Source organism: Typopeltis vanoorti, chromosome 15 (genome assembly GCF_054136105.1).
Source record: "Typopeltis vanoorti isolate ZY-2024b chromosome 15, IOZ_Tvanoo_1.0, whole genome shotgun sequence".
Lineage (NCBI taxonomy): Eukaryota > Metazoa > Arthropoda > Arachnida > Uropygi > Thelyphonidae > Typopeltis > Typopeltis vanoorti.
The window spans coordinates 40599742-40743920 of NC_143563.1; the positions used below are offsets into that span (position 1 = coordinate 40599742).

The 144179-nt window shown below is 36.2% G+C and overlaps 2 protein-coding genes across 8 annotated transcripts; both read right to left on the reverse strand.

Annotated features, from left to right (window-relative positions):
* Nucleotides 1–29776: 29776 nt before the first annotated feature.
* Nucleotides 29777–32191, reverse strand: LOC150098684 (uncharacterized). Its single transcript, XM_090404711.1, has one exon. The coding sequence runs from the start codon at nt 32066–32068 to the stop codon at nt 30539–30541; it is 1530 nt and encodes a 509-aa protein (XP_090260837.1). The 5' UTR covers nt 32069–32191; the 3' UTR covers nt 29777–30538.
* Nucleotides 32069–115365, reverse strand: LOC150098685 (uncharacterized). Of its 7 annotated transcripts, none has more exons than XM_090404716.1 (4): nt 115172–115365; nt 92811–92915; nt 63821–65108; nt 32069–32300 (listed from the first exon to the last, which is right to left on the reverse strand). In XM_090404716.1, exons 3-4 carry the CDS (start codon nt 64899–64901, stop codon nt 32218–32220), a joined length of 1164 nt encoding a protein of 387 aa, XP_090260842.1. In that variant the 5' UTR covers nt 64902–65108; nt 92811–92915; nt 115172–115365; the 3' UTR covers nt 32069–32217. The 7 variants fall into 7 exon arrangements, 5 of the variants coding, with proteins under 5 accessions (XP_090260842.1, XP_090260840.1, XP_090260838.1 ...); XR_016549461.1 differs by lacking the exon at nt 63821–65108 and adding an exon at nt 53222–53408 and having other exon boundaries at nt 32182–32300; nt 91582–92915; nt 115192–115365; XR_016549460.1 differs by lacking the exon at nt 63821–65108 and adding an exon at nt 53222–53408 and having other exon boundaries at nt 32182–32300; nt 91582–92915.
* Between the last annotated feature and the right edge of the window lie 28814 nt (nt 115366–144179).

Sequence of the window (144179 nt, forward strand, 5' to 3'; positions counted from 1 at the left end):
TCAATTATTGAAAAATGCAGAAAAAGAAAACATTGGATAACTGATGAAATACTTGGCCTTATGGATGAAAGAAGAAAATATAAAAATGCTGTTAAAGAAGATGTGGCCAAATACAAATATCTTAAAAATCAAATTACAAGAAAATGTAGACAAGCCAAAAAAGAATACCTGGAAGAACAGTGTAATAACATAGATGAATTATTTAAAAAAGAAAACATTTTCTTTTTTAAATATTTAAAATTTTTTTAAATTATTTAAAGAAAACAGCCTATAAAGAAATTAACAAACTGACTTTCAAATTTAATAAGAACAGCAAAAAAAATGCTATCAAAGATGAAAATTGAAAATTACTAATAGAATCTGAGGATATATTAATGGAATGGAAGAATTATCTTGAAAATCTCTATAATGGCGACGAACTTGTTGATATCAGCATAGAAAATCAAAATGAAGATAATCTAGAACGCCCAATAATGCGAGAAGAATTTGATAAAACACTGTCCGAAATGAGTAAGGGAATAAGTCTAGATGTAGAAAATATTCCTATAGAACTGCTACAAAATCTAGGTGATGAGACAAAAACCTTACTCTATCAATTAATAGCCCAAATCTACGATAGAGGGGAAATACCAAAGGAGTTTATGAAATCAACCATATTACCAATACCAAAAACGAATAATGCAAACAAATGCAGCCAATTTAGAACAATAGCTTTAATCCCACATGTTAGCAAAATTATGCTAAAAATTATTCAAAATAGAATTTATTCAAAAATAGATTGTCTATTGGATGAAGACCAATTTGGATTCAGAAAGAATCCAAATAAAGGACAGAAAGAATCCAAATAAAGGAAAAAAAGAGGCAATGCTCTAAGAACAATAATAGAAGATTAGACCTTAGTCAAAATACTTACATTTGCTTCTTTGATTTCGAGAAAGCGTTTGATAAAGTAAACCAGCAAATACTCCTAAATTGTCTAATATCGGCATAGATTTGAGGGATAGGAAAATAATTTATCAAATTTACAAAAATCAAAATGGACGGATTAAAATCAATGATAAGGAGAAAATAATAAATATCAGGAGTGGAGTAGGACAAGGATGTATACTTTCACCACTTTTATTTAATTTATATATTGAAAAGGCCATTCAGGAAACTAAAGATAAATGGTGAGCAAGCCATGTGTATAAGATTTGCTGATGACATAGCCCTTGTAGCAGAAAACAGAAGAACGTTAAAAATAATGCTAAATAATAACCTTGAAAAATATAAAATGAAAATCAACACAGATAAGACTAAAATCATTGTTACAGGCAGAATCCCTATCAATACAAAGCATATAGACATCAGCAGGGAACAAATAAAACAAGTGAAAAGCTTTAAATATTTAGGAAGCCTAATAACAGAAGATGGCAGAGCAAGAGAAGACATAAGATCAAGAATAAACAATGCAAAAGCCCAATTCTCTAAGATGAAAAGCATTTTAACAGGAAACCTCAACCTACAATTAAAAAAAAAAAAATAGTAAAGGCATTAATATGGAGCATTGCACTGTATGGATGTGAAACCTGGATTCTAGGCAGAGAAGATGTAAGAAGATTGGAGGCTTTTGAAATGTAGTGTTGGCGCCGCATGAACAAAATAAAATGGACAGAAAAAAATCAAACCAACAAGTCCTGAGAGAGATAAACGAAACAAGAACTCTAATTAAATCGATCAAAATTAGAATGGATAGGTGGTTTGGACATATACTTCGACATGATGGACTTGTGAAAAGAATAACTGAAGGCAAAATAGAGGGGAAAAGAAGAAGAGGCAGACCAAGGAAAAGCTTTCTTGACCAAGTCAAAGACAGCACTGGTTTGAGGAGTTACCAAGAGGTTAAGAAGAAAGCCAATGACAGAGCGGAATGGAGGAAATTACTGCTGAGCTACCAGTCCCAAGACTGATGCAACTGATGATGATGATGAAAAAATGAATACAAAATAAATGTTTAATAAATACTTGTACCTACATTATTTACTGCAATTTTTTTTTATCAAGAGTCGTTTCAACAGTTTTAGTTTTTTTCGGCATAAATTCTACGATAACAAGCAAAATGACTTTCCAGACCTCGACAAACAAGCAATAAAACATAAAGAGAAAACACTGCAAATATAGTAATAGATGATGGTTCAAATTAAGTGGATATTGAATCGAACATTATTTCATAGCCGAATATAGAAACTACAAGAGTTTCGTACCGAATATATAGAAACTAAAAGTTTCGGCGGAAGCAAACATAAGCAATCTTATGGGTGACTCGTAGTAAAGGTGGAGCAAGCTCCAGATCACTTTCCTTAGTATTTTCCATAATGTAAAGCACATCTAGAAGACATGTATGGTAAATAAGCCTTTGGCTCTCTATTTCAGTTAATACATGATGGTTTATTTATTTTCATTTACAATCTAGAAATTATTGAACAAAGAATAAAAAAAAAGCTAAACCATACTATACTGATATCGGAGGTCGCGGTATCGATCAGATACAATTTAATGTCAAATATCACAAACTTTTACATAACATGTGTTAAACCAAACTGACAGCAAAAAACAGTGCAGAATATAACATATGAATGCACAGCTACTCATGACCTCCAAGATATACACTGAACTGTGTAAGAATATTTATATTAAACATTTTTCATGTATCTGTCAGATCAGCTGCGAGCTCCGCGTTAATCAAAACTCTTGCCGCGTATATCAAGGGATTGCCGCAATTTGTTTCGCAGCGTTAATCAAATCCCGCGATAAGCAAGGGATACCTGTACTTGATTTAATCCTTTATCCAAGTGTAAGCAAATAAAGTTAGCGCCTGAAGTATTTTCAGGACTGGAGTAACTCGTGATAAAGATGGTATGACTACACACCACTTGCCTTAGTATCTCATAATGCAATTCACAACTTGCGGACAACTACACAATGGTACTACTACCTTCAACACGCACACAGTACCATCTACTGTCCACTACCACCACCACCACCAACTATTTCTGTCTGTAAATTGTGTGTGTTCTCCAGATCAATTTGTCTATATGTGAAGTGAAAAACCCAATGAGGCAAGAGATGAAATGTGTGAAGAGAATTATAGATTTTCATGGAAGAATGGAGACTACAAATGGCTATTTGATAGAGTTACCAAATGATTGGAGAGTAGCGCTATATGGGATTCCATTATTACAAGTGTGGCGAGTGAAAAGATGCACAAGGTATGTTTCCCTGGAGGCTGAATCAGCGGAGTGATTAAAGGATTCAGGGCCATACTTATGCACAGGTGCATGAGGTTCTAACCGAGGGGGGGGGATTCCAAAAATTAGTGCCAATTTAAGTGCCCCAAACAATGAGAAGGGATGCCTTGAGCACAGAGGCTTAGCCGGGGGGGGGGGGAGCGGCACTTTGAACCTTAAAATACAGTCTCGAGAACTCATTTCCATATATCGCAATACTACAGCGAAATTTCCTCACAATTACTGTAAGTGTTGCTAGTTATGAGAGGAGTTTTTCTAAACAAAATTGATTAAGAATTACCTACATTACTATGAAACAGACTTCGCCAATGTCATCGATGATTTTGCTAACAGAAAAGCAAGAAAAATAACATTTTAGAATTTTTAATTAAAAAATAAACATAGTGTTTTAATTTATTTCCCTATACGTCATTTTGACTTTTTGTGATATTTGTGGTGTGTATTGAGAGGGGTCGCAAAAGCTCTAGCTACACCACTGCCCGAGCACAAGTGCCTCAGGTCCTGCCAAGTTCGGGAAAAGTGGAAGTACAACCTTGGCAGCTTTGGGTATGAGGAGTAAGCAAGCAAAAGGGCTGGTAGTAGGCAAAAATGATTTGGTTGGTAACAAGGAGAATAAGGATAGGTGTCAAGAAGTGGTTGAGTTGAGTAAAAGATGATAGCAGAGTAAGAAAGGTAGTGTATTGCCCAAATATGATACTGAGTTGACACAGCAAACATTATGAATAGTATGCTAATGCAGTTTGTTAGGGGGGGGGTCATTTTGTGAATATGTGGAATGAATTTGAGGGATAGATGAAGCTGTATAAAAGAGATGGACCACATTTAAGGTGCTCTAGAAATAATTTCCATAAGTATTGAAGCTAATTAATATCTTCATGCTGGAATTTTCATTATAGTTTCAATACTCTGTTGGTCAGCAAGCTATTTTCTTGTGATCTACTAAACTCTTAAACTTGCCCAGGAACAAAATCTGTAGTTCATATTTCTTTCTTCAGCCTACCGAAGTTCAATGGAATCGCAAGGCTGTAACAAAAACTCGCTGACCCACCTGCCAGCTACTTATTATGAATGTCAGTAAGAAAATATTGATGACCATATGCATGAACGCGCCAAGAGTATTTGCCGCTCGGGTGCAAACTTTTATCGGCCGCACCTTAAAAAAATAACTAAAAGAAAAAGTAAATAAAATAAATATTTGATATTTGTTTCTTGCCACCCTATCAATATCGTAGCCCGGGTGCGGTGCACCCTTGGGTTGGCACGGCCCTGTTCAAATGCATATTGTAATGAGTATTCTTCTAGAGACACTTAAAGAAGTATGGCCATTAGAAGTGACAACTTAGGTAGTTTTGTTCTTAAAACTTTCTTATAGTGGCTGGAAACAATTGCCATTCTTTCAAGCATTAGTAGCAAAAAATAAAAATAACTGCTAAATGATCTCTTATAATTTCGAAATGCTGAGGTTTAGATTATGATAATCTAAATACCTTCACTGAGCCCAAATATATATTTCTTACATAATATGTGTAATTGTTAATGGTAGGAGTGTCTCCAGGAGAGTTTATGTAATAATAATATGAAGAAAGCTCGGAATAGGATAGAATGCAACTTTATATTATAATAAGTAATGTCAGGCAGTTGAATTAACCTTGTGTGTGTACATCCTTGTTGAAGTGTATTACCCAAATCTTTAGTCAGAAAAATGTCATTCACATGTTGATTTCTTGTAACAAAATTTTCATGGGATGTCCTTATGGAGCCAGATTTTTAATAATATGGATGACGAAAATATATTGTATGTACATAACATGCCATGTGGGTGTTTTTTTTCTTTCAAAAACAGAACTGCAAGACAGTTGGCAAAGAATGAAAAAGAAGACAATGCTTATCTTCAATTTCTGCAAGACAGTTTGCAAAGAATGAAAAAGAATACAATGCTTATCTTCAATTTCTAATGAAAAGTAATTTAGGGGAAATTGCATTAACCTTGTTAAGAAATCCAGCTCTGTAAATGAACGCAGCCTTACTGCAAAGATGTCTAAAATTATGTCCCACACTGGAAGTTTGGATGAATGTTGTTTACAAAAGTAAGTTTGTCTGACAACTAGTTTAACACGTTCATTGCCAATCACGCGATGCGAGTTCTCACCAAACGGACGATCACGCGTTATCGCGTGGACGTCGCTAACTAAATAAAAAAAAATAAAAAAATTTGCCAACACGAAATTCCAATTTTCAGCTTAATATAGGTGATAATAGTCTTAAGGAAATTTGTGTATACAGGTAGGTAATAATATGATTGACTGCTTAGCAAACTAAAGAGCAACGATAGCCAATACAATCATCTATAGAAATCACAGTGAAATGGCCCCATCTTTAGGTAGGAAGGCCATGGCTAGTACTAGTTTCTTTTGCCATCTGAACATTTAAGCACCTCAGTGTAACTGGAAGAATGACGGTACGTTGCACCCTTCGATTAGTAAAGCACATGTTCGATTCTCGTCGTAACGAGATGAATCTTTATATGGGTTGTTCCAATGGAAGTGACCCAAAGTCATTCTTTGGGAGGCCTAGCACAGAGAATGCAAATACCACTTCCACCAAGCTACAAAAATCTTTACCTAGTATCGTTTGTATTAATTAATAGCTGTGTTCAGGACGAAAAACGAGTTCCGTTTAGTTAAAAACCCCACTATCTCAATAAGCGATAGGAAATTTCATCTTTTGTAAACGCCCATATGAAGAAAATCGAAATCAGAACCTTTCTTTCTTTTGACTTTTTTTTATTTCTGGTTTTATATATATATATATACACACATACATACAAAATTTGTCACATCACTAATTCAAGTTAGCTCCAATTTTGTACCATAGTTGCAAATTTATTTAAGATAATGTCATCTGCAGAGAGGTAACAGCTAGGATTCTGCTATACAGTAATCCCTCGATTAATGCGCCCCCAATTAGTGCGTCATTTTTTTCGATACCCAAATTCAATTAATGCGTCTATATACATCTTAAAAATGAATGTTACAGATTTTAAAAATTTTCCATCTATACATTTTTATGGCTAACTTTTAAAAAATCACTCACCAGAATGAAATAATTTAGTTACCGATTTAAAACATTTCACAAATTATTTTTAATGGCATACTACGCTACTTCCATATACACTATGTTCCAAATTTTTACCGCCAAAATTTATGTCGTCTGCTATAGTACGCCCACAGACTCAAGACTCTTCGACACTTCTGCGCATGTCGTTCCGGGATGAGTTGTTTATTATTACACGCCGGAAAACTAACTTCTCTTTTATGATCATTGTAGTTTTTAAAGTGGTAACTATTTTGCTTGTATAACAATTGGGAAATTTTATCTACAAAGCACGTGATTTCGCGAGTTGGCGACCAATTCGTATCCTTCATTTCTTTCTCCCCTTCAATGATAACGTCCAAGAGTTAATTACATCTCATTCTGAAGAATTGAGTGATTCTGTCCTGCCAAATTTAGATGCACAGCGGAAGAACATGAAGAAACTGTAACCACTGATAGTCATCCAAAAGAGATTTCACAGAAACAATTTGAAAATATTTTTCGTACGATCAACGTTTTTAAGCAGCAATGCTTAAAGGCTGACCCTGATGAAAGAAGCAGTTAAATTTGCAGAAGAGTAGAGGAGGCAATAGGGCCATACCATCGGTTGTATGAAAAAGAGTAACAAGAGATTGAACTGCCCACTCAGTCTCCAAAAGTCAGATAGGGTATAAAGGCCTTTTCTACTCCCTATAAGGAAATAAAAAGCGTTAGCTGATTTTTTATTTATTTATAAGAAACAAAATACCCGCCAAACTACGTTAGCTCAATTCTTTATTAAGAAGTAGAATAATAAAATTTATATTCTGAATAAGTTTATTGTCTCTTTCAGCTTCATGGTTTTCCTTTAATTAAGCACTGAGACATACCTTAATTCTTTTATAAAAATAATTAAGGTTCAAAAAAGAAATCTGAGGAACGGATTATACTTTTTCCCATAAGCTATTATATTCGATTAGTGCGTTTTCGATTAATTAATGCGCCTGTTTTAAAGAACTCATTAGGCGCACTAATCGAGGGATTGCTGTATGTAAATATTAAATTTATAGTATTTGCATTAACCATGCAGGGCCTGGCAATATCGAAAAAAATTCTCAGACCATTAAACACATTTGGAACACTATTTTCTAAATTATTTTTGCATATGTATAACAGGACATCTAATGCGGAAGTATTTTCTGGAATTCGCCTTGCTATTATTTGTAATTCACTACATAAATCTGTTCCATCAATATCTGTCCCTAAATATTGATGGCCCTAGAGGGAATCTCCCCTAGACGATCGCCTAGGTTCGCCTAATGATAACACCGGCCCTGTAAACACGTCGCCGTCAATATGGATAAAATATATACCACTCCTCTACGCTTCGTATCCATCATATATTTCAATGTAATATCAATGGTATTACAACTTTAATATGCACTTCGCATCAGTGGTAGCGAAGTGCATATTAAAGTTGTAATACCATTGATATTACAACTTAAACCCAACCTTGGCCGGTTGGGTTTAAGAATGGTCTCCGATTTGACAAACATCAATGCGGTCAGTGTACTATCCTACATTACATGAAATCAATATCATGACATCTTTCTGTACATTCTTAATACTATGAATTTGGATCATATATATATATATATATATATATATATATATATATATATAAGTAATGCCACTCTATATAAGGTTCCTTTTACACAATACAAACAGTAATTTTGAACTCTACTGGATAGAAATGCCACAAACGTGACCAAGGAAGAAGTTATTGTGGAGTTGTTCAGTGATCATTTTGCTAAGGTTTTCATGCTAATGTAATGATACTCTTTTAAGGGGAAGTCAAGGAATCAATACTTCTTCAACCTCTAGTTTCTTGAAGGTGAATGAGGAAGAAGCCTATGATTGCTTAAGTCGACTTGATGTGAATAAGGCTATTGGAATATATGGAATTTCACCACGTGTTATAAAAGAATGTGCTAAGGAACTGACACTTCCGTTAACTCGGTTGTTTAATGAGAATCTAGTGTCCTCAACAATCCCTAATGAGTGGAAACAGGGCAAGATTATTTTGCATAAAGGTTTAAGCAAAACGGATTCAAATTACAGACGAGTTTGCATTTCTGGATGCTTGTTAAGATATCGGAGAGATTGGTTAGGAATAGAATACAGGATTGGGTAGAAAAGGAAAAAATTCTTATAGAGGTCTTCATGGGTTTGTAAAGGGAGGTCTTGTTTAACAAATTTGCTTATATTGGATAGCAAACAGTGGTTGGGATAAGAGTTACGAGTGACGTCCCATAAGGTTCTGTTCTAGGGTCACTGCTGTTCAATTTGTTTGTTAATGATATTGCAAGTACTCTGCATGCTGATATTCAGCAGTTTGCGGATGATGCTAAACTGGGAAAAGTTATTAGAAATGATGCAGATGTACTGGTGCTTCATCGCAATTTGAATAAAGTGGTGGGTAGACAAGTCGGGATGTCAATTTAACACCGGTAAATATAAGATTTTGCATTTTGGATCTCAAAAGAGTAAAACTGCGTTTCATATTGGAGACGTTGTATTACTGGTGGTGGAGGAAGCGTGTGATCTTGGTATATAAAGAATTGAAGGTAAAATGACATATTGCAAAATAATAAAAACAGCAAAGAAATGCCAGTATACTAAGAAATACTGACAAGTAGAAATGAGAATGTTGATATTCCGTTCTACAAGGCTTTGATTAGATCACATATAGTCTACTGCGCATCGATTTGGCCACTTGCGTTCGCAAGTGAGATTTGAAAATTCAGAGGCGAATAACAAAAACATTAGCGGGATTGTGCAATACTGACTATGAAGATAGGTTGAGAGAATGTATATTACAGACGCTAGTCAATAGGCGGAAGAGGGGTGACATGATTGAGACATAAATTGCTAAGGGGTACTTATCAAATAGATACCGAAGATATTTTTCAAGGGGTTGAATGACAGAAGGGGATAGAAACCAAGAGTCATTCTTGAAAGTTGTATAAGGGTGTGGTGCGTAAGAGAGTGCAGCATAACCTTTTTGCAGGGTGAGTGGAATTTATTGCCAAATGAGATGGTGAGGGCACAAACTTTGAACCAATTTAAGATTAGGTATGGTCAGTGGTGGCTCGTGGCCTGAAATCGTGGGGGGCGCTGCAACATTCGAAATATACATACACACTAAGTACAGTGATATATGTTTGGATAAAATATCAAATTATGGTAAAAATTTAAAAAAAATTAAATATGAAAAAATATTGTTTATTTTCAATAAAATTATAAAGTTTGGAATAATTCAAAATTACTTTAAAATAAAATTTTTCTTCTTGTTTTGTTTTATGAAAAAAATATTTATTATCAATAAAATAAAACCTAGAAGAAGAAATACTTAAAATAAATACAGGAACTGTAAATAAACTAGAAATAACTCAGGCAGTAAGAAAACAAAGCAGCTCGGGGAACAATACACAGGCTGAACTACTTAAAGCAGATATAAACACTACTGTTGAAATGCTACAACTGCTATTTAATCAAATAAGGGGAAAATAGGAATGGCCAGAAGAATACAGGACTCCGATGAACTGACAAAAAAAGGAGATATAGCACTTTGTAAAAATGGGAGAGGGATTTCACTTCTAAATGTATTTACTGGACTTTTGCTAGAAAGAATGACACAAGAAATTGGAACTTAACTGAGGAAAGAACAGGCTGGGTTCAGGCCAACAGATCTTGTCTTGATCAGATAATAACATTAAGAATATTATGACCTTTTTCTTGACTAGTATTAATAAATTAAAGACTTAATTCTGTATGTTAGTCAAGTAAATATTAGTTTAATATCCCACGTTTCACTGACTGATATCTGTCAGCATTTTCAAAGGAATACTCTGGTAAGCAATAGAAAGTAACAAAAACTAGGAAACGAATCGACAATTATAAAAATTATATAAAGTTATCACTGTGCGTGATACAATGATATAATACGCGTGTCGCAAGCGCAACGTTTTATTTGTTAAGTTACCTGTTGAACGGGCGACTGTAGCAGCTTCTTTAAATTTTCTGAAATGGTAGTTGTCTTCTATGTAGGGTACATGACTAATATCCCATTCAATATTATGGTTTGTAGAGGCAAAGTGTGAAGAAAGGCCTGATACATCCTGTCTGTTATTCCTTACATAGCCTATGTGTTCTTTCCTTCTTGTATCAAAACTTCGAGATGTCTGTCTGATGTAATTAATACCGCAAGAACAAGGTATGCTAAAACACCAGAGTATTTGTAGAAAGGTTGGCTATCTTTCGGTGATCTTATAAACTTTTTAGTGGTCTCAATAGGTTTGAAGGTTACTCTGATATTATATGGTTTTAGAAGAAGAGCTAATTTTCTGGATATGGCACTAACAAATGGAATTGTTATAAAACTAATGTATTGGGTAGTTAGATAGGGCTAAATGGCCTCGCCTACTCCACGTATACGGGAATAAAAAGGCGTTAGCTGATTTTTTTTTTCTAATATATTGGGTTTCATCTCGTTGTCTTTGCAGTATGTCACTAAAGAGAATCTTGTTGATGATTCTTGTAGGGTAGCCATTTAGGGATAGATCTTTGGATATTTTCATTAGTTCTTGTAGGTTGCCAGGGTCTGTGGTCCACTGTATAGATCTTTTTTTAAAGAAGAAGAAGGTAGAATGGCCAGAAAACTGGAATACAGGACTCCGGGTGAAACTGACAAAAAAGGAGATATAAAGGAATTTTGCTGTAGCAGCTTCTTCATTTAAAGAAGCTGCTACAGTCACCTGACAGGTAACTTAAATAAGAATCGAGGCCTAATCTTACCAGATGTATGGAAAACTCTAATCAGATCATTTAACAAAAAAAAAAAAAAAAACTTTCATGAAAATTACATTAAATATCTCAACAAATAAAAAGTTGCGCTTGCCTCATATTATATCATTGTATCACGCACAGTGATAACTTTATATAATTTTTAGAATTGTTGGTTAGTTTCCTAGTTTTTGTTACTTTCTGTTGCTTACCAGTGTATTCCTTTGAAAATGCTGACAGATATCAGTCAGTGAAACTTTGGATATTAAATTAATATTTACTTGACTAACATACAGAATTAAGTCTTTAATTTATTAACATTAAGAATAATTGTTGAACAGTCAATAGAGTGGCAGAGTACGCCTATATTTGGGATTCATCGACTTTGAACGTGCATTTGATAGCATAGTCAGAAAGACTATATGGAAGTTAATGAAGCAATACGAGATTCCTCAGAAAATCATAATTATAACAAAGAAAACTCATGAAAAATACAAAATCTAAATCATAAATAATGGCAAACTATCAGAAAAATTTGCCCCAAACACAGCAGTAAGACAAAGATGTGTACTCTCCTCGACCATCTTTCTGATTGTTATTGATTGGGTGATGAGGAAAACATCTGAAGAAAGAATTGGCATTCAATGGAGGATGGTCAAATATAATCAGTGACCTGGATTTTGCAGACGATATATGCCTTTTGGCACAAAAACATTAACACACACACACACACACACACACACACACACACCTCCAAAAGAGAGATAATTTAAACCGGGAAGCAAATAAATATGGATTGAAAATAAATAATAAGACTAATGTAATGAAGATAAACCCCAAACAAGAATTAGTCTTTGAAATACTAGGGAAAACACTGGAACAAGTAGATAACTTTATCTACTTGTGATCAGAACACAAGGAGAAAGCAAACAGGACATACAAAATAGAATCCAGAAAGCACAGATTGCATTCAATATGATGAAGAAAATATGGGGCCCAAAAAAATAAAATTAAAAACCAAAATTAGGCTCTTCAACAATAATGTTAAACCAGTTTTACTATACAGCTGAGACATGGTCACTAACAAAGGAAAACAAAAATAAATGCTTGAGGAAGATTCTAGGAATCTGTTGGCCAAATATAATAACAAACATAGAACTTTGGAGGAGAACAGGTCAAACCAGCATCAGAAACGACATGACTAAAAGAAAATGGAACTGGATAGGTCACACAATCAGGAACCCAGATAAAGACATAGCAAAAATTTCACTAGAATGGAATCCCCAAGGCAAGAGGAAAAGAGGTAGGCACAGGATAACATGGAGAAGAGAACTAGAAACAGAGGCAAGATGGCTGGGACGTTCCTGGAAAGAGATCAAAAAAGAAGCATTGAATGGAGTCAGATTGAAGTCAATAGTTGAGGCCCTATGCTCCGCAGGGAACGAAGAGGATAGGTAAGTGTGAGAATTAGATATATTTAGAAGTAAAGTAGAATAGAGTGTGCCCTCCCATGGTGACACCTTGGACTCCCTGGAGATGTCACTAATAACAATAATAATAATAATACTTCACAATGTTTGGCATATGCATCTTCGTATGCACACTGTTCAAAATTAAGCAGGTTCTTCATTACTAAATTTATCTAAATGCGATTCAAGTAATTTGTTAATATTCAGATTTTCCATTTCGTCTAAGCTAAGCGTCCTTTCAATGTTATTCATTTGGAAAACCTTTCAACCTAGTGTACCCCTTTTAATATGATTTTTACAATTGTTTTTATGCTGTTTTATGTAATTTGTATGTATTATCTTGAGACATTTACATCATACACAAAATAAATAAAAATCTGGAAAGCCAACAGAACCTTATTTTGAAATATTTGCAATGTGTGAAGTGTGGGTTTTATGGTCGATTTTTTGTTGCTGGATTTAGAAATTTAAGTTACCAGGGAAAAAAATCATACTTGCCCATGCTAGAGAGATCGACTAATTCAGTAACCGTTTGAATAAATGATAAAAACTTCCTCTAATCAGAGTGACTAGAATTGAACTGAAAACCGTCGTATTTTTCCGGCGATCTAGTGCTATGGATGCCAACGTCATTTCCTTAAGGCTACACTGGCCTTCCAGCTCCTGCCTTCGAGAAACACAGTCGTTTCAGGAGTCTTTCTTTCTTTCTTTTCAAACAGAGCAGTATACTAGCATGCTAATTACCACATTAATGACATATTCCCACATGCATTTGGACAAGGCAATAAATTAAAAATCACAAATATTCAGTTACCATTCCAATTATGGAAGCAAATTCTCCGATAGTGTGAATATGTATTCAAGAAAAGGTACACAGCTAGTGTGGGCGATATGTGACTTCCCTAATTGCTCCTTGGAAGACAATGGTAATAATAAAAATATCACACTCAACGAATCATCCAGGAAAGATGGGGATTGCAGTGCCTTTAATACCAGCAATTTTATCGGCGTGTTTCATAATAGTAGGAGAAAAAGAATAATGAAATGAGGAAATTTCCGGCTTTCTCTGTGACGCTGGCGATTTTTAAACCTGGGAATAAGAGGATTTTGTTGTTTGCCACAACTGCAGGCTTATAGAGACTTTTCTATCGTTTCCAGTGAAAACCCATCATGTGACTAAAATGCAGTTTGAGAGGTAAACGTAGATAACATTAGACGTTGAGAAATGGGGCTAATGTACTGGCTCTTCATGAGGCTTTTAAAGAGGCTAGAAAGATAAAACAAATGTGGCAATGACATGTAATTATAGCATGTTTTAATCTTGGAATTCACAGATGAAAAGATATGCTTTATTCATTAGATAATGCAGAAAATATTGAAGGACGGAACTGTAGGAACACGGTTCATGGGAACTGTGTGCCTTCAGTTAAGCTATTCTTCCACATTCATTCTTTTATCTGTGCAATAATAATAATAATTTTTTTTGGATTGCCTTTAGCTACACAACCAACTTGTTTTCACACTCTAACTCAGCCTTCCGTACATTTCTGGCCTGAGCTTTATATATATATCCCGTAAATCCATTCCCTCTTATTCTCACTATATGCCATCCACATCAGCTTCCTCTTACGAATCTCTTCTTTTATGATATTGTACATCCATTTCACTCCCATCTCATTTGTTTTTCATACTCCAGGGACAAATTCAGACACCATACCAATTAAGCATCTTTTCCACTCTTCCCTACACTTCTGACATTCTTCCATTCAGTATCTTATACCATGCAACCAAACAGTATTCTCCTGAGCTTGTCATAATTTCCAGATTTGTAGTTCATCATGTAACCTGCCTCCATTCGAACATGCATATATTTGGCTACTTCCTAAGTAAATATGGGATAATCGCTGCCACCAACAGGCAAACAAAAAAATGAAATAAAAATAAATAAAAAAGTCACATCTTTAATTGAAGCATCTTCTGATGTTACGATCCAGTCTACAACTCTTCATGCTCAAGTTACTTCTTTCCAGGGTCGTCGCCAAATTAGATCGCGCCCTGAGGCAAACAATTAAATATCGCCCCTGATGGATTATAAGACAAAAATATAAGAAAATCTCCAATTGCTATTTAGTTTTTATTACAAGAGAAACAATGCAAAACGATTATATAATAACAATAATTAAATGTTTGCCCTACGGGATATCGCACAATAAAATTGTTTTTAAGCTCTTCCAAATTAAAAATATCAGCTATGTCAGCCTTTATAGATATAATTGCCAGACAAACCAATTTTTATCGAGTCATTGCTTGGCAAATAATATTCAATTAGTTTAAGCATGAAAAAATTTCTTTCAGCACTTGTTATGCTAACAGGAATTTGTTAGCTTAGTAATGGCGCCTATCGCAATATGGCTGAACGAGCGCCCTTATTAAGCCGTGCCATGGCAGACTGCCTCTATGCTGCACCCTGTCGATGATACCGCTTCTTTCACATGCTGCTTGAAGTTATCTTACAATAGCTCAATAAAGTATTCTTTCTTTGAATGAATTTGCTTTTCTACTCAATCAATATTCGGATAATTTAAAGTATCCATAATCATTACTCGTGTAGTACCCATCAGAGTAACTGGGCAATGCAATAATCTCGTGAATCTATTCCACCCCCCCCCCCCCCCACCCCCCCCCCCCCCCACCCCCCCCCCCCCCCACCCCCCCCCCCCCCCACCCCCCCCCCCCCCCACCCCCCCCCCCCCCCACCCCCCCCCCCCCCCACCCCCCCCCCCCCCCACCCCCCCCCCCCCCCACCCCCCCCCCCCCCCACCCCCCCCCCCCCCCACCCCCCCCCCCCCCCACCCCCCCCCCCCCCCACCCCCCCCCCCCCCCACCCCCCCCCCCCCCCACCCCCCCCCCCCCCCACCCCCCCCCCCCCCCACCCCCCCCCCCCCCCACCCCCCCCCCCCCCCACCCCCCCCCCCCCCCACCCCCCCCCCCCCCCACCCCCCCCCCCCCCCACCCCCCCCCCCCCCCACCCCCCCCCCCCCCCACCCCCCCCCCCCCCCACCCCCCCCCCCCCCCACCCCCCCCCCCCCCCACCCCCCCCCCCCCCCACCCCCCCCCCCCCCCACCCCCCCCCCCCCCCACCCCCCCCCCCCCCCAACTTACCAGAGTATTCCTTTGAAAATGCTGACAGATATCAGTCAGTGAAACGTTGGATATTAAACTAATATTTACTTGACTAACATACAGAATTAAGTCTTTAATTTATTAATACTAGTCAAGAAAAAGGTCATAATATTCTTAATGTTATTATCTGATCAATACAAGATCTGTTGGCCTGAACCCAGCCTGTTCTTTCCTCAGTTAAGTTCCAATTTCTTGTCATTCTTTCTAGCAAAAGTCTAGTAAATACATGTAGATGTGAAATCCCTCTCCAATTTTTACAAAGTGCTATATCTCCTTTTTTTGTCAGTTCACCAGGAGTCCTGTATTCCAGTCTTCTGGCCATTCCTCTTTTTCCCTTATTTGATTAAATAGCAGTTGTAGCATTTCAACAGTAGTGTTTATATCTGCTTTAAGTAGTTCAGCCTGTATATTGTTCCCCGAGCTGCTTTGTTTCCTTACTGCCTGAGTTATTTCTAGTTTATTTACAGTTCCTGTTTATTTTAAGTATTTCTTCTTCTAGGTTTTCTATATCCCGATTTAAAATCTCGTGGAAATGATCTACCCATCTTTTTTCTATATCTGCCTCATTTGTAACTTTCCTTGATATCAGGCCCTTCTCTTTTAAAACTCTTCCCAGCTAACTTTCTTGTTATCTCAAACAACCTCTTTGGGTCAAATTTACTTGCTGCTTCTGCCTTCCCAGAACTTCTTCGGCAGTACTATTAAATATATTCTTTATTTTTTTTCAGTTCTCTTCAATGTCTATTTCCTTATGTTCTTCTACAAGGCTTCCATATTTATTCCTTGATGTTACTTCTTTTGTATCCTTGTTTTTCAGTTTGGATATATTGTATTTAATTCTTTGGTTCTTGCCTTTAAATAGTTTTCTTAGTTTTATTTTTGCAATCAATAATAAGTGGTCTGTAAAGCCATCTGCACCTCTCCAAACTCTTACATCCATGAAAGAGGTTCTCTGAGGTCTGTTTATTAAGATATAGTCTATTTGGTTTTTAGATTTCTTATCAGGTGATATCCATGTTTGTTTTGGATGTCTTTATGTTTAAATACGGTTCCTCCTATGATCATGTCATTGAAAGTGCAAAATTCTTTTAGGATTTCTCTATTTTCATTAGTTTCCTAAACATTCTTTTCCCTTCTTCGTTCACATCCCACGTTACTATCTCCTACTTTTGCATTCATGTCACCTATAATTAAAAGCATATCTTTACTTTTTACTTCATCTACTTCTTTTTGCAGCATCATAGAAGTCTTCTTTCTCTTCTGTTTTTGCATTGTTTGTTGGTCCATACATATATGTTTATCATAGTTACAGTTCTGTATTTAGTTTTAAATCTAGCTTTGATGATTATTTGAGAAACTGATTTCCATTCAATTAGTGCTTTTCTAGCATCTGTTGTTAGGATGAAAGCTACACCTTTGCTATATGTGTCATCTTCATTCTGGTTTCCAGAATACAAAATGTATTTGTTTGTTGGATTTCTCCATTACCATTCTATCTTGTCTCGTTTAGACCTATTATTTCTGTTTTGTATCTGTCCATTTCTCTGGGAAAGTTAGCTTTTCCACTTTTGTACAAAGTGGAAAAATTCCTAATATTCCAGCATCCAATTTTAGTTAAACGTTTTGGGCTAAAGAGGTTTTTCTTGGAGTTTTCCAACAATGGTTGAGGTTTCTGTAGCAATGTTTTTTCCATATTATGGTTGCTAGCCACAAGTACAACCCTCCTCCTTTCTCATCCAGGCTTGGAACAAACAATGGCAGAGTTCTAATCCTCTCCACTGCTACTTAATTCTCCAACTATGACACTACTACCATCAATAGTAATTTTCGTCTGTAAATTGCGTATGTTATGAAGTCTGATTTGTCTGTACGCGGGATGAAAACCCCACATTTCCGGGGCCCTGCTTTCACCATATGAAATCGGCTAACTCACTTTCAACTGAAAAATAGCCCATATAATGATTCCCCTCGTCACGACGATAATCGAACCCAGCTCTTTTCCAATCGAAAGGCACAATGTTCTGCAGTTCTTCCAATTGAGCTATTATTATTATTATTATTATTATTCGTGACACCTCCAAGGAGTCCGAAGACTCATCACGGAAGGACACCTACAACTGTCTCAACCACTACACCGAGCCTCTACTACGAATCATCTCAATCAACGCCATCTACCGCCCACCTCAACCACTACCACAACTAGTATTTTTTGTCTGTAAATTGCGCGTGTTCTTAAGGGCCGATTTGTCTGTATGCGGGATGAAAAACCCGAGTTTCAGGAAGAAAAAACCCTGCTATGACGACAACATGATGTGATATCATAAGTAGATGAAAATGTGCGGGCGAACGTAACAATTATATAAGAATCATGTAATCATTTGCACTTTATGCTCAAACAATACCTTATTCATACTGATCCTAACATCACAAGAGGCATGAAACTTAAGCATTTATCTGCTAGTCAAATGTATCCAGAGAAATTTCTCAAATAAATGATGCACTTTTATACTGTAATAAAATTTTAATAATTGCAAGCATCTTTATTCTCCGTTGCACTTATACTGCTATTAAAATGGTAAAAATTGTGGTTTAAAAATTTAGCAAATATTTTAAGTCCACAGATCAATTGTAATTTTTTTTTTTTTCATACTGAAACTTGATAATCGCAAATTTCTAATTCGTTCTTTTCTCTGGATACAATTAACCACATGTAGGAAAGCATGACCAGAAGGTACTAACAGGGACACAAAGATACAGAAATAACACAAGGCGGTAAGTAGTGTAAACAACTTATTAGGCATAGCTGAACAGTTCAATAGTAGTTGGATACATATGGTTTCATCGTGCATGTCTGCCATCTCAGCCTTCGTAAAACGACACGTTCTTTGTACGACGTCGAAAGCTTGAATGACGAAGCACCTGGAGCTCTGGCGAACAGCGCCACCTATCACCTTTGGTTGGCGTTTCTGGTAATGCTTTCCTGTGAATATGGTTGATTTTGATGTTCTCTACCTCCCGTCAAAGTTTGTACGTGGAAATTTGAACCACCCTGTGTGTGTATATATAAATCGACAATTAGTCCAGTTGTTACATTTGGATGTGAAACCTAGATATTAATGACAAGAACAGAGGATATGATTTAAGCTTTTGAGAGGGAAATCCTTAGAAAACTATTTGGACCAGTAAATGATAATGGTCTCTGGAGAATTAGACACAACCAAGAGTTATATCAACTTTATAAAGAATCCAAAATATCCAGTGGGCAGGGCATATTCTTCATAAGGAAACTGATAGTATTCATAAGAAGACAATAAATAATAAATTTATGGGTAAAAGACCAAAAAGGGAAAAAACTAGAACAAGATGGATGGACAACATTAGTCAAGATAGCAACATCGTACTACACTGTCAAAACTGGATAAATAGAGTTTTGGACAGACAGGGTTGGAGGCAACAAATGCAGGAAGCCAAGGTTCGATTTAGCTTGTAGAACCATATTTAGCTGAAGATTTAGATATAAATATAAATGTAAATATGTTATATAGTAGTAAGTGACTCTCCATAGTTAATCCTAAAATCCCGTAGATATCTAAGTAATCAGAATGTAGCATATGTGGCATGAAAGGAACAGTAGTTAGATCGACAAGATGCTCTGTGCTCATTATTACAATAAAACCTTTCAGACATGCATGATTGGCTCACAATTCCAGTGACTGGAAGTATGAATGATTCATACTTATTAAATCGGAATGATTACGAAAACTATTTTTTGAAGTCAAATAACTTAGTATTTTATTCATATTCAGTAAACCTGGACTATACTTAAGATTATGTAATGTATCAATTCAAACATCTGCAAATACAAAAAAAAAAAAAAAAAAGATCCTGTAATCTTTATGCAATTATTTCTCCAAAGGGAGTATTAGGTGAAAAATTCAAGGAGTGCACAAGTCTCTATGCTTGGTAATCATCAGTATCCGGGTTTTGTTTTACTAAGAATTTAGTACACGTGGAGGATGTATGATAGACGTTTGACAAGTTGTGTTTCTAATCCTTAGAAGTATTTCGTTCGCAAACATGGAGGTTTAAGTTCTAAGTTTGCTGAAAGGAGCAGGGCTTAAAATGAAGTTCACAGTTGATAATTTTATTTACGGCGGGAAAAAAATCAACTCGGAAACCTACTGAAACGAGTCCTACATAAAATTCTAATTAGGCCTATAGTCACTGTTCGTGCCAGGTTATTTTGCGCCCTAGGCAAAGTTTACAAGTGCGCCCCTTATTTCATAAACTAAAATGTTTCTAATTGACATTAAACAAAATAAAATTGTCTTTCAGGTTAAATTAATAGGGCTTTTTTTTTAATTAATTTGAAAATTTTCTGTTATAATTCATTTACAAAAAAAAAAAAAAGTTATAAAATACCGAAATTTAATATTTTAAAATGTTAACGTTTTAAAATATTTATCTTAACTGAATTTTAAATAGCGGTACGTTCAAATGATTTAGGTAAGGAACAAAAAAGAACCAAGAGTTAAATAGTAAATAGTAAAATGATGTGTGAGGGATAAGAAAAAAGAATCGATACCTAAATCATATATCACTATTTAATTGATATTTTAGTAAAGTATGAATAAAGCATAGTTTGAAGTTTTGCACCCCTTCATGGCATGCACTCTAGGCGGTTGCCTAAATGGTAGCTCTGGCCCTGTCTATAGTCAGGTGGTTTGTAAGTAAATCCGAACAATGAAGATCTGACTGTCAGGCAGAATTCTCTGTTAATTGCATATGCTCTTTCATGCTCTCTTTTCTCTGCAATCAAAATCAAATCTATAAGAATATTAATTCTGATGTAATTTTGAATTTGCATTCTAGCAATAAGTGTATAAATTTCAAGTGTACTAACATAAGGTGAAGCTTCTGAGAGCGGATGATGGTCTCACTTTTAAAACAATGGCTTAAACTTAATGGATTAAGGGGAAAAAACTCTACATAATGAACAAATTCAAAACAAAAATAAACTAATTCTTGTTCAAAAGGCTTTCTTTTTTATAACCAAGGTTAATCATACTCTTCTATAAACGTGAATTGATTTCCATCACAGCTTGAAAATGGAAACTCTTTTTATTCCTCATCCAAAGCTATTATTAAACTGTGTATAAGTTGAATAAGAATGAAACTTTCCTTATTTTGTTCACATCTTCATTTTGAGAACTTAAGGTATTAAGGAAAATTCCTTAAACCACATTAACTTTACTCCCTATAAAGAATAAGGGTAACACTCTTTATTTCCTAATAGGGAGCTGGCAATGTCGTTTTAACCTCATCTAACTTTTGCAGACCGAGTGGGCAGTTCACTCTCCACTGGTAGTCGTTTAAAGATAACTTACCCAAGACTATCACTAAGCGTCATCGGATGAAAAGACTGACAACTGTCGTTATCTCAATCATTCCTAACTCAATATGCAATCATCTAAAATGGTATGCTTTCTGTGATCGATTTTCTTGATGAATAGCCAGTTTCCTGAAAAAAAGTTTGCCTGTGCTAGAGATTGAAACGTTTTCCATATTAAACTGACATCCACCATTGACAATTAGGGTCAATGTCAACCTACTAAATCATCCTTCAAGATTTCCACATACAACTGAATATTTCCTGTCATTTCTGCACAATTAAATAGTATTGGTTCAAGCACAGATCCCTGCGGCACGTCACCTGCCTTCTACTCGATTCTGCTCCTCCATATACTTCTTGGTATCTGCCCTTTAGCCACTTTAATCTATATCACTAGTTTCATAGCCATCCGCATTTGTTGCAGTTTGTGTAACAAGGTTTCATGTAGCATCCTATCAATCGCCATTGCAAAATCCTGTAGCGATTCCCTTTGTCCAACTCAGTTCTCACTCTATTACAAAAAGTTAGTAAATTACTAAGGTATGACTAACCCTACACAAAGCCATACATCCCTCATGGAGTATCGTATTCTTATCCACCCATTCCTGACGCTTTTTTACCAACTTTTAAAGCATTTTTACTGCTCTTGATAGGTCTATATTTTGCTATGCTTAGATCCTCCTTTATGCAAAGGATTTGCCCTTCTTCCACATTCACATAAAACACGGGCCGATATCCCATTCAATTCCACAACTGTATTTTTTGCATTCACATTTTGCAATAATTCAAGTACTTCCAATTCATCAACGTGTTCTCAGATCAGTCCCTCCCACCCCTGCCCTTCCATTTGGATGATACATCCTTGCAAAATGGTCATGCAGTAGCTCAACAATTTCGTCTGCTTCTATTACCTCTCTACCATCCGCACACATTGGTAATCCATCCAGTCGTTCCTTCTTCTAGTCACATAAAGAAAAAAAAAAAAACTGCTCGAGATTTCCTTTGCATACTCAGCTAATTTCTCATAATCTGATTTAGCCTTCCTTATCCTACTGATCACTTTTTTTATATATACCCTGTACATCTTGTTTTGCAGCTCTTATTTAATATCACTCATCCATGAAACTCCTATTCAATTTATTCTTCTGATCTTGGATTGTGTGATACTGCTTTTTCAAGATATCCCTAGCTATTCTCCATGTAGTGCTGCATATAACCTTTTTCTTAACTGGAATCTCCATGTGTTTTGCTACTTCCCACGTCAAGGCCATGTGACCACTTTTCCCCCCAATCGGGGGGGCGGGGAGATCCAACACTCGTGCCTGGATTCGCCTCCTTCACATTCAGCTTAGAATTATCTCAGTAAGTGTATAAATTCCATTTCTTTCCTGCCATGTTATCTTTCCTCCTTCCAATCTACGTCTCCAAACTTGAAGTCCCTCCCCCTATAATAATTACTAGATTTGCACTCATTGTAGTAATCTGTTGCAGGCCTGGTTGGCCGAGTGGTTAGCATACTCACTTTCCTACCCACAGACTGCAGTTCGAATCCCACCCTAGGCACAGATATTTGCAATCATCTTTAGGTAGAAGATGAATTTCATCATCTGATCTAAGACCCTTTCCCTCCATTGTTGAAGTTGCTTGAAGCTGTTCCATGTTTGATCTCTACAGCAAGGTTTCTGGACTATGTGAAATTAATTAAAAATGCAATATAATTGATAAAAGTAGAAAAAAATTCCCTAACCCACTCACAGTACACAATGTACTATAGCTTTGCAAATAACCTTTAATGTGTGGGAGTTAGAAAAAAAAATTTCTGCATCATCCCAAGTACCTTCTAGCATTACCATCAATTTTATATTTTGTTCTATCGGCGTCAATCGCACACCTATTGACTCAAAAGAACTGCCATCTACTATCATCAGTAATACTGATTCCCTGAAAAATATTAAAACTATCACATTCTACCTCAGTGGCTACGTCATTGGCTGTTAGCCATGTCTCACTAATGCATATAACTTTTGGTGATGGTGCACTAACCAATGGCAAAAATTTATTCCTGATTCTTCTAGTATTATTAGAATATAGAAATTGTAGCATCCCCTTAGACCCAACCACCTTTACAACGTGAAGTGTCACCTCACTGTTCCCCCAGACAATTCTGCATTTTTTGTTGATTCATATACCCATTCGTTTAAAGCTTGCCTGACTGTGCTTCTTCACTCAGTGAACAAAACTCTCTCTTGACATTTAACTTAGAATTTACTGAAGTGCAGTCCATCAGCATTGTACAAATCTTTCCGCCCCTCAAACTCGAGCCAATATGTCCATAAACTATACATCATTCCTTCTGCCCATCTTGCATGTTGATTCATTAGCTCTCATTGCCCTCTTTAGTTTTCTCCTATCATAACGTGGCAGCAGACTTGCAAGCTTCACCTTCTCGCTCTCCCTTTTGGTTTCTTCCAATAACTTTTTCACATCTTCCCTCATATACTTCTCAACCTACCAGGTCATCAGTTCCACCTAAAACAATCGGTTCTATCACCTTCCCTTTCTGCATTCGGACATTATTATTAATTTTCGCCAAGGCAACAAGGTTTTGTAGCACTTTCATGAAGTAATGCCTTATTTCTGAAGTGTAAGGAGATAAGTACTATTTGAAATGAAAAAGAATACCAAGAGCTTTTCGAGGCTATGGACTTGATGCTTATGTCAGGATAGATTAGAAATCTGAGTTAATCCAAGAAAAGAATGGGGGGGGTAGAGAAAGTAGAGGTGTCTTAAAAATTATTAAGTGACACCTCCAAGGACTCATCACAGGAGGCACTCTACTGAAGTCCACTATATACATCTCACTATCTGCCTGGCTATTTAATTCTCCAATTACAACACAATACTACCATCAACCACAACAGTATTTTTGTGTGTAAATTACATGTGTTCTCATGGCCAATCTGTCTGTTTGCAGAAAAAAAAAACGAGTTTCTGGGAGAAAAATCCTGCTAGTCCATTGTATGGTGTCGGAAAAGAGATAGACTTCCTAATTAAAAAAGGCAAGATGTGGAGAGCATGAACAAGGCTTTCACTCCTATCACAAAGAAAGGAAGGAACAAACCCTACTCAAGAAGCAAAGCATAGCAAAAGGCACCGACAATGTGAAATGAATTATATTTCTACTTTAAGATAAGCCCGTTACGGTAGCTTCTCCCCTCCCCCCCATATCTTATAACGAAAGATTTGATACTAAATTCAGTCCTTGCATGTTTTTCTAATTAATGTATCTTGAAATTATGAAAATTTTGTTTTCTTTCTGGTATTCAAGTACAAAGGTACTTGGAACTATAGTAGATACACGATTTTTGAAAGAATAGAACAGAAAAGGGTTATCTTAGCAACATATACTGCTTGGAAAGAAGTCAATGGACACCATAGTGTGAGGAACAAACAGTTACGGTGCTTCCTTTAATAAGATGTAGGAACTCCTTTTGCTGTGATGACTGCAGCAATCCTACAGGGCATACTTTCCACAAGTGTATGACAGCAATCAGTGATAAGGTCCTGGAACTGTTGTGAAGCAGATGTCACTTGACCTCACCCAATGCTCCAGTTCATCCCACAGATGTTCAATAGGGGATAGGATCAGGGATCTGTGGAGGCCAGTCAAGTGTAGTAACGTTCGTGTCCACTGTCCATGCAGGTAGAGCATTAGCCTCATGACACAGTGCTTGCTGAAAGAAGCAATTATCAGTTCCACAGAAATGCCACAAAGTAGAAAGCATTGCATTGTCCAGAATGTTCAGATGCATGTTGGAGTTCAATGTTCATGGCACCACAGAGGTTCCAGGCCAATACATCACACCACAACCTATGAATTTCAGTTAGGGTTACACACTCTGGTTAAAGACATTCACCAGGCATACTTCACACCTTCCATCTGCTCAGTAAAGAATGTAGTGTGATTTGTCACTATATAACAACTTTCCATATCACATTGTACAAGCTCTTTGCACTACTGAAGATGACACTGTATGTTGGTCCAGGTAATGTGGGACTTTCATATTGCAGTACTATGGAAACCCATGTTATGAGAGTCAGTTCTGAATGTTTTTGTGCAGATTCGTGTTCCAGTGAATGCCATGATTCAATGTGTAGCCCAACAAATGGCAGTTTTTACATATTTTTTGTAGCACTCTACGAATTCACCATTCTCACCAGGTCATGCTTGGTGAGAGCGGTGAATCATTCAATGCAGGTTGCAGTATGGCATAACTGGTTGTTGACAATTTGCTAAACAGATAGGCTTGAAACATGACATCCTATCACAATGCCTCCGTCAATTTCCTTCTCACAATCATTTCTCCATTCATTTGCACTGACCTGGGAGCATTGTATTCCTCCAATTTATACCAACTACAAGCATGTGACTTGGTTAAATGTCAATATGCACCTTACCCATAGGGGTGTCCATTGACTTCTTTCCAAGCAACATATATTGCATGTAGTTAATTTCCAAACTGAAGGACACAAATTAATGCAAAATGAGTATAAAAAGGATACACAAAAAAAACAAGAGTCGATTCAGAGAGACAAATCTTCAAAGAAATCACTTCATATTTCTACCTTTATATGAACATGGAGTATACACACATATAAAAAAGCAAGCTACTTTACTATCTAGGTAGTAAGGTAGCATGCTAATTTGGTCAACTGTTAACACTACTGGCCAGACCTCTGATAGAAGTGAAAAAAACTTTTCTACATAAAGCTAGAGTTATATTATCTGGTTAGTTACAAATCATTAAGAGATATACTAAGCTATAAAGAATGTGCTCTCACAGAATTACTCAAATCAATTAGAACAGAAACAGTAGATGGTTAAGAGCTGAAATCATTGCTTAGTCATAAAGTAAAAGTTTGCTGGAGAACTTGTGGACTGAATGTGTGCCATCCAAATTCTTGGGATTTTTATGCCATCACTGTTGTTTGGATTAGGATGGTTAATCAAAATTTCAGGCATCCTGAAATTTGCATTCATAGTAGGTTTATGTATGATGTGAGGAAGGTACTGCTCTAATCAGTTTGGTGTAGTATTCAGAGCATGAACCGACTGCCTTACCAAAATTGTTAGTCTTTTTTTTTTACAGATTGAAATTTTGTGTCCAATTTCACCAACATAAGGTAAATTAATTGTGCAATGGATTTGATATACCACTAGGGGAGGGAGATCGTTGGAGGAGTTGAATATGTTTTTTAATTTTATACATGGCTTAAATGAGGAATTCTATCTATTTTATCTGATAACCCTTTAATGTATGGGATAGCCATGGTTTCAATGTAATATGTTAGTTTCATTTTAGGAAGCTTGCTTATTACATAGCAAGTGCTCTAGCTCTGTTTTTGAGGGTGTTAATGACTCTTTTTGTGAAGCATGGGGTGGTAAGAGTTAGCATATATATATTGGCCAGAATGTGTAGGCTTCTGGGTACACAGCAAAGACTAGACTACCTGAGAGAAGAGGTGTGAGCAATGTATCCAATAAAAGAAGTGAGTTTTAATTTTCAATGGTAAATTGTATGCACACATTTGTTCAGGTGGCTGAAGGTGTTTCAAGTTTGGCAGCAGCTGTATGGCCAGATAATGAAAGCCTCATCAATGTATTTAAGCCAAGCTGTAGGTTTTAAAGTAAAGGGAGAATGTGGACCATGTTGTACTACAGCTTAATATATATCTTAATGATTTGTAACCAAACAGATAACAGGAGTCTAGCTTTGATGAAGTACATTTTTTTTTAACCAGAGGTCAGGCCAGTAGCATTAACAATTGACGAAATTAATGTCACTTTAGCATAGAATGTAGACTGAAATGTAGCTTGTGTCTATGTATAAATGTGTATACTTAAAACAATAAGAAGGTCAAAATGGCGGTCAATTATTTTGATTCATATTAAACTTAAGTTTTCTATAACACGCGGTTGTTTCCATAAATTTTACAAATGAATGCTAATCACTTTGTAACTATGAAAGAAAGGATTCTTCAGAGAAATGACATCAGGAATAGGTGCTTTTGTATATTCTGTTTATACAAGACTCTTTTGAGCTTTTCTGAAAAAAATGAAAGGAAGCATTAACTATTGTGAGTTCAGGATGGCAGTTACAGAGATCAGTGAAATAATTAAAGAAAATATAAGAAGATATTGGTTTTTCTCTGAATAATGATACAACACACCCATTAAAGTACAAAAAAAAAAAAAAAAAAGGGGGGGAAGATGGACCGCACAGGAGTTATTACTGATTTTCTGATATCTTAACAAAAACATCAATACATTTGGTATGATGTATGTTTCTTGACTTTTAACACTTGAAATCAGGCTTCAGTATAAACCAGTTGCAATATGTTTCTTATTCTAAACAGATTTGTCAATTCCTACAAAACAATGATATGCTGTTCTCACAGAACAACAGGGATGATAAAGCAGAATTGTCTGAATATCAATAACAACCATTTCAGTAATGCATTCAATTCAATGTAAATGTTTGGATCAGAAGAATGAGACCTACGATCTGTCAAAATAACGAATAGAAATCACAGAACTGCTGGAATCAGACAATAATATAACAATGATTAGGGTGCTTGTGAAATTGTTCATCCATGGAGAGAAGAAATGAATACTGGATTGTGTTCAGAATTGTTTAGAGAATAAATCACATTCAAGAAGAGATTTTGGTTATAAGAATAGTTGCAATTATATGGTATTTTACTAGGATGAATAATATATGCTAGATCAATAGTGATGGGAAATGTTTCATCTGTGCCTGCTGGAAGAGTGTAATTTGAAAAAAGGAAAGCCAGTTAGAATTATGAACATTAAAGTCTCCAAGGAAGATGACTTTGCTATTAGGAATGGACTGGGAAGACAAAAATCAACATTTCAAAAAAGGAAATCTAATAGCTTAGAATGGTTGGTAACATTAAGCATATGGAGACAACAAATTAATTTGACAGAATGAGACAGATTAAAATGAGATTCTAAGTTGGATGTACTTTGAGATGAGATATCAGATGAATTTACACACAATTCCATCTCTGAGGCAGAAATAGCAAGAATGTGTAATAGGAAAAAGTAAGAATATTGAAGATGCTGCATTTCTGTTAAGAAAGGCTTATGGTTTGGGTAGAATGGAAATCAGAAAAATAAAAATCAAGATTGGATCTCAAAAGACATTTTTGCAATAGATCCAGAATGACTGTCTTCCCCCCCCCCCCCCAATATAATCTATTACTCTTGGCTTTACTTTTCATGATAGTTGTCTAGGGAGAGTTGAAAATCAGCATACAGAAATAGATTCTTTGCACTTATAAACGACAATAATTTAACCCCAACTCTTCTACAAATTGAAGTTTTTTGGCAGTTCTTCAATATCCCTAAACTCTTCCCTGGATAACCTGCAAGAGATGATTACTTCTTACCTGAGTTAAAGCCTCCTAAAACAGTATACAGAATAATGATTTTATTTTAAAGCTATATCTTAAAAATAGCTTTCCATCTGACATTATGGAAAGAGTGAGAAAAAGTAAACTAGAATTGCACTCTGGAATCTAAAGATGATTTCTACAAGCATAGTGATATTTATTATCACAGAGTTTGGTATTTACTCTGGGGGAGGCAGTTGCCATGCACCAACTCTTATCATGATTCACAGCCTGTTGGCTGTGTGTAGATAGCTAATGATGGGCAACAATATAAAGGTGTAGGCAGACGATTTGGCTTTTGCAAAATATCCATATCTACCAAAGTTCAGTACACTTACATGTATAAGGATCTCATCCATTTTAAATTTTACTATAAAATGAAAGATGGTTTTTGATAATATCTTGTCTCCAATATGAATAATTAACACTTCTCGTAGGTACAGAAATGTTCAAAATGCTTTCCAATGCTATAGAAGAAAACCAGTATCAAATGTACAAGGTGTTCATTTAGTCACATAACCAGCTAATCATCATGATTTTCGATCCTGTGTGACTTCACAATTTTTCATTCTGCTTCTGACATTTTCTATCCCCCCCACATCTTTATGTGGGGTGGGGGGATGGAATAGCTTGAAATATAACTTGAAATCAACTATTGAATTTGTGGAAACACTTCACATGACCAATTTGATGCAACCCTTATCATTTCTTTCTTTTTTTTTTTTTTAATGAAAGAAGGTATTTTGAATGCAATTTAGAACATAGATGTCATTTTAATTATTTGGCTATTTTAACCAAATTTAGCAATTTCCAATCACTACCTTTTGAGAAATAATTAAATGGACAATAGCTTGATATATTTGCAATGAATGGGGTGAACATTATAATGTTCACCCCCATTCATTACCTATGCATGCACGCACACACTAATCAAAGAATCTCATTTTTAGACCACTCATTAACATAACAAAAATCATGATTAACAAATACCAAAGTTAATCATATTTATATTTTCTTACCTTTATTAAGAGTACATTACCATGTCACTGAGAACTGTGACTTATCTACAGTTAACAGTCAGCTCTGAAGACCTAAAATTAGCAAACTACATCTACTTCATTTAACTGGATTTAGTGCTTAATATTATGTTCACTAATCAAATTATCTAGAAAATTAGTAAGGATAAAAATATTTCTGAATCTTCAATGAACTTGATTACCCCCACCCTACCCCATACATTCCATAACATTACCTTCCTCTAAAGACAAAACATAATACAAGTCACTTCAGGTCTTCTGTAAGCTGGGCGGTGACCACAGTGAAGAAAAGACATCTACCACTTATGGAGATCCCCTGTTTCTTCATGTTGAAAACACTGACATGCGCAGAATAAACTATATGTAAACAATCACATTTCATGATTTGTTAAATTTGTTTTATTACAAATGAAGATTAGTTTCAACAATAGTCCCATTAAACAGCATAATGTTCAAAATAGATTATACACCTCAAAGAACAGACGAATTATTGATGCACCCTTTTTAGACACTTAATGTTAAGAATGCCCTACTACATGCTAAACAAGGTTACAGTTTTGCTTTCAACATTTTTTTTTCAAGAAAATGAAATGACTTGTCACACATTTAATAACTGAATAATTTCTCCTTATGAATTAAGTAGAGTTCTTTCAGAGGATTTAATGTTGTATAGGTCTTGACACATTTGTAAACAAAGAAATCCTTTAACTTGCTTTTTCATTGATGTGTTGTTTTACATTGGTAGAAAATGCCTTGTGATATGCTGAAGACAAGGGTTCACTTCTGACTGCACTTGTGTTGTTTCAGATAACCTGATTTTGGAAATACCTTGCCACATTTTGGACAAGTAAATGGCTCATCTTCTGTATGCACTAATGTATGTCGCTTTAGATGACTGGACTGTGAGAATGCTTTACCACATATGGTACAAAGAAATGCCTTCTTTGCTGTATGCAATGATACATGACGTTTTAGAGTACTCTGTAATGAAAAGGCTTTCCCACATGTTGTACATGAAAACTGTTTTTCCTGACTATGAACTACTAATGTGTGTGTCTTTAAACGATATGCATGGGAAAAGTGCTTGCCACACACTGAACAAGAAAATGTCTTCTCCCGTGTATGATGTAAAGTGTGCTGTTTGAGACGACTGGTAGTTGAAAAATTCTTTCCACAGAGTGAACAATTAAATCGTTTCTCCAACGTGTGAACTGAGACATGCTTTTTCAAGTAACTTGCTGCTGAAAATGCTTTCCCACATTCTGAACAGATGAATGGTTTATTCTCTGTATGCCGTATGCTGTGCTTTTGGAGGTATCTTAATGAGGAAAATGTTTTGTCGCACACTGAGCAACGAAATGCTTTCTCATCAGAATGAACTAGATAATGGACCTTTAGATTACCTGATGATGAAAATTCTTTGCCACACGTTGCACACAGAAATCCTTTCTGATGCATATGCACTACTGCGTGGTGTCGTTTTAGAGACTTTGATGATAAAAATCCCTTGCCACATTTTGAACAAGAGAAGGGTTTGTCATCTTCATGCTCTTGAATATGACTTCTGAGCTGACCTGGTGTTGAAAATAATTTTCCACATATTTTGCAGGAGACTGATCCATCATTCTTATGCACTGCATTATGCTTCTTGAGGTATCTTGGTGTGGAAAATGTCTTATCACACAGCAAACATGAAAACAACTTCTTTTGTGTATGAAGAAAGTTGTGTTCAGTTAGAGAACTTCTTGTTGAAAATGCCTTGCCACATGTTGCACAAAGAAATTCTTTCTGTTTTAGATGAACTAATTTGTGATGTTGTTTTAGATAACTTGATGATAAAAATATCTTTTTACAAATTAAACAAGGGAAGGATTTTTCTTCAGTATGTACTCGAGAGTGCTGTTTTAGATAAACTGGTGCTGAAAATGTCTTACCACATGTTGAACATGTTAAAGGATCCACCTGATGTTGATCTAATAACTGTACATTTTTCTGACTGTCACCTGACAAATATCCTGTGCTGTCACTTGAAGAAGTGCTTGAACTTGAAGAAGTGCTTGAGCTTGAAGACGTGCTTGAACTTGAAGATGTGCTTGAACTTGAAGATGTGCTTGATGTGCTACTAGATCTAGATCTAGGTCTGTTACTAGATGCTGCAAATTTGAAATATTCCTCATTTTCGCTTACTTTTTTTGTTTCAATACATTCATCCACTGTGAACATAACTGTATATTCCTGTTTTGGAATAATTTCTTTGTCAGTACTACACATCTTATTTTGTTCCTGGAATTTTGAAACTTCTTCCATGGATTCTTTGTGAAAATAGATAAAGGACTTTTTCCTAGGTCACTTCTTGAGATAATTTTTCACTAATAATCTTCCTTATGCTGTGCTATTTTACAAGGATGTCAACTGTCTGCTTAGGTTTCATTCAACAATATAAGCTTGTCTTCAATCTATATATTCATTTTCAGAATTAGATGACATATTTGGAATTTCATCTGTGCATATTTCTTCATTGTTATCAACCTTATTAATTCTGAAAAACAGGAAAAAACAAACAAACAAATATAGCTGATAATTAACAAAAAAAAAAAAAAAAAATATATACCTACAAAACCAAAGATGAATTTTTGTTCTCTATGCAAGTCATTCTTCTGTTCATGTGAAAATAATGTTTAGCATTTCTGAAATGGCATGTGAAGCAAATAAAATAAAAAAAATTAAACTTTTCATATATCAATTCAAAAGCAATTTGAATCATGGTAGACTTCAAAACTGAAATAATTAGGTGTATGCATGAATGCAACAGAAAGCTAAATTAGAACTAATTATTACTGCACACATGGTATTGATATGATATAGGTTTTTCTACCTCTCACATACAGGATATTACACTATGAAGCCAAAGTGTCTCAACAGCAATTGTTTGTCTTTTCCATTACTACAGCATTGCAGTTAATACAATGTCAAGCTTCTTCACTGCTCTTACAGCCATTACCCTTCAGGGTAGGCCTTCCACTAAGTTCTGGTAAACTGCTGCTGGATTCATTTCCATTCCTCCTGTAGCATGGCAAACAGCTGATGAGTGCTAGTTGGACGAGCACAGATCCCTCCCTTGCCATACCCTGGGGTATACCGGATCCATTGCATCCATAAGATACCTTATATTGGTGAATCCAGACACATAACACCAATCCATAAAACAAGGAACACGTGTGACACATTAAATTTAACAAATTTGGTAAATCAGGCCTCTTGGATCACAATCTTAGCACCTAACATCTAAAGAATGGAAAGATATCTCTTCTTAAATCATGCAAAAACCCAAATTTAAAGAGGACTGTGGAATTTTGATCAACTATCCTAATTTAAAAAATGGTGGCATAAAAATCTCAAGAATATGGATGGAACACATTCAGCCCACATAACATCTTTCATATTCTCCAGCAAACCTTCATTTTAGAACTCCAAGAAATTATTTCAGCTCTTATTGGTCACCATCAATACTTTTTTCATTCTAATTTATCTGCATAATCTCTAGTTTAATTTATCTCTTAGTGATTTCTAACCAAACAAATAACAGGACTCTAGATTTGATGTAGTAATGCCTTGCTTTGTTGTTGTTTTAATGGATGATGAAATTAGTATGATTTTAGAATACTATGCTGGCCTAACTGGCCAAGTGGCTAGTGTATCTGCTCTTCAACTGGCTACGAGTTTGAATCCACTGTAGGTATATATGTTTTGTGATTGTCTTTAGGTGGAAGATGAATTTCATTGTCCATTGTGAGACCTGCTTACTGGATGACTGAAATGGTTTGAAAAAGTTCTGTGTTTGGTCCCTAGATCATAGTTTCTGGACTATGAAAATAATTTAAAAATAAGGGTCAAAGCTATATAACTGAGAGGAGACCTCCACATAGTCTTTAAAGGAATGAAGAGAACCGAAAAGGGCTTCTGACTTAATGTCCATTCCTAACCTTCTCGTGGTGCACCCTGGATACCGAACGAACGAGGATGGGCTGGCAATTTGGGATTTAGCTGAACAAATTGTATACTTATTGGCTTAAACCAAAATAAAAAATGATGGTACAACATGACAGAATTTCACGCTGGCTGGGGTGTCGCCGGTTAAACAAGGCCCCAATCATTTTCGCCAGGGAACCAGGGCAAACAGCAAAAAGTCAGCTACTGGAACAAATCCTAAAACCAACCTCAACTCAACATCACCAGAGTTCAAGATTGGTACTATCAACATAAAAAGCCTGAATGGTGCTAGAAAGGAGCTAGCTGAGGAATTGGATTAGTACCAGATCGACATAATAGGGGTGACTGAAACAAAAAAGGCAAAAACTGGTGAGATCTTTCTGAGCAATAAATACCAATGTTATATTCAGACAATGACAATCAAGGAAAAGGAGTAGCCATGGTATTCAACAGTCCCACATAAGGTTCTACTAAGGTAGAATTGGAGGAATTTTTTGAGACTTTAGAGAAAGCAACTGACACAACGAAAAAGGAAATGATCCTTATTGGGGATCTAAATAGCAGAGCATGAAATGATTGTCAGACATACAAAAATATATTGGGAAAATTTGGAGAAAAGAGCAAAGCTGATAATAATGGCAAATACCTGCTGGATTTCTGCTCAGGATATGGACTGGTTATTATTAAGAGGCAAGGAATAAGAAAAATCTCATTGACTATGTTATTGTTGATAGTGATGTTTTCTCCCTGGTGCAGGACACCAGAGTGCACAGAGGATTTGAAATCGGAAGTGATCACCATTTAGTCTTGAGCAGGATAAAAGTGAATTTCATATTGAAAACAAGAACATGTAAGAAGAAAAGAAGAAAGCATATCAAAAGTTCCTGGCAAATAAGTTAGCTTGTGCTCTTAGAGAATACAGAGACAAATGTAAGAAAACTGAACACTGTGTAAAACTAGGTAAACAAAAGTCATGGAGGACTTTGGTAAGAACATAGAAAATAAATATCAAGAAGTGGCAAGATATTCTGGAGGCTGTGGAGGAAAGAGTGTTGTATATGGAAATAGAGATGATAAAGGTGACATGAAAACAGGAGAAAAATATATCCTTGAAGTATGGAGTAATTACTTCGAAAAATTTCTAAATGAAACAAGCAGTGATGACAGCACTGTGGTAAAAAAAACACTGACCATGCATGCAGTCAGGAATACATATTCATACTTGAAGAAAAAGCCATCAAAAGCCTGAAATGTGGAAAGGCAGCAGGAGTAGACGATATTCGACCAGAAATGCTCAAGTATGGAGGTATAAAAGTCTTACAGTGGCTGCACTGCAATGTTCAGAAGGCCTGGACAGAGGGACGAATTCCATATATAAAAAGGGAAATAAAACTGAATGCGAGAATTACAGAGGTATTTCTCTACTGAGTGTTCCTGGTAAGATATATGCAAGTATATTCGAGAAACGGTTGAGAAGGATTGTGGAAGAGAAGCTTGGTGAAGAACAAGCTGGATTCAGGCCAAATAGAGGCTGTCAGGTTCAGGTTTTCACTTTACGACAGATAGTTTAGAAATCATCGGAATATAACAAAGATCTGTATTTAAGTTTTGTAGATCTGGAAAAGGCATATGACAAGGTGCCAAGAGAGAAGCTATTCAATACGCTACAGTTATATGATGTTAATGGGGCATTACATTAAGCAATACTTAATCTTTATTTGAGTTGTAAGTCAGCAGTTAGAATTGAAGGAAGTACAGGAAGGTGGTCTAATGGTAAATCTGGCATCAGACAAGGATGTACATTATCCCCACTGTTATTCATTATCTACATGGATCACATTATGATGGAAAGCACTATTAAACCTGATATCAAAATTGGAGATGTTAATCTCACCTCTTTTCTTTATGCGGATGATGTTATACTTCTAAATAAATCGGGTCAAGTCTGCAAGATTCCCTGACTAAAGTGAATAACTGTTGTAATAGATTATGGTATGAAGGTCAGCATTAAAAAGACAAAGACAATGAAAATAGGCAGAAACATTGAAAATATCAACTGCATTGTGATTGCAGAACCTATAGGTTCTGCAATCTATAGAACTTATAGAACCAGTAAAACATTTCATCTTCTTAGGCATGATTTTTAGTGAAGATGGCAAATTAAATATCGAAACAGAAAACAGAATCAACAACACCGGTATGGTAGGAAGTTAAATGAATAAAGAGGCAAGGAATAAGAAAAGTCTCATTGACTATGTTATTGTTGATAGTGATGTTTTATCCCTGGTGCAGGACCTCTGTGGAAGAATGAAATTGTGGGATAAAAATTGTGGGAATAGAGTCTGATGCAGAGGTGGAATTGTTCAATGAACACTTTATTGGAGTATTTCATCATGGAGGAGTCAATTTGAATACTAGAGAGGGCAGGTTCGAGCTTTAGAGGTGCATGAGGAGAGTGTGTTCCACATACTGAGTACTCTGGATGTTAGCAAAGTTGTGGGACTGGATGGTATTTCACTACGAGTTTTGAGAGAATGTGCTAAGGAACTGACAGCCCCTTTGACCTGGCTTTTCAATGAAAGTCTGGCTGCAGAAAAGGTGCCCATGGAATGGAAGGAAGGTAAGATAGTGCCATTGCATAAGGGCAGTAGCAGACTCGACGTGTCTAGTTATAGGCCAGTTTGTATGTCATCAGTAGTTAGTAAGATCTTTCTCCAAGATCTCCAAGTGAGGGACCGTATACAGCATTGGGCAGATGAGGGTAATGTTAGCTGTGAGAGTCAACATGGATTTGTGAAGGGGGCACTCCTGTTTTAGCAATATGCTAGCCTTTTATGATAAAGTTACAAGCGCATTAGATGAGGGAAAGGCATATACTGCCATTTACCTAGACTTAGTAAAGGCATTTGACAGGGTGCCACACGATAACCTGATATTCAAGTTGCAGCACATGAGTCTGGATGTCAGATTGGTCAACTGGATTCAGGATTGGCTTTTCGATAGGTATCAGAGAGTTGTGTATGGTGGAGCAATATCATAGAGGCAAAAGGTTACAAGTGGGGTTCCACAGGGCTCAGTACTGGGACCTATATTGTTTAACCTTTATATCAATGACATTGTCCGTGGATTGTAAGGGGATATTCAGTTGTTTGCAGATGACGCGAAGCTGGGAAGGGTTATTAGTAATAGTGCAGATGTGGTAGCCCTGTAAGAGGATTTGAATAAGCTAGATAGATGGGCAAATGAATGGGGGTTTTCAGTTTAATCTAGCAAAATGTAAGGTCTTGAGGTTTGGGACACATCAATGGGATGCATACTCTATGGGAGGAGTTAAACTGGAGGAAGTAGGGGAGACAAGAGATCTGGGGTTGATGATTGATAGAAACATGAAATTTAGAGGACATATTGCAAAGGTAGTGAAGGTAACACAGAGGATTGCCCCAATAATGAGAATGACACTGACTGAAGAGATAAAATGGTTATCATTCCATTATATAAGACTTTGATCAGACCACACTTATGTGGTCTGATTAAAACTGTGGAAAGGGTACAAAGGTGGATAACAAAAATGGTGTCAGGACTGTACAATGTTAGTTATGAGGATCGGCTGAGGGAGTGTGGACTGCAGAGTTTCATGGATAGAAGAAGGAGAGGTGATATGATTGAGACTTTAAAACTGTTGAGAGGTGGCTACAGGGTTGACACTCGGGAGTTCTTTCGCTTGGTTGAACAGTGGGAAGGAGTCATGACAAGGAGTCATCCCTGGAAGTTACGAAAGGAAACTGTGAGAAAGAGGGTAAGGAGTGGTTTCTTTGCATGGAGGGTGGTTGAATCATGGAATGCATTGCCTGATGGAATGGTGAGAGCAAGAACGGTCAATGCGTTTAAGTAGTGGTATGATAGACTTTGTTTTTCCTAGAAGGGACCTCCCTTGATGAGTCTTTTGACTCCATGGAGGCCTGGATAATAGTAGTAGTAATAATAATAATAATAAATTTATATGGAATAAGAGAGAAATTAGACCAAAACACTAAATTAGCTGTATACAAGACAGTATTCAAGCCAATTTTAACTTATGGATCTGAGAGCAGGGTCAGAAGTAAAACACCTGACCAAAGACTAGAGACCACAGATATGAGAAAGATTAGGGGCATGAACAGGCATCAATGGCAATATCATATTAAAAGCAAGGATATTAGGAAACAACTTGACATTATCAGCATCCAGGAATGTGTTAACAGCTGGTGTAATGATATAATTTTTCATGTAGTACTATCATATCCTGTACACCCCTTGAGGGTATATATCAGGAATTTGATGATGAAATAAGAAATAAAAAATACATATGTATAAAATCAATAAAAAAAACTGAAAAAATCCTTACTATAGGTTTGCAAAATAAAGCTTTTGTGGGCAGGAGCTACGTAAAAAAGTAGATTGGAACGTAGTCGTTTCTTTGTATATAGGTGTATACTCCTGGTGATAACCTTAATATGAAATTCAAAACGTCAAGTTATTATTTTGATTTATCAGAGTGAAATTTACTATAACATAATGGTAGTTTCCATAATTTTTTTTTAAAAACTGAATGCTGATCGCCAATGAACTATGAAAGAATTCTCTGCATGTCAACTTGCAGGAACCATATGCACAAGTGTCTCATAACTGATACCGATTCTACAAATATTTTCTTAGTAATGAGATACTTGCATAAGCAGTGATATACCATTGTCAATCAAATATATGGCATCCTCAAAAATTACAGAGTCAGGATTATTTGTTCTAATGATGCAGCTCTTACCTCAGAAATCTTATATTTTTTCACAACTCTTTACCCAATGTCCTGCAGCCATACAAAATAGACAAAAACACTGCATGTCCTCCTTGCCACTTCCTCAAATCACAACCATGGTATTCCCATCCTTTATACACTGATACAAAACAACAGCTGAAGTTCCAGTAAATATAATCCCTGTGACAATTTCAAATCATACACCTGAGTCACAATATCTGTTACCCAAAGGACTGGTTTCCCCTTGTACACCTTGGGATACATAAAGTTACCCTACTCTGTAGACTGGTAGATCTGTTAGCATCCACCATGTTGAGCATAAAAACTAAATTCACAATGATCAGTATGACAAGTCCTCATTTGACATAATGATGGCAATTATTTTTAGAATCAGTATCAGCTATGAAACACTAACATAACCTCAATAACTATGTCTTTGTTAATTGCCAAAGATCTAGAAGACAATCATTATTCTAAGATTATGTGTAGCCTGACTTCCCTGCCCCAAATCTCTCTCTGCATTGCCTTCCTTTTATCCATTCCCAAAAAGTATCCTGATAGAACATTAGTTTCTTTTTCAATAATAATTTGAAACTGTTTTCCCTTGAACCTGCTAGTCTAGTTGGCCAAATGGATAGCAAACGTACTCTCCAACTAACAAGATGGATATTCAAATAATCCCACTGTGGGTATAATGCTTGTGAATGTCAAGCCCACTGTGTGTTTCATTCTCAAGCATTATACACACAGTAGGATTATTTGAATTTGTGAATGTCTTTTGTGGAGAGCCTCCGTAGCTCAGTTGGTATAGACGAAGCACTTTGGTTGGTAAGGCTTGGGTTTGATTCCCATCCTTCACGTGACGAATCTTTATCTGGTCTTGATTTTTTTTTTTTTTTTTTTTTTTTATAGCCAGGAATACTTAATACCCAGCCATAGGCCTGACTCATCAGCTATGCCGGTCCTGAGCCTGGATAAAATGGAAGGGGGGGGGATTGAGATGGTGCTGTACTTCCCTGTAAAAAGGACCTCACGGCCATTGTATCATCATATGCAAAAAGTGTTTTTTGGAGGATGAATTTTACAGTCCAGTGTGAGAACTAATACCCTTCAAAAGGCCCCATTTTTTGGTCCTTTTGAAGCCTCTCTATAGTAGTGTTTCAAAATTATGCTAAAAAAAACAAAAAATTAAATAAATAATACAAAATAAATAAAAAATATGAAAAAAAATTGCTAAGCATCCATGGTACTATTATACAATAAGTTTATAACCTTTTGTATGTGGGAGTTGCATTAAAAAGTATCTTATGAAACTGAGCAAAATATTTTTTTTTTCTTCTGTTGTTGAAATTGTTAAAAAGCTAAAGTACTCTTAAAAATAATCACTAAACCCTCACAGCCTTTCATTATATTATTCTGTGCATGTTATATTATCAACATCACTACTACACTGTCTATGGAGTCAGACTTATTAGAGGTTCATTCACCTGACAACAGATTTATTATACTGCACCTTAAAAATCCTTAACACTGGCTGCATTCACAACATGTTCTGGTAACATATTGCATTCACTCACAATTCTACATGTAAAAAAATCTACCCTTCATATCCTTCAGCAAATTATATCAAAACCTCCAGGAGTAGCCTCAAGTTCTTCTTACCCTGTCGCCTTATTATTATTGTGGACAGACTCATCGAGGCAGGCCCTAAACATCATGTCAAAACCTATCCGACATTTACGCTGTATCTATCATACTTTGCTTTGAACTCATCCACAGACATGACACCCACAACACACTCTGGAAACCTATTCCATTCATTTGCTACTCCCCAAGCAAAAAACCTAGTTCTAACATCCTTGCTAACTACACTCTTACTCAATTCTGATGGATGATCCCCTAGTTCTCCCACCACCTGACCTGTTCTGAAAAATTTCCTCTGAATTAATCTTGTAAAAACCTCTCAGTAATTTCTCTGTCTCAATCATATCACCCCTTTTCCACCTATCAACCACTTTCTGTAACCCACATATCTTCAATCTGTTCTCATAATGTTCATTCCATAGACCTCCTACCATCCTGGTCACTCGCCTCTGAATTCTCTGCACCTCATCACCAAGAAACCTGGGGCCAAGATCTGCACGCGTTTTATCAAGGCTCAATATAAAGAGGAACAATAACCTGCTTGACTCTCAAAGTATTATTCAGGAACCAAGTAATCTGATGAGCTGCTTTACCCACTTTTACTATGTGCCCCCTAAACTTTAACTCTATATCCACTAACACTCCCAAGTCTCTGGCTTCATCAGTTGCCTGGAGTACAGTTTCACCAATGTGATATACAGCTGGTAATCTTATCACCCCAAAATGCATAACCTTACACTTTAAACTGACATCTATTAACCATGCTACCGGCCAAGACGTCTATAGACGTCAAAGTTATCATGGATGCGAAGTGCATATTAAAATTATAATACCGTTGATATTACATTGAAATATATGATGGATACGAAGCATATGAGGATGCGTATTTGATCCATAATGACAGGTGAGGTGGTTAAACCACATTAAACTGACATCTATTCTCCTTTACCCAATCTGTCAATCTATCCAAATCATCTTGCAAAATTTTGATATCATCTGTATTAACTACTGCTCTATCCAACTTAGCATCATTGGCAAATAACTTAACAGTTCCTCTTAGATCTTTTCCTATATTATTAATGTACAAATTAAACAGTAGTGATCCTAGAACAGAACCTTATGGCATGCCACTAGTCACAGGATTTCTTTTGGGCTCTACTCCTGAAAAAACTACTCTCTGATATCTCTCCATCAACCACCCTCCTATCCATCTTACCAACTCTATCTCCATCCCCATGTGATGTAGTTTACTGATTAGAATTCCATGTGGTATCCTGTCAAAGGCCTTTGCAAAGTACAGCAGTATCACTGTAAACCCATTCATTACCTTTATCCAAACTCAGGTGTCACTGTATTATAAAATGTGAGCACGTTACTGAGGCATCACCTACCCTTCACAAAACCATGTTGCCCCCATACACTATTCACTTTCTATCTACCCTTTCCTGTATTTTGCTCTTGACCAACTTCTCCAATACTTTGACCACAAATTCTAATATGCTGATGTACCTCATCTATAACATTCTTTCCAACACTGCTTGCTTGATTTCACTGTTCATCCATTTCATTCATACCGTTTATTAGCTTAACGCTTTGTACGCATTTCTTGGGACAGATACTGCCTTATGAATTCCTATGCACTGTTAACATCTTTTTGGCACGGCTCATCCATCCAGTGTACTGATGCTAGTTGACTCCAGGGCTTCCAATAATCACCCACCTTATAATTCAATATATATGCCTTTGTTTGCAGAAAAATTTTTCTTGTTTAACCAGTTCCCAAACAAGTACTTCACAATCACTGGCCACGACGTCTATAGTCTGCTTTGACCAAATCAGTAAAAAAGACTCAGTATTTGATCAGCCTAAACAGAAAAATTCCTAGTATATATGCGTCAAAATAAATGCAATTAATTATTATTACATGTATCTCCATGGAGTCAGTAGACTCATCACGGGAGACCCAAACTAGCAAAACAATATCTGTCATATCTCTTCTTGAATTCATTTACAGATGAAGAGCTCACAACTAAGTCAGGCAATGAATTCCACTCATTCACCACCCTCCAGGCAAAAAACCTTGTTCTGACACCTTTGTTAACCACACTCCTCTTTAATTTCCAGGGATGACCTCTTGTTCTTCCATCACTATCACACAGCTAAAATAGTTCCCCTGCATCAATCCTATAAAAACCTTTCAGTAATTTAAATGTTTCTATCATATCCCCTCTTCGTTGCCCATCAACCAATCTCTGCAATCCACAAGCTCTCAATCTATCAATGTAGAGAGCATTTTTTACATCACTCACCAACTTGGTCACTCTTCTCTGAACCCTCTCCACAGCCTCCTCATCTCCAAGGAATCCAGCCAGGTGACCAGACCTGAGCACAGTAATCCAAATGTGGAAGTATCAATGCGTTATAAAGGGGAATAATAACCTCTTTATCTCTGGATGTCAGTGTGTTCCTCAACAATCAAGTAATCCTATGTGCAATCTTGGACAACTTAGCAATGTGTCCCCTGAACTTCATCTCCCTATCTATCAATACCCCTAAGTCCCTAGCCTCATCAATCTCTTGGAGTACCTTTCCATCAGTGTAGTACACAGCTGGTAATCTTTTAATCCCAAAATGCATGACTTTACACTTTTCCACATTGAACTGACATCCATTATCTTTTGCCCATTCTACCAGCTTATTTAAATCATCCTGCAAACTTTCAGCATCAGCTTGATTTTTTATTGCACTACCCAACTTTGAATCATCAGCAAACAACTGAATATCTCCCTTTAAGCCATTTCCTATATCATTTATATACAAATTAAACAACAATGGCCCAAGCACAGAGCCCTGAAGCACACCACTGGTCACTTGTCTCATTCTGGACTTGGCTCCTCCATACACCACCTTATGGTATCTCTCCCCAAGCCATTCTCCTATCCATATCACCAATTTAGTATCCATTCCCATCTGCTCCAATTTGCGTAACAGTGTTCTATGGGGTATCCTGTTAATTGGAGGAAAGCCTCCCCTTATCTTGAATTACAACATACAAAGCATGTAATTTGCTACATGTACTTTTTTTTGGAGTGTTTATTTTAGTCTATATTATGCCGTTGTAAAAATTGCTTATATTATGAAGTATTAAAATTTATCTTAAAATATTGAAATAAAAAAAAAGTTTTGGCCATGAATAATAATAATAAAAAATATTTGAAAGTTTCACAATTTATATACAAATTCAAAATTTGCAAAATGTAAAATATGCAAACAAATATATCTTGGTGATGCAGAAACAAAAGGAAGAATAAATCTCTGATTAATTATGTAAAAATACTAGTATAGCAATGAATTTGTAAAATAAAATAATGAAACTTAACTAGCAAATCACAAAATCGAAAATAAAGAAATTAAAATGAAATCAAATAACCTGAAAATGGAATATATATATATATATATATATATAGATGACAAATAGGCAAAATCTTTGCATATTTCCAATAATAGATAAAAGGCAATACTCAACTGTTTAAAAAGAATGTTTCCGGAGTACAACTTCTCCGAAAACTTTTCCATCAAAAGAGCATTTTTTTATAAGCTAGAAATCTTTATGGGGAAATAAGATGTATGCTACTCCCAAATATGCTGAAAATTTCCTTTTTTACATCATGATTTATCATGAATTCATTTTGATTATTAAATGCATAATTATTCTCTACATTTCACAATTTACAATAATATGTTGCATTAATATAGTTGTGGTTTGAAGAAATTGGTGTAATATTTTTTCTGATTTTTATGCTATTATTATTATTAAGAGAGACTTTCAGCGACTCATCGAGGAAGGGTACATATACTAGCTATCATACTTACTCCTGAATTCATTCAACTGCTTGCACTCACAACATCCAATGGCAATCTATTCCAATCAAGCACCAACATATTTGTATACCAATGCTAGAAGTATAAGAAACAAGGTGGATGAAATGGTTGCACTAATTGCGTCTGTGCACCCAGAGATTGTCGGAATAAGTGAGACATGGTTAGATAAGGATGACATCCCGACAGGAATAGAGATGGAAAGGTATGATGTGTTTCGTGAGGATAGAAGGGGTAAAAAGGGAGAGGGAGTGTTATTGATGATAGTTAAAGAGTTATGTCCACACAAGGTAGAGATGCAATAGGGAAATAGAGCCAGTGGTTTTGAGGCAGTATGGTGTGAGATAGAGGTGAATAGAATCAAATACTTGGTGGGATGTTGTTATAGACCTGGTAATGTGGATGGTGGTGATAGTGAAATGTATAGTCAAATAAGCCAAGCAAATAAGAAAAGGGTGATCATTATGGGTGATTTTAATTATGGCAATATAGACTGGAATGAAGAGATAGCAACCGGAAGTAAAGAAAATGAGTTTCTTGAGTTTTTGAGGGATAACTACCTCAGACAGTATGTAACAGAGGGCACACGAGGATTAAGGGTCTTGGATTTGGTAATCTCATCGGAGGATGTAATTATCAATGAGGTGTCAAATCATCCACCAATTGGTGAAAGTGACCATGAGGTGATTACCTGGGTGGCTGCCAGCAGTGCAAGGACCCCTGTGAAAAAAGGGTATATGTGGAACTACAAGGGAGGGTAATTATGAAGAGCTCAGGAGACAGCTTGCAGGTGTAGCATGGAATGAGGAGTTAGCTGGAAAAGAGATCAATGCAGCTTGGGGGATTTTCAAAAACTATTTAGTAGATGCAATGTCTAAATGTAGACCATGGATGAGAAGGTTAAATAAGGTAGGTGTGAGATGGATGAATAAAGAGATTAAGCATGCGATACAGAGAAAAAGGGCATTGTGGAGGCAGCATAAGAGAAGTGGAAGTAACCAATTTCATGAGGTCTACAAAGACCAGGCAAGGAGGGCGACTTGGTTGGTGAGAGTAGCTAAAGAGAGGTATGAACAGCAGTTAGCTAATGAAGCCAAAAAGAATCCTAAGGAGTTCTTTCGATATGTAGCCAGCAAAAGAAAGAATGATTATGGAAGGATGACAGTGATTGGAGGAAATGGTATAAAGACAGCTGTTGCAGAATGTGTGGTGGAGATACTTAATGAGCAGTTCATAAAGATCTTTCAATCTTGTGAATGTGACTTCATGGAGAGATTAAGAGCAGTTGATGATGGGGAGGAGAGACTGACTAAGTGAGCAAGAGGTGTTTGGGGAGTTGAGTAAACTAGATGTAAATAAGGCTGTGGGACTTGATAACATATCACCACGTATTCTGAAGGAATGTGTCAGAGAGTTGACACCTGCCTTGACATATTTTTTTAATACGAGTCTTGCACTCAGACAAGTCCCTAAGGAGGGCAAGATTGTGCCACTTCATTAAGGAGGTGATCAAACTCAAGCATCAAACTATAGGCCTATCTGTGTGTCAGGTATTGTGGTTAAGTTGTTGGAGAAGCTTGTGAGAACTAGGATCCAGAGTTGGGTTGACAACAATGGTATAATCTTTGATGGACAGCATGGATTTGCTAAAGGGAGGTTATGTTTTAGTAATCTACTTAGTTATTACAATAAAGTGACTGCTTCCTTGGACAGAGAAGAAGGATACACAGTAATATACTTGGATTTCGCAAAAGCTTTTGATAGAGTACCTCATGATAAGTTGACAGTCAAACTAGAGCAGATAGGGTTGGATATTAGATTAGTGCATTGGATTGGAGACTGGCTATCTGATAGGTATCAACAAGTTGTGTATGGGGGTGCAATATCCAGGAAAAGGAAAGTCACTAGTGGAGTGCCTCAGGGGGTCTGTTTTGGGGCCATTACTATTTAACTTGTATATTAATGATATTGGCAAAGATTTGGATGGAGATATTCAGTTGTTTGCAGATGATGCAAAGTTGAGACGAACCATAAAGAGTAGTGAAGATGTTGTGGCCTTGCAAGAAGACTTGAATAAATTGAGTGATTGGGAAAGCAAATGGGGATGTGAGTTCAATGTTGCAAAATGTAAGGTTTTAAAATTTGGAAAACAAAGATGGGATTCAGAATTTATGCTTGGTGAGAATGTATTGTTGGAAGTAGAGGAAATAAGAGATCTGGGGGTGATAGTGGATAAGGATCTAAAATTTAGGGGACACATCGCCAAAATTGTGAAGACAACACAAAGACTTCTGGGAATGATGAGGAGGAGACTGATGTGTAGAAGTAGGGAGATTCTTGTTCCATTGTATAAGGCTTTGATTAGGCCACACATGGACTATTGTGCCCAGATTTGGTCACCGGGTTTTCAGAAGGATGAACAGATGTTGGAAAGGGTCCAAAGGCGACTGACTAAGGTAGTTTCTGGCCTCTGGAATGTCGAGGAGGAGGAAAGATTGAAAAGATGTCATTTGCAGAGTCTAGTGGAGAGAAGGAAGAGGGGAGATATGATAGAGACCTACAAGTTGGTAAGGGGTTGTTATAGGATCAATGGTGGAGAAGTTCTACAGAGAATAGTGGGAGATCAGGGGAGAACCAGAGGTCATCCTTGGAAACTGTATAAAGAGGGTGCGAGTAGGGGAGTGAGAGGCAGGTTTTTTTCGTGTAGAGTTGCGAGTTATTGGAATGCCTTGCCTGAGAGTGTGGTGTCTGTAAGGAGTTTGAGTGTGTTCAAGGCATGGTATGATGAGCTGTGTGTGTGATACAAGGACCTCCCAGATGAGTCTTTGACTCCATGAGGTCTTGTTTAATAATAATAATAATAATATGAGAGAAAAATCTAGCTTTCACCCCCCTTCTTAGCAGCATTCATTCTCAGCTTCCAAGGATGCCATCTTGTCCATTCCACACTTTCCATAAAGGGAAAAATTCCATCAATTGAAATCCTGTATAATCCTTTCAGAAGTTTGTACGTCTCAATCATATCACCTCTCTTTCTTCTGTTTGCTCATGTCTCCAGTCTACAAATTTTCAATCTGTCTTCATAATTAGTATTCCATAATCCTGATATCATTTTTAACACTCTCCTTTGCAGTCTCTCCAATATGTCAGAATCACAATGAAAACCAGGAGACCAGACCTGTGCACAATAGTCCAAGTGAGGTCTTATCAAGGCCTTGTAAACAGGCAAAATAGTATCATTATTTTTCTATGTGAACGTTCGTTTCAGCATTGCAATTATCTTTTGAGTTGTATTTGCGATCTTTGCTATATGGCCATTGAACTTCAACTTCCTATCTACTAACACTCTCAGATCCCTAGCTTCATCAGTTTATTCAAGCATAACCCCACTAATATAATACAACATTGGATACCTAATCACACCGAAGTGAATGACTTTAATTTACTGACATTGAAACTGATATCCATTTTCCCATGCCAACAATTCCAGCCTATTCAAATCATTATTTAAATTGCATATCAACAGCATTTCTGATTACCCTACCTATCTTTGCATCATTAGTAAATAGCTGTATGTTGCTTGTCAAATCCTTCCAAATACCATTAATGTATAAGTTGAATAACAGTGGACCAAGAAATGATCCTTGTGGTACACGACTGGTTACCTTAAATCTTGCAGACTCACATCCTCCATATACCACTTTTTGATATCTGTCAGTCAGCCATTCTCTTATCCACATTAATATTTTACGTGTGTAGAGGCTTAAGTGCTGTGAGGACATCATGTTGGAGGCTTAATGGATTTTTTACAACACTCAAAAAGAATTAAAATAGAATTTAATACTTCCTATATTTCGTCCTAGTCACTAGGACATCTACGGGGATTACAAAAACAATTAATGTAACATATGCACAAATAACAAACAATACTAAGCCCAACCACGTGGGTGACACTAAAATCCTATCTAGGTAGAGCGCCCTCTAAGGGCAGTAGTAGGTGGCCTGGAATGTAAGGTGGGAACTCTGGTGATGAGTGTTTCCCAAATCTTCGGAAGCTTAATGCAACCATATTTATTGAGATTTGGTTGGTTTTTGAGAGCTGCTGCTGCTTCTAAGAAAAGTCTCTCTTTCTTGAATTTGCTGTGGTGGAGCATGGTGGTTTTCTTCCATGATACTCTGTGGGTGGTGTCCAAAACATGGTCAGCCAAGCCTGAATGGTCATAGTTGTGTTTGAAGATGTAAGACTTGTGTTCCTCTAGACGGATGGATGCTGATCTGCCTGTCTGTCCAAAGTACGCCAGCTTACAGGAACAGGGTACTTTGTAAACTCCAGGCAGAGAGAGAGGAGGGAGCTGATCTTTCGTAGAATGGATAACGGTAGCCAGTTTGCGGTAGGGCTTATATGCTGTGTGTAGATTGTACTGTTTTAGTATCTTGGCTATTTTTTCAGATGTGCCACGGATGTAAGGTATGATGATGGCATTTTTAAAATCTTGACGAGAAGGAAGGGGAATGGGGTGGAGTTGATTATTTTTTGATACTGTGATCGCTGTAGCCATTGGAGAGGAAAGTGCTGTGTATGTGGTTAAGCTCATTAGTGAGGGCGGTTCCACTGGAACAAAGATTGTGGGCTCTCTTGGTAAGTTTTAATAATGCCATATTGTTGAGAGGGGTGGTGGTGGGAGAGTTTGTGAATGTATCTGCCTGTGTGTGTGGGTTTTCTGTATACGGTGAAGGTAAGTGTATCATTAGGCAGGCGTGTGACTAAGGTGTCTAGGAAGGGTAAACAATTGTTCTTTTCCTTTTCCATAGTGAACTGGATTCTTGAATGTAGACTATTGAGATGACTGAGGAAGGAGTCTAACGTGTCTGGGCCATGAGGCCAAATAGAGAACACATCATCTACATATCTTAGCCAGATAGAAGGTTTGCGTGGGGCTGAGTCTATGGCTCGTTTTTCGAAATCTTCCATATAGAAATTGGCAAGGGGGGTGAGAGGGGGGAACCCATGGCAGTTCCCTCTATCTGCTTGTAGATTTTGTTGTTCCAAGAGAAATATCCAGAGTTAATGGCAAAGGAAAAGAGATCTGAGATGTCAGAGGGAAAAACGTTTTCTAAGAGAGATAAGGTGTCAATTAAGGGAATATTGGTAAACAAAGAGGAGATATCAAAGCTTACCAATATGTCTATCTTCTTCAAGGTTAAATTTTCTGTGAGGGCTTTAAAGTGGGTCGAGTTTTTTTATATAGGAAGGGGACCTTCCGGTGAGGGGGATCAGAGAGTTGGCCAACTGTTTAGATAGTCTATAGCAAGGTGCATTGGTAGCATCTACTATAGGCCTGAGTGGGGAATGTAGTAGTAGATGTATAGTAGATGCTACCAATGCACCTTGCTATAGACTATCTAAACAGCTGGCCAACTCTCTGATCCCCCTCATCGGAAGGTCCCCTTCCTATATAAAAAACTCGACCCACTTTAAAGCCCTCACAAAAAATTTAACCTTGAAGAAGACAGACATATTGGTAAGCTTTGATATCTCCTCTTTGTTTACCAATATTCCCTTAATTGACACCTTATCTCTCTTAGAAAACGTTTTTCCCTCTAGAGGAACACAAGTCTTACATCTTCAAACACAACTATGGCCATTCAGGCTTGGCTGACCATGTTTTGGACACCACCCACAGAGTATCATGGAAGAAAACCACCATGCTCCACCACAGCAAATTCAAGAAAGAGAGACTTTTCTTAGAAGCAGCAGCAGCTCTCAAAAACCAACCAAATCTCAATAAATATGGTTGCATTAAGCTTCCAAAGATTTGGGAAACACTCATCACCAGAGTTCCCACCTTACATTCCAGGCCACCTACTACTGCCCTTAGAGGGCGCTCTACCTAGATAGGACTTTAGTGTCACCCACGTGGTTGGGCTTAGTATTGTTTGTTATTTGTGCATATGTTAAATTAATTGTTTTTGTAATCCTCGTAGATGTCCTAGTGACTAGGACGAAATATAGGAAGTATTAAATTCTATTTTAATTCTTTTTGAGTGTTGTAAAAAATCCATTAAGCCTCCAACATGACATTAATATTTTATAATCCAAACCCATACTCTTCAATTTAAATTTTCCATGCTGTATTCTGTCAAAAGCCTTAACAAAATCCAAAAGTATCATGGTGTATCCCATTCTCCTTGTCTTGTTCAATGGTAACATTGTTACAGAATGTGAGCAAGTCGCTAAAATATGACCTTCCCTTAGTAAACCTATGCTGCTCATTGCAAAGTAGAGATTCACTGTCAACCCATTTCTGAATGCAAGTCCTAACCAATATTTCCAAAATCTTCACCACCACTCCTGAGATACTAATTGGTCGAGAGTTTGATACATCAGTCTTTGCACCATCCTTGTGCAATGGAATTACCATACATTCTTTCCATTCCTCAGGAATGGAAATCCCTGTTCGGAGACTCACATTAAACAGCCTGTTAAAAGGAATGGACAGTTCAGCTGAACACTCTTTTAGCACACGTGCTGATATCCTATCAGTTCCTATTGCTGAATTCTTACTCAGTTTGTGCAACAACTCTAATAACTTGTCCTCAGTTTCTACATCTAGTGAAGAGGTAGCAGTAAGCTCAATGGCACGTACACAAGGTTGATAACTTTTAACAAACGGCACTCATTAGTTGAACAACCTCTTCTGCATCTGTAACCCTCACACCATCTGCATTTAAAAGAGTTATTTTTTCATATTTATTCTTTCTTTTATTGCAGCATATCAATATAATTCTTATGGGTTGTCTTTAGCACACACAGTCAGTTTCTTTTCATACTTTCATACTGATATTGCATCAGACTTTTGCTTTCTGTACAACAGTTGTGACTATTCTAGCCTGCTGCTTATAATTTTCATAATGCACATCATCCTTATGCACACGGTATTCCTTCCACATCATCCTTTTCTTACGAATCTCTCACTTAACAAGATTACACATCCATTTGACTCCTACCCTATTTATTCTTTGAACTCTCGGGATACAATGATATTGCATCATTTAACCACGCTACTGGTCAGGACGTATATATACGTCCACATTTCTATGGATGCAAAGTGCATATTAAAATTGTAATGCCATTGATATTACATTGAAATTTATGATGGATATAATTATTTGATGGATATGAAGCTTTTGAGAGTGCGTATTTGATCTTTAATTGCCGGTAAGGTGGTTAAGTATTGTTTAAATGCTTGCAATGCACTGTCGATATTCTTCTCATCCATCAACCGATCCTATTCCACTGAACTTAGTATACTCCTCAGTTGGTCATAATTTCCTGCTTTGTAGTTCAGCATGTACCTTTTCTGAATGGAACATTCATAAACTTAGTCACTTCCCAAGTGAGTACCGCATGATCACTGTCACCAACTGGAGACAGAATAATTACATCTTTAACTGAAACGCACTCTGACACTATAATCAAATCTAACACTCTTTGACCTCGAGTTCCTTCTATCACATGCTGCTTGAGGAAGTTGTCCCACAACAGCTCAATAAATGCATTTTCATTTTTCTCATTCTTCTACTGCTACCCAATCAATATTTGGATAATTAAAGTCTTTCATTATGATTACTCTTTTCATGCTCATCTTGTCTATTTGGTGATGCATTTCTTCATCACTAGCAACCAATCCACCAGGTCTGTAATAACACCCCCACTATGAAATTGATCTTGTTGATTCCACCTCACACCAGATGGAATCAAATTTACTGCCACATGAAATACTGTTAGTAGTAGTACTACAATCATAGGTCTCAATTCTAACTGGACTCAAGTCATCTGATATCATTTGCAGCACGCCCCTCCTCTCTTATCCTTCCTAAAAATAGTGTACCCTTTACACTTGACACCAGTTAGTATGTCTGATTCTGATAGCCAGGTCTCACTAATGCCTACAATCTGAGGTCACAACATTTCACTAAGACAACAAACTCTATCCCTTTGTTTCTGATACTCCTATTAATCGTGAACAGACATAATAATCTACCTACGTGTTCTTTTGTATTCTTGTCTGCATGACACAGTTGGACAACTTGGAGATTTCTATTGTTCTCTAATGCCTTATACATGTAAACATCTTTGCACATTTGATGGGTCTGAACTGGACGAACACAAACTCGAAATTGTTCTCTCTTCATCAATATTTCCATGACAATTGCTAGTCATTTCGTAGATAGTACTATTAAAGATATACTAATTTAAAAAAGGTGTATTTCTATATCATAATGTGGTTTAAACTTTAATTTTTTAGATAAAATCTAAAGAAATAAGATATAAAATATAATTTTCTTAATTACTGTATATCAAAAATATAATTATATTGGTAAATTTTGATATATAAGTATAATTATATTATATTAATTATACTGCTATTATATCACAATATAAGTATACTTTTTTTTCTTTAAATAACATTGTCGCTCTTCACATTCTCACTATTCCTCCCTTTATAATTTAGTTTGTGCTAGATCTTATACCAGTTATTAGTTTATCTAGACTCCTGATACCAAACGCATTCAGGTGTAGGCTGTCCCTTATATACAAATCGAATCTTCTCTCAAAGTCACTCCACACATCCAAAAATTTGCATCCATTCCTTCTACACAGCCTATGCATTGAATCGTTTGCCATCATTGCCCTTCTTCTTAATTGATTTTTATCATATCGAGGTAAAATACTGATCATTTTCACTTTCTCACTCTTTACTCTCACCTCTTCCAACAATCCTTTCATGTCCTCTCTGATACTGAACTCACTGCTAGTTAAGCTGTTAGTACCTACTACAATTTATTATTTTGTTTACTTTTCTTTTCTGTTTTTGACCTGCTTCCTTTATATTCTTAATTTTTGCTCCATGAAAACTCGAAGTTATAACTCGCTCATCAATAGCATATTTTATTATAGTTACCATACCAAATCACTTCATTCTTTTTACTAATGTTTTACTAACAATGTTTTGTTTTTTTTGAATAAAATGTACTCTTAGAAATTAAATGATAGTTTTATTATTTATTATATCTCAATAGAAGATGATATGATATAACCATCTATATTTTATAGCCTAATGTAGAAAGAAACTTAAGTTTCAAAAATTTACCAGAGAGCTTATGAGAACATGACCAGCATCAAACTTCCCTTGGCTTGCACTATTCAAATACACAAACTCTGCCTGGGAACCCATACATTAGTCTTTTATTAGTGCATTGATTTGGCTGATAGGGGTTTCAAACTGTTGGTTCTCATCAGAGTCCAGGATTCAAATTGACCAAATTCACAAAACAGAGCTAAAGCGGGAACGAAGGCAAAAATTCATTCAGTGCTATAGCTAAACAATGTCAGAAAGTTAAAATCATCATAAGTAATTGCTCAATGACTGAGAGGCTTAAATTCAACTTAAATAAGACACTGTAATAGAGATCATAGATTCATCCATATTTATATTGAAAAGTAGAAAAACGTGTTTCTTTCTACATTTCTAAGTTTCAAAATTTACTATCGAGTTTATGAGAAGCTTATGTTCTTATAAATGCTATGGTAAATTTTTCAAACTTTCTTCATTTTTTTTTCTACATTTGGCTATAAACTATGAATGGATCCATAATATCCTTAAATTCAATTATCTCTCTTATGCCAAATTTAAGCTTCTGGGCTCTATACTGTAATATTTAACTGAGATTTTTTAGGGAAAGACAATGTATACTAGAATATTAATTAAAAACTTTAATTAATTCTTCCTATATTTCTATATTATGTTCTAATTAATATTCTAGTATAAATTGTCTGTCCCTAAAAATCTGACAGTTATGTATTACCGACATATAAGTTTATCTACAAGAGTTATTATGTTACACCTCCAGGGAGTCCAAGGACTCATTGTGGGAGGGCACACTACTTCGCTAATATATATCTCATCCTCTGCACTACTAATTAATTCTTCAACTGCAACGCTACTACCATCAATGCCATCTATTGCCCATCATTACCAACAACAGTATTTTTTGTCTGAAAATTGTGTGTGTTCTGAAGGCCTGTACATGAGATGAAAAACCCGAGTTTCCGGTAGAAAAAACCCTGCTACCACTGTATGAGATCGGCTAACTCACCTTCAACTGAAAAAGCACATATAAAGATTCCTCTCGTCACGACGTGAATCTTAAAAAATATTATATTTCTCTTTATCAAAGAACTAAGTCATAGTAACGTAAACTAAATAGAAATAGGAGATATTAAAGATACATGATTATTTCATAGCCAAATTTATTGGTTTATTTTACAATCCCAAAATGAATACATTTAGGCGCTTCTTTAATAATTTCCAAAAAAACGTAAAAAAAAAAAAAAGACAAATATATAGACACCTGGGCAGTGCTTGTGTCTTAAGTAATGCAAGCTAAGGCAACTCTGATGCTGAAGATTGCATTCTCATAAGCACTCTCTGGTCAGTTGTCAAAACCATCAAAGTTTATATATATATATATATAATTTTTATGTGGTTAGGTGAAGTATTATTATTTATCTTTCTTCATTCTTCAATTTGGCTGAAATACTGAATATTCGGCAGAAGCATTATGAATTAAATTTTTATAAACAAATGTTTTGAACAAAATATATATACGAGGGTGGTCTGAAAAGTTCTTGGCTTAACAACGAAAAAACAAATTTATAATTTCATAATTATTTTTATTTTTCAACATAATCTCCCTTAAGACCAATACATTTATTCCAGTGATGCTCCAGGGCCATTATCCCATCCCTGCAGTGGTTCTGAGTAAGATCTGCAAAATATCCCTCTACAGCTGCAATCGCCTCTTGATTCAAAGAAAAATGCTGACCAGCAAGGAAGAGTTTTAGTTTGGGGAAGGGATAGAAGTCAGAGAGAGCCAAATCTGGGGAACAGGGTGGATGTTCCAACAATTCATAGTGCAAATCCCTTAATTTTCCCATTGCTAAAATCATCTTCGTGGACAGGTGCATTGTCCTGATTAAAGATGATTTTTTTCTTCTGCAAACTGGTCTTTTCTCACGAATTTTTTCATCTAGTCTGGTTAAAAGATCGGAATAATATTCCCAGGTTTTTGTTTTACCCTTTTCAAGATAATTAATAAACAAAATGCCTTTAGCATCCCAAAACATTGATGCCGTGACGTTTCCTGCTGATGGAACCGATTTTGTCGTCTTTGGCACTGAACAACAGGCTTCTGTCCACTGTTTTGACTGCTCTTTGGATTCTAGTGTGCAATGGTGAATCCAAATCTTACCCATAGTAATAAATTGATGCACAAAATCAGTTTTATTCTTGTTAAAATGCTCCAAGCACTGTTCAGAGATTTTCATGAGAGTGTGTTTTTGATCTGCTGTGAACAAGTGTGGCACCCATCTTGAGCAAAGCTTTTTCATATGCAATTCTTCATGCAAAATATATCCTACACATTCTTTTGAAGTGCCTATAGTCTCAGCAATTTCACGCACTTTGATTCGCCGATCATCCAATACCATATCATGCACTTGATCAATGATTTCTGGTGGTGTTACACTTTTTGGATTTCCTTCAAATGGACCATCTTCTAGGCTGGTACAGCCACGTTTAAACTTGGCAGCCCATTTCTTAATTGTTGAAAACACAAGAGAAGAGTGACCATAAACTTTTATGAACTTTGAATGAATTTCTTTTGGTGTTAAACCTTTTTTTATGAAGAATTTTATAACTGCACGATACTCAATTTCATCCATTTCAAGGGATGCAGACAACAGTTTTGTTTCAGACAGCTGTATAAAACAGCACTTGATAGTTTACTTGCAATTTCACATGGATGCTTATGACAGATGTACCAAATTAGAAAAAAAAAATCTTCCCGATAGTGTTGCCATCTATTGTCAAGGCCAAGAACTTTTCAGACCGCCCTCATGTGTATATATACTCTATAGATATAAAATGACAATCCTTTTATGAATCGTTTTTGTGTCACGTTTTTTGTAAAGTTATTTGAAATGTTTTGAAACTCAGGGGCTACCCTGAGTGTCGAGTCTTCAAAATTCGAGTCATCAGAATTCAAGAAGAACTGGCCTATCAGTCCGGAACTCCGGGGGTTGGGTGCCGTAGGCGCTAGGGGGCAGAACCGCCTTTTGAGTCATCAGAATTCAAGGAGAACCGGCCAACCAGTTCAGACTCAGGGGTTGGGTGGCATAGGTGCCGGGATGGGGGGGGGGAGCCCCCTCTTTTGAAGACTCGACACTCAGGGGCTACCCTGAGTCTCGAGTCTTCAAAATTCGATTCATCAGAATTCAAGGAGAACCGGCCTACCAGTCTGGAACAAGGGGAGTAGCGTAGCCCCACTAGTATATATATAAAACACACAACACACACGCCATAAAAATTTTTAGCAATTTTTAATGAGTATTTTTTTCTATCAAATTTATTCCAGTATGCTCTTGTCTGAATATTTGGTGTTTGTCAAATCCTGGTTTAAGCACTTCCCTAGTTAATACTTCATTAAACCAAAATCAAACACTAAAACCTCAAATTTCTTCCATAATATGCTGTGTAATATATCTGTTTGTAAAAATTCAACAAATTCACTCTCCTTGCTCCCCATACACTATCTCCTCCTTCCTATCTAATTTCCTTTAATTAAAATCTCCCATCAGGATCACCTTCTTTAACATGCCAAAAAAAAACAATTTGCCTAAACATTTTACAGTCACTGCTCTCTACATTCCCTGGCATATAGCAACATTCTATTAGATATACATTGCATTAATTTCAACTTTACACCAGACAGATTCAAAATCTTCACATGTACTATCATTTTCAACTCCCACTCTTTGTGGACACAATTCCTCTGCTATCATTAATAATATGCCCCCTCCTCTTTTTCACTTTCCTATCCTTCCAGAAAACTATATATCCTTCCATTTCTATTCCTCACAGTAATCATCAGACAATCAGTTTCATTTTCAGTTATCTATGGGTATACTAACTTGATGCAACAAACTCAGCTCTCTTATTTCTAATACACCTTATATTAGTATAAAAATGTAATAATCCCTTTGTCCTTGAGACCATCCCACCATCACTCCCTACTCTATAGCACACCTTTCTCTTCAGTCTGATTACACCTGTTTCCATGATCCTGACTGGTTACCATTCATATCTGCCTCATCCTCACCTGTATGCATTTTATCACTATCCTACCACAATCACATTATTATCATCAACACCCGACCTCCATGGAGTCAGAGACTTATCGTGGGTGGTACTCAGTATTGCATACAATGCTCATCCGACCGCGTCTTAAACTGATTCAATGTGTCCACGTCCACAACACACTCAGGTAATGCATTCCACTCACCAACCACCCTCCATGCAAAGAACCAGCTTCTCACTCCTTTGCTCACACCCTCCTTACACAGCCTCCAGCAATGGCCTCTTGTATCACATATCGACACTTTTATCTATTTTTCTTCTATCATTCCATAACTCCACTGTGTTATCCTGTTTCACAATCTCCCTTTGATCATTAGCCACACTAACTTCTTGATTCTGTATTTAGAACAATATTTCTCTAAATATCCAACACCAAATCCATTCAATCTTAAACCATTTCAACTTCTTTTCAAATTCACTCCATAGATTCAAACTGAACACCTTTTATCTCACACAACTTAGCTATCTTCCATTCATTATCTCTACTCTACTCAATTCACTATTATTATATCTGGGCGGCATGCTAGTCACACTTTCCCAACAACAGTGTTAACCTTTACCTCCTGCAACAACTTCCTCAAGTACCTATCCACATTTCTCTTTTCAGCATCTAAATCTGTGCACACAACTACCACTAATCTAATGCCTATTCTTTCCTTCAACATTTCACCAGGAAAAGATGTTTTGAGTGCCTTGTTATTCACTACACCTCTGATGATTGCATTACCCATAACAAAGCTAAATGATTATACTTTAACTCTTTTTTTCATATTACTAATTTCTATCTTCTAATGCCAACCTCATGTTTCGATGTTCAATCTCATCTTCAAGATATCCAATTTGTCTGTTTATTTTCATCAATTCATGTAAGCTCTTCAACTTCATCCCCTTGGTTATCATTACTAGCACTTCCATCCAATTTCTTATTATTATTGGTGACATCACATTACATTCCTCCTTCCTTCATTTTGTTCCCCATAATAGCCTAGAAAATATTTTACAATTTTTGATGCATACGTAAAATAATTTCTCAGTGGATACTTGTAGAGTATCCAGTGAGAAAAAATCCAGGGCAAAACTTGATCTTCGTGGTAAAGCTTTCTGTACAGCACGTGTGCTTTGTTATGCACACCATTTTCAGAATGCAGTAAGAACACAAATGAACAAAATTAGAATAAACACTACTGAAGAACATTCGTATCTAGCATGAGAAAAAAAAAAAAAAACTAAGCATAATTATAAGAAAACCATACTATTCAAAGCACTTTTCTAAATGCAGTTTCAAATATACTAGTACGTTCACTCGTGACACTAGAGAATTACTTTCAGAATACAAAAACGGCAGTACCAGCCAAGTTGGTACTTTTATATCACTGTTAGTACCCAAAGATGGCTTATGTACTCAGAGTACTGAGATTACCTTAAATCCAATATCCAAATTATGTAACTCTGAGTGATTATAGATTCTTTCTTTCTCTCCCCCCTTCCCTGACCATGTCTTTCGGTACATGCGTAAACTATGATGATGGATATCAATTGACAGCCACTGCATTACACAGATATTAATTATACAATACAAAACACAAATCACTATACTACATTAGGGTCCAAATTCAATTTAATGAAGATATTTAAAGATTATTCAATTAAGGTTATATAGTATGTACAAAATCCACAGCTCAGTTAGTTTCAATGACGTCCTTTGGCTGGAAAACCTTATGAGAGCATTTAGACAAGGTGAGTTAGCCGGTCTCATACATGAAAGTGGAACAGTTTTCATAATGGATTTTTTTTTTTTTTTCAGCCTACAAACAGCAAACCAGGATTAACTGACATGTCAGAATGTTAATTAGGTTTGAAAGAAAATTTATTTTGCTGCATATTTTCACTTGCATATTAGGCTCAAGCCATTGAGCTTAACATGCAAGTGAAAATGGAATAGGATATGTACAAAATATTTAGCAAAATGAAAACAGTAATATCATTAAAAAGGAATGCTCAAGCTATCCAGATGGATAAAATATATAAAAAATTTAAGCTTTGTATTCATGTTATTTCAATATAACCCAAATGTTATATTAACTTGAATGGACACTTCATATCTATGTAATTACTGACTTTTAAATAAGTTAAGGTGGGTTCAATGGTTAATACAACTTTCAGAACACTGTGCAAGAACATCGGAAAAAAAAAACAAACTAAAATTAACATCGGAACAATGAATCACAGCTGGCTCAATAATGGACACTCATGTATAGTAGACAGTGAGAACTACAGAAAAACAATGATTGTCAACAAGACATAATCCAGAACGTTACTCATATCATAATGCTTTGGCAAATATTTCCCCACATCAGATACCTAAATCTAAAGAAATATCTGTCACTGTCTTGCCAAAAAAAAAAATTCTTCCAATACAAAAATAAACAATTCCGCATATTGTAAAATGCATGAAACAAAAACTCCAGTTCATTCTCAGCCAATGCTGAAGCTTACAACAGTTAGTAAAAAAGAAGAAAACAGACAATATGCAGAATACTTGATCTCATGTGCAGTTCTGTCTTCTAATCCATTGTGAAAAAAAACCATACAACAGACTCTGTTCAGACTCAAATGACAGCACAATAAGATCATCTAAAGATGAAAAAGTACCTTGTACCATTATTCTTCTTCCTGTAACTCCTGAACAGAAAACAAAGTTAATCATTTCTACCTGTGTTAGAAGTGATACACTCATCTGATCTTAGAATCTTGCGACAAGTTTCTTGAAAACCTGAGAGTTGCCCTCATTTTCACCTCTTTCTAAAATACAATTTAACCATAAGTTGACGACAAAGATTTTTGATTTGTTTTCTTTCTTGGGAAAACATTGCATATGGACTAATTTCCAAACTTTCAAGGATAAAAACCAGTGCAATACAGTGTATTAAAAAGCCAATTTTGGCATTTCACAACAATCAGAGAAATGTCGTCTGCACTAGGAGTAATTTTATTTTATATATATATATATATATATCATTATGAACAAGATTCTTTTGACCTCTTATGAAGAAAAAAAAAAATCAAAGTAAGCACTGAATGTTGTGAGTTTAGAATGATAATTCATATCATCAATGGAAGAATTAGAGAAAAAACCAGGATAGTAGCTTTTTCTGTGAATAAGGATGCAACAAAACCATCTAAGTACAAAAGAACTGGAAGAGGGACTGCACAGAAGTTACTGCCAAATTTCTGGCATCTTAACAAAAAAAAAGACATCACTGATGTTTTAATTTGATGCCATGCCAATTCTTGCTTTTTGACACTTAAAATCAGGTTTCAGTGAAAGCCAGTTGTGATATTCTTCAATCTTCTTCTGAACAGCTTTGTCACTTCTTGTGTAGCAATGATTTAATCAGGCATGATAAAGAATGGGAAATTAATGTTTTCACATCAATACGAATTGTTTCAGTAATGCATTCACTGTAAATGTTTGGATCAGAAGAATGACAGTTTTAATATAATTACAAAAATAAGAAATAGAAATCGCAAAACTGTTGAATCAGATAACAACAACAGAACACAAGGATTAGAGTGTTTGTGTAATTGTTCCTCCATGGGAGAGAAGAAATCAATACTGGTTTGTGTTCAGAATTGCCTGGAGAATAAAGTACATTCAAGAAGAGATCAGTATTAGAAGAATAGCTGCAATTATATGGTATTGTACTAGGGTGAATAATATATGCTAGATCAATGATGATGGGAAATGCTTCATCTCTACCTGCTGGAAGAGTGCAGTTTGAAGAAAGAAAAGCAAGTTAGAATGATGAACATTATAATCTCCAAGGAAGATGGCATTGCTATTAGGAATGGAGTGGAAAGACAAAAATCAACATTTTAAAAAAGGAAATCTAATAGTGACATTAAGAGAGTAGTGGAGACAACAAATGAATTTGACAGAATGAGACAGATTAAAATGAGATTCTAAGTTGGATGTACTTCGACATGAGATATCAAATGAATTTACACACAATTCCATCTCTGAGGCAGAAATAGCAAGAATGTGTACTTTTCCTAGTACAAGAATATTGAAGTTGCTGCATTTCTGTTAGGAAAGGTTTACAGTTTGGTTAGAATGGAAATCAGAAAAATAAACATCAAGATTGGATCTGAAAAGACATTTGTGCAATGGATCTTAATTGACTGTCTTCCCCCTCCATATAATCTATTTTTCTTGGCTTTAGTTTTCATGGTAGTTGTCTAGGAAGAGTTTAAAATCAGCATACAGAAATTGATTCTTTGCAGTTCATAAACATCGATAATTTAATCTCAACTCTTCTACAAATTGAAGTCTTTGGGCAGTTCTTCAATATCCCTAAACTCTTCCCTGGATCTTACCTGAATTATAAACCTCCTAAAGGATTGCAATTGGGGGTTTGGTACAGTATACAGAATAATGATTTTATTTTAAAGCTATTTCTTCAAAATATCTTTACATGAGACATTATGGAGAGAGATCGAGAAAACATAAACCAGAATAGCACTCTGTAATCTAAAGATGATTTCTTCAAGCATAGTGATATTTATTATCACAGAGATTTGGCATTTACTCTGGGGGAGGCAGCTGCCCTGCATCAACTCGTATTACGGTTTGCAGCCTGTTGGTGTGTGTATATATAACTAATGATGGGCAACCAATATGAAGATCTAGGCAGATGATTTGGCTGTTATAGAATATCCATATCTGCCAAAGTTCAGTACACTTAAGGATTACATAAGGAATCTCAAGGATTGTATGACGATCACATCCATTGAAGATCGTACTGTAAAAAGAAACTGTTTTTGATGCTATCTGCTTTACGAGGATGAGTAATCGACACTTCTACATACAGTTTAATGTTCAAATTGCTTTCCCCATGATATACAAGTAAGCCATGTATCAAAAAGGTGAAAGTGTTAATTTAGATACATACTAACCTCCCCCATTTCCTCATACTTCTGACATTTGTATTTTATCCTTATGAAAAACCTGACCATGTGAACTTACAATCTACAATCTGAATTTAATCAATATATTAAATTCTTGGAAAACTTTGCAAAAAACCCAACTTACTTCTTCCCCACTTTTTTTCTTTTTTTAAATTTATGGAAGAGGTTATTCTGAATGCAATTTAGAACATCAGTGTAATGTTAATCATCTAGCCATTTTATCCATACTTAGTTATTACCATTATCACTTTGAGAAATAAATGAATAGAGAATAACCTGATATATACATATGTCATGGTATTCTCTATTCATTAATTGTATATAACAAAAGTATTTAGGCTAAATCCAAAAATGTTATCCTTTTTGAGCCACTCGCTGCTCTTAATGCAACAAAATATTAACAAAACCCCAATTTACAAATACCAAAGCTTCATTTGATTATTTATATTCTCCTACCTTTTTTAATTTTTTAGAGTATGATACCATGTTACAAAACAGCACGACTTTCTTGTATTCTATAGATAGCAGTCAGCTCTGAATATTTAGAGGAAAAATTAGAATATCTATATATTTTTTGCAGTATTTTAACAAATAACAAACTGCACCTGCTTTGTGTTTAATATCAAGTTCTCTAATAAAATTATGTGGAACATTATTGAATATAAACATAATGAATTTCTTAATCTTTCCATACACTTGGTTGGTGTTTTTTTTTTTTTTTTTTTTAAACTCTTTCTCTCTCAATCAATGAAAGGTTATATATATTTCTTTAGTAACCCTCCTCTAAAGACACAGTGGTTACATATACTTTTCTGTCTTTATGTCAATCACATTTGATTATTTATTAAAATGGACTTGTTACACACTAGGCAACAAAAATTACCATCTTGAGTTTGGACAGCAGTTACGTAAACAGCATAATGTTCAAAATCAATTACACACTTCAAAGATCAGAAGATTTACTGATGTGTCCTTTTAGATAACTTGATGAATGATGCTGAACAAGTAAACAATTCTGCTTTCACTAAGCTGCATTTTTTCATTAAACAAGTGAATCATTTCTTCTTAGTATGAAAAAATTGAATTCCATCAGATGATTTCATATTGTATAGGTCTTGCCACATTTGCACAAAGAAACCTTTTCACTCCTTTTTCACCAATATGTGTTGTTTTACACTGATGAAAAATGTCTTGTGATATGCTTAAGACAAGAGTTTTACTTATGTCTGCACTTGTGTTGTCTCAGGTAACCTGATTTTGAAAATATCTTGCCACATGTTGGACAAGTAAATGGTTCATCTTCTGTATGTGCTAATGTATGTCGTTTTAGGTTACTGGACTGTGAGAATGCTTTGCCACATATGGTACAAAGAAATGCCTTCTTCTCTGTATGCAGTAATATATGACGTTTTAGATTACCTGATAATGAAAAGGTCTTACCACAAGTTGTACAAAGAAATTGTTTTTCTCGAGTATGAACTAATGAGTGTGACTTTAAACGGTATGATTTAGAAAACTGCTTACCACACACTGAACAAGAGAATGTCTTCTCTTGTGTATGATGTGAGATGTGCTGTTTTAGACGACTGGAAGTTGATAATGCCTTTCCACAAATTGAACAAATAAATCTTTTTTCTGGTATATGAATTGAGACATGCTTTCTCAAGTAACTTGATGTTGTAAATGCCTTCCCACATGCCGAACAGATGAATGGTTTATTCTCTGTGTGCCGTAAAGTGTGCTTTTTAAGGTATCTTAATGAGGAAAATGTTTTGTCACACAATGAACAACGGAATGCTTTCTCATCAGTATGAACTAGATAATGTACATTTAGATTACTTGATGAGGAAAATGCTTTGCCACATGTTGCACACAGAAATCCCTTTTCCTGCATATGCACTACTGCATGGTGCCGTTTTAGAGACTTTGATGATAAAAATCTCTTGCCACATTGCAAGCATGAAAAGGGTTTCTCTTCATCATGCTCTTGGAAATGATCTTTGAGTTGAACTGATGTTGAAAATAATTTTTCACATACTTTACAAGTGAGTGGTCCATCTTTCTTATGCACTATGTTATGTTTTTTGAGGTATCTTGGTGTGGAAAATGTCTTATCACACAGCAAACAAGAGAACAGTTTCTTTTGTGTATGAATTAAGTTGTGCTCATTTAAAGAACTTGATGTTGAAAATGCCTTGCCACATGTTGCACAAAGGAATTCTTTCTGCTTCAGATGCACTAATTTGTGATGTTGTTTTAGATAGCCTGATGATAAAAATGTCTTGTTACAAATTAAACAAGAGAACTTTTCTTCAGTATGAATTTGTACGTGTTCTTTTAGATGATCTGCTGTTGAAAATATCTTATCACATGTTGAACAAGTAGAAGGACTCTCATGATGCTGACCTAATAACTGCACATTTTTCTGACTGTTATCTGACAAATATCCTATGCTTCCAGTTGAACATGAAGATGCGATTCCAGATGATGGAGATTTGCAATATTCCTCATTTTCGTTGACTTTTTTTGTTTTAATACACTCATCCACTGTGAATATAACTGTATATTCCTGTTTTGTAATAATTTCTTTGTCAGTACTATACATCTTACTTTAATTCTGGAATTTTGAAAATTCTTCAAAGGATACTTTGTAAACAAACGATTTTCTTTTTTCCAAGCTACTACTCAAGGTAATTTGCTTAGTAATTATCTTTATGCCCTGATGAATATAAGAAAATTGCCAGTCTGGAATTTCATCTGTGCATTTTTCTTGAGTGTTACTATGAATAATACTTTATCATCCTTATTAATTCTGAAAAATAAAAAGACCAAATATAGGTGATAATTAACAAAAACACCTACAGAAAACAAAAGATGAATTTTTGTTCTGTATGTGAATCATCTTTCTTACTTTAGTTTTCTGTTTATTTGAAAATAATGCTTAGCTTTTCTGAAGATGAAATGTGCATTGTCAAAAACTTACTTTTTCATATATAATTGAAAAGCATTTTCAATCATTTTGTAGACTCAAAATTTGAAACTAGTTGTTATGCATGAATACAGTATCCATCTAAATTAGAACTAATTATCGCTACACACACACACACATGGCACAATGTGATATAAGTTCGTCTACCTTTCATATATTGGACACACATGCATGCATGCATGCAACATATATCAAATTATTGACTGCATATGTCCACCGAGCTTTTTTCCTCATCACCATAGTCATTTCCAGATAGTATCTACAGAGGGTATAAAGGATATATGCCATTCGTATAATTACAAAAAAAAATTATATCAGTATATTCTTATTCACAATTTTCTTCCAAATTAATTGTTGTCAGTACGATAATGTTGTTACATATGGTCTTCTAATGGAATGCCAACTGCATCAATCTACCTAGATTTTGATCTTTCCCTGCTCTTTTATTCTACTATTTTGCACTGGATGAACAAAATCAATGACAAATGAAGAAATTTCAAATACTGCCAATGATAACTTTCAGTTTGAAAGGGCAGATACTATCTCCTCATATTAATGGAATGAAAACAGAACAGGGAAAGAATTAAACCAATTAAATTAAAAGAATTAAACCAAATATTTAATGCTTTTCATGTCAGTCACAGAGACATCATGGAGTACAATATAAAAATGTAATACACACAAATAGCACAATATAAAAATGTAATACGCAAGCACAAATATTTGCAACACAAAGTGAAACTTAGTAGACCAGTCTGCAGTGCTAACTAATAACAGAACCTCTATGAATACCACTTGAAAGCACAGGTTGTAACATGAGATTACAAAGAATTAATGTTTACCATACTTTGAAAAGTTCAACATGTTTATATTTATTTAAATTCATTTGAATTTTAAGGGCAACTGTAGACTCTAAAAGAAGTATTTTCTGAACTTGTTGCCATGGAGTCTAGCAATTTTCTTCCATTTGATTCTGTATGAAGTGACTGAGACTTGGTCTGCTAGACCTGACTAACAACAGTCATGATAACAGATGTATGAGGTGTGGCTATTAAATAACGAGACAAGGTGCACTGTGAATCATGTACTCATAGCAGTGGGATGTGCTTGCACTGTGAATGACCTTGAAGGTTCTAGAAGCAGTTGAGATAAGCACTATTCATTGTCACTCGTAATTAGTCTGCAGGCAGTTATAAAGGGAACACATGTGAAGCCGCTTTGCCAGAATAATGTCTAACATTAAACTTGAGAAGCACATTAATCTCAAATTCCTTGTGAAATTAAAGAAATCACTGACTGAGTGTTTGAAACTGTTGCAGCAGGTGTACAGTGATAATGTAATGTCACGTGCATGAATGTCGGAACGGTACAAATGCTTTGCTGAAGGTCGAGAAAACATTGATGATGAACAACCAGGTCACCCTATCACGGCAGCAACCGAACAAAACATTGCAAAATTAATGAAATTGTCCACAATGATCACCGATTAAGCATTCAGATGACAGCAGACATGGTGCACATTGGAAAGGAGACTGTATGACAAATTTTGCATGAGCAATTGAACATGAACAAAGTCTGCACCAAAATGGTTCCCAAAAACTTGTGTCAGGAGCAGAAAGACATCCAGAAACAAATTTACACTGCCATCATGGAATGGCTGACAGTGAAGCTGGACCTGCAGGAGAAGATCATCACATGTGATGAGACATGGATTTTCCAATATGATCCAGAAACAAAGAGACAATCGATGCACTGGAAAACTCCCACATCACTGAGAATGAAAAAAGCAAGAATGAGTAAGTCAAAACTGAAGGCAATGCTGATTTTTTTTAATTTTTATATCAATGGCATGGTAATGGTTGAATGGGTACCAGAAGGTCAGACAGTTAACCAACATTATTACCTTGAGGTTCTGGCCAAGCTGAGAGAATGAGTGAGAAAGAAGAGACCCAATCTGTGGAAGAACAACACTTTGATTTTCCATTAGGACAACGCTCCAACCCATAGTGCACTGTCTGTAAAGCAGTATCTGGCTGATAAGATCCCAGTGTTGAACCATCTACGTTACTCGCTGGACTTAGCTCCATGCGACTTTTACGTTTTCCCAAATTTGAAATCCGCATTGAAGGGCACCCATTTTCAGTCAGTGGATGAGGTAAAGTAAAGGAGAAAACGGCAGCGCTACTGAAGCAGATAACACCTGATGATTTGCAGCACTGCTTCCAACAATGGAAAATTAATATGCAACAGTGTATAGATAGAGGAGAGGAATATGTTGAAGGGGATAACAATTAAGTTGTACAATTGTAATAATAAACCACATTTTTGCAACCAGTCTCGTTATTTAATAGCCACACCTCATACTTATGTTCTTAAAAGTGGATGGTTGCTGATCTTCCGTTTGTCTGTCCATAGTAGGTCAAACTGCAGGAACAACTTATGGAAGTGTCTCATAGCTGATGCTACAAATAGTTTCTCAGGTATGAGAGACTTACATAAGCAGTCACATCATCATCTATCATAAACATGGCATTCTCAAAACTTAAACACAGAGGCAAGACTATTTGTTCTAATGATGTAGCTCTTCTCTTAGAAATCTGTTGTCTTTATCCAATGGTGTACAACCATATAAAATAGACAAAAAAACACTGCATGTGCTCCTCAGATCATGACAAAAGTATTCCCATCCCTTATATACTGGTACAGAAAAAAACAGCTGAAGTTCTGGTAAATATAATCTCTGTGACACTTTCAAACCACATATCTGAGTAACAATTGTTATCTGTTCTCCAAAACCAGTTTTCCCTTTCCCCATCTTGGGGTATATAAACTTACTATTGTAGACTGGTATATCTATTAATGATAAATCACTGGCATTCTGATCAAGGATAAACGGGAATAGGATATGTGCAAAATATTTTGTTAAGTTATTTACAAAAAACTTGTATTCCTTTCCAAGGAAGGAATCCACATATCCATGTTATTTCAATAGCATCCGAATGTTACATTAATTTCAATGGACACTTTGCACCTATGTAATTACTAATGCTTGAACAGATCAAGGCCAGTTCAGTGGTTAATACAACATTCAAAAAAACACTGTGCAAGAACGTCTAGAGAAAAACAATGGAACAATGAATTACAGACAGCTCAATTCTGAATCCTTACATGCATATCAGACAGTGAGACCTTTACAGATACACAGAGGATTGCCAGAAGACAATCAAAAACATTACTCATACTTCATGCCATAATGCTCAGCAATCATTTCCCCACACCAGTCACCTAAATCTAAAGATACATCTGTCACTGTCTTGATATTGCAAAAATAAAATAAATAATTCAGAATATTCCAAGTTGCATGAAAGAAACTCCAGCTTCAGCACTGGCTGAGAAACCAATGCTAAAACTTACAGCAGGTAGCAAGAAAGAAAAAAAATCAGCAAATATAAATCTAACTTTAAAAGGACAAATGCAGAAAACCTGCCCTCTTGTGCATGGTTTTCACCCTTGTGAAAACCATACAACTGCTGCTCACCTATGCTCACACTTCAAATGACAGTATAAGATTGCCTAAAGAAAGAGTACCTTCCAGCACTGGTTCCCCTCCCCCAACACACACAACTCCTGAACAGGAAACAAAGTCAATCACTTCTTGCTGTGTTAGAAATGACGCACTCTTTTGGGCTTAAGATTTCGAAATCATGAAATGGTTCAATATGTTGAAGGTGGACTTACAAATGTTGACCACAGCTGTTCTCGTTCTTACATGATTAGATGAATGTGGAGGAATGGCAATAGCCAAATCAGCACAGTAACACCCATTTAAGTACCCATAAAAAAGCCAATGCAGAAACTGGGTGCCCACTGGAAAGAAACTGAAGGGAATCTGGGATAGAAAGGAGTTACCTATTAGGCAGATTGCCCTTTACTGTATATTTTGGATGAATATCACCTCAAATGTGAGAACGATATTCTAAGGTTAACTGGATCTGAGATTTATAAAATGTAAGAGATGAACTGGAGAGAAACAATGTTTGGCATTTTTTTCTTTAGCATGCCAAGTTTTTTAAAGTCAAGGAGATAATTGATTATGGCAAGATAAACTGAATGTGAATGTTTTAAGTTAGGCCCAAGAAGCTAACTTGAAAGAATAAGGGACATTATTAAAGGTAAAAAAGAATAAAGCAGCTACTTTCTTGCAGGTAATACCGGACTGTGTTTTAACAGCACTGAAATTCACTAATTTGTTTTCCCCCATATGACAACAGTGTTTAAGACAATGGTTATTGTAGATTTTGATGTTTCAATAATTTAAGTACTGCAGGATTTCTCAAATGAAGAGTATTATAATCAGGAACACTAATGAATGGGATCAGAGGTCAGAGAGGTCACCGATGTAGAGGAGAAAGAGTGTGGATAAGAGTAAAGAATCCTGGGGTACTCCAGGTATGGTATTGCAAGAGATAATTGCCTTAGTCATCTCAACAAGAGTTAGAAGAAAAAGACAGATGCCAAGAGGTTTGCCTCATCTTTAGGTGATGTTATCATAGTATCATCAGGATGTAAGAGAGAGAGAAAACAGGGAAAGGAAGAAGTTATGCCACACAGCCTTAGCAAGAGACCAGAAGATTCAACTGTCAGTTGAACAGGAATGCACGAGTATTGAATTTTGCTTACGAAATCAGCTTTGGATGTGATTATGTCTTGTCAGATGTTATCTCCTTCCAGGAGGTTGACTACTACGAGCTTCCACTATGTACGGTTTTGTGCTTCTCTTTTGCATTCTTCATAGGACAAAAAGGGCCAGTCCTTAATATTTCTCATCCAATCTGTTCGCCTTCCTCTTCTTCTTTTTCCTTGTATCATTCCTTCTAGAAGTGTTTTTTTTTTTTTTGTAGGGATTCATAACTTAGTATATGACCAAGAAAAGTAGTTTTCCTTTTCTTAATGGTTTTCAACAGATTCCTATCTTCTCCAATCATCTCTAATATTTCTAAATTAGTTTTATTGGCAGTGCATGAGACTCTAAGAATTCTTCTGAGGATCCACATCTCAAAAGCTTTTAGTTTATTTTCACAATATTTTGATATTGTCCAGGTTTCTATTCCATATAGCAGTGTTGACCATACGTAGCATTTGGACAGCCTAATTCTTGTTTTTGTGTGAATTTCCCTTGAAGTCAGAATGTTTTTCATGCTAATGAAGGTTGATCTAGCAATTTCTATTTTTCTTCTTAATATTTCCTTACCACACTTTCCATTCTCTGTAATTAGCTGACCCAAATATATATAACGCTCTACTTGATCTAAAGTATTTCCTCTGATCTTAATATTTATATCGGGTATTTTCCCTTTTTCTCTTGTTATCAGCATGGTTTTAGTTTTTTTGAAGTTGAAATTCAGTCCATATTTTTCACTTAGCTTCAGTGTCTCTTCTAGTAGGTTTTGAAGATATTGTTTGTTTTCAGCTAGCAGTACCGTATCATCTGCATATCTTAAGTTATTTATATTCCTGACTATAGAAGAAAGAACACAGCCTTGTCTGATACCTTTCTTTACTGGGAATTCCTCCAAGATTTCTCCTGATATTTTTATTGAGGCAGTTTGCTCCAAATATAGATTTATCAGTAATCTGGTATCTTTACCATCTACTCCTAAATTTCTGATGCATTTGATTAGTTGTTCATGTTGTATATTGTTAAAGGCCTTTGTGTAGTCAATTAAACATAAGTAGACTTCTTTCTGCTTCTTCAGATATCTTTCTATAATAGTTCTAATGTTGAAGAGTCATTTTCTAATTCCTTTATTTTCCTGAAAATCAGATTGTGTTTCATTAATTTCCATTTTATTTTATGTTTATTTCTTTCTAAGATGATATATAACATAATTTTTGCTATCTGACTGATTGTTATGTACTGTTCATATTTGATTGTCTTCGATTTTTTAGGTACTGGTAGGAACGTTGAGTGCTTAAAATCTTTTGGCAGGTGTCCAGTTTCATATATTTTGTTACATATGTCAGTCAGTGATCTTATAGCCTTATCTTCAGATAAGGCTATAAAGCCTTCAAATATTCTGCCATAATTCCATCCATTCCTGGAGCATTTCCTGGTCTGTTTTCTAATGGCATTTGTTACTTCCCAGGTAAGAATAGTAGGCCCCTCCAAGTCTTCTTGCATTGGCTATCTATTCTATCATGATTGTAGAGTTCCTTTGAATACTCTACCTATCAATCCCTTATTTTGTCTTTCTCCATTAAGATGTTTCTAATGGTATCTTCAATGTAACGAGAACCTACACTTTTGCAAGATTTGCTAGTTAGCTCCCTAACTTTTTCATAACGTTCTCTGGTTTGTGCTTTTTGTCCAGAAGTTCAATTTCCTGCATTTGTTGTTGAGCCATAGTTCTTTTGCAATCCTACGATTTTTGTGTTTCTCTCTTTCCTCCACCATTTTCAGTATCTTGTCATTCATCCAGAGTTTACTCATCTTCTTCTCAAATTTGGGAATGGTTTGTTTTACTGCCTTTTTTATGCCCTCTTTAAATTTCTGCCATCATCAGCAGTGGATTGTGCCAGTTCCTTTAAAAATTTATCCTGTATTTCTTGATTTTTAAGGGAGCCTAGATCATATTTTTCTATGTTTATAGGTTTCATTGTTTTCTTTAATTTTATTGCCTTTAATGATCACAGAGTTGTGGTCTGATCCAATATCAGGCAATCGCATAAGCTTAGTTTCTGACTCACACCACTGAACATGCGCTATATTTTTTTTTTTAAATAAGCATGACTTGCAGAGGCACAATTTTTAGAGAACATTGTCTCTTTGGAGATCATTGTCTTGTCTGATAACTCACCTGGTGAGTTATCAGACAAGTAGTGAGTGAATTTTTAGCCTAGTTCTAAATACATTCAAAATATACTATTTTCTTTGCACAATTTACCATTTTTTTATTTTAAAAAATCATCACCATCATTATTATTATAATAATAATACAGGCACCTATATCATCTCATATATTGAGAAGTTATTTGATTAGGGATTTTCTTTATGTTGAGCCCACACACGAGAGTTTGGTATATCAACCTATAGTACATTAGTACCGTGTATGGGTTGAGAAAGAAGGTACTTGTTCACATTGGATTTGAATGACTGCATATTGTATTCCTTAGGGAATCCACCAAGGGGAAGACTGTTCCATAGTATAGTGGTTGCAGGGATGAAGGAGGAGGAGAAGAAACTTGTTCTGTGGGTTTCAAAGTGCACATTGTGTAAGGATGCTGAGCAGCAGCTACACGTTCCAACGAGCTTAGTACTAAGTGGGGGAATTATTGATGCTATTTCAGATGAACAATTTCCATGGAAATATTTGTAGAAAACACAGTGCAGAGACCGATCTTCTGCGCGAAAGTGTGTGTGTGTGGGGGGGTAAGAATATTTGATGGATGGATGGATTTGTGATAAGGTTAACAGCTATTCACGGGTGAAGTAATATCTTGAGTGAAAGAGAGATCCTAGTTTTTTTAGAAGCTGAGGATGCAATGGTTGTTATGTGTTTATGCCAGGAGAGGCTTGATGTCAGGGTAATTCCAAGAGGAGAAATCTCAGATTGTCTGGAAATTTGGGTGTTGTCAAAAATAATACTGGGAGAAAATGATTCTTTTTTATGATAAATGAGACAATACTGGGATTTATTTGCATTGAAATTGACTATGTTATCTGAACCCCATTGGAGGATGGCTTGGAGGTCTGAATTGAGGGCAGTGGTGGTTGCTGTTCTGTAGGTTGAGGTGAGTTCTGTGGAGTAAGGTTTATCAAAAGAAAGGGAGGAGTGCAATGTGCTGTCATCTGCAAAACTGTGTATTGGGTTGGAGGTAAGCTGAAGTAGGTCATTGATATATAGTAAGAAGAGGGTTGATGAGAGGACAGAACCTTGAGGAACCCCGGCATTAGTTGAATGGTGAGAGGATAAGAAACAGAAGTCAAGATAGACCAAACGATGGCAGCTTGCTTGGTAAGCCCTTGTGCCAGACCCGGGCAAATGCCTTGGAGATATCAAGTCCAGCTGCTTGAGATTCGCCAAACTTCTCCATGGCATTTGCCCAGAGATGGGTGACATATGTTAGCAGATCTCCTGTTGATCAGCAGCGACGGAATACATACATACTGGTGGTTGTTTATTAGATGGGTAGCTTCAAGATAGTGTAGGAGTTGGGAATTGATGAGTTTTTCCATTATTTTAGAAAGGACTGAGGTAAGCGAGATGGGGTGGTAGTTTTGGATGGCAGCTGGATGAATATGCCAATGAATTTATTAAAGAAGCTTTAACTTGGGAAATAAGACTTGTGAATCCATAATCCTTAATTCCAACACTATAGCATTTCTTATCCAAAATTGTTGATTCTTGATCACAAGGATTAATGAGAATAAACTATTATTTAGATATTGGTCAAGTGTAGGTGAATAACTATTTTAATTACCAACTGGTTTAGCCAGCTTATGCTGTCGGCTTCATCAGTGTATAATCAGGAAAGTAAAAAAAAATGAAAATTACAAGCTAATTTTTTCAAGCTAATTGAAATAGAATTGCCAGTTAACGTTTAGCTTGTAATTTTCATTTTCTTTGCTTTCCTGATTGTGCCGTGACGAAGCCGACAGCATAAGCCAGCAAAACTAGTTGGTAATTAAAATAGTTATTCACCTACACTTGACCAATATCTAAATAATAGTTTATTCTCACTATAGCATTTTCTTATAAAGAATCACAAAAACACTTGCAATTTTAGTTGCAGTTTTTTTTCTAAAAGTGATACTGTAACCAATCATCTTCACTTTCTACCATCCTTTTATCTCCTGCAAGATTCAGAATTAGTTTGTTTTTTTTTATACGAGAAAGACTATGAAAAAATGAACAGTCATTAAAAACTCGGCCTGCTGTCATCTTCCTAAAACAGTTGCCCTATATTTTCTTTCACTGTTGTAGTGTTCTTTTTACTTCAAGCAAGCTCCACCACACATCACCTTCCTGTTTGTGTTTTAGTCATAAATGAGAAAATTACCGACCATTACGTGTATAGTTATGGCACTTTACTTGAAAACAGTAAACCTAGAACACTTGAAGTGTGTGAGAAAGCAAGTAAGCATTTTTCATCACAAAAAAAAAGTACGATTTTCATATTATGAGTACATTTAATTAAATTTCAATTATTTTCAATAAATAAATTTTATAATTAAATCAATGCATTCATTTAGTTCAACATTAACCTTACACATATATATATACACTATGCTTGATATTTAAATAATAGAGAAATCTATTATTTAAAATAAATAAATAAATAAAAAGCGCTTTTCTCACAATGCAATTTTATTAACAAAATAAACCTGTAATTATAAATATAAATTTAAATAGATACAATCTAATTAATACTGCAGTACATATATACATCTTATTCTTCCAATACCTTAATCCCTCAAGTGAGTGCACAATTGAATTGTCCTAAGCTAAATTTGACAGATCACAAATGAATTAGAATAATTATTATTATTAACACCAGATCTCCATGGAGTCAACAGGCTTATCGCAGGATGCAAACAATGTTACACACAAAGTTCATCAAACTGTGCTTTAAACTCATTCAAATGCATTCACATGGTGAATGCATTTGAATGAGTTTCTGCTTTCACCACATCAGGTGAAGCATTCCACTGACCAACTTGCTTTCCATGCAAAGAACCTACTCCTTATACAACTTACAGGTACGTCCTCTTGTTCTACCCACTTCCCCCATTCTATGAAAAATTTCACTCTACATTAACCTGGTAAATCCTTTACCAACTTATATCTCTCAATCATATCTCCTCTCTTCCTCCTATTCACAAGACTTTACAACTGCATTCTCTCAATCTGTCCTCATATCCCAAAGGCCAGTTATAACCTTAGTCTTCTCTGGACCCTTTCCAATATATCCTCATCATCACGAAAACAAAAAAGGGTACCAAACCTTCTATAAGACCACATTTGCTTAATTCATCACTCTTTCTCCAGTTTTGATTCAACTGCAAACAGCTATATATCATCAATTAAACCTATTCCAATATCATTAATATACAAATTAAATAACAATGGTCCCAAAACTTACCCTTGCAGCACACTACTAGTGACTTCTCTTTTGAGATAGTCTCCTTCATACATGACTTGCTGATACCTATCTGGTAGCCATTTACCTATCCAACTCACTAGTCTATCATCCAATCCCACCTACTTCAATTTAGTGACCAACCTGTGGTGCGTGGCAGTCTATCAAAAGGCTTTGCAAAATCCCTTGTCCAACACATTCGCCACCTTGTTATAATACATAAGCAAGTTTGTAATATATGACCTGCCTTTATTATTATTATTATTTGACACCTCATCTATACCAATGCCATCTACTGTCCACCACTAGTATTTTCACAATCACAAACATCCATGCCCATGGTGGGATTCAAACCTGCAGCCTTTTTGCTGGAGAGTGGATACGCTAACCACTCAGCCAACCAAGCCGGCATTTAACAAACCCATGCTAACAAGCACAAAGAATAGCACCGTTATCAACCCACTTTTGTAACCTATATCTCATCAACCTCTTCAATACCTTAACCACAAATCCAGATATACACAGACTATAATTTGTTGCCTTAGCCTTATCAATACCTTTGTGAAGTGGAACAATTTTGCCTTTCTTCTGCTCCTTTGGGATTTGTGCTGTTGCAAGACTCTTGTTAAACAGGTAGGCCAAGGCCAATGTTAACTCCTTAGAACATTCCCTACTCACAAGTAATTAAATACTTGAACATCTTACATAATGAAAATGATTTTTGATACTGTTATTTTAAAAAAATACCAGTATCTACTTTCTTCTTTGCATGAATTTTATCGTCTTCCCTATTAAATTACTGTTTATAGATAATTTATATAACTCTACCTTCCTTATGAGCAATAAACAAAGAAATCACAAACTGAGTTGTGATGGGCTGTGCTTTGCCATACATTTTAAATCTACATTAAAAGAAAGCATATTTCTGTATAATTACATATAGTGAGAATTAAAGAATGTATTACTTTGTAATACATTCTTAGTGTTTAGTTTTTTGCATCACCACCTAAAATAGTATTTATATAAAGCAGACCGATATCTTGGCCAAGTAAAAGTTTTTGTGGCTAATAGATTTAAGTTGTATTTCTGGAGTCCTACAATTAGCACTGTTGTGGTGTCACAGGGATCAAAGCTGAGACTGGCTTAGAAGAGATCAATCTGTGGAAAGGAGACATAGATAAGATATGATCAGAGCTGCAATCATGGATATCAGTTGCAGACATCTACAGCGTTTGGAGGTAGAGGTGATTAAGAAAAAGTTCAGTGTTGGAGGCATGATGAGGAATGTCCATGAAGAAAAACCTAGCTTTTTATCCCTTTCTTGACTGCAAACAAACTTACCTCCCATGGATGACCCTGTGTCATCTCCCCACCTTCCATATAACAAAAAATTTCATCCTATAACACCCAATCAAAAATTTATATACCTCTATCATATAACCCCTCTTTTTTCTATTAACCAGTCTAATCTATATACTCGCAATCTGTCCTCAATCTAAATCACATAATCTGGATATAATCTTTGTAATTCTTGGTCATATCAAGGCCTTATAAAGAGCCAAAATGACTTCCTTATCCTCACATATCAAGGTTTGCTTCAACGTTGCAATTATCCTCTGAGTTGTATTTGAAACTTTTGCTATGCGAGCTTTGAACTTCAAATTCCTATTCGCCATTATGCCAAGATCCCTAGCCTCATCAGTTTCTTGTAGCATAACCCCACTAACATAATGTGTGGCTGGAAATCTCATTACACCAAAGTGCATAACTTTACACTTACTAACATTAAACTGATAACCATCTTCATTTGCACAAATTTCCAGCCTGTTCAAATCATTTTGTAAGTGCTGAATATCAGTTGCATCCCTGATTGTCCTGCCTATCTTTTCATCATTGGCAAACAATTGCATATCTCCTCTTAGATCTTTCCTAATGTCATTAATCTATAGATTGAACAACAATGGCCCAAGGACTGAACCCTGAGGTACACCACTGATCACCTTAATCTGGCAGATTCACACCCACCGTATGCCACTTTTTGATATCTGTCTGTCAACCACCCACTGATCCAAGTCAAGACTTTATATTTCAATCCCATATTCTCCAGTTTATGCAACAGCTTTTCATGTAGTATCTTATCAAATGTCTTAGCAAAATGTAACATTATCATAGTGCATTGCCGGCCTGGTTGGCTGAGTGGTCAGTGTATCCACTCTCCATCCAAAAGGCTGTGGATTCAAATCCTGCCATGAGCATGGATGTTTGTGATTGTCTGTGAAAATACTAGTGATGATGGGCAGTAGATGACGTTGGTGTAAATGATGGTAGTTGAAGTTCATTGTAGTTGGTGGAGTGAGTGGTGGAGACAGAGCTGTAGACTAGGTGCCCTCCATTGATGAGTTTTTAGACTCCCTGGAGGTGTTACATAACAATAATAATAAGTATCCATTTCCTTTATCCAACTCAGCTATAACATTGTTATAAAATATGAACAAATTGCTAAAACACGAACTTCCTTTAGTTAACCCATGCTGCTCCTTGCAGAGTATAGCTTGCTTGTCAACCCATTTCATGCAAGTTCTTACCAACTTCTATAAAATCTTCGCTACCACAACACCAAAGATACTGATAAGTCAATAGTCAGACACATCAGTTTTTGCACCACCACCCCTGTACAATAGAACTATCACACATTCTATCCATTCCTGAGCTGAGACTCAAGTTATACAAACACATGAAAGGCCTGGCCAATACAGCCAAACATTTGTTTATTAAACGTTCTGATATTCCATCTGTCCCTATTGACAAATTCTTATCTAGGTTATACAACAGTTCTTCAACCTCATTTTCAGGAACTTCTAATTTTTCATCCAATGTAGCAATAACACTATGAACCATGTCACATATACCTGGTTGATATATTTTAGAAAAGTGAGCACTCATTAACTGAACAATTTCATTAGCTTCTGATTCTAGATTACTATCTGCATTCAATAAAGTTATTCTTCCACATTCATTTTTTCTTTTATTGCAGCATAATGATAAAATTCTTTTGGATTGCCTTTAGCTTGCACAACTAATTTCTTTCCACACTTCGATTTAGCTTTCTGCACAATGCTCATTACTTGTCTGGCCTGAGCTTTATATATTTCATAACTCCTCTCATTCTTATTCTCACAGTATTCTTTCCACATCATCTTCTTCTTGAATCTCTTGCTTAATAAGGTTGCACATCCATTTCACTCCCAACCTATTTATTCTTCGAACACTAGAGATGCACTCAGATACTGCCTCATTTAAACAGTTTTTCAAGAATTTCCATTCCTTGGTGACATTTTTCCCATTCAGTAACTGATACCATAAGACCAAAGATAGCATTCTCCTAAGTTGATTATAATTTCCATCTTTGTAGTTCAGCATGAAACCTAATGGAAACATCCATATAATTAAACACTTCTCTAGAAAGCATAGCATGATCACTGTCACCAACTGTTGGCAAAATAGTCATTTTTAACAGAGACACCTTCTGACACTATGAACAAATTCAACACTTTTAACCTTGAGTTCCTTCTTTCACATGCTGATTGAGAAAGTTATCTTGCAACAATTCAATAAATACTTTTCATTCTTATGAGATTTCTCTTCTACCCAATCAATGATTGGATAATTAAAGTCATGTATAATGATCACTTAATTACTGATCAAATTGGTGATGCATTTCTTTGTCCCCTGCAACTGAGCTGCCAGGTCTGTAGCAACCCCACCCCCACCATATATTTCATTCTGTTAGCCTCTACTTCACACCTAATGGCCTCAAACTCACCCCTACATGGGACATTGTTACTATCATTATTTTCTTGTTTCTAACCTAACTGGACTTAATCATCTGATATCATTAGTAGCACCCCCCCCATCTCTTCTGTCATTCCTAAAAAGTATACCCATTACACTCAATCGCAGTTACCATATCCAATTCTAGTAGACAGGTTTCACTACTCAACTTGTTTGTCAAAATCCATGTTTCACTTCTACATGTTATGAATGGAAATACATATTTGTCAAATATTTTTCTTTTAAGGCAGATCGGGAAGTTACCTTCGAGTGCTTTATGGTGGTGGCGATTGATAGCCTTTTCCGAAGGCTATCCCAACCAACTTGAATTTTCCATATAATTTCTTCTTAGTTTCCCTTTACTGTGATCTTTTGTCCTAGGTAAACATAGGAGGGTTACTATATCAATTTCTTGGTGTTCCATTTGTAGTGACTTTTTGGTGATGTATTTATTATATATTATTTTTGTTTTTATCTTTTTTTTTTTTTTTTTTTTTAATTTTCTACAATCAATTTGTTGAAGTTCTGCAGAGTTTCCTGAAAGAACAATATCATCAGCAACCTAGGTGATTTAGTTCATTCCCATTTACTGTAATTCCTCTATTTTTCCAATCCAAGTTTTTAAAAATTTCTTCTAGGGCTGCTTCATGGCTACAGACTGGAAGAAATATGTTTTCATACCACTACATAAGAAAAAAGATATGAAGGATTGCAAGAACTATAGAATTATTAGTTTAATCTCTCATACAAGCAAGATTTTATTAAATATCATTCTAAATAGGATTGAGGCAGAGATGCCTGAGGAAAAACCAAGTTTTAGGAAAGATAGGGGTACTGGAGATTGGATCCTTTGCCTTAGACAGATCATATAAAAAGTATAAAGGATTTAGACCCTCTATGGTAATTTGTTTCATAGACTATGCCAAAACCTTTGTGTTCAGCATGTAAAACTGTAGGAAGTAATGAAAGTAATGGATTTTCCTCAACACACTGTCAGCTTGATAACTAACTAACTTGTATAGTTAGCAAGAAGCCATGGTAAGAACAGGTGTTGAATTAACTGATTGCTTTCAGTCAATCTCACACTAGTTCTTGCCATGGCTTTTTGCTAACTACCAACGGGTAAGAACAGGTGTGGGATTGACTGATTGGCTTCAGGTTGGAAAGGGGAGTTAGGCAAGGATGCCAACTTTCTCCTCACTTGTTAGTATCTATGTTGAGGACATCATGTGTGTAGAATTGGATAAACTTAAGACAGGAATTAGAATAGGTGGTAGATTGATCAGTAATCTGAGGTAAGCTGATGATACAGTACTCCTTTGTAATTATAAGGAAGAACTAAGATAAATTCTTGACTAAGTTAATGAGACCAGTAAGAACAGAGGACTTCAACTCAATCCTAGCAAGACAAAGATTATGGTTCTCAAAGAAGTACAGACAAGTAAGCTCCTGAGAAACAAGTGTACCTTGATGGAGAAAGAATTGAAGTTAACAAGTTCAAGTACCTGGAATCCATAATTAATGTGAAGAACTGCTGTTCAGAAGGCAGAAGAAGAAGATTAGGAATGGCTAAAACAACAGTCAGACTTGTCTAAAATCTGGATCTTTCTCCACACGAACAAAAGTTAAAGATTTTGGATGCAGCTGTTTATCCACATCTATAGGTTGCTGTAACAGCAAAGTATGGATGTGAAACTTGAAACCTAAAGAAGTTTAGCTTCTTTAAGTTCCAAGAGATGTGGTGTTACAGAAGGCTGTTGATGATATTATACACTGAAAGGCAGACAAATGGACATCCTTCTTACATGCACAGCCTCCAGTAATTCATCAACCAAAAACCTACCTTTTCTGGCAGATACATTCATCAAAAGTCTGCTCATCACACCTCTCAAAAAAAAAAAAAAAAAAAAAAAAAAAAAAAAAAAAAAAAAAAAGGTGTTATCAAGTCTTTAAATAATAGAGCACCTAAGGCGTGCTCCTCTCGCTCAAGGTTACAAGAACTTCTCACTATCAAAATGTTAATGGAATTTAATGGTTCCAATCCTAATCAAATCCAACAGATAATTGACTCCTATATTCCAACACATCGGAATTCTTCAAGAGACATCAGGGTTCCAATCCCTTATATTTCTGGCATCTCGGAACTGATTGGTAGAATTTTGAAGAAGCATCAACTCATTCCCACATATTTTCCTATTAACAAAATTTCTCATCTGTTGCCATCTACAAAATACAAACTGTCACCCTCTATCATTAGCTCGCATTTATCAACTAATGATAATGTAATCATTAGCTGGTAAATCCTATAACAACCCAATCTAACATACTTTGGGTAAACGGGCAGTTCTGTGGAAAAAAGAATTAATGAACATCAATATTATATCGAATACATAAAGCTCTCAAAAGTCTGGTCTGGCACAACATAGTATTGACACTAAAAACAATATCGAGTGAGAAGCTCGTCTTTTCCATAGATGCAGGTTTAAATATGAACACCTTTTTAAAGAACGTTGTGAAGGCCTTTACATCAGCCAAATCTGAATCGGAATGATTGTCTCTCTCCTAAACATTTGAGAGATTCTTATTCTATGTAACCATCAAAAGGAGTTTTTAATCATATTATTTATTAATATTAATTTCTAGCACACAGCAGTTTTTAATTGGTAAACCACTGACTGTTGTATGCAATTTGTATTCCCGTTCCTCTGATTTGCTTGTTTCTACACACTGATGATGTACTGTTATTTTCAGTACAAAATATCTCTACTTTCATTTCATTAAAATTAATGGCTGTGGTTATCGTGTAATTTATTGTTCATGTAATATTTTATATATTTTGTAGGAGTTGTAGCCATTGGCTAAGAAAATATGGCAAAGATTAGAACAAATAACCCTAGCTCTGTGTATAAGTGTTTTTAGAATTCCATACTGTTGAGCTAGATGTGACTTGTTTATATAGTGGTTTCTCTCTTTCTCTCTGTGTGCGCGTTGGCTTTGTATAAATGGAAAAGATTGGAAACCATATGAATGGTGAATAACTCATGTGTTGAGAAAAAGGCAAACAGCTATTTGATTCTTATTCTTTTGTAAAGTACTTTAACAGCAAACATTATTATTATTATTATTATCCCAAGACCTCATGGAGTCAAAGACTCATCTGGGAGGTCCTTGTATCACACACACAGCTCATCATACCATGCCTTGAACACATTCAAACTCCTTGCAGACACCACACCCTCGGGCAAGGCATTCCAATCATTTACAACTCTACACAAAAAAAACCTGCCCCTCACTCCCCTACTCAACCCTCTTTATACAGTTTCCAGGGATGACCTCTGGTTCCCTCCCCCCCGATCTCCCACTATTTTCTGTAGAACTTCTCCAGCATTAATCCTATAACAACCCCTTACCAACTTGTAGGTCTATCATATCTCCCCTCTTCCTCCTATCCACCAGACTCTGCAAATTACATCTTCTCACTCTTTCCTCATACTCGACATTCCAGAAGTCAGAAACTACCTTAGTCAATCGCCTTTGGACCCTTTCCAACATCTCTTCATTCTTCTGAAAACCCAGTGACCAAATCTGGGCACAATAGTCCACGTGTGGCCGAATCAAAGCCTTATACAACAGAACAGGAATCTCCCTACTTCTACACATCAGTGTCCTCCGCATCATTCCCAGAAGCCTTTGAGTTGTCTTCACAATTTTGGCTATGTGTCCTCTAAATTTCAGATCTTGTTCCGCTATCACCTCAGATCTCTTATTTCTTCCACCTCCAATAATATATCCTCACCAAGCATAAATTCTGCATCCCATCTTTGTTTTCCAAATTTTAAAACCTTACATTTTGCAACATTGAACTCGCATCTCCATTTCAATGCCTAATCACTCAATTTATTCAAGTCTTCTTGTAAGGCTACATCTTCCATGGTTCGTCCCAATGCAAGCAACTGAATATCTCTATCCAAATTTTCACTTATATCGTCAATATACAAGTTAAACAGTAATGGCCCCAAAACAGACCCCTGAGGCATTCCACTAGTGACTTTCCTTTTCCTGGATATCGCTCCCCATACACAACTTGTTGACACCTATCAGATAGCCAGTCTCCAATCCAATGCACTAATCTAATATCCAACCCCATCTGCTCTATTTTGACTATCAATTTATTATGAGGTACTCTATCAAAAGCCTTTGCAAAATCCAAGTATATTACTGTGTATCCTTCTCCTCTGTCCAAGGAAGCAGTCACTTTATTGTAATAAGTAGATCACTAAAACATGACCTCCCTTTAGCAAATCCATGCTATCCATCAAAGATAATATCATTGTTGTCAACCCAACTCTGGATCCTAGTTTTCACAAGCTTCTCCAACAACTTAGCCACAACACCTGACACACAGATAGGCCTATAGTTTGATGCTCGAGTTTGATCACCTTCTTAATGAAGTGGCACAATCTTGTCCTCCTTAGGGACTTGTCTGAGTGCAAGACTCGTATTAAAAAAATATGTCAAGACAGGTGTCAACTCTCTGGCACATTCCTTCAGAATACGCGGTGATATATTATCAAGTCCCACAGCCTTATTTACATCTAGTTTACTCAACTCCCCATCTTGTTCACTTACAGTCAGTCTCTCCTCCCCATCATCTACTGCTCTCAATCTCTCCATGAAGTCACATTCACGAGATTAAAAGACCTTTATGAATTGCTCATTAAGTATCTTCACCACACATTCTGCAACAGCTGTCTTTATGCCATTTTTCTCCTATCAATGTCATCCTTCCATAATCATTCTTTCTTTTGCTGGGCTACATATCGAAAGAACTACTTAGGATTCTTTTTGGCTTCATTAGCTAACTGCTGTTCATACCTCTCTTTAGCTACCCTCACAACCAAGACACCCTCCTTGCCTGGTCTTTGTAGACCTAATGGAATTGGTTATTTCCACTTCTCTTATGCTGCTTCCACAATGCCTTCTTTCTCTGTATCGCATGCTTGATCTCTTTATTCATCCATCTCACACCTACCTTATTTAACCTTCTCACCCTTGGAATACACTTAGGCATTGCATCTACTAGATAGTTTTTGAAAATCCCCCAAGCTGCATTGATCTCTTTTCCAGCTAACTTCTCATTCCATGCAAACATTCCAAAATTCACTTCACAGTTGAAAAAGAATCAAGTAATTGTTTGCCTTTTCTTGACACAATGGCCAAACAGGCAGGACAGCTAACATCAGAATTGCCAAACACAAAGACTACATCCAGTTCTACCACTGCAGTCACTCAGGACTTGCAAACCATGCCCTGGATACTCAGCACAAAATACTATGGAAAAAGGCTCCCTTACTCCACAGACACATATTCAAATACGAAGGTAGTTCCTTAAGGCCGAGGTGGAATCCACCTCAGCCTTAAGGAACTACCTTAACTTTAATAAATATGGTTATACAAAACTGCCTCAACTTCAGTTTAACAGCCAAAAAAACTCATCCCAGCTCATACATATATCAATTTAGTCTTTGTAACCAGAAAATAGCAATTTGACACCACCAAAATATTAGAAATATTAAGTTTTTTTTTCCAATTAATATATGAGTATATATTGCTAATTTCTTTAAATAATACTGTTATGATTAGAGGAACTTTTTCTAAGCCTTTCTTCAGCCAATTCTCAAGTTTGATTTCAGGCAGAAGCAAATAGTTTCTTCTCCCAAAAGCTTAAGTTTTTAACTCTACATCTCTAAAAACAACTATAGAACTCGCACTGTTACAGACATGAGATGGTAGCACTTGTCTGCCATGTTCTCCCTTCTGAAAAGCCTTAATTCACTGATAGCTTAAGGTCATTACTGGTGAAAGCTTGAAGGATTAAGCCCATCTGTCTTTAAAAAAGACTGCTGACACCAGTGGCGGCCAGTGAAAATTTTAAGTGGGGGTGCTGCATATACAAAACAAAAAAAATAAATAAATAAATGTTTTTTTCCTAATCAGTAACCAATTTGTTACATACATACATCTTCAAGGCCCACCTTTCCTAATTGGGTTGTGGGGGCAGGAGCTGCAAGAGGAACTTCCAATGGTCACGATCCTCCACCACCTAGCTCAGGTGTTCTGGTGGGATTTCCAAACGTGTCCACCCAAGGTTTTGGTTATAATCTATACAGTGAGTATTAATAAATAAATTTACATATTAAAAAATTGCTTTATTAAATATATTTCACCCTCACCATGAACAAACACCAATAATAAAAGTTTCGTATCTCACAGAAATAACGCATGCAAGCATACGATACACTGTCCAAACGAGCAGTGTCGGAATCATTTGTAATGTGCAACAACAAGCGTAAACGAATATCTGAGAGTCTAGCTGCAATTGGCGCAATAATTCTCACACTGCGTTAGATCTCAGTGCATTTGTTTCGTGTAACGATAATTGAAAAAATATAATTCTTTTCATATGTTCAACAATGACACTCATCATAATTCAGCCTTGTATCTATAATAAATAAATAATTATATGTTTTTTAACAAAATAAAATTTACAGAAAATAGTTCACCCTCACGACGAACATGCACCAATAATAAAAATTTCATATCTCACAGAAATAACGCGCGCAAGCATACGATACACTGCCCAAACGAGCAGTGTCGGAATCACTTATAACATGCAATGAGAAGTGCAAACGAATATCGGCGAGGCTAGCTGCAATTGGCCTAACGTGATAATTCTGACACTGTTAAATCGCAGTGCATTTGTTTCATGATCTAAAGCATTAATTGAACAATTCCAATTATTAACTATTCAATCAATGTCAAAACATAAGCTGTAACCTTTAACATGTTGTATTGCATTTATATAATGTTGTAAGCATTATTATTTATAAACACACACAAAATTTAATTTTTTCATTTTTTCCTTGGGGGTGCTGCAGTGTCGCAGTGCTTATGTATGAGCTGTCACTGGCTTACACTAAAGGAGCTCTGTGCCTACTCCATTTGAGGAATAAAATTTTATTATTTTTTTAAAAATTATATGTACCTTTAATTGAATGCTACAGAACTGTCATATACTGTACAAAAGATTGTTTCTGATAAATATATCAGAAGTTTTTTTTTTATGAGATGATTTTTAAAATGCTGTAGGGTTTGAAGGATTTGGTTTCATTCATGCAAGAAATTTACTTTTTTAAAGGAAAAAATAACTTTTTTTATATAAACAACTGAAATAGTTTATTTTTAGAAAAAAAAAGTTATTTCAGATTTCACAATTCTTCCTTTACAGGACAAATTCCTACCTGATACCATGGTGCTGTTTGCCCATGTACTATGTTCTAGTTATTTTGTGTGACAAAATATGTTACCTGCAAAAAAGAAGGCAAAGCTATGGGCTCACTGTTATCCCCCATTTCCTAACTTTTATATGGAAGCTTTTGAGCAATGTGCTCAAGATTCCTTTACTTTAAAATGCAAAGTCTGGCTTAAGTATGTTGACAATGTTTTCATTATCTGACTCCATGGATGCCAGACTTTAGACACCTTCCTCAATCACCTAAACAAAAAATACAAATGCATACAATCACATCTGAAATTGAAAGTCAGAACACTTCCATTTCTAGATATACTTGTCACACATCTTCCTTCCAGCAGTTTTTCTTTTACTATGTACAGTAAGCCTACATGTAAGCTTTTACCACAACCCAAAGCAAAAAACTACGTATCATTAGTGTGTTAAAAAACAGGACTTCAATGATTTGCTCCAATGAGCAAGCATTTAAAGTGCCAATTAGAAGTTATTAGCAATACCTTCTTAAAAAATGGCTAAAGCAAAAATACTATCAACAAAATTCTTCACAAGACTGAACCTAATAATAAAAATAAACTAGATTACAATAAAATTGTAGCCATTCCATACATTAAAGGCATATGAAATAAAATAAACAGAATACTACAGAAATATGACCTTAATGCTGCCTTTAAACCTGTAAAATTAATTAAGAACTCATTCAACTCGTGCAAAGATTGACTTCGTGGCCCACCCTGAAGTATATTATATTCAGTGCACCTGTAATTTGCTTCCTGTAGGTGAAACTGGATGCACAATTCCTATCCAACAAAAAAAGGAACATGACACATTAAATTTAATACCTATTGTAAACCAGGCCTTTCTGATCATGCTCCGAATACTCTACACAGAATTGACTGGAAAGGCACCTGTTCATTACATCATACCAAAATTCAATACGAGTTCAAATTTGAGGAAGTCTGTGCAATTTTAATCAACCACCCTAATCTTAACAACACTGATGGTCTAAGAATCCCAAGAATATGGGATGGCACATATTATTCCCACAAACTTTTGTGCTAAGAATTAATTATAAATTATAATTAGGACTGTAGTAATAGGATGCTTAAGGGTCAAAGATGTATAACTGGGAGGAGACCTCTGCATAGCCCTTTAAGGAATGTGGAGAACTGACTGGGGCTTCTGACCTAATGTCCAATACTCACTGTCTCCTGGCGCAGCCTGTTAGGTATCTACCTAGATACTGAACAAATGAAGATGGTTTGGCAATTTGGGATTTAGCCAACAATTTGTATTCTTATTGGCTTAAACCACAATGTAAAATGATGGTACAACATGACAGAATTTCATGCAAGCTGGGAAGTCTTCAGTTAAACATGGTCCCCCCTTGTTTTTGTCAGGGAACCAAGATGAACAGAGAAAAGTCAGCTACTGGAAGAACAAATCACAGAAAATGTCCAAACTCAGCATCAGAATTCAAGATTGGTACTATCAATGTAAGAAGCATCAATACAAAAGAAATGGAACTAGCAAAAGAACTAGACAAGTACCAGATCGACATAATAGGCGTGACTGAAACAAAGTAGACAAAAACTGGTGAGATCTTTCTGAGCAATAAATACAAAATGTTATATTCAGGCAATGACAATCAAGGAAAAGAAGGAGTAGCTATTGTATTCAACACTACATATGAGGTTAATCTTCTTGAATGGCAGGCAGTCTCAAGTAGAGTGATGTGGACAAATATCAGAATGGGGAATTGGACATTAAAACTGATTTGTGCCTATGGTCCAAAAGAAAGTTTTACTAAGGTAGAAGTGAAGAATTTTTTTGAGGCTTTAGAGAAAGCAACTGATACAATGAAAAATGAAACGTTGGTCCTTCTTGGGGATTTAAATAGCAGAGTACAAAATGATTGTGAGACATACAGAAATATTTTGGGAAAATTCAAAGAAAAGAGCAAAGCTAATAATAACGGCAAATATCTGTTGGATTTCTGCTCAGGACATGGACTAGTTATTACCAACACCATGTTCCAATATAAAAATGTGCACAAATTCACATGGAGAGAAGATGCAAGAAATAAGAAAGTCTCGTTGACTATGTTATTGTTGATAGTGATATTTTCTCCCTGGTGCAGGACACCAGAGTGTACAGAGGATTTAAAATTGGAAGTGATCACTATTTAGTCTTTAGCAGGATAAAATTGAATTTCATATTGAAAAGAATAACATGCAATAAAGTTTTCAAGTGAATAAAAGTTGAGCAGCTCTTAGATGTGAACTGTAGAATAAAATACACAAAGATTATTGAAGAAAAAATGGAAGAGTTTGAGAACAGGAAACAAACCTTGGAGATTCAGTGGCAAGCCTTAAAGAAAATCTTGATTGATTCAGCCAGAGAGGCATGTGGTTGTCTGCAAGGATAGAAAAATCAGAACTCCATGGTGGACACAGGAAGTTAAACAGGCGGTGAAGGAAAAGAAGAAAGGATATCAAAATTTCCTGGCAAATAAGTCAGCTTGTGCTCTTTGAGAATACATAGACAAATGTAAGAAAGCTAAACACTGTGTAAAACTAGCTAAACAAGTCATGGGAGGACTTTGGCAAGAACATGGAAAATAAATATCAAGAAGGAGGGTAAGATATTCTGGAGGTTTGAAGAAGCTTAGAAATGGAGGAAAGAGTGCTGTAAAAGGAGTTAGAGATCATAAAGTTGACATGAAAACGGGAGAAAAAGATATCCTTGAAGTATGGAGTAATAACTTCGAGAAATTGCTAAATGAAACAAGCAGTGATAGCACAGTCATAAAAAAACATTCAACAGGCATACAGTCAGGAATACATATCCATACTTGAAGTAGAAAAAGCCACCAAAGGCTTAAATGTGGAAAGGCAGCAGGAGTAGTTGATATTGGACCAGAAATGCTGAAGTATGGTGGTATAAATGTTTTGCAGTGGCTGCATAGTTCAAAATGCCTGGACAGACAGACAGACAAATTCCTGATGATTGAAGTAGAGCTTTCATAGTACCCATATATAAAAATGGAAATAAAACTGAATGTGAGAATTACAGAGGTATTTCTATACATAGTGTTCCTGGTAAGACATATGCAAGCATACTTGAGAAATGGTTGAGAATTGTGGAAGAAAAGGTTGGAGAAGAAAGCTGGATTCAGGCCAAATAGAGGCTGTCAGGATCAGATCTTCACTTTATGAAAAATAGTTGAGAAATCATGGAAATATAACAAAGATCTGTATTTAAGTTTTGTAGATCTGGAAAAGGCATATGACAAGGTGCCAAGAGAGAAGCTATTCAATATGCTACAGTTATATGGTGTCAATGGGGCATTATATCAAGCAATACTTAGTCTTTATTTGAATTGTAAGTTAGAATTGAATGAAGTACAGGAAGATGGTTTAATGTTAAATCTGGTGTGCAGACTAGGATGTACATTATCCCCTCTGTTATTCATTATCTATATGGATCACATTATAAAGGAAAGTGGTATTAAACATGATATCAAAATTGGAGATGTTAATATCAGCTCTCTGCTTTATGCAGATGATATTATACTTCTAAATAAATCGGCCTCAAGTCTGCAAGATTCCCTGACTAAATTGAATAGCTGTTGTAATAGATATGGTATTACATATCTATATATCTATATGACATGTCAGCAATAAAACAGACAAAGACAATGAAAATAGGCAGAATCGTTGAAAATTGTGAACAGAGAACCTGTGGAACAAGTAAAACATTTTATCTACTTATGCACGATTTTTAGTGAAGATGGTAAATTAAATATGGAAATAGACAACAGAATCAATAAAGCTGGTATGGTAGGAAGTCAATTGAATAAATTCATATGGAATAAGAGAGAAATTAGTCAGAACACTAAATTAGCTGTACACAAGACAGTGTTTAAACCAGTTTTAACTTATGGATCTGAGAGCTGAGTCAGAAGTAAAACACTTGACCAAAGACTAGAGACTGCAGATATGAGAATCCTAAGAAAGATTAGAGGTATGAACAGATGGCATCAATGGCAATATCATATGAAAAATGAGAATATTAGGAAAGAACTTGACATTGTCAGCATCCAGGAATGTGTTAGCAGAGCTAATCTCAGGTTGTATAGTCACTTAAACAGAATGGACAAGGAAAGTTTAGGAAAACAAGTGGTTGCTGCCAGGCTGGCAAGAAAACGACCCAGAGGAAGACTAAGAAATAGGTTGATTGATACTGTACAAAGTGCCTTAGATGACAGAAATATAAGATCTGATAATATTGGAGTCTTGACAAGTAACAGACTGATCTGGAGGAAAATTGTAGATAGGAAGTTAGTAATGATGTAAATTTTTCATGTAGTACTATCATATCCTGTACATCCCTTGAGGGTACATGGCAGGAATTTGATGATGATGATAATCCTCAGTGATTCCAGTTTAAAACCTAGGCCTCCTACAATGCCCATAGAGGGTGCATCACCAAGATAGGATTCTAGAGTCATAGCCATGTATTTCATTTAGTACTATGTTGCCTTTGTGTGTGTTGTAATTATCCTGAAGATGTCTCAGTGACAAACAAAATACTGGAAGTATTGAAAACAGTTTTTAATCTTTCCCTAGTGCTGTCAATACTCCATTAAACCACAAACATGATGTTCTGTGTTATGCAACATCAAGTGAAGTTTTACACAACACGAATTTGAAAATTATATACCACATTCTTATTATCACTACAAATTATTTCACAAGTGCTTAACATCTAATAGATTTCTTTCTGGATGCATATGTATTCAGAAAGAAATTTAGTATGAGATTAAAATTTGTCAAGCATCTGAATTTTGCTTTAAATCTGATTGTTCTTTGAAGTAAAATTAGACAAACAATTCAAAATTATGTTACAAATGACAATAAATAAAATATCTCCATATATCAAAAACAGTTAGCAAAAGGTTCAAATGCTGATAATGAGATCAACATATAAGAATTGCTATGCTGCATAAGATACCTCAATTTTTTTTAATGATATCTTAGATTATTTCCATACTGCATATTATCACTGTTTGTTGAAGAAAGGAATGGTTTCTTCTAACTACTGAGGTAGTTTGTTATGTGAATAAGAAAAAGTTCTGCCTGACATCTTGGAATGCAGTGCTAAATGTCGTTTTAAATTAGTGGACCATGAAAATGCCTTACCACAAGCTGAACAAAGAAATGGCTTCTCCTTGGTATGAACTAATGTGTGTGCCTTTAGATGACATGATTGCGAGAAGTTTTTGGCACATACCGAACAAGAGAACACTTTACTTTCAGTATGAACTAATAAATGTTCTTTCAGACTATCAGATTGTGAAAAGTTTTTGTTACAAATTAAACAATTAAAATGCTGATCATTAGTGTGATTTAATAAATGTGATTTTAAGCTAGATGACCTCAAAAATGTTTTTTTACATACTGAACAAGGAAAGGGTTTCTCTTTACTATGCACTACCAAGTGTCTTCTTATAGCACTTGAAGTTGAAAATCGCTTGCCACATGTGTGACAAGGGAAAGGTTTTTCCTGGGTGTGAACCAATAAATGCACTTTTAGATCACGTGATCTTAAAAATTTCTTATCACACAGTGAACACACAAATCGTTTCTCCTCTGTATGAACTAATAAATGTTCTTTTAAACTACTTGATGTTGAAAATGCTTTGCCACATGTTGCACAATGAAAGGATTTCTCATGAGTGTGAACTACAGAATGTTCATTTAATGTCTGTACTCTTGAAAATGATTTTCCACATTTTGAACACAAGAAAGGTTTCTCCTGCGTATGAACTAATAAGTGCTGTTTTAAATGACTTAATCTATAAAATGCCATTCCACATACTGAGCACAGGAAAGGTTTCTCCTGTGTATGAACTAATGAGTGGCGCTTTAGTTCGCTTGATGTATAATATGCCTTCCCACATGTTGAACATAAGAACTTCTTCTCCTGATTGTGAACTAACATGTGTGCTTTTAGTTTACTAGGATACCTAAATGTTTTATCACATACTGAACAAGGAAGCATGATTTTTCTGATTCAGACCTATCAAGTGTTTTCCACATTCCTTTGAACATAGAAGTGAATTGCAGTTTTGATTTTTTTTTTTTTTAAACACTCATCCACTGAAAGTATCTTGTATAACTGCTTATGTTACTATGACTCAAAGAAATTGCTGACTGTATGCAGACTTAATCAGGAATTACCTGTTTTCTTTATTTGCTTTTGGCCTCGCTTATAGAACATATCTGCAACAGAATCTTTCTTCTCTCTTTTTTGGATACAATTTCAAAAGCACTTTATGATTAATCCTGAAAATGAAAATATCGAATTAAATTTTTATAGGAGAACCACTAATTTAACAAACACATACAAAAAAAAACATAACTCTATTAATAAACATATACAAAGGTGTAGGTATCATTAACGATTCATAACAATGTTTTACAGTATAAACAACATCAAGAGAGGAAAAAATATATATTTATTAAACTCACTAATATTTCACTGGTTTTCAAACCAGCATCGTAGTTTAGTGTTATGTCAGGCACAGCACTAAACTGTGCATTGGAGTAAAACAATTTAAATTAATTTATTATTATTATTACGTGACACCTCCAGGGAATCCAAGGACTCATCGAGGGAGGGTACTGCTCTACAACTCTGTCTCCACCACTCAAATCCACCAACTACAACATACCACCATCATCTATACTAACGCCCATCACCACCACTAGTATTTTCACGGACAATCACAAACATCCATGCCCATGGCAGGATTCCCCACAGCTTTTGGCTAGAGAGCAGATACTCTAACCACTTGGCCAACCAGGCTGGCATTTAATCATTGATGATTCATAATAAGAAAAAACAAAAATAATGATGAATAAATACATAAACCATAGAACTGTCAAAGTTGTAAACCATGGAACAGACTTCATGTGTATATTTGGGCCAATTGTTATCCTTTGAGGATTGCCAAAGAAAAGAGACTGAATGAAGAATTCACCTCGGATGGATGGCTTATGGGAAAATGAGAGGCATGTTTAGAAGTGACATCCCTATGAGTCTAAAAAGGAAAGTTTTCAACCAGTGCATACTTCCTGTCCTAACATACAGAGGAGAAACATGGACTTTAACAGAAGCCCTAAACAAAAATCATAGAAGGTATAGTCTTTAAACATACGAATATATATAAACAGGGATTAAAAAAGTATGCAAACCTTACCATGAAATATGTTTACTTGTTGGGAACCCTCCCCCTTTTTTTAATGATATATCCCAATAATTGTATGAGCTTCATCATGAAGTGCGATGCGGTAACTCACGCGAAAAGACGCCTCTGTTGTCAACAGGAGTTCCCCAAAATGATTAATATTACTGTACCACTATTCAAGTTGTTGTTTTTTATTAAATAAAAAAATATCCTATTTTGTGGTGAGAGTCTGCAGCTACTCACTAGCTAGCAAAACTTACTCTCACCACAGGCTAGTGGGCAAGCATATTTGTTCAGTCTTGTACATAAACAAACCTAGAATGTAAAAGCAAGGAAAAGAGCAGATGCATACATATGCAGACCACATAAAAGTAGTGGAAAAGACATAAAAAAAAAAATGAAATTTGTGAAGATATTTAAAAAGAAACACAAGAAACTGATACAATATAAACTGAAAAAGATGGATATTACAGAAAACGTTTCTTGTAAGCAAATGGAAACAATAATACAAAATGAAAGAAAAAAAAATAGATATATAATGGTAAGATATAAAACAATTATGGAAAGAAACAGCTGAAGAAATACTAGGAAAACAAGAAAAAGTCTAGGAATAACGGATAACAGATAACACTATGATTCTAAGTGAAGAAAGAAAAGAAATTAGAAGAAAATTACTCCAAAGTCAAAATAAAGAAGAGGAAAAGATGGAAAAGAAAATACAAGGTAAAAATATAGACAAGTAAAAAAAAAAAAGCATAAGAGATAAAAGAAAACTGACAGAAGAACTTTGTAAGAAAGCAGAAAATGCAGTAAATTCCAAGAAACTATTCAGTATAACAAAAAAAGATAATGGAGGAAAAAGCATGAAAAAAAGAGAGGCCAATAAGGGACAAATGAGACAATATATTGTTGAGGTAAAAAGATGGACTGAATACTTTCATCTGGATATATTAAATGGCAAAAATCCCAATACAGGAAACCATACTCCCAATAAAAAATGAATCAGAAACATTGAATATAAATAAAGGCACAATAAAAAAAAAGCAGAAATAACTAAAGCAATAATGAAATTCAAAAACAGCAAAGCTGTGGGGATTAGACAAAACACAAGCAGAACTGCTTAAAGCAGGAAGAATGTCAGATGACTGGAATACAGGAGTAGTGGTGAAAATACCAAAAGAAAGTAGATACAATAGAATGCAAAAACTGGTGATAGATCTTTTCTATGCACAGTTAGTAAAATCTTCACTAGAATAATATTAAAAGAATAACTCCAAAAATAATTATTGAACAATGAACAGAATTGTAGATCAGCCCTATATCTGCAGCATGTGACAGAAGGAACTTGTGGTCAAAGAGTGGTAGATCTGATTATAGTGTCTCAGGGTGTTTCAGTTTCTAAGTTTATGAATGTTCATTCAGAAAAGGTTACATGCTTAACTACAAAACAAGATATAATATTATGACCAATTGAGAAGTATACTGAGTACAGCACAATAGTATTGGTTACTGAATGGGAAGAATATCAACAGCACATGGGAAATATTTAAAAATTACTTACATGATGCAATATCAGAATGTGTCCTGAGACTTCAAATAATAAATAGGGTAGGAGTCAAATGGATATGTAATCTTATCAAGCAAGAGATTCATAAGAAAGGAATGATACGGAAGGAATATCATGTACATAAGGATGATTTCTGTTATGAAAATTATAAGCAGCAGGCTAGAAGAGCCACAAGTGTTGTATGGAAAGCTAGGTCTGAGAAAGAAAAGAAACTGGCTATGCAAGCTAAACATAATACCAAATAATTCTATCGATATGCTGCAAGTAAAAGAAAGAATGAATATGAAAGACTACTGAATGCAGATGGTGCGAGGGTGATAGATGCGGAAGAGATTGTTCGACTAATAAGTGCTTATTTTGCTAAATGCTCTCAACCTGATGTATCCAACAGTGAGTTCACTGCTACCTCTTCACCTCCTCAGGTGTATGAGGAGGAGGAAGTATTAGAGCTGTTGCACAAACAGCATAAAAAATTCAAGAACAGGGTCTGATAGGATATCAGCATGGGTGATAAAAGAGTATTCAGGTAAATTGGCTATTCTTTTAATCAGGCTATATAATCTGAGTCTCAGAAAAGGGACTATTCTGCAAGAGTAGAAAGAATATATGGTAATCCTACTGCTCAAGGGTTCAAAGACCGACGTATCAACTATCAACCAATCAGTATCTCAGGAGTGGCGGTGAAGATTTTGGAAAAGTTGGTTAGGGTTCACATTCAAAAATGAGTTGACAGAATCTCTACTTTGCTGAGAAGGTCATGTTTTATCAACTTGCTCACATTCTATAATAATGTTACCATTGAACAAGACAAGGGGAATGGATACAGCATGATACTTTTGGATTTTGCTAAGGCTTTTGACAGAATACAGCATGGAAAACTTGTAAATTGGAAAATATGGGTTTGGATTATAAAATATTACTGTGGATGGTTGACTGACATATCAAAAAGTGGTATACAAGGAATGTGAGTCTACAAAATGTAAGATAATCAGCAGTCTACCACAAGGATCAGTCATATTCAATCACTGTTATTCAAATCTGTACATTAATGACAATGGAAAGGATATGACAGGTGATATACAGCTATTTGCTAAGATCCAAAGATAAATAGGGTAATTAGGAATGCACCTGATATGCAATACTTGAGAATGATTTGAATAGGCTGGAATTGTGGGCATGGGAAAATGGATGTCAGTTCAATGTAAGTAAATGTCATGCAAGGGTGGTTTGGCATGATTAGATATCCAGTGTCTTTTATACAGGTGAGATTATGCTAGAAGAAACTGACTAGACTACGGATCTTGGAATGTTAGTAGATAGGAAGTTGAAGTTCTGGGGAAATGTAGCAAAGACTGCAAATACAATTCAAAAAATAATTGCAATGTTGAAACGAACTTTGACATGTAAAGATAAGGAGGTCATTTTGCCTCTTTACAAGGCCTTAACAGACCTCATTTGGACTACTGTGTGCAGGTCTGGTATCCGAGTTTCTGATGCGATTCTGATACAGTCGAGAAAGTGCAAAGGAGAATGTTAAAAATGATGTCAGCATTGTGGCATACTGATTATGAAGTCAGATTGAGAATTTGCCAACTGCAGACGCTAGCAAATAGAAGAAAGAGAAGCGACATGATTGAAACTTACAAACTTGTTGATGGAATTTTTCATTTCATGGAGGGTGGGAAAAGTACAAGTGGACATCCTTGGAAGCTGAGAATGAATGCTGTTAAGAAGGCAGTAAGATCTAGACTTTTCTCTCAGAGTGGTGAGTGATTGGAATGGACTGCCACTGGATGTTGTGTGTGTGCAAGCAGTGTGAATGAATTCAAGAACAAGTATGATAGCTGTCGCATGTAATATGTGGCCTCCCTCAATGAGTCCTTGAATCTCTAGAGGTCTCTCTTAATAATAATAATATTTGGAATTCACTGATTCTGATAAAGCATTCAAATAGCATCAAAAGAAGTAATTTGGAAATTAATGAAATGCTATGGCATACCAGAGAAAATAGCTAACATAGTAAAAGCAATGTATGAAAATTAAAAAAAAAAAAAATCAAAATAATATGGAAAGGAATTCAACTAAAGAAATAAAAGCAACAAAAGGTAAAAGCACATACTCTCTCCCACAATATCTTCTTAATTGTTAAAAGAACCATATTATCCCAGCCTTACCTTTGACAATACCCAAATCTCTAGGCAAGATGAGATCTCTCTCTTTGGGAGAGAGAGAGAGATCAAAACTCTTGGCATAAACACATTACAACCATTGCCTTCTTGACATCCAAAAATTTAGGATTCCTCTTTCGTTGAAGGCATTACTTTACCCCTGCACAACTATTAAATCCACTGAAACGTGCAGCTACCACTGGCATACAACCCATCACATTCATATTCATAGAACAAGTTTCTCTTTCTCCTTCACTCCTATTGCTGCTGTATTCTGTAACAGCCTTCCCTTCTATATGTTCCCATGGAATACAATGCATAGGCCTTTAAATCCAATATGAACAAGTTCCTGGTTTCCCAATTCTCTCGCCATATACAGTAATGTACTATAGGTTGTAATGTACACTAATGTACTATAGGTTGACTAACAAACCTCTTATATATAGGCCAACATAAAATACTGGACAATGAGAAATGCAAAAATGAAAGCATTAATATATAACGTGATGAACAAAAATTATCTAGATTTTGCGAATGATATTTTTTTTTTAATGAAACTCCCCTATATGGATTAACCTTAACATGCTAGAACCGTGGGTGAACAAGAAGGACCTTGTTCACATTTATCTTAAAGAGCTATAGATTGTATTTCTTGGGAAACTCATAAGACTGTGAACTGTTCCAGAGGGCACAAGTGGAAGGGATGAACAAAGAGGGGAAGAAATTTATTCTGTGAGGTAGAAGATGTACTGTGAAGGAGTGTTGTTTAGTTGCTGCATGCACTTGAACTGATTGGACAGAGTGGGAATATTATTGATGCTAAGTGAGATGAACAGCAGCAATAGTATTTGTAGAAGATGCAAACAGAAGAAACTGAACACCCATGTAAAAGAGAGTGAAGTGTATTAGTAAGTGGACGGGAAGGGGAACATTAATCAGACTGACTTCCCTTTTTTGTAAAGTCCAGTATCTTTACTCTTAGAGTGCTGCCCCAGATATGGGAGTAATGTTTAATGGTCAGAAGGATGATTTGTGATTTAAGTTAGAAGTTGTTTGGAATTAAAGTAATGGCTCAATTTTCCTTTTTGTGTCAAAATTAATGCTGATGAGAAGGTGTTTTATTTATTTTATTTTTTGTGGGAAATAACTAAGTATATAAATAATATGTGTTAAGGCTTAAGTGCTTGGAAAAACTCATGCATACATACATACATAGCTCATGGCAAAAACATGATGCTAAAAAAGAGAATCATGATGTCATTATATATTAACAGGACTGAATAATTTAAAATATTTTAAGTTAAAAACTTTAAAGGAAAACATCAATCTAATCCAAGGAATTGAAAAATTAAAATAAAAGTTAAAAGTAAAAGTCTTAATATGTTATTATAAGAAAAACATATATATCATTATAAATTCAGATCTAAATTTGAAATCCAGGTCAGAGCTTCAGGAGCCACTTGTAAAGTCATTCTGATAAGCACAAAAGGTACACTTTTTTTTACAATGTGTTGCATAGTCTATAATAGAGCACCACATATTGGAGATGATTGCCTGTTTCATTTATAGGGTATCACCATAAAAGGCCATGGTTTGTCCAAATTCTATTTAGTATTGTCCAGGTTTTGCAAGGTAGATCCGATCCTGAAATGATTTGGTCGCCTTTAAAGATGTTATGCAAATGTTCTTTCACATGCAGGGAAACTAGAATCCCAAGGTGGATGGTAGCAGGGGTGGCCTCTTGCTTGAGGTAGTACAAAAGAATATGCAGAGACGAAAGATAGTGTGCGTGTTGCCTAGGTATGACTGTGACGAGCTGAGCAGAAATATTGAATAACATAATAGCTAGAATGTGTCAGAAGAGAGGATTGGAATATGTGAATGCATATTCAGCATTTCCACAACTGAAGAAGAGGACACAATTTGATATAAAGTGGATGACAAACAATATTAAACAGGAGCTGCATGTGAAAAAGAGGCTATGGAAGAGATAAGGAAACAGGTGTAGAACAGATTATTATTACATCACACCTCCAGGGAGTCCAAAGACTCGTTGGTGGAGGGCATCTATTCTACAACTCCTCGTCTCACTACTTCACCAATCTTCATCATCTAACACCAACACCATCTACCACCGACTACCAATACTAGTACTTTCACAGACAATCACAAACATCCATGCCCACGGCAGGATTCGAACCCACAGCCTTTTGGCTGGAGAGCAGATATGCTAACAACCCGTTGCAGCACATGGGTTTGGATGTCAGGTTGGTCAACTGAATTCAGGATTGGCTATCCGATAGGTACCAGAGAGTTGTGTACGTGGGAGAGTTTCAAGGAGGCAGAGGGTTAAAAGTGGGGGTCCCACAAGGACCAGTACTGGGACCTATATTGTTTAACCTTTATATCAATGACATATTCAGTGGATTGCAAGGGGATATTCAGTTGTTTGTGGATGATGTGAAGCTGGGAAGGGTTATTAGTAATAGTGCAGATGTGGTAGTCATGCAAGACGATTTGAATAAGCTAGACAGATGGGCAAATGAATGGGGTATCGGTTTAATATAGCAAAATGTAAGGTCTTGAGGTTTGGGACACTGCATACTCTATTGGTGGACATATATTGGAGGAAGTAGGGGAGACAAGAGATCTGGGATTGATGATTGATAGAAAACTGAAATTCAAGGGACATGTTACAAAGGTGGTGAAGGTAACACAGAGGAGTGCTGCAATAATGAGAAGGACACTGACCTGTAGAGATAAGAGTTATCATTCCTTTGTATAAGACCCTAATCAAACCACACTTAGACTATTGTTCTCAGATTTGGTCCCTGGGATTTGAAGGGGATAAATTAACTGTGGAAAGGGTACAGAGGCAGGTAACAAAGACAGTTTCAGGACTGTACAATGTTGGTTATGAGGATCGGCTGAGGGAATGTGGACTGCAGAGTTTGGTGGATAGAAGAAGGAGAGGTGATATGATTGAGACTTTTAAACTGTTGAGAGGTGGTTACAGGGTTGACACTGGGAAGTTCTTCCACTTGGTTGAACAGTGGGAAGGAGTGATGACAAGGGGCCATTCCTGGAAGTTACGAAAGGAAACTGTGAGCAAGAGAGTGAGGCGTGGTTTCTTTGCATGGAGGGTGGTTGAACCGTGGAATGCATTACGTAATAGAGTGGTGAGAGCGAGAACGGTCAATGAGTTTAAGGAGTAGTATGATAGACTTTGTGATTCCAGGAGGGACCTCCCACGATGAGCCTTGATAGACGTGTTTCCTAGGAAGGACCTCCTGCGATGAGTCTTTTGACTCCTTGGAGGCCTAAATAATAATGATAATAACATTATTTTCCTTCCATATTTCCTCCCACTTTAATAAAGGATTAAAATTGTTTAGAACTAGTTCTGCTGCTACTCGTAGTGATGGATGGCAAGATTTCAATCTATTGAGTAGGTTTGGATTACCAGCAATTTTTTGAAATTCACAGACTAAAGAATTCAATCTATGTAGTTCTGTAGGAATGCCTGCTAAAAAAAAGGTAGTCAATAAGTTGGAGTTGATCTAATAGAGCCTGTAATTAATCTTAAGGTATTATTCAATTGAGAATCGATAATCCTTGTGTGAGGGCTATTTAGCCACACAGGAGCACAATATTCAGCACTTGAGAATACCAAAGCAAGGGCTGTTGTTCGAAGAGCAGATGCTCTTGAACCCCAAGTAGTGCCACAGAGTCTCTGTAGAATATTATTACGTGTCCTTAGTTTGTATGCCAAATTTGAAAGATGTTGCCTAAAAGTGAGAGAACAGTCAAGTGCGATTCCCAAGTACTTAGGGAATTTATTATATGGAAGTATAGTGTTGTTCAATTCAATTTTTAGTTCCACATTTGCCAAGTTATTATTTAGATGAAAACAAGATATTGTGTTGCTCCTATTTAAACAGTCTCCATCTATTAAAGTATTCATCCAGTATAGTTAAGACAGCTTTTAGAATTTCTTCTGCACGACTGATGTATTTATGCTATATAGTTATTGCTATATCATCAGCATAACAAAATTTCCTTGATGTAGTGATGGGAATATCATATATATACAGATTGAATAATAAGGGAGATAAAACAGATCCCTGTGGCAATCCATTATTTAACTTCCTTTCGCTGCTAGTTTTATTACCTATGACCACTATAAATCTTCTATCTCTTAGCATATTGTTAATGATACGAACTATTGTTTTACATGGGATGATTTTATATAATTTATATAAAAAGCCTTGTCTCCAGACAGTGTCGAAGGCTGCTGACAAATCAATAAATGCTGCTGATGTTTTTAAACATTTTTGAAAACCTGCTTCTATGCGAGTTACTAAAGAGAGAACCTGGTCACAACATCCACAATTAGGTCTGTAGCAAGCTTGTTCTATTGGGACATATTTATAATAGAATAAGCTCCACTTTTTTTAAATAAGTCTTTCAAAGAGTTTATAACAATAACTGAGGAGAGTAATAGATCGGTAACTTTCTGGCTTATGATTAGGCTTACTAGGCTTTAAAATTGAAAGTATTTTTGCTTTTTTAAAAATAGTGGAAAGTCTACAAATTGTAAGTATGTCAGTATATAACTCAGTTAACCATAATCTTGCATTTCTTCCCAGATTAATCAAGAATTCTGGATGAATGTTATCCAAACCAGGAGCCTTACCAGGCTTTAATTCCTTTAAGGCTGCTTCAACTTCTTGCCGCATAAAAGGGCATGCAAAATTCAAAGTTATAGGCAAAAACTTGTCAAATTCTTTTAATTTTCTCTTAATATATCTTGTATGCTTTTTATTGATTGGGGTACATTATGTATTAATTATGTTAACAATATGTATGGCTAACTGACTGGGGAGATTCTTGGTTGTTCTTTAATCAATAGAGCACTACCACCTAGTTTCTTAAGAAGGCTCCAAGCTTTACAGCTGGAATGAGTAAAGTCTAAACCTTCTACTGAATTTACTCATTTTTTCCTTCAGGATATATCCAATTTTTCTAGAAGTTTGTCTGCTGTTTTTGGGTCGTTGTTCATCTGATATTCATTATAGAGTAATTCACATTCTTCGCTCCAACCATGTATATAGTTATGCTTAATACCTCTTGGAATACTTTGCTTGGAAGCAAGCAGAACTACACTTATAAATTGATTAAAATGACTACTTATTGGAGATACCCAGCAAATATATTTGTCAAGTTCATTTGCGTATTTATTCCAGTCAGCCTTTTTAAAATTCCAGTGTGGAAAAGGCATTGATCTTACAAGTGGAAAAGAAATACCAATGTCAATTAACACTGGTCTATGTTGACTATGAGGAAAGTCAGTTAAGACCCTTCTCAGATTTTGCATAGGGTGACCTAAATTATTTTGGCTCACAAGGCATAAATCAAGGTTATAGTCTTTTCCAGACCCCAGATCTAAAAGTGCCTTTGTCTTTGGCATCAAAGATAAGTGAAGATTATTTAGTTTGATCCAATCAACAAAACTCATGATAAAAGTTTAATGGAGTGAAACACTAGAAAATGATTAAAAGTAGTATTTAATGCTTCTATAGCTACCATCCGAATGGAAGAACATAAAAAATACATTTGTAGTCACATCACTATGGTCAATCTGGCCTTGCAGACTATGATTTGCATACAGCTCACAGAATCAATTGGAAAAAGACCATCATGCTCCATCACAGTAAATTTAGAAGAGAAAGACTATTTTTAGAATTTGCTACTGCTCTTAAAAATCAGCCTATTTTAAATAAATATGGCTGCATAAAACTTTTGAAAATATGGGAAACATTAATACTTCGAGATCCCAGTTTACATTGTAGGTTGCCGACAGGTGTCCATAGAGTGCCCCATCTATTAGGACTAGTCTTTCATTCACGTTTTAGTTAGCTTTGTACCGCCTTTATATGTGTGTTTGTGTCTGTTACAAGTCTCATTTTGTACTCCTTGTTTATTTCTGTTACTAAGATGAAATATTGGAAGCATTAAATACTACTTTTAATAATTTCCTAGTGCTGTTTCACTCCATTAAACTTTTATCAGGAGTATATAAATAATAATAAATAACATCTGTGGAAATAAATTATTTGTGAGATATAATTTTGTGAGCTCAAAGTAATTACATACAATAATAATTACATTTTCTCTTCACAATATTTTTGTTTTGTGACATTTCTTCATGGTTTAATAACTTCTTATTTCTAACATTACCATCATTACTAGAAAATGGTTAATCAATGATTCAAGTTTAAAAAGACTGAAGAAAAGTGCTGAAATTATCCCAGTATTGTCAGGAATGAGATTTTCTCTTTATTGGGCAATCCTTTACAACTTACTGTTGCTCTCCTGCTAGAAAATCCCAGAAACAAAGAAAATGTCTTCCCGAGATGGGTCTTCGGACTCCTTGGAGGTGTCACGAATAATAATAATAATAATAATAAAATAAACTCAATCTAGCTAAAACATTATGAACAATCATCCAATTCAACAGTCAGTCCAATTTCATGTCATTATTAACTTTAGTGTCATGTGTCACTATTCTCCTGAATTCTAGTCCTAAACAATTTTTCCAAAATTTTCCAATCACTACAGAAATACTAACTGGTTCTATTATTTGCTGCCTCTATTACAGCATTTCCCTTGAGTAATTAAACAATCGCATCAATGGCCTGAATCCTCTCCATCACATGCTGCATCAAGCAATTATCTCTCAGCAGGTGTATAAATTGCATTTTCTTCTTACCATGTGATCTTTCCTCCTTCCAATTATCATAACTGAAGTCTCCCATAATCATTACTTGACCTGCACTCATTGTATTTTGCTCATGCATATTCCACATCAGGAGTGCTTAAGGGCCAAAGCTGTATAAACTAAGAGGAGACCACCACCACCACATAGCCTTCAAAGGAATGCAGAGAACCAACCAGGAGTTCTGACCTAATATCCAATCCCCACCTTCTCGTGGTGCACCCTGTTGGGTATCTACTTGGATACTGAATGAATGAGGATGGCTGGCATTTTAGGATTTAGCTGAAGTATTTTTTATTTGCTTAAACCACAAATAAAATGATAGGATATGACATAATTTCATCCCAGTTAAACAAGGCCTGCGTTGTTTTGATCAGAGAACCAGGGTGAACACTGAAAAATAGGCTAGAAAAACACATCAAACATCAGAGTTCAAGATCGGTACTATCAACATAAGAAGCCTGAATGGCAAAGAAGTGGAGCTGGCTGAGGAACTGGATAAGCACCAGATAAACATAATAGGGGTGACTGAAACAAAAAAGACAAAAACTGGTGAGATCTTTCTAAGCAATAAATACAAAATGTCAATTCAGGCAATAGCAATCAAGGAAAAGAAGGAGTAGCAATTGTATTCAACACTAAATACGAGGCTGATCTTGAATGGCAGGCAAAAATCAAGTAGAGTAATGTGGGCAAATATCAGAATGGGGAACTGGACATTCAAACTGATTTGTGCCTATGGTCCAAAAGAAGGTTCTACTAAGGTAGAAGTGAAGAATTTTTTGAGGCTTTAGAGACCGACACAATAAAAAAAGAAATGTTGGTCCTTGTTGGGGATCTAAATAGCAGAGTACAAAATGATTGTGAACATACAGAAATATTTTAGGAAAATTCAGAGAAAAGAGCAAAGCTAATAATAATGGCATATACCTGTTGGATTTCTGCTGAGGACATGGGCTGGTTATTACTAACAAATGTTCCAACAGAAAATTCACATGAAGAGAAGATGCAAGAAACACGAAAAGTCTAATTGACCATATTACAGATGATAGCGATGTTTTTCCCACTGGTTCAGGACAGAAGAATATACAGAGAATTTGAAATAGGAAGCTATCACCATTTAGTTTTAAAGAGGATAAAATATAAATTTCAAATTGAAAAGGAGAGTGTGTAAGAAAGAAAGTGTGTATAAAAAATCTACTCCTGCAGATTACAAAAACATTTTTTTTAATCAGAGTGTTGTAACATAGCAGTTTTCTTCCAGGAAATCTAGTGAGTGGTATTCAATACATGGACAGCAAGACCAGATTGACCATAATCATGAAAGCAGATACCGGTTTTGCGTTCATCTAACTATATGTGGGCTGAACTGACTGTCAGTCCATAGTATACCAACTTGCAGGAACAAGGTACTTTATATACTCCAGGCACTGAGAGAGAACAGAGTGGATCTTTGTAAAATGGATAAGGATATCTAGTTTCCAGAGGGACTTAAAAGCTGTGCAGAGTTTTACTTTTTTTTAATGACCTCTAATTTTCTGATGTTCCCCAGATGTAGGGGATGGTGATGGCATTTCTAAAATCCTTCTGAACAGATAGCCACAGATTGAGGGGGAGGATTGATTATTATTTTTCCTTCTTCAATTCTCTACAAACTGTAGCGCAAGACAGGAAGGGGTTGCATATGTAGTTGACTTCTGTTTAAAGAAAGGTTCTACTGGAACAAAGGTTATAAGCTCTATTGGTTAGTCATGTGATTGTTGACAGTGATGTTTTCTCACTGGTGCAGGGCATGAGATTGTACAGAGGATTTGTAATTAGAAGTGATCACTATTTAGTCTCGAGTAGGATAAAATTGAATTTCATATTGAAAAGAAGAGTAAGAAAATTTTAAAATGAATAAAAGGTGTAAAAGCTCTCAGATGTGAACTTTAGACTAAAATACAAAAACATTATTCAATAAAAAAAATGAGAGTTTGAGAACAAGAACCAAACCTTGGAGTAGTAGCAAGCCCTGAAGAAAATATTGATTGATTCAGCCAAAGAGGCATGTGGTGAGTTTATCTGCAAGGATAAAAAAATCAGAACTCGATGGTGGACATAGGAAGTCAAAGTGGTGGTGAAGGGGAAAAAAAAAGAAAGCACATCCAGTGGTAGCTCATGGCTTGAAATCGTGGGAGTGCTGCAACTTTCGAAATATACATACACACTGTAAGTACAATGTATACGTGTTTGGATAAAATATCAAAATTATGGTAAAAATTTTAAAAAAAAATTAAATATGAAAAATTATTGTTTATTATCGATAAAATTATACAGTTTAGTATAATTCAAAATTACTTAAAAATAAAATATATTCTTCTTGTTTTGTTTCATGAAAAAATATTGATTATTATCGATAAAATTATACAGTAATGGATTTAATGGATGTACAATTTTTGGACAATTCAATTAAATCCTTTAATAATCCTATGTTGTATAGACTGAAACAAAACCATATGTTGCATGGGCAAACACAGTATCTAACTAAAAACTATTGCATTAATTAGATGTGTGTGAGTTCGATTTCTCAAGGCAGCAATAAAATTCAACCGAACGTGTTAAAATTCGTAAAAGTGTTAAAACTAGGTAATATATATATATAATGAATGTTATGGCAGTTTCACATATGGAATTCGGTTGAAGAGAGTTAACATTTCAACTCAATGATCAGCTATGCTTTTATCTTTCGGTTGCACGATCTTTTGTTAATACCGCACCAATCATATGCACGTTTTAATAACCTGCCTTTGCTGTCTGTTTCGCGTTAGGATTAATTACCTTAAAGGGAGAAAAGTCACAAAAGAGAAAAATGTTCCTGGTCCGGGGATTCCCTTATTCAGGTAATATTCACTAATTTCATGTTATCAGTTTGTGGTGTGACAGTATTGGTAAGTGGTGATATTTGATCTATTCTACGTTTAAAAAATTTAACCCTGAGATGGAGAAGTGGCTGATAAAAAATAAAAAAAAATTCCCACGAACAATCAGAAGAAGCAGAAACAGACTGAAAAAAAAAAAAGGACAGTGTTTCATATTTTACCAGAACAGCCCGCATCGTCTTCAGAACTAAACGGTAAGAGGCAAAAAATGTAATACATGCATTTGATTTTTGCAATATTCGCTGTGTATGTTTTGTATTGAATATAAATAAATAAATATAATAATAATATATCTCTCTATTACAATTTTTTTTCGAGGGGACGGGACCGTGAAATATTTTAATTTTTGCAAAGGAGGCCCTGACATCCAGAAGTTTGGGAAGCACTGCTCTATAGCCACAATCATCTCTTGATTCGAAGTAAAACACTGACCAGTGAGGAAGAGTTTTAGTTTTGAGAAGAGATAGAAGTCAGAGTGAGCCAAATCTGGGGAATACGGTGGATACGTTCCCAACAATTCATAGTGGAGATTCCTTAATTTTCCCATTGCCAAAACACATTTGTGGGCAAGGTGCATTGTCCTGATGAAAGATGATTTTTTCCTTCTGCAAACCGGGTCTATTCTCACAAATTTTTTTGCCTAGTCTGGTTAAACGATCGGAATAATATTCCAGGTTATTGTTTTACCCTTTTCAAGATAATTAATAAACAAAATGTCTTTAGCATCGCAAAACACTGATGCCATGACCTTTCCTGCTGATGGAACTGACTTTGTCTTCTTTGGTGCTGAACAAACGGCTTCAGTCCACTGTTTGGATTCTGGAGAATAATTTGTAATGGAGAATTCAAGTCTCATAGAGAGTAATAAATCGACGCATGAAATCACTTTTATTCTTGTTAAAACGCTCCAAGCACTGTTCAGAGATTTTCATGCGAGTGAGTTTTTGATTTGCTGTGAGCAAGAGCAGCACCCATCTTGCGCAAAGCTTTTTCATTTGCAATTCTTCATGCAAAATATATCAAATATATCAAAAAATATTAGAAGACAGAAATATAAGATCTGATAATGTTGGAATCTTGACAGATAACAGATTGATTTGGAGGAAAATTGTTGATAGGAAGTTAGTAATGATTTAAGTTCTTCATGTAGTATTATCATAATATCCTGTACACCCCTTGAGGATACATGTCAGGAATTTGATGATGTTCTACATCATCTATGTAACCTTTGATCTATAGGAACAACAAGACATTTTGTTTGACTGGCCTGAATCTCACACCAGACTGCCCGAAAAGAACTGTCATCCTCCCACCTATCTCCTGCTTTTTTTGGCTGCAATCCTCCATGAAAATACTAAACTCTTCATTTTCTATCCCCATAGCTATATCACCTGTTGTTAGCCAGATCTAATTAATGCCTATAACTTTTGGCAAGACACACTTCTTTCACTAAGCATTATTCCCGATTCCTATGCAGGGTCCAGTTGCTACTTAGATGCGACTTCTTGTTAGTACCACTCCCAACCGACCTGTCGCCTAGCCTGCCGCTGAGGGGGGGATATATTTTTGGCTGTAGTAGCGTATGTTCACGGGGCCGGTTTGCCTGCTTGCGGGATGAAAAATGCCAGATAAATTGGCAGAAAAAACTCTACTGCAAGCGCCCAAGACTGGCTAACTTGGCTATGGCTGAGGAAGATCCTCAAATTCCTCAGGTCTTCGACGGGAATCGAACCTGGAACACTCCTTCCCCAGTCGTACGGTTGCGAAGTGCAAAGCCACTAGGCTAACCACACGGGTTTGGCAAAGCCACAGTAACCAATGCTAAAAAGTTTATCCCTTGATTCCTTCTACTTCTGGCATGAGTATACAGACTGTAGCATCTGTTTAGACTCCCAACTACTTCCAGAATCTACTATCCTATTCAACATTTCTGCTTAAGAGACTAGTTCTGCATTTGTTGGTCACTCTCAAACTCATTCACATGTTTTCCTGATTGTGCCCTAAAGCACTCTAAGTGAACAAAGCTCTTTCTTGTTTGCCTGCCCCAGAAACTATTCAGGTGCAGTCTTTCAGCATTATACAAATCCTTTCTGTCAAACTCACATAACAGGTTCACAAACTCTACATCATTCCTTCTACACAATCTATATAGTGATTCATTTGCTGCTGATGCCTTCCTCTTGAGTTTGCCTCTATCATCGCATGGCAGGAGAACTTACAATCACCCTTCTTTTTTGCTTCATCCAATGACTTTCAAAATCCTCCCTCAGACTACTTCTCGCCTCTCAAATCATTAATAACAACCAAGAAAATTCTTAACCTCACGTTCCTGTACTGTGGTAGTATCACTAATATTAATTTTTGCACCAGGGATACGAGATGTTATGATTTCATTAAGTTCCCATGCTCCTCTCATCATAGAATCTCCATACAAAATTTTTTTCTTACCTTGTTTATTCTCAGTTCCTTTTTCATTTCCTTTCTCTCATTTATTCATATTACAGTCATCCCTCGACTTACATCCGTTCGAAGATACGTCCATGCTTCCATAAATGAATAAATAACATTTTCGGCTATATATAGAGGACCTGAACCAAAAGCGCACACCCCTTAGCACTGTGACTATAACCGCTAAGGCACTAAGTCTCTTCAACAAGGAGAAAGCAGAACCCGATTATGACAATGAATTCAACGCTTTTTCTGGTTAGCTCATGAGATTCAAGCAGAGGTTTGCGCTGCATAATGTGAAAATGTATGGGAATATACAAGCGCTAAGAAGGCTGGCAATGAGTTTGTGGAAAAATTGGACAAAATTATTACGGAGGAAAATTATTTGCCACAGCAATTATTTAATATGGATGAGACGTCCTTGTTTCAAAAAAAAAAAATGCCCAAGTGGACATTCATCCAAAAAGCTGAAATCTATACCTAGTTTAAGCTCTTCATGCCCGTATTACGATTCTGTTATGGGTAATGTGGCTGGATATAAACTGAAACTATCTATGATATGGCACAGTGAGAATCCACGAATCTTCAAATACATTAGGAAGCATACTCCCAGTTCATTATCGGAGCAATGAGAAGTCGTGGATGACTCAAAAATTGTTTGAGGATACCTTAACTATTATGCGAATGAAGTAAAAAGCTCTTATGTGAAAGAAGATGTAGAGTTGAAAATTTTATTAATTCTAGATAATGCTCCAGGTCATCCGTCTTGTAAGTCTTATAGCGGTGATCTTCAAGTTCAAGGTCATGTTTCTCCCTCCAAACACTACTTCATTGATCGAACCAATGGATCAGGGAGTTGTTGCAGTGTTTAAGGCTTATTATCTACGAACAACTTTTTCACAAGCCATTTCTGCCACTGAAGGAAATGACCAGACTCTCATGCAATTCTGGAAAACATTCAATATTTATCATGCTATTAAAAATATTGCTATGGCTTGGGATGAAGTGACCTCTCAATGTATAAGTGGCATATGGAAAAAGACATTAAAAAGGTTTGTGCATGATTTTGGAAGTTTGTAATAGTGGGCCGAGCAGACAATATGAATCTCGAAGTGAATGATGACAACATAATTCAACTAATAGAAAGTTCCCCTGAAGAGTTAACCAACGAAGAATTGGTCAAACTGGAGGGACAATATGTTGCAGAAGAGGAAGAATGAGAAAAGGAAGAGGGAAAAGAGAAACAAGGAGAGGTAGTTAAACAATTCACAGTTAGTAGAAATATTCTCTGCAGTTAACGATGTTCTCAAAATGGTTAAAGACATGGACACCAATGTTGAATGCTACTTATTAGTAGAAACGAAAGTACACGACATGCTTGCTTGCTATGAACAAATATATGATGAAAAAGAAGAAGAGGAATAAGAAAAGCACATTGGAATAGTGGCAGTACAGTTTTATAATAAGGTTTAAAAATTAAAATGACAGTATACTTATTATGGTTAAGCCCCCAACCCCTATAACTCTGTTGATTTAATGTATTGACTTATGTCCTGCCGGATGGAATGGAACCCGGACGTAAGTCGAGGGATGACTGTATTTCCATTCTTACCTCTATCTCCTGTTTTTTTCTCTTCTCAGCCCAGCTAATCTTGATATTTCAGCAATTTTTAAGTTTCCTGCTTTGTCCTGCAAAGGAAAACACAAGTGCTACTTCCTTATTGAGGTCCACTCCTTTCTCCTAAACTTTCAACATCAATTCCAATATTAACATTTTCCAGTCTACCTTGATGCGGTCTGCTCTACTAACACATGCTTCATTCTCTCCACCCAACTGGAACTCACTCTAAAAACAATTATTACACACCCACTCACCAGCTTAGCTCTCTAACCATAAATCCTTCAACTTTTGCAATGTATCCAAAACATGCTACACTGAACAAAATCACAACTTCAACTCATCCAACAAGGATGTCTGTATCTTCATTGTTCTACCATGCATTGGTGCCTTATTGACAATTCTGAATTCAACATCATACAAAATAAAACTACAATGAATAGCCTATTATTAACTAAATCATGAAAAAATGACTTGCCTTTCATTTACATTAATAACTAACTTATACAGAGCACCACTTGTAGTCCCACAAAACATAAGAAAAGAGACATGGAAATATAGCAAGAAGATCAGTGTTTAAGGCAATGATTATGGAGTAAACTCCATTCATCAACAGAACTGTGGATGGGATCTGAGATTAGAGAGAAAAGATTTCCTTGTGATGAATAACTTTCATGGGTGATACTATAGCATAATCCTTAGGTACTCTAGCACTGTTGTGAAAAAGGAAGCCATCCACGATAACATGCAGTAAAACAACTTGAGATTAAATTGTCAACATAGTTACAAACAGTAAATGGTTGCTTATACACCCCAAACAGCATTTATTTGCTATAGGCCCTTCTGACTTTTGTGTGTGTGGGAATATTAAGGGGAAAAAAAAAAAAGGCAATTTGGTTAGTAGGCTTTGAAGCATACCATAATGATGTCACCAAAAGGGATGTGCTCACTGTTTACCTATAGGCAACATCAACACAATAGAAGGCATGTGATTTTGTTGATTTATGAGTTACAGTTGGGATTAAGAGGATGGATGTGCAATATATGACCCTCTCAAGTGGAAACACTTAGCCTCTCCTCCTCAATCCAAATCTCACCTCCACATGGTGAACCTTAGAACCTCATCAACCAATTGCAAGATTGGGTACTAACCCCAGTAAACAAGAAGGAATATTTAGGGTAAGTTTGAAGCCCCTAATCCTACCAACAAACTAGGCTACAGATGGCCAGTAACCAACCCAGCCGAATCTTATTTTTACACCACAGTCTCATGAAACAATCAAACTGTCACTTTAAGTCAAGAAAGAAATAAGAATGAAAATGAACAAGAATATCTGGAATGTTGCTTCTTAGAATGACAGAAATATTCATTACAAATACCAAGATCTAGACAAACTCATAGAAATAAATATCAAATTACCAGTAATAACAGAAACAAAGAAGAAAAAAAAAAAAGATTCAGATGAAACATAATTACATTTACATCAGATATCAAAAAAGAAGAAAGAGCAGAAGCAGCAGTAATGAATTTTATTCACAAATCAATTTAAAAAATATCACACATTACAAATATTGGAATGGAAGAATTCTAGAGCTGAGATTATAAACAAGCATAGCTTTCAGGCTATTACTAGTGTCTGTCCCAGAGGAAGGTAGAGAGGAAGACAATGCCTTCTATTTAGATTTACAAAAAAATTAAAAAAATGAAATAATGAAATGATTACCTATTAATAATGGGTGATTTCAATGCCAGAGCAGAACATTCCACTTGGTTCAAATAAAAGAACAAATGGTGAAACTGCATGCAACAGAAATCGATAGATTAAGGAATTTCTTCACATACAACTTAAAAATTACTATTTTTTTTTTCAAGTATAAAGATTGCATAAATTCACTTGGGAAACAAAAAATCATTAGCTAAAATGAAAACAGTTAAAATGATAATGGATAGTCAGGTATTTAGAGGTGCAGAAATAAAATAAAATCATCTACTACAGCAATAAACTGAAAACACCCCAATTTAGCCAAACCAATGCAAAGAGAAATCCCCAGGAACTTTTAGAGTTCAACTCTTGGATGACACAAGTATTAACTACTTGTATTTGCAAAGAATGAAGAAAAGAACTAGAACAAATAAAAGAAAATAATATCAAAATCAAATTGCATAATTTAAAACCTACATTAACAAATGCAGCAAAAGATTGCTTCAGAAAGAGTAAATGGAAGAGGAGAAAGGAAATAAACTGGGAAGCAACAATCAAAGACAGAAAGAAGCACATAAACATAAAATCACTAAACACAGAAATTCATTAAGAATTTCTTAATTCATTATTAAGACAGACCTCCAGGAAATCAGAGAATCATCAGGGAAGGCCACATACTACCCACATTAACTGTCATACTTGGAGACGTCGAAGAGGTGAAAAGGATCCAGAAGCAAGTGACCAAGATGGTGATGGGTCTATAGGATGCTCCTTATGAAGATAGATTGAAGATTTGTATGCTACCAGATGTTACAGATATTGGAAGATATGAGGAAAAGAGGGAATGACAGACACAAGTTACTTAAAGGTGGTAATAGGAGTAACGGCAGCAAAGGTTGGTCGACTGGTAGACTATTTGCTACTAATGGCTCACGCAAAAAGTTAAGCAAGTCTGAGTGTGGTTAGTAGTTGGAAGGCGATCAATCATTCGATGCTGAGGACTGGCCATTCTCACAGAGTTAACTTCGGCCTATAAACTGATGTATGTCAGACCTCTGTGCCCTCGGGGACATGACATGACAATAGGAGTAACACAGATGAAATTTTTTAGTACATGACTAATATAGGAAGAACTATATATCACTGCTAACCATATAGCTAACAAGGGCATAAGGGCAAGATTTTTTACTTGGTGGGTTGCCAGAGTCAGTAGTGAGTGCCGTGTCAGTGAATGAGTTCAAACCAAAGTATGGCAGATATTGTGCAAATGAAGGTTAGTATTTGGTTTTCAGAATGTTAGTGGACTTCCTGTGATGAGTCTATGGACTTCAACGAGGTGTCAATAATAATAATATACTTCTTACAATTGCTAAAAAAAGTTGGAATGCAAATATCTACAGACAAAACAAAAATCATGGCTTTTAAAGGACCATCTCCAGTCAGAAGTAAAATCATGATTGAAAATAAAATTTTTTGAAAAAATTAACTGCTTTACATACCTCAGAGAAGAAGACACTAATATCAAAATTTTGAATCTCCTAGAGATAACAGGGATGATTAATATTTTCAAACCTAACCAAGTTCAAAAAGCTCACAAGAATCAAATTTCATAAAACAGTTTTGACAAGACCTCTGCTACTGTATATTATGGACCATAAAAATCACAGAAGGGAAAAAAAAAAAAAAAAAAATATATATATATATATAATGGAAAACTACAATTTCTACAAAGGACTACAAGCTATACTATGGGACAAAAAACAGAAATACGTAAAGAACTCAAAATAGATCTAGTATTGAACAAAATATACAGCTACCGAATGAAGTAGATCGAACATACTCAAAGAATGGGCAGTTCAAGGCTATCCAAAAAAAAAGATATCGGATGCTGCCAGATGTTGGATATATTCCCTGATTTATAATTGTAATGTGGTTATGAGAGCAGTTCATATTTACCGAACTGCGCTCATAACTACATTACAACTAACCCAAAGAAAAACAAAGTTTTCAATGATATAAGCAATAAACATTACTGAGCCTAATACAGTTTAATCAACAGGTTTTTCTTATGCGGAAAAATATTTCATTACATTCACTAATATAATATACTTATTAAAATAACAAATTACATGCTACTTATCCACTCACAAAATAATATATTTCAGTACCATGATTGTCTCCGTTATACCAAAAAGCAACAACCAACTCACTCGCACATGCTGATAAGAGGCATATAGCGATTGTTAGTAAGGTGTGGAAATTACCGGAAGATATGATTTTATTAAAGAGCCTGACAAATAATGATAATAATCATAATAATAAATGAATAAAGTCAAAAATTAAATCCAGCAGATACAATTTAAAAACATATAAGAAAGGATCATTATTTCAATTGTATAACTTCTATCAGAAGCGCCCTCTAACACCTAAAAAAATTATAAATTGAATTTTTTTTTCAAAAAAAAAAATAAAAAAATCAGCTAACGCCTTTTTATTCCCATATACAGGGAGTAGGCGAGGCCATTTAGCCCTATCTAACTTTTGGAGACTGAGTGGCAGTTCAATCTCCACTGGCACCAATCAGAGATAGATAACCCAAGGCTATCACTAATTAAGCGGTATACAGTGAAGAGAGACGGCTCAAATGTGCCGCCATCTAGTGGTCCCTAACCCTAACACAATATATTTAATGTCTGAAATAATGTCGGTTCAACGGTCGACTTTCTTGAGTTTACAGGATGAAAAACCCGAGTTTCCGGGAGGAAAGACCCGCTTGCCCATGCCAGAGATCGACTAACTCGGGAACCGGTCGAAAAAAGGATTAGAAAAATTTCTTCTAGTCGCCGACTAGACTCGAAACCAAGTCTTCCTTCGTGCGGCCAAGCGCCGTGGTATGCAAACGCCACATCCACTGAGCTACACAGGCTCAGATTTTTTTTTTCTTTTTTTAAATAACAATCTTACTGTATAATGAATGTTTCTTTTCTTGATCATCTAAGCAGAGTAATTATTTGGTCAATGGATCGAGTGTTAACTAATAAATATTTATTAAACCTACTAGTTTCACCAAAATACAAAATGATGGAACAACATGACAAAATTTCATGCCAGCTGGGGTGTCTCCCAGTAAACAAGGCCCCCCGTTATTTTTGATAGGGAACCAAGGCGAACAGCGAAAAGTCAGCTCCTGGAACAAATCTGAAAACACACCCCAACTCAACATCACCAGAGTTAAAGATCGGTACTATCAACATAAGAAGCCTGAATGGCAAAGAAATGGAGCTAGCAGAGGTATTAGATATGCACCAGATCGACATAATAGGGGTGACTATAACAAAAAAGACAAAAACTGAGATCTTTCTGAGCTATAAATATAAAATGTTATATTCAGGAAATGACAATCAAGGAAAAGGAGTAGCCATAGTATTGAACACAAAATACAAGGTTCATCTTCTTGAATGGCAAGCAGTGTCAAGTAGAGTGATTTGGGTAAATATCAGAATGGGGAACTGGACAATGAGACTTATTTGTGTCTATGGTCCCACAGAAGGTTCTACTAAGGTAGAAGTGGAGGTATTTTTTGAGGCTTTAGAGAAAGCTACTGACACAATGAAAAAGGAAAAGTGTCCTTGTTGGGGATCTCAATAGCAGAGTAGGAAGTGATTGTCAGACATACAAAAATATTTTGGGAAAATTTGAAGAAAAGAGCAAAGCTAATAAAAATGTTCGATTTCCGCTCAGGACATGGACTGGTTATTACTAACACCATGTTCCAACATAAAAATGTCCACAAATTCACATTGAAAGAAGAGGCAAGGAATAAGAAAAGTCTTATTGACTATGTCATTGTTGATAGTGATGTTTTCTCCCTGGTGCAGGACACCAGACTGTACAGAGGATTTGAAATTTGAAGTGATCACTATTTAGTCTTGAGCAGGATAAAATTGAATTTCATATTGAAAACAATGACATGTAAGAAAATTTTAAAGCAAAAAAAGTTGAGCAACTCTCAGGTGTGAACTGAAGACTAAAATACACAAAAATTATTGAAGAAAAAACGAAATAGTTTGAGAACAGGAAACAAGCCTTGGATATTTATTGGCAAGCCTTCAAGAAAACCCTGATTGATTCAGCTAGAGAGGCATGTGGTGAAGTTGTCTATAAGGATAGAAAAATTAGAACTCCATGGTGGACACAGGAAGTTAAAGAGGCAGTGAAGGAAAACAAGAAAGCATATCAAAAGTTCCTGGCAAATGTGTCAGCTTGTGCTCTTACAGAATACTGAGACAAATGTAAGAAAGCTAAACAGTTTGTAAAACTAGCTAAACAAAAGTCATACGAGGACTTTAGCAAGAACATAGAAAATAAATATCAAGAAGAAGCTTATTGAAGAACTTAGAAGTGGAGGAAAGAGTGCTGTAAAAGGAGTTAGAGATGATAAAAGTGACATGAAAACGGGAGAAAAAGATATCCTTGAAGTATGGAGTAACTACTTTAAAAATTTGCTAAATGAAACAAGCAGTGATGACAGCACAGTGGTAAAAAAACACTGCCCAGGCATGCAGTCAGGAATACATATCCATGCTTGAAGTAGAAAAAGCCATCAAAAGGCTTGAATTGTGGAAAGGCAGGTAGCAGGAGTAGATGATATTCGACCAGAATTGACGAAGTATGGTGGTATAAAAGTCTTACAGTGGCTACACTGCATAGTTCAGAATACCTGGACAGAGGGACGAATTCCAGATGATTGGAGTAGAGCTCTCTTGTTACCCATATATAAAAAGGGAAATAAAACTGAATGTGAGAATTACAGAGGTATATCCATACTGAGGGTTCCTGGTAAGATATATGCAAGTATACTTGAGAAACGGTTGAGAAGAATTGTAGAAGAAAAGGTTGGTAAAGAACAGGCTGGATTCAGGTCAAGTAGAGGCAATCAGCATCAGATTTTCACTTTACAAGAAATAGTGGAGAAATCATGGGAATATAACAAAGATCTGTATTTAAGTTTTGTCGATTTAGAATGACAATGTGCCAAGAGAGAAGCTATTCAATACGCTAAAGTTGTATGGTGTCAGTGGAGCATTACATCAAGCAATACTTGGTCTTTATTTCAGTTGTAAGTCAGCAGTTAGAATTGAAGAAAGAATATGGTTTAATGTTAAATCTGGTGTGGGACAAGGATGTACATTATCGCCACTGTTATTCATTATCTATATGGATCACATTATGAAGGAAAGTGGTATTAAACATGAAACAAAATTGGAGATGTTAATGTCCGCTCTTTGCATTATGCGGACGATGTTATGCTTCTAAATACATCCGCTACAAGTCTGCAAGATTCTCTGACTAAATTGCATAACTGTTGTAATAGATATGGTATGAAGGTCAGCAATAAGAAGGCAAAGACAATGAAAATAGGCAGAATCATTGAAAATGTCAACTGTGTTGTGAATAGAGAACCTGTGGAACCAGTAAAACATTTCAGCTTCTTGGGCATTATTTTTAGTTAAGATGGTAAATTAATTATGGAAATAGACAAGCAAATCAACAAAACTGGTATTGTAGGAAGTCAATTGAATAAATTCATATGGAATAAGGGAGAAATTAGTAAGAACACTAAATTAGCTGTGTACAAGACAGTGTTCAAACCAGTTTTAACTTATGGATCTGAGAGCTGGGTCAGAAGTAAAACACTTGACCAAAGACTAGAGACTGCAGTTATGAGAGTCCTGAGAAAGATTAGAGGCGTGAACAGATGGCATCAATGGGTATTGATGCCATCTGTTATATCATATTAAAAACGATTATATTAGGAAAGAACTTGACATTGTCAGCATCCAGGAATGCATTAGCAGAGCTAATCTCAGGTTGTATGGTCACTTAAACAGAATGGGCGAGGAAAGATCAGCAAAACAAGTGTTCTCTGCCAAGTTGGCAGGAAAACGACCCAGAGGAAGACCAAGATATAGGTGGATGTACCTTAGTCGATAGAAATATAAGATCTGGTAATGTTGCAGTCTTGACAAGTAACAGACTGATTTGGAGGAAAATTGTAGATAGGAAGTTAGCAATGATGTAAATTTTTCATGTAGTACTATCATATCGTGTATGCCCCTTAACGGTACATGGCAGGAATTTGATGATGACGATGATGATGATGATTAGTTTCACCAAACTTTAGCTGTTGGCATCTTCAGGGTATAAGCCCTTAGGTTAAAAAACGTTATAACAAATATGAAAATCTGTAAAATTCTAACGATTATACTTGCAAACTGAAATAGCATTGAACGTCAGTGATACACGTATCGCGTGTACATGATTAACTAGTTGTTGCTAAGGAACCTTCTGTAGGTTGTATTGAAGTTTATTTCATGTTCATGATCAAATTAGACCATTTCATCATCTAAATTAGGGTTTTCCATATCTCTGGGAGTATTAAACCTTTGTTCCTGTTAAGGTTACAACAGAGCGAACGACTGTAGCTGCTTCTTTAAACCTTCGGGAGTGGTAGTCTTCTTCTATGTAAGGGTAGCATCTTTTATTCCACACAATGATATGGTTAGTTATAGAAAAATGAAATGACAGGCGTGGTATGTCTTGTCTGTTGTTTTTGAAGTAACCAATTTGCTCCACCTTTCTAATTTCGAGGCTTCTTGATGTCTGCCCGATGTAACTTGAACCACATGAGCATGGAACATTGTAAACTCCAGCATATTTATGGAAAGGATGGTTATCTTTTGGAGATCTTAGTAGTTTACGAATTGTTTCTATAGGCTTGAATGTCACTCTTATTTTGTGTGGTTTGAGGAGATTAACGAGCTTGTTGGAGATGCCACTCACATACGGAATTGCGAAAGTTTTGATATATTGAGTATTCTTTCTCTCTCTTTTTGGTGCTTCAGAAAAAAGGGTTTTGTTGACGAGTCTTCGTGGGTAGCGGTTCAAGTAAAAATTATTAGATATCAATGTTAATTCGTCTTGAAGGTCCTTATTATCTGTTGTGGTGCAGACAGATCTTTTCTTTAACATGTGTACTACGATGAGTTTGTGAGAAATATGGTGAGAGGAGCTGAAATGAGATAGCGACATATAACTGACTATGTCATTGAGTGGGATAAAAGCTGTTCCCCTTACATAGAAGAAGACCACCACTCCCGAAGGTTTAAAGAAGCAGCTACATTCGTTCGCTCTGCTGATAACCTTAACATGAACCGAGTTTAATACCCCTAGAGATATGGAAAACCCTAATCAGATATCTTAACACACACGAAATGAATTTCAATGCAACCTACAGAACGTTCCTTAGCAACAACTAGTTAATCATTTACACGCGATACGTGTATCACTCACGTTCAATGCTATTTCAGTTTGAAACTCTAATCGTTAGAATTTTACAGTTATTCATATTTGTGTAATGTTTTTTAACCAAAGTGCTTCTACTCAGAAGATGCCAACAGCTAAAGTTTGGTGAAACTGGTAGGTTTAATAAATATTTATTAGTTAACACTTGATGCATTGTCCAAGTAATTACTCTAATTTTACTGTATGTATAAGGATTAACGGACATTGATTTTTCTGCAGTAAGGCAGAGGGTTGGCATGCTCATTAATTGCTGAAATGAGGAAATATCACAAGTTACATGAGAGTAGGAGCCTGTGTAGCTCAGTGGATGTGGCGTTTGGTGGATAACACGGCGCTTGACTGCACGAAGGAAGATTTTGTTTCTATTCTAGTCGTCGACTAGAGGAAATTTTTATAAGCCTTTTTTCGACCAGTTTCCGAATTAGTCGATCTCTGGCTCGGGATGCCGGTTTTTTCTCCCTGAAAGTCGGCTTTTTCGTCCCATAAACTCAAGAAAATCGACCGTAGGACCCAAATAATAATTATAGAGATTAAATATATTGTGATAGGGTTAGGGACCATGAGATGGAAGCACTTGTTCAGCCGTATCTCGTCATGCTTAATTAGTGATAGTCTTGGGCCAGCTATCTCTGATTCGCTGCCAGTGGAGATTGAACTGCCCACTCAGTCTCCAAAAGATAGATAGGGCTAAACTGCCTCGTGTACTCCCTATACGGAAACAAAAAGGCGTTAGTTGATTTTTTTTACATGAGAGTAACAGTTATTATAAAACAATATTACACATTACATGCAAATAATAATCCTGTAGGAGAACATTAGAAATTTCAATGGCAGTAAGAGTTGCATGATAATTATTTCCATTAAATAAGATGACAGAAAAATTGGGTTTTAATTGATCAGAAATTAGATACAATTAGCTGGTAGCTTCTTCTGGGTTACATACGTGGGTGGTCTGCCAGTTCTCGGCATCGACCATAGATGGCAACACTATTGGCAAGATTTTTTTTTCTAATTTAGTACATCTGTCCTAAGCATCCATGTGAAATTGCAAGCCATTTTATCAAGTACTTTGTTTTATACAGCTGTCTGAACTAAAAGTGTTGTCTATCCCTTGAAATGGATAAAATTGAATATCATGCGGTTATAAAATTCTTTGTAAAAGAAGGTTTAACGCAAAAAGAAATTCATTTGAAGTTCATTAAAGTTTATTAGCACTCTTCTCCTTCGTTTTCAACAGTTAAGAAATGGCCTGCTAAGTTTAACTGTGGCCGCACCAGCATAGAAGATGATCCACGTGAAGGAAATCCAAAAAGTGTAAAACCACCAGAAATCATTGGTCAAATGCACAATATGGTTTCGGATGACTGGCGAGTCAAAATGCGTGAAATTGCTGACTCTATAGGCATTTGAAAGGAACATGTAGGATATATTTTGCATGAACAATTGCATATGAAAAACCTTTGCCAAGATGGGTGCCGCGCTTGCTCACAGCAGATCAAAAATACACTTGTATGAAAATCTCTGAACAGTGCTTAATGCATTTTTACAAGAACAAAACTGATTTTGTGCATCAATTCATAACCATGGATGCAATTTGGATTCACCATTACACACCAGAATCCAAACAGCAGTCGAAACAGTGGACAGAAGTTGTTCAGTGCCAAAGAAGATAAAGTCGGTTCCATCCGCAGGAAAGGTCATGGCATTGGTGTTTTGGGACGCTGAAGGCATTTGTTTATTAATTATTGTTTATTAATGTCATTAATTAATAATTATTAATTAAAGCATTTTTTTATTTTGTTTATGAAAGGGTAAAACAATAACCGAGGATTATTATTCTGATCCGATTAACCAGACTAGACGAAAAAATTCGTGAGTAAAGACCCGGTTGGCAGAGGAAAAATAATCATCCTTCATCAAGACAATGCACCTGCCCACAAGTGTGTTTTGGCAATTGGAAAATTAAGGGATCTGCACTATGAATTGTTGGAACATCCATCTATTACCCAGAGTTGGCTCCCTCTGACTTCTATCTCTTTCCAAAACTAAATCTCTTCCTTGCTTGTCAGCGTTTTTCTTCGAATCAAGAGGTTGAGTGCAGCTGTAGATGGGTATTTTGCAGATATTACTGAGAACCACTACAGGGACAGGATAATGGCGCTGGGGCATCGCTGGAATAAATGCATTTATCTTAAGGGAGATTTTGTTGACAAACAAAAATAATTTTGAAATATCAATTCGTTTATTCATTGTTAGGCCGAGAACTTTTCAGACCACCATCGTATAACAGCTTAAAACAAAACGTGCTTAGGTTACGAATCAACAATAACTGAAAGATGAAAAATATTCAGTAAATCGAAAATAACATTCATCACTTAATCCCACTATTTCATTAAACTGCAGGAAAATCGCTTTCTTTCTCTTTTTTGGGAGCGAGGGAGAAGGAAAGGATGCTAATTCTAAATTGAAAATTAGATTATGCTGGAGTTGTCCTGCTAAGTATGAAGTTATTATTATTATTATTATTATTACTACTACTACGGGAAACTTCAAGGATTCCATGGAATCATCGAAGGAGGCCCTAACATCATGTCAAGAACAACTATTCAACATCCACACAGTATCTATCATACTTCGCCTTGAATTAATTTACAGTAATGGCACCCACAACAGACTCTCGAAGCTCATTCCACTCATTCACCACCCTCCAAGTAAAAAACCTACCTCTAAAAACCTTGTTAACCACACTCTTGCCCATCTTCCATGTAAGGCCGCTAGTCCTCCCACGACCAGACATATTCTCAAAAATATCTTCTGAATTAATCTTATAGAAACCCTTCAGTAATTTGAATGTCTCAATCATATCACCCCTTTTCCGCCTATCATCCAATTTCTGCAGCCCACAAATCTTCAACCTGTTCTCATAAGGTTCATTCCATAGACCTGCTATCATCTTGGTCACTTGTCTCTGGATCCCCTCCACCTCCTCCTCATCCAAAAGAAACCCACAGCAGTCTAGATGGGGTCTTATCAAGGCTCGATACAGAGGAACAATAACCTGTTTGTCTCTGTTTGTTAAAGTATTTTTTAGCAAAGAAGTGATTTGATGAGCTGATTTAACCACTTTTAAGATGTGCTCCTAAATTTCAACTTCCTATCCACCAACACTCCCAAATCCCTGGCATTGTCAATCTCCTTGAATACGGTTCCATCAATGTGATATACTGCTGCTAATCATCTCACCCCAAAATGCATAACTTTCCATTTTGCCACATTAAATTCACATTCATTCTCATTAGCCTAGTACTCCAAACTAGCGAAATCATCCTGCAAAATTTTGACATCTTGTGCACTCACTATTGCTCTACTTTGCATCATCAGCAAACAAATGAACAGTTCTTCTCAGAGCCTCTGATATATCGTTAATGAACAAATTGAACAGCAGTGGTCCAAGAACATGACTAGTGGTGTGCCGCAGGTCGTCTTTTGGACTCTACTCCTGAATAAACTACTCTCTTATATCTCTCCATCATGCACCCTGCTATCCATCTCACCAACCCTATATCCATCCCCATATGCTGCAGTTTACTGATTAGAATTCCATGTGGTATCCCGTTAAAGGCCTTACCGAGGTCCAGTAGAATCACTGTAAACCCATTACCCTTATCCAGTTCAGCCGTCACTGTGCTATAAAACGTGAGGAAGTTACTGAGGCCTGATCTACCCTTCACAAAACCAAGCTGTTCCCCATACAGCATCCCATTTGCATCTATCCAATCCCGTATTTTCCTCTTGACTATTTTCTCCAAGTCCTTGACAATAATTCCTGATATGTTGATCGGTCGGTAATTTACAACAGCAGTCTTGGAACCTCCTTTATGCAGTGGAACTATTTTCCACCCTTTCCACCGCCTCGAAATCCGAGGGGGTGGAAAGAGTGGAAAACCTTCTACCCGAGAATCAAAATAAACAAAATGGTCAAAGGCACTAACAATTCTTTAGCCGCTTCACGTACGACGCGAGCTGGTATACCATTCAATCCCACAGATGTATTGACATTGAGGTTTTGTAATAGACTATTCACTGTGGTGATGCTCATGTAGGACACGACTTCTCACTTTTTGTTTAAAGACTGCAAGCAGATGATTAGTTGCTTCTCTCATTGAAATTATTGTGTTATCTTCTCTTGTCTGTCAGAGATACAAATTGTATATGACTACTTTCGCAGTAAATTAAAGATGCCAAGAAATTATATTATTGGTTTCATCCTTTATCCAAGTCTAAGCAATCAAAGTTTGCATGTAAAGTAGCTTAAGGACAGGGCTACTTGCATATTGGGACAAATGACTTTACATCAATTACTTTAGTATCCCTTATTACTTTTGCAGTAATGTAAAGGTAGTAAGGTAATTGATGTGAAGTAATTAGTATTGAAGTAATAATGAAGAGATAGTTGCAGATAGAATGTTCTTTTTCTTTTAACTAGACATGTACAAGACCGAGATGTTCCTCTTCTGAATGAAGGTTAACCGCAGATTAAGACTGCCGATTCCTAGACGAACGGATGAATTTGATATTAATGGGCATAATAAGTAGATATACTAGACTGTTCTGGCTTCGCAGCAGAATAGTCAGTTATCTGAAAAATGCATATTGAATTTGTGTAGTGTATAGTATGAGGAAAAGGGCATTTTGCCACATTCTCTTCTGACTGTTGTCATCGAGTTTTGATGGCTCTATAAACAATTTGATATGATAGGTCCAACTAAAACGTTGTTTGTTGGGATGATATGGGATTATCGAATGAGGTGCTGTGGTTGGATTTCTCTATTAGGGTTCTGTAGTTTTTGTTTACATTGGAGAGTGTCTTTCCCTTGGATTGCTAGTTTTTAGCAAAAAATTGGCACCAAAAATTCTGTCTTCAGATGCCTGAATCCCTCTTCCATTATGCCATCAGGCATAGCCACTTGAAAAGCAGATTTCACAATATCTATCTGCTCGGCACAATTCCCTTATTTCAAGTTTGAGTGATTTTGGAAAGTGCCGGGTAAGTCTCCAAGAAAGAATGTTACCGAAAACCCTCACGCCTCTCCAGCTCTATTGAAATCTTTCTGAGTGATGAGGGTTCCTTACTCTCATATTGTGAAAATTGGATTCGTGAGGATTTCAGGAAGGGATGTAGTCTTCACTGCATGCTGGAAGGATTGCTAGACTCACTGGCACGTGGAATGTTGACATTATTTAAGATTGCGTACAAGGGAAGACCTCTAGTTGCATAACTGGAAACATATTCGGTGGTGCGTTTGTGTGCCATTTCCTGTTGTTGGGTATTAAGGAAAAAGCGAGTACGGAATATTGGTATCCAGTGATTAATGGATATCACGTTAAACACCAATCCTGGATGTTTAATCACTGCACAAATTGCCCACATTATCGCAGAGACTTAACAGTACTTCTAACACAGCCTATCAAGAACGAGAACGCATCAGTCTGAGAAGGGTTGTACAAGCAAACAGAACTTCCTGTGTGCAGCACCAAAGTTCATGCGCAGGGAATTGAAGAAGATCGGTATTATCAGCCGCCTATACACAAAATAAAGTTTCTAATTCAGTGGCCAGTAGTTTACGGGATGAACAACGCGACTTTCCGGGAGAAAAAACCAACTGACTCGCGCCAGATTCAACTAACTCTGGAACCGGTCGAAAAAGGCTTAATAAAAGTTCCTCTACTCGGCGACTAGACTTGAACTCGAAGTCTATTTTCGGGCAGTTTACCGCAGAGCAGTGCAAACACCACTCCCACTAAGCTATACAGGCCTATTATTATTGTTGTTGTTACGGGCAACTCCAAGTAGTTGATAGTCTCATCGAGGGAGGACCTCACATCATGTCAAGAACAAATATTCGACATTCACGCATTATCCATCATCCCTCGTCTTGAACTCATCCACAGTCATGGCACCCACTCCACACTATGGCAGCTTATTCCACTCATTCACCACTCTCCAAATAAAAAAAAACCAGCTCTAACACCCTTGCTAACCACACTCTTGCCAAGCTTCCACGTATGACCCCTAGCCCTCCCACCACCAGTCCTATTCTCAAAAATATCTTCTCAATTAATTTTATAGAACCCTTCAGTAATTTGAATGTCTCAATCATATCACCCCTTTTCTGCCTATCAGCCAATTTCTACAACTACAAATCTTCAACCACTTCTCATAAGGTTCATTCCATAGACTTGCTATCAACTTGGTCACTCGTCTCTGGATCCCCTCCACCTCCTCCCCGTCCAAACGAAACCCTGGCGCCCAGATCTGGGCACAGTAGTCTAGATGGGGGTCTTATCAAGGGCTCGATACAGAGGAACAAAAACTTGTTTGTCTCTGCTTGTTAAAGTATTTTTCAGCAACGAATTAATTTAATGAACTGATTTAGCCAATTTTAAAATGTTCCCCCTAAACTTCAACTCCCTTTTCACCAACACTCCCAAATCCCTGGCCTCGTCAATCTCCTAGAGTACGGTTCCTCAAATGTGATACACTGTTGCTGACCTTTTCACCTGAAAATGCATGACCTTACATTTTGCCACATTAAATTGACATCAATTCTCGTTAGCCCAGTCCTCCAAACTATCGAAATCCTCATGCAAAATTTTGACATCCTGTACACTCACTCTTGCTCTACCCAGTTTTGACTCATCAGCAAACAAATAAACAGTATCTCTCAGATCCTTTCCTATATCGTTAATGAACAAATTGAACAGTAGTGGTCCAAGAACATAACCCTGTGGAACACCACTAGTGACAGGCCGTCTTTTGGACTCTACTCCTGAATAAATCACTCTCTGATATCTCTCAATCTACCAATCTCCTATCCATCTCACCAACCGTGCACCATCCCCATATGCTGCGTTTCCTGATTAGAATTCCATGTGGTATCCTGCCAAAGGCCTTAGCAAGGTCCAGTAGAATCACTGTAAACCTATTACCCGTATCCAGTTCAGCCGTCACTGTGTTATAAAACGTGAGAAAGTTACAGAGGCATGAGCTACCCTTAACAAAACCATGCTGTGTCCCATACAGTATCCCATTTTCATCTATCCAATCCTGTATTTTCTTCTTGACTATTTTCTTCAAGACCTTAACAACGATTCCTGGTATGCTGATCGGTTGGTAATTTACAACAGCAGTCTTGGAACCTCCTTTATGCAGTGGAACTATTTTCCCCTCTTTTCAACCTCTCGGGACTAACCCAGACCCGAGACTCAAATTAAGCAAAATGGTCAAGGGCACTGACAATTCTTTAGCAGCTTCACATAAAACCCTAAATTATATACCATTTAATCCCACAGATGTATTCACATTAAGGTTTTGTGATAGACTATTCATCTCCACTTTATTCACAACAATTCCCAGAAATGAAAATGGTTCATTCCATTTCTGCAATGTCACCACCTCGATGATATACTCTTGCAAAGTGCTCGCTCAGTAATTCCACTATATCAACTGATTCGGTTACCTCCCTACCATTGGCATTCTTAGGAATCATTCTGACATATACATTTTTTCTTTTACTTGCAACATATCGAAAAAACTGTTTGGGACTCTCTTTAGCCTACATGGCTAATGTTCTTTCATAATCTGCTTTTGCTTTTCTTTCCACACTGGTTACCTTTCTGGCCTGCGCTTTATACCGTTCATATGCCTGCCAGTCACCTTTCACCTTAAATTCCCTCAACTGTTGTTTCTTTTTTTTTTGCAGCTCAAGCTTAATGGTGTTATTCATCCATTTAACCCCTACTTGATTTATTATTCGGACTCTCGGTATACAGTCAGCCATTGCCGCTTGGAAACACTTTAACCACCTCATGCACTATCAACAACCAGCTCTTGCAGTTTCACATGCCATGGCACTGAACCAATTAAACTCCTAAGCGTCTCATGCTTTCCAGCCCGATAATTTCACATGTACCCTGTCTTAATTGTAAATACCTCACCTTTAGCCACCGCCCCAGTCAAGACCTTATGATCACTCACCAATTGGTGGCAACATGGTTCTATTTGTTACAGCCATATTCTCAGATGCATTTACTAGGTTAAGCACTCTCTGACCCCTAGTATTTTCCATTACATGCTGTCGCAGATAGTTATCCCTTATTAACCGCATAAAATCCAATCCCTTCCTCCCATGTGTCATCTCCTCATTCCAATCAATGTTACCATAGTTGAAATCTCCCAAAATAATTACCCTCCCACTCATTTCTTCTATTTGCTTATGCATACTATCTCCACCATCCATTCCATCACCTGGTCTATGAAGCGCTCAACTGTATATTTTGTTCTGCTGGTCTCAATCTCATACCAAATAGCCTCAAATGTGCTCTTTTCTTTATCCTGGAGTTCCACTTCAATTGTCCTTGGCTGCAGCTCATCAGCTATCATCAATAAGACTACTCCCCCATTTTATTCTCCCTGTCACTCCTGAACACACCATACCCCTCACGTTCAATCCCATTAGCTATATAATCTTCTGTGAGTAATGTTTCACTAATATCAATAACCTGTGGCCTGGAAATGCCAACCAACGCCAAAAATTCCTCGTTCTTGTTCCAAATATTTCTGGCATTAGTATACATGATTTGCAGAAGCGCATTTGTCCCATCCCTATTTTCATGCCTTATACTAACTATCCCATTCTGATTTGTTGTCCTTCGTACTCGCTCGGGCGTATTACACACATTCATACACTCGACTGTCTCCCTAAAGTGTGCATATCTACCCCCCCCCCTAATAACTCTAGTTTTCCTGATTCTGCACATTCACTTCCAGTTCTTTCAACAACACCTTTTCAAGTCTCTGTACACCAAATCCATTCAAATGTAAACCATCCGTCTTATATAAATCCTTTCTCCCATCGAACTCACTCCACACATCCACAAATTCCACACCACTCCTCCGTTCATTAGTCATTAGCATTTTTGGCCCTCCTATACTATTCATTGTCATACAGTGGCAACAGACTCACCATCCTAACTCTTTCACGCTTCTCTTTTGCTACCACAAGCAATTCCTTTAAATCCTTTCTCATAGCCATCTCCTTTCAAATCATTCTTTCCTGATACTACTATCAATTCTTTCAACGTCTGCTTTTGCATTCTAATCGACCTGCTTACATCCTTAACGTTTGCAACAGGTTAGTACGATTTTGTCAAACTCTCATCTCTCACACCTTTTACTAAAGAATCTCCATACAACACTTGCTCTTTCATTTTGTTTACACTCACTATCATACTCTTATTTTTCTTATCACACATTTGTCGTTTATTAGGTGGTACACTCATTAAACATTTTTGCCAACGCTCCAGCTGTCGACTTCCCATATGTATCGCTCTGCATAACCATGCGATCTTACTCATTGCATCTGTCTCATCATTTTTATTATCCGTAAATTCATTCATTCGTTCTGTATTTTCACCTTCATTCTCACTTACAATGCCACTCTCACAGCTATCTGGTACTACCTCACAAATATCAATATTCATACCTCGTATATCAATATTTTCTACATTCCCACTTTCAACAACGAAATCACATCCTTAACGTTTGCAACAGGTTGGTACGATTTTGTCAAACTCTCATCTCTCACACCTTTTACTAAAGAATCTCCATACAACACTTGCTCTTTCATTTTGTTTACACTCACTATCATACTCTTATTTTTCTTATCACACATTTGTCGTTTATTAGGTGGTACACTCATTAAACATTTTTGCCAACGCTCCAGCTGTCGACTTCCCATATGTATCGCTCTGCATAACCATGCGATCTTACTCATTGCATCTGTCTCATCATTTTTATTATCCGTAAATTCATTCATTCGTTCTGTATTTTCACCTTCATTCTCACTTACAATGCCACTCTCACAGCTATCTGGTACTACCTCACAAATATCAATATTCATACCTCGTATATCAATATTTTCTACATTCCCACTTTCAACAACGAAATCACTCTCACGACCTGAAATGCACTTCAAATCCTTACATTCCTTACACTTTCTGCACACATTCACTCCACTATCATTGTCTAACCAGATTCCAACCGCTCTCCTCAAAGCATACATTTCACAAACGGTACACCGAATAAAATCCTTTATATTAAAATTTTTGGACAAAGATGGAGATCTGGACGTCATTGTATTCCTTCTTATCGGTGCCATGTGCATGATAATAATCGTATCTATCAAATTACTAATTGAAATAACTCAGAAAACACACAAAAATCACAATAAATACGAAAAGTAAATAATACTACGTAAGATTCAAGCAAATTTATCAATTATTACTTAAAATAATACTTATCTGTTCAGAAGCTCTCTACACTACCTAGGCCTATTAATATTATTATTATAATGGTGTCTTCAAGGAGTCAGAAGACTCATTCCGGGAGTCTTACAATGACACTCTAATCATTATTCGCACAATATCTGTCATACTTCTCCTTAAAATCATTCACAGATGAAGCATTCATCTCTGACAATGAAATTCCACATATTCGTCACCCTACAAGCAAAAAATCTAGTCCTAACATCCTTGTTAACCACACTATTACATATTTTCCAGGCTGACCCCACATCCTCTCCCTTTTTGCACTGTTCAGAAAAATGTCATTAGTATCAATCCTATAAAACTCCTTTAATAATTATTAATTTTTGCATGCTGCTGTAGATTTCGTAGCCTCACTGGCACATGAGCTGTTGCCATTGTTAAAGTTGCAGAGAAGAGGAGACCTTTAGTGGCAGAAATGAAAATATATTCTGTGGTGCATTTGTGTGCCATTTCCAATATCTTCTTGTGTATTCAGGAAAAGTGAGTACAGAACATTGGTATCCTGATTAATGAAAATCAAATTTTGTCCTTTTTAAAAAAAAAAAAAAAAAAAGAATGAAAGAAAAATCTAAACTTGGTGCAGGGAAGCCAGTTTATTTTGTGCTCCATGAATTGATAGATGGTTGACAGTATTTATTTCTTAAATTGCACTGGTGGCAAAGGACACTGATAGCTATTTGATTAACAATTATTGCTTTCCCAATTTCCCAATGGAGGCGGAGGCTCCTATTGCAGCCCCTATCCTAGTATTTACTTGAATTGTTTAATGGTATTTTTGCCTTTTTTGTTTAGAAATATCCTTTTTTATAATGTCATTGGCTTTTATTCAATTTTTTGAGCATTTCTGATGTTTTAAAGACAGACACATGGAAAATATATTGGAAAAATAATTTTGGGCACACCTTTGCAAGATGTTCCTGGTTGTCTTCTTATTGAGAGCAGCATCTGGTGATATACATTTGTATCTGCTGAAGTATGAATGAAAGCAAAGGGGGGATAGAAATGTGGAGAAAGAGATGTTGGAAGGAAAGAGGTATATTCATTTTAAAATCCTCGTTTATGCTTGGATTGAGAATTCTTTGGGAAGAAGCTGAAAGTTGGAAATTTTTGGGGAAAGGAGGATAAATTATGATGTGACAAAATTAGGGTTGGGAATAACGGGATGTGAGCCATTTTGATGATGCGTCGTCTTCCTTGACAAGTAAAGGTAAGTAATCATTTATCATCAAGTAAAAATAAGGAATCATTATTAAACCAGGCCTTATGAGACATCAATTGCACAGTACTGCAGTTGATGGAAAGACGATGCACTGTCGAAATGGCTCACACCCCCATTACTCCCACCCCTAATCTTGTTGCGTCATATTCAATACTTCTCCTTTCCCAAAAATTTCTATCTTTCACCTTCTTCAAAAAGAATTCTCAGCTCACACTTAAAACCCGGGATTTAAAATTCACACACCTCTTGCCTCACCTGTAATTCTCCCAAATCTCTCTATCTCCTTATCTCCAACTCCTCTGCCTTCCTTTCAGTCATACTTCAGCAGTAATACAGATGTATATCGCTGGATGCGGCTCAATAATAAGATAACAAGGAACGCCATACACAGGTATGTCTAAAATTATTTCCCCCATATATTCTCCATATATCTCTCTTTAAAACATCGGTAGTGTCCTAAAAATTGAGTAAAAAGCCAATGATTATAAAAATGTGGTACTCCTAAACAAAAATAGGCAAAAATATAGGTTTTTAATAAAATCCATAACAATTATTATTTATTTAGAGGAGTAATATGGAAATTTTTCTAGAAATAATACCCCTTTAATAACTTATATACTGTACTTCTATCAAATCTCCTCTCTTATGTCTATCAGCCAGTTTTTGAAGATCAAAGGCCTTCAGTCTTTCCTGATTGGAAACATTCCACAGATCTGACACAAACTTCGTCACTCGCCTCTGGATCCTCACAACCATTTCTTCATCACCAGGGTATCCAGGTCACCAGATCTTTGCGCAACAGTCCACATGCCTTATAAATGGAACAATAATTTCACTATCCCTGATTGTCAGCGTGTTCTTCAACAACCATGTAATTTGATGAGTTGTTTTGGTAACCATTGCAATGCGCCCTCCAAACTTAAGTTCTTTGTCCACATTAGCTACCAAGTCCCTTTCCTTGTCAATTCTTGCAGTTCAGTTCCATTAATATAGTACACAGCATGTGACCTCCTTCTCTCGAAGTGCATCACCTCACACTTAGCCATGTTAAACTGACATCCATTTACCTTAGCTCAAACTGCCAGCCTATTTAAGTCATCCTGCAAGATATCTGCATCACTTTCATTGATTATCGCTCTTCTTAATTTTGCATCATCGTCAAAGAACTGGATATTTCCTGACAAATTGATTCCAACATCATTAATGTACAAATTAAGCAACAGAGCACCAAATGCCAAGTCCTGAAGTACACCACTAAACACCTGTCTTATAATGGACTCAGCTTCCCCATAAACCACTGTTTGATATCTGTCCCACCCCCTCTAATCCAAATCACCAACTTAGGATCCATTACTATTTGCTCCAGTTTATGCAAGTGTTCCGTGTGGAATCATGTTAAATGCTTTTACAAAAGTCCAGCAGTATCACCGCGAATCGATTTCCTTCATCCAACTCAACTGTTATTTTATCATAGAAAGTAAGTAAATTACTAAGGTAAAACCTACCTTCACAAGACCATGTTGTCACTTATAAAGTATCTTATTTCTGCACATTCAGTCCTGAATTCTAGTTTTAATCAATTTTTCCAAAACCGTAACCACCACTCCTGATATATTCATTGGACTATAATTTGCTACGTTTTGGAGCCTCCTTTATGCAGTCGAATTATTTTCCCCACTTTCTATCAGAACTGGGGCTTAAATAAAACAGCCTGATTAGAAGAGGTGCTTATTCTTTTGCACATTCTCGTAACACATGGACCGATATACCATCTAATCCTATGGCAGTTTTAGCATTGAGGTTCTATAATATACTAAGCACCTATATTTCTGTTATCAGAAATAGAGGTGCTTTGTGTCACTCACTGATGAGTCTCTAGACTCATCAGTGAGTGACACATTTGGCACTGCAATATCACATCAAGATTGTACAATTTTGCAAAATTATCACTAATCACTAAATAATTTGATTTGCTTCTGCTGCTTCCCTACCAATAAAACTTTTTAAAGTCATCCTTCCATAGTTATTCCTCCTTTTACTTGCCACATAGCAAAAGAATTCCTCGCGATATCTTTTGAACTAATCAGTTAGCTTCCTCTCATTATTAGCTTTACCATACAGATTACCCTCTTTGCATGTACCTTGTACTCAGTGACGTAGCTAGGGGGGCGACGGAGGGGGAGGTTCGTCCAGGGTGGTACTTTGAACCTTTGTGAACTTTTGTAGTTAATTCTAAAATACAGTCTCGAGAACTCATTTCCAAATATTGTAATGCTATTGCGAATTTTCCTCACAATTGCTCAAGTGTTGCTAGTTGTGAGAGGAGCTTTTCTAAATAAAATTGATTAACAATTACCTATATTACTATGAAATAGACTTCGCAAATGTCATCGACGATTTTTCTAACAAAAAAATACGAAAAATAACATTTTTAACATTTAAATTAAAGTTTTACTTCAAAAATAAACTTAGTGTTTTACTTTATTTCCCTATACGTTGTTTCGACTTTTATAGTATATTTTGGTGTGTATTGAGAGGGGTGGCAAACTCAAGGACCGCCCCAGACAGCAGAAGCTATAGCTACACCACTGCTTGTTCTGGTCATGAATATAATGAACACCTTTTTTTTTTTTTATCTGCAACTCCTGCTTAATAATACTATTGATCCATCATCCTCCTACTTGATTTCTCTTTCTGCCTATGGGAATACATTCTGATACCACTTTTCGTAAACACTCTTTGACAATTTCCCATGCACCATCAACATCTCTCCCCTTCAAATTCTCATATGATACCACTGCTGAAAGCTGACTTCTTAGTTTGCGATAATCATCAGCTTTATAATTCCACATATGCCCTTTCTTAACAGAATAGTCAGCATTTCTTACACTCTCCCAGGTCAAGACTACATAATCACTTCCCTCAAGTGGATGCAATGTAATTAATCTTTATTAAAATGTTTTCCAATGCTGACCTGATCCAACACTCTCGAACCTCTTGTCGCTTCCATTACATGCTCTCTTATGTAGTTATCTCTTAACAACTTTATAAACTTCATCTCCTTCCTTCCTTCCTCGTGACGATTCCTTCTTCCAATCTATGTTCCAATAGCTAAAATCCTCCATAATAATTACTCGACTTTCACTCATCATGCTAATAAGCCAATGCATACCACCTGCATTCTTACTTATGCCCCTTGGATTATAGCAGCAACCGATTACATATTTCATCCTGTTGATCTCTATCTTACACCACCAAATAGCATCAAATGAATCTCTATCTTACACTACCAAATAACATCAAATGAATCTCTATCTTACACTACCAAATAACATCATCTTGAGGCACTTCTCCCCTTTTTGGCTTCAACTCTTCATGTAGCATTAGTAAAACACCCTCCTCATTCTGTCCTCTCTGAAAATACTCTCTAATTCCTATAATTTTGTAGTAGGCCAAGTTGTGCTAACGATTGCCAAAAAGTCTATACATATTCCGAATACTTTTGGCATTAACTTTCCGGCGTGTGAATTAGTTCTTTCTGTATGCAGTTTATTTTATGAGAACAATTTATCCCATATTTACAGCGATTATTGACTTTCGTATTAAAAGCTGACAAGTGTCGGATTCACTTGTTACGTGCAATGACAAGTGCAAACGAATATCGGCGAGTCGAGCTGCAATTGGCCAAACGCGATAATTCCGACACATTTGTTTCTAATCTAAAGCGTTAATCGAACAATTCCAATTATTAACTATTCAATCAATGTCAAAACATAAACTGTAACCTTTAACATGTTGAATTGCATTTACATAATTTTGTAAGCATTGTTATTATTTATAAACAAAAACAAAATTTAATTTTTTCTTTTTTTTCCTTGAGGGCGCTGCAGTGTTGCATTGCTTATGCACAAGCCACCACTGATCTAACTCACGAATACTTCGTGTTTACATGAGTCAAGTCAAACATGCGAAAGAGTAGACACATTAGAAGATGCGAAATGGTCTGCATAATCTTTCGTTTCTACCTTTAATCAGGTTCAAGAAGTGATATCATATGGATCATAAAGAGTTAAGTAATCTAGACAAAAATCCGTTGTAACTACAGAAGAAATGGCCGATTGTGATATCTTTAAAACTAGAATATGAATTCTTGTCATCGGGATACAAGGTTTGGATTGGCAGGTGAGTATTGAGTGAAGCATCAGAAACTTACATTGCACTAGTGTGTATAGATTTACCTAACAGTTGGCCTTCAGCAACCAGGTCATGACCGCTTGAAAGTTGATGTAGATGACCATCCTCGTTAGGTCATCTACATCAAGTCTGACTCCTTATCCTTTAATGAAACAAATTCATCTATGACTCTGTCAAATGATGTTTCAAATATTCACCTAGTTTAATTTTATTAAGTGGGGTGGAAACCAGCTTCAAAAGATGCTTAAACCTCTGACAATATATGCCTTATATCATCTATATCAGACAACGAATTAGATTTGTCAATTCTGGATCATCTTATATTATCCTTCTCATCCATTAGGAGGGGGCTGAACGCATTGAGTCCTCTCCTAATGTGGGGTGACTGGCATATTAATGCAGCCGGTTTATCCACTCCTCTGTTGCATCCCCAAAGAAACGTTGCGATATTCATGACTGTATCCGTGTGTGTTCATCCGGTCGGTTTTCTGCTTGCAGGATGAAAAATCCCAGATAAACTGGGTGGCGGGAAGAACCGTGCTGTCCACGCCCAAGACCGGCTAACTTGGCTATGGCTGAGGAATATCCTTAAACTCCTCACGTCGTCTACGGGAATCAAACCTAGGACACTCCTTCCACGGGCATATGGTTGTGAAGTGCACAGTCACTTCGATTTACACAGTTACTAGGCTAAAAGAGCGAATCAATTCTGGATGCCTATTCGTTTTTTGTAACGTTGAGATTTTAAGTCCATCACAGTTCTATTTAATGATTTCCCTCGTTGATTTACTTATCTGTGTCACTATGACTGACTGCAGCTTTCTTTGGCAAGACATAATACGACTATTTATATTCAGTTTCTCTGCTTCCTGATGAGTTCATTACCTGAAACTAAAACTTCCTGTTGTATGCCATCCACATTATCATAGCACTTCCTAGTAACTTCCAAAAAATTATGAGCAACTCTGCAGCCTTTAACAATGATGGAAGCATATCCCGAGAAATATTACGGTAATTTCGGCATGGTACATATATTGAATCATCAACTTCATATCACTAAATCTCACAACAAGATGATTACTTGAGTTCCCTAAAAATATGCTGTAGAGAAAAGGACTGCTTGCGGATAAAACTCCTTTAAAGGTCATTTCCTCATAAAACAACGTTAGAAGAAAACCAGACTTCATATGAGAGAAAAATCTAGCCCTCAACTTCTTAGTGACATTCATTCTCATCTTTCAAGGATGCTCTCTTGTCCTTTATCCACACTCCATAAAATAAAAAATTCCATAAGCTGAAATCCTGTATAAATCTTTCAGAAATTTGTAAGTCTCAGTCATATCAGCCCTCTTTTCTCCCGTTTGCTAGTGACTGGAGTCTACAAATTCTCAATCTGTATTCTACAATCCTCATATCATTTTTAGCACTTTCCACTATATCATGATCACAATGGAAATCAGGAAATCAGGCCTGCACACAATAGTCAAAGTGAGCTTATCATGGTCTCGTAAAGAGGCAAAACAGCATCCTTATCTTTATACATGAATGTTCGTTTCAGCATTGCAATTATCTTTTGCTGTTGTATTTGCAATCTTTGCTACATGGACCCATGAATGAAAACTTCCTCTAATAACACCCCAATATCCTTAGCCTAACCAGTTACGTCTAGCATAATCTCACCAATATAAGACAGCACTGGATACCTAATTACACCAGAGTGAATGACTATGCATTTACTGACAATGAACTGACATCCATTTTTCCGATTACCACAATTCCAGCATACTCAAATCATTCTGCAAGTACTGCATATCAGCAGCATTCCTGATTACCCTACCTATATTTGCATTATCAGCAAATAGCTGTACGGTGCTTGTCATTTTTTTCCAAATATCATTAATGTACAAATTGAATAACAGTGGACCAAGCACTGATCCTTGTGCTTATTAGATCGTGCAGACTCACATCCTAGAAAAGCACTTTTTGGGATCTGTCAGTCAGCCATCCTCTTATCCACACTAATATTGTATAATCCAAATCGATATTCTCCAATTTATTCAAGTCAGCCATGCTGTATTATGACAAAATCGTTAGCAAATTAAAAAAGTGTAACGGTGTATTCATTCCCCTTGTCTAGTTCAATGGAAACATTGCTATACAATGTGAGCAAGTCGCTAAAACATGACATTTCCTCAGTAAACCCATGTTGCAAAGTAGAGATTCACTTTTAACCCATTTCTGAATGAGAGCCCTAACCAATTTTTCTGAAATCTTCACCACCACTCCTGAGATACTGATTGATCGATGGTCGGATACATCTCTCTTTGTACTTCCTTTGTGCAGTGGAATTACCAAACATTCTTTCCATTCTGCAGAATCTTCCCTTTTCTGAGACCCATTACAGCCTGCTGAAAGAAACAGCCACTTCAGCTGAACACTTTTTTAGAACGCATGCTGATATCCTGTCAGTCCATATTGCTGAATTCTTATTCAGTTTGTGAAACAGTTGTAACACCTCGTCCTCATACACCTGAGTTTCTTCATCCAGTGAAAAGGTAGCAGTGAGCTTGATGTTGCGTACACCAGGTTGATAGCTTTTAACAAAATGGGCACTCATCAGTTGACCAACTACTTCTGCATTTTGTAAATTATTCTTTCATTTTCATTATTTCTTTTATTTGTAGCATTTTGAAAGAATAATTGTGGGTTGTCATTAGCATGCAGAGGCAATTTCTTTTCATGTCACTATTCTAACCTTCTGCTTCTAATTTTAATAACGAACATCATTCTTATGCACACGGTATGATTTCTAAACTCTTGTTTCATAAGATTACACACCCATTAGAGTCCTATTCTAATTATTCTTCGAACTCTAAGGACACATTCTGATATCACATCATTGAAGTATTGTTTAAGTGTTTCCCATGCACTGTCGATAATTCTTCCTGTCTAGCAGCCGATCCCATTCCACTGAACTCAGTATACTCCACAGTTCATAATTTCCTACTTTGTAGTTCAGCATGTAACCTTTCTGAATGGAACATTCATAAACCTAGTCACTTCTCAAATGAGTATTGCATAAAAGCAATACTCATTTGGGATACCACTGTTACGCACTAGAGGCAGGATGATTATATCTTTAACTGAAATGCCCTCTGACAGTACAATGAAATCTAACACTCTTTGACCTAGAGTTACTTCTGTCACATGCTACTTGAGGAAGTTGTCCCGCAATAACTGAATAAATTAATTTTCATTCTTCTCATGAGATTCTAATGCAACCCAATCAATATTTAATATTATTATTAACTGAGACTTCCAGGGAGTTAAGTGCTCATCGAGTGAATCTATAAATCACCCAAACCAGCTATCATATCTTTCCTTAAATTCATTCACACTAGATGCCCTCACTACCCCTAAGGATAAATTATTCCACTCACTCACTCACTTCTCTCTGGGGGAAAAAAACCTAGCTCTTATCCATTTCTTGACTATGAACAAACTTAACTTCCATGGATGCCCCCATGTTCTCTCCCCACCTTCCATTTGATGAAAAATTTCATCAGATGACAGCTCATAACAGCCATTTAAAAGTTTATACACCTCTTTCTCCTGTTAACCAGCGTTTATAATCCACATACTTGTCATCTGTCTTCATAATCTAAATCTGATAATCCAGATATAATCTTTGTACCTCTTCTTTGCACCCTTTCCACAGCTTCCTTCTTTATTCCCTTGGAACCCAGGGAACCAAATCTTGAACAATAATCCAGTTATCGTCTTATCAAAGCCTTATAAAGTGGTAAAATGACTTCCTTAACGTACGTTACATGCAAAGGTTAGCTTCAACATGACAATTATCCTCTGGATTGTATTTGCAACTTGTTATGTGACTTTGAACTTTAAATTCCTATCCACCAATGATCCAATATCCCTTGCCTCTTCAGTTTCTTGTATCATAATCGCCGCTAATATAATATGCTGCTGTTCCTCTAATCACGCCAAAGTCTATTCAAATCATTTTGTTATTGCTGAATATCAGTATCATCCCTTATAGCCTGCCGATCATCGCATTATTGGCAAACAGTTATACATCCGATGTTAGCTCCTGCCTGTTGTCATTAATGTATAGATTGAACGAATGGCCCTAGAACTAAACCCAGAGGTACACCACCGGTCACCTTAAATCTGGCAGATTCACAGCCACTGTATACCACTTTTTAATATCTATCTGTCTGTGAATCATCCCCTAATCTAAGTCAAAAGTTTATGTTCCAATCCCATATTTTCAGTTTATGCAACAGCCTTTCGTGTGGTAACCTATTAAATGCTTTAGCAAAATCCAACATTATCATACTGTATACATTCCCTTTATCCAACTCAGCTGTAACATTGTTATAAAATATGAGCAAATTGCTAAAACATTACCTTCCTTTAGTAAACCCATGCTGTTCCTTGCAGAGTATAATATATTTGTCTACACGTTTCTGTGTGCATGTTCTTACCAACTTCTCTAAAATCTTCACTGACAAACCAGAGATACTGCTAGGTCGGTAGTTAGACATATCAGTTTTTTGCAGCATTATTGTACAATGGAACTATCATACATTCCTTCAATTCCTGTGGTATCTTACCAGAGCTGAGACTCAAGTTATACAAACATGTGGAATGCATAGCCAATTCTGCTGAACATTTCTTTAGCAAACTGGCTGATATTCCATCTGTCCCTATAACAAATTCTTATCCAGGTTATGCAGCAGCTCTTCAACCTCATTTCCATGAACCTCTAACTCTTCATTCAATGTAACGGTAGCACTGTGCACCATGTTACATACACCTGGTATATCTTAGGAAAGTGAGCACTCATTAACTGAACAATCTCATTAGCTTCTGACATTTGAGTACCATCTGCATTCAATAAAGTTATTCTTCCACATTCATCCGACATTCTTTCTTTTGCATGCGACATAATGATAAAATTCTTTTGGATTGCCATTAGCTTGCATGGCCAATTTCTTTTCATACTCCGATTTAGTTTTCCTTGCAATACTCGTTACTTTTCTGGCTTGAGCTTTATATATTTAATAATTTCTCTCACTCTTATTCTCATGCTATCCTTTCCACATCATCTTCTTCTTGTGGATCTGTTGCTTAATAAGGTTGCACATCCATTTCACTCCCAACCTATTTATTCTTTGAACACTATGGATATATTCAGATACCGCCTCACTTAAGCACACTTTCAAAGATTCCCGTGCACTGCTGATATTTTAACCATTTAGTAACTGAATCCATGGGACCAAGATAGTATTCTCCGAAATTGTTCATAATTTCCAGCTTTGTAGTTCAGCATGTAAACTGTTTTATTTCGGAGCACCAATACAATTAAATACTTCCCATGTAAAGCACAGCATGGGCGCTCTAACCAATTGGTAGTAAAATAGCCATATTCTTGAAAGAGATCTCCCTTCTGACGCTATGAGAAAATCCTACACTCTTTGACCTCGAGTTCCTTGTTTCACATACTGCTTGAGAAATTTGGCTCGTAACAATTCAATAAATTCCTCTTCTTTCTTATCATGAGATTTCTCTTCTACCCAATCAACGTTTGAAAAATTAAAGTAACCAATAATGATCATTCGTCTGGTATCCGTAAGGCTAAATTGGCGATGCATTTCTTTGTTAACCACCAGGTATATAGCAACACCCCACCATATATTTCATTGTTAACTTCCACCCCCCAGATGGACTCAAACTGACTGCTACATGGGACATTGCTACCATCATGATTTTCTTGTTTCTACCCTAACTGGACTTAAGTCATCAGATATCATTAGTAGCACTCCTCCTCCTCTAGTATTTCTTCTGTCATTCCTAAAAAGCGTATACCCATTACATTCAATCCCACTTACCATATTTGATTCTGATAGCCAGGTTTTAATCTGGACATAGGCAACATCAAATTCAATAAAGCAAGGAACTCAACCCCTTTGTTTCTAAATGCTTCTGGCATTTGTGTATAGACATAATAAATGACCACTTAGCCTATTCTTAGAATTAGATATGCAATCTATTTGGTCTTGTTCTAGAATTTCCTCTTGCCCCTTCCCAGACATACTTATTAGGTGCGAATCCAAAGTATTCACCATGTTTGAAGACATTAACATCTTTATTATGTTTGCATACCATAACTGAACTTTCTCACACATTTTTCCTATTCCTCCCTTGACGACCTAGTTTCCCTGACTCTCTGCATTAAGTCACATACCAAGAATTTGGATAATTAAATTTTCCGATTATGATTAATCTTTTCTATTTGGTGATGCATTCCTTCATCACTAGCAACACCCCACTATGTAATTGATTTTGTTAGATTCCACCTCACATCAAATGGCTCCAAACTCACTGCCACATGAAATACTGTTAGTGGGAGCACTACTACAATCATAAGTCTCATAATTAAAAGGTAAGAAATTACCTTCTAATTATGAGACTTTTAATCATGGTGGAGAAAAAAAAAACTTTCTCTCGCACAAATGTATTTTTTGTTATCAACAACAACAAATAAAGGCAGGAGGCATATTAAACAGATGTGATTCCATTTCTTTGTCATGCCATTTTCATTTTGCTATAAGAGAGCACAGAAATGACCAGCAAGTTTCCTCAATTATACGAGCACACCTAGTCCAATCACAGTATTAGTGTCATGTGAAATACTATATGTTTTAGATGCGACTGCTGTAAATTAAATCCACAAATACAGAGAACTAAGAAAAACAGAACAACGTAACACCATGTCGTTTCTGTTGAGTCTTTGCCGTTAGCAATCTTTGCCGTTAGCAATCAACGCGCCACCACGTCCAATGAGAAGAAACCAATGCGCTGACATGGGGGAAAAAAAAGTAAAGATTGCATAACAAAATTCGAAAATATCGAATTTTAAAAACGAGAACCAACTACGGTAAATAAAAAAGAACAAAACAATGCCACATTATTACACATTTAAATCAATAAGAAAAATTCACAGACGTTATTAAAAATGCACACCACAAAAATAAATCTGCTAAAAAAAACCCGCATTCACATATAAAAGCAAGCAAGCAATGATAAAATCAACACGATAGGTGGCGCTGGTGCGTGGTGGCGGTTGCCAAGTGTTTATATATATGATCAGTGATTTTAATAGTTGTTATGATGAGAAACTTTGGTTTTGTAGTGTCTGCTAGATTAACTAGCAGAGACGTGTTTAAAGTCATTAAATTTCGGATTATACTGTATTTAAGAACATCAGCAAAGGTAAATGGACTGTAATTGCAACGAGGGAGATTCGTTAGACCTAACAACCGTTAGAATCGCCATTGTTAGCATATCTATTTTTGATCCATTTACTTGCGCTTATACGCAAATCGTCAATGATGGATGTGTTAGATTTGGAGGCCCTCACAGATTCGCTGGATGAAGAGCCAGCGCTTATACTTGTAAATAAACTTCAAAGGAAATTTAAGTGGCCATCAAACATGATATCATTATAGATAGATCCTGATATCATTATAGACTCTCTAGATAAAGGACTGGCTTTCAGCTTCATAAAGAAACTCCTTAAGAAGTTCGAGTTTGAATGGCCCGGCTTCCTAATTCTTTACTCTTTACCCGAGACTGATGAAGATCAAAATGAAGACGCTCCTCAAATGGAGGAAAAATTAAACCTAGTAATCTCTGACTCTACTCATTCAGATCAAGGAGAAATGCACGCGTGTAAAAAAAGCAAAACTCTCGCCTCGGAGTCAGCAAACGAAAATGGCATGGATGAAGATGCCCCCAACACAGATTCCTCTGCCTCCACCAATGAAAAGGTGCCTCCAGTCATTCTTAGGGAAAAGCAGAGATGGACAGCCTTAAGAATCACCATGGCCAACCTGCAGATAAATTACTCCACTGCCAAGAACACAGAGGAGGGCATCAAAATTCAGCCCACTACAGTGTCTGACT

Coding starts and splice junctions, on each gene's coding strand:
- LOC150098684 (XM_090404711.1), bottom strand. CDS start 32,068: ATGGAAGAAGTTTCAAAATTCCAGGAACAAAATAAGATGTGTAGTACT.
- LOC150098685 (XM_090404714.1), bottom strand. CDS start 64,901: ATGTATAGTACTGACAAAGAAATTATTACAAAACAGGAATATACAGTT.